General features: G+C 48.0%; 5 protein-coding genes and 2 long non-coding RNA genes across 19 annotated transcripts; 5 read left to right on the forward strand and 2 right to left on the reverse strand.

Annotated features, from left to right (window-relative positions):
- Positions 1–10,980: 10,980 nt before the first annotated feature.
- LOC308675650 lies at positions 10,981–18,055 on the reverse strand. Of its 3 annotated transcripts, none has more exons than XR_014028176.1 (3): positions 17,920–18,055; positions 14,955–15,116; positions 10,981–14,309 (listed from the first exon to the last, which is right to left on the reverse strand). It is a non-coding gene; the product is annotated as an uncharacterized lncRNA (long non-coding RNA). The 3 variants fall into 3 exon arrangements; XR_014028177.1 differs by lacking the exon at positions 17,920–18,055 and adding an exon at positions 16,514–16,603; XR_014028178.1 differs by lacking the exon at positions 17,920–18,055 and adding an exon at positions 16,510–16,563.
- Positions 18,056–20,427: 2,372 nt separating this feature from the next.
- Positions 20,428–26,097, forward strand: LOC308675776. Its single transcript, XR_014028204.1, has 3 exons — positions 20,428–20,528; positions 21,923–22,084; positions 22,730–26,097. It is a non-coding gene; the product is annotated as an uncharacterized lncRNA (long non-coding RNA).
- Positions 26,098–33,893: 7,796 nt separating this feature from the next.
- Positions 33,894–51,713, reverse strand: MIB2 (MIB E3 ubiquitin protein ligase 2). 5 transcript variants are annotated; one of them, XM_081341215.1, is made up of 21 exons: positions 51,513–51,713; positions 47,052–47,146; positions 45,369–45,414; positions 44,090–44,410; positions 43,258–43,429; positions 42,582–42,688; positions 42,092–42,286; positions 41,603–41,745; positions 41,264–41,371; positions 40,891–40,995; positions 40,494–40,656; positions 40,141–40,274; positions 39,832–39,980; positions 39,088–39,244; positions 38,732–38,886; positions 37,788–37,914; positions 37,347–37,574; positions 36,511–36,689; positions 35,683–35,867; positions 35,421–35,486; positions 33,894–34,644 (listed from the first exon to the last, which is right to left on the reverse strand). In XM_081341215.1, the coding sequence occupies exons 4-21, from the start codon at positions 44,334–44,336 to the stop codon at positions 34,403–34,405; spliced, it is 2,862 nt and encodes a 953-aa protein (XP_081197341.1). In that variant the 5' UTR covers positions 44,337–44,410; positions 45,369–45,414; positions 47,052–47,146; positions 51,513–51,713; the 3' UTR covers positions 33,894–34,402. The 5 variants fall into 5 exon arrangements, with proteins under 5 accessions (XP_081197341.1, XP_081197342.1, XP_081197343.1 ...); XM_081341216.1 differs by having other exon boundaries at positions 47,052–47,190; XM_081341217.1 differs by lacking the exon at positions 45,369–45,414.
- Positions 51,714–54,331: 2,618 nt separating this feature from the next.
- Positions 54,332–73,057, forward strand: LOC308675713 (uncharacterized protein). 6 transcript variants are annotated; one of them, XM_081341222.1, is made up of 15 exons: positions 54,332–54,355; positions 54,547–54,972; positions 59,258–59,332; positions 59,837–59,886; positions 60,693–60,746; positions 62,292–62,442; positions 62,556–62,638; positions 63,120–63,266; positions 64,453–64,746; positions 65,291–65,397; positions 67,239–67,438; positions 68,762–68,829; positions 71,345–71,515; positions 71,958–72,029; positions 72,449–73,055. In XM_081341222.1, exons 2-15 carry the CDS (start codon positions 54,786–54,788, stop codon positions 72,548–72,550), a joined length of 1,761 nt encoding a protein of 586 aa, XP_081197348.1. In that variant the 5' UTR covers positions 54,332–54,355; positions 54,547–54,785; the 3' UTR covers positions 72,551–73,055. The 6 variants fall into 6 exon arrangements, with proteins under 6 accessions (XP_081197348.1, XP_081197353.1, XP_081197349.1 ...); XM_081341227.1 differs by lacking the exon at positions 54,332–54,355 and having other exon boundaries at positions 54,362–54,972; positions 64,453–64,513; positions 64,673–64,746; positions 72,449–73,056; XM_081341223.1 differs by lacking the exon at positions 54,332–54,355 and having other exon boundaries at positions 54,362–54,972; positions 71,958–72,043; positions 72,449–73,057.
- Positions 73,058–76,234: 3,177 nt separating this feature from the next.
- On the forward strand, positions 76,235–79,940 carry FNDC10 (fibronectin type III domain containing 10). The gene has a single exon (XM_081341098.1). It carries the CDS (start codon positions 76,386–76,388, stop codon positions 77,070–77,072), a length of 687 nt encoding a protein of 228 aa, XP_081197224.1. The 5' UTR covers positions 76,235–76,385; the 3' UTR covers positions 77,073–79,940.
- A 1,970-nt stretch (positions 79,941–81,910) lies between these two features.
- LOC308675658 (actin-related protein T2-like) lies at positions 81,911–83,011 on the forward strand (the record flags this gene model as incomplete). The annotated part of the gene is made up of 1 exon (XM_081341123.1): positions 81,911–83,011. The coding sequence occupies one exon, from the start codon at positions 81,911–81,913 to the stop codon at positions 83,009–83,011; it is 1,101 nt and encodes a 366-aa protein (XP_081197249.1).
- Positions 83,012–85,843: 2,832 nt separating this feature from the next.
- Positions 85,844–114,098, forward strand: SSU72 (SSU72 homolog, RNA polymerase II CTD phosphatase). 2 transcript variants are annotated; one of them, XM_081341548.1, is made up of 5 exons: positions 85,844–86,076; positions 98,648–98,791; positions 111,467–111,606; positions 111,999–112,117; positions 112,923–114,098. In XM_081341548.1, the coding sequence occupies exons 1-5, from the start codon at positions 85,997–85,999 to the stop codon at positions 113,022–113,024; spliced, it is 585 nt and encodes a 194-aa protein (XP_081197674.1). In that variant the 5' UTR covers positions 85,844–85,996; the 3' UTR covers positions 113,025–114,098. The 2 variants fall into 2 exon arrangements, with proteins under 2 accessions (XP_081197674.1, XP_081197673.1); XM_081341547.1 differs by lacking the exon at positions 85,844–86,076 and adding an exon at positions 97,229–97,362.
- The last annotated feature ends 4,225 nt before the right edge of the window (positions 114,099–118,323 follow it).

Consider the following 118,323-nt stretch of genomic DNA (forward strand, 5'->3'; position numbering starts at 1 on the left):
CTCGATATGGCGGACTTCCTGTCCGTCTAAATTGTCCATCCCCCGGTTTATTTGGAATCGACCCTCTTATTATGGCCGGCTTCCTGTCCGTTCTTCTTAGTCCTCCGTGCCAACTTCCTTTCTCAGCGACCTTCTCGCCATGGCGGACTTCCTGTCAGTCCTCTACTACGCTACGGTCGTCCGCCAGTCCCTTTGACAAGGACCTTCCCAGTATGGCCGTCTTCAACTTCCTGTCCATTGGCAGCACGGCTCTCTGCTTCTTCCCGTCCTCTTTTCTGCGCTCTGCTGCCGGGCTGCGAGTCTACCGGCAAGGCCGCAGGAAGGAAAGGTAAGCCGAGTCGTTCCAGAAAAAAACCGGGTTTGTCTATTACCTCGTTAGCGGGGGATCCCCTCCCGCCACCCTGGCCCTCCTTTGGTCCTCTCCCCTAAGCTGACCGCCTGCCCTGCTATTTCTTTAAGGAGATTGTACGTATGTACCTTTGTATTTAATAATAAGAATAACAACAACAAGAAGAAGTAGTAGTATTGGAAGGGACCTTGGAGGTCATCTAGTCCAACCCCCTGCTCAGGCAAGAAACCCTACACCTTTTCAGACAAATGGCTGTCCAGTCTCTTCTTAAAAACTTCCAGTGTTGGAGCATTCACCACCTCTGGAGGCAGGTTGTTCCACTGGTTAATTGTTCTGTCAGGAAATTTATCCTTAGTTGTAAGTTACTTCTCCCTTTGGTTAGTTTCCATCCGTTGCTTCTCGTCCTGCCTTCAGGCGCTTTGGAGAATAGCTTGACTGCCTCTTCTTTGGGGCAGCCCCTGAGATATTAGAAGGCTGCTATCACATCACCCATCATCCTTCTCTTCATTAAACTGGACATACCCAATTCCAGCAACTTTCCTTATATGTTTTAGCCTCCTGTCCCCTAATCATCTTTGTTGCTCTTCTTCTCTGCACTCCTTCTAGAGTCTCAACATCTTTTTTACATCCTGGTGACCAAAACTGGATACAATATTCCAAGTGTGACCTTACCAAGGCCTTAATTCTGTCCCTCTGTTAATGCAGCCTAGCGCTGTGTTGGCTTTTTTGGCGGCTGCAGCACACGGCTCGCTCATATTTAAGTGATTGTGCACTAGGTCTCCGAGATCTGTCTCTAACTACTGTTGAGCAAGGTGCCACCTATACTGTACCTGTGCATTTGGTTTTTCCTGCCTAAATGTACAACCTTACTTTTTTCACCATTGAATTTCATTTTGTTAGATAGCGCCCAGTGTTTAAGTCTGTCCAGATATATTATCTTAAGCCTATCTTCTGGAGTGTTGGCTATTCCTGCCAGCTTGGTGTCGTCTGCATATTTGATGGGTTTCCCCATCTATCCCCTCATCCAAATCGTTGATGAAGATGTTGAAGAGCACTGGGCCCAGAACAGAGCCCTGGGGTACCCCACTACGCACTTCCTTCCATGTAGATGCGGTTCCATTGAGGACCACACGCTGAGTATGGCCTGTCAGCCAGCTACGAATCCATCTGGTGGTGATGCTGTCTAACCCACATTTTTCTATCTTATCAAGTAGTAGTTTGTGGTCTATTTTTATCAAATGCTTTACTGAAGTCCAAGTAAATTATATCCACAGCATTCCTCTGGTCCACTAATTTTGTCACTCGGTCAAAGAATGTAATAAGATTTGTCTGGCGTGATGTTTTTGACAAACCCATGTTGGCTTTTAGTAATAACTTTGTTTTCATCTAGATGTTTATGTTTACGTTTGATGTTTCTAAACGATATTCCTTAGAGATATCTATATTAATATACACTGAATATTAAATATCTAATTGAAATAAATTGTGTACATTTTATTAAAAAACAATACACACACACACACACACATATAAATTGATATAAAAATAAATATAATTTATTTGGAAAATGTATATAACATATCAGTGCTTTATAGGTTTATCATTGAAAGTATGGATAAAACGAGGGAGAGTTGGAACTCACGGAATTTATTAATTTGTTTGCCGTCCATCTAACTTTGTAGAACTTTGTCCAAAGGCGGTGCACGCTCAGTTCAGCCCACCTAGCCCAAGTTAGGAGGCGTGGGGCTGCAGCGTAAGGGGGCCTCTCCCTGCCTATCTGCTTTTCAACGGAGGCAACGCCTCAGGCCTGGTGAGAGTTTTGGAGTTGCAGGGCCATCACATATAGCCAGGATGGGGTGGGGCTTTCTAAGCCACGGCAACCAGAGGTGGGCCCTACAGCCCTAAAGACACTTTGTTGGGCCTCTCCTGAAGCGTGGCCACCGCTGTTCAAGGTGGCTTTGCCAGCCCCCAGAGGACACCCTGGTCGATTCTTGGGCCTCACACCCTATTCGGTGGCTACCCCGTAACTCCAGAGCAGGTCTTCCAGGAGGGATCCGAGTCCCCTCTGTGTGTTCACCAGGTCATTTGGGAGCCTCTGGACAGTCTCTCTACCCAGCGATGAATCCAACTGTCACACTGAAACATCTTTCCTGTAACAGTATTTTGTTAAAATGAGATGCTGCCCAAGCCTCAGCAAACTTTGGGGTGTCATTTCAGTGAGGCAAAATTGGTGAGGAAGAAGTCCCGATGACCCAAACCACCCCCGTTCAGCATCGGGCTACCTCCGGCTAGCACACGGTTGGGGCAACAGGAGGGTCCATGCAGGGCAGAGATCCCCAAAGCCGCTTCCCATCGCCACAGTGCACCCTGATGCAGGGAAACAATCCAGCTACACACAAAGGGTCAAGAGTTGTGCGTGCAATCTTGTGGGAAAAGGCAGAAAAGGAAATCCAATTGGTTTTGCAGCCCTGGGCTGCTCCTGCTGAAGCCCTGCTTTCAGTCTGCATCTCTTCACCCCAACTGTTTGGCCACCTATCGAGTGCAGGGATGAATCCGAAAAGGAGATAAAGGGATCTGCGGGCTCGGATAAGAAATGCTAAACAAAGTGGCTGTTTTTGGGCAGTTGCCTCTAGGAAGGAAACTGCAATTTTAATGAATTTTTTTAAAAATTCCATTTATATCCCGCCCTTCTCCGAAGACTCAGGGCGGCTTACAAGCTTAGCAGTAGCCTTCATTCTATGTATATGCCTGCTTATTAGGGTTTTCACACACACCCCAAGCGGCATTATTACAAAGTCAGCTAATTGCCCCCAACAATCTGGGTCCTCATTTTACCTACCTCGGAAGGATGGAAGGCTGAGTCAACCTTGAGCCTGGTGGGATGGGAATTTAACATAAACCCAAAGTAAGTTGAATAAAACCTGCATATATCCCTGCTCATAAGAGGCCACAGCGTCTGCAAGCCCAGGTGTCTCGTCTTTAAGTTGGGGTGGGGGCAAGGCCAGGGCAACAGGGCTGCAAATTTAGCCAATATGGAATTATAATTACAGCCTGATACAACCGAGGGGATTCTAACAGGCACAAAGCACGTCTGCACAATTTCCGCAAGCAACTTGAACCGCCACAACCCATTGGAAGAGCTTTGGAATATTCTACACTTTGCCTATTCCGGGTGAGCTTACAGACTTAATAGACAGTTGTGATTGATTTGTGATGTTCCTTTACATGCCGTCTTTCCGTCCCAACTCTTCTGCAAGCAGCCAAAGACGTTCTCCTTTTGTAGCCACATAGGAAGGGAGGCCAGCGTTTGTGGCAAGCAGTCCTAGAGTGAGAGTCCTGCGCTTAAAGAAGGAATAGCAGCCACAAAAGGAAGGAAACCCTTTTAACATGATGTTAAGATTATTATTCTGTATCTATTGAAGCTAGGTATGGCAGCCACCAAAAGAAATAAATCTTTTAAATGGCATTTTAAGATGATTATTTTTTATTAGTAAAACCTTTTTAATGCTAGGTTGTTTAATTCTGCGCCTGAATCTCAGCAAAATGGCCATCTGTCGCCCTATTAATATTAATAATGCGTTAATGTTAACAAAATAATATTAATATATTTAAGAATAAGGTGCCAAGAATAAAGATGGAGAATAATAACCTTAAAATCCTATTTAAAAGGTGTATTTCTTTTTGGCGGTCGCAATACCCGGTTCGACCACGGGAGGGCGCGCTTTTCCGTCCCATCGTATTAGTATTGATTCCCCCGTAGGCCTTTTGCCTAGGATGGGACACCGAGAAGCGAAGCACGAAAGCGCAGAGCGTCGCCGAAGCGTCGCCGCTCTACGCTTCTCCGAAAGGGACGAGCCGCTTCCGTCGGACTTCTGCGCATGTCTGCCATCACGTGTAATCTCCGAGAGACCTTCTCGGCCAGGCGAATTTCCTGTCCGTCGATATCCGCCGTTCCCATGGACCTTTCCGTCATGGCCGACTTCCTGTCCGTTCTTCTTAGTCATCCTCCAACTTCCTTTCGCGGCGACGTTCTGGGCCCGGCGGACGTCAGGACCGATCAACAAGTTAGAATCCGTAGATTTAAAACGCTATTTAAAAGCTTTATTTCTGTTGCCGCGCGCAATTCCCGCTTTGACCACAGGATGGCAGTTTTCCGTCCATAGCATTAGCACGGAGGCCTTTTCGACGGCCTCGATGCCGCTACCGCTAAGGGACAGAAAACAGTGCCCTCCTGTGGTCCAAGCCGGTGTAGCAGCCAACAAAAGAAAAACCTTTTAAATGGCGTTTTAAGGTTATTATTCTTTATTAATAAAAGCTTATTAATATTAGGGCATTTTATTCTGCGCCTGTAACCCACCCGTCGCCCTATTAATATTAATAAGGCGCTAATAATAAAGATAGAGAATAATAACCTTAAAATGCGGCGGCCGCAATATTCGGTTTGGCCACAGGATGGCACGGTTCCCCGTTCCATAGCGTTAACACGCGGACCATAGTAGGCCTTTTGCCTAGATCGACACACAGAAAAGAAGCAACAAAGCGCAAAGCGTCCCCTTTCACAGAGACCTTCTCGATATGGCCGACTTCCTGTCAGATCAAAAAGGCCGTCCACCAGGGTCATTGGAAAAAACGACCTTTCCATCATGGCCGACTTCCTGTCCGTTCTTCTTAGTCATCCTCCAACTTCCTTTCGCGGCGACGTTCTGGGCCAGGCGGACTTCACGTCCGATCAACAAGTTGTAGTCCGTAGATTTAAAACGCTATTAAAAAGCTTTATTTCTTTTGGCGGCCGCAATTCGCGATTTGACCACAGGATGGCAGTTTTCCGTCCCATAGCATTAGCACGGAGGCCTTTTCGACGGCCTCAATGCCGCTATCGCTAAGGGACGGAAAACAGTGCCCTCCTGTGGTACAAGCCGGCGTAGCAGCCAACAAAAGAAAAACCTTTTAAATGGCGTTTTAAGATTATTATTCTTTATTAATAAAAGCTTATTAATATTAGGGCATTTTATTCTGCGCCTGTGACCCACCCGTCGCCCTATTAATATTAATAAGGCGCTAATAATAAAGATAGAGAATAATAACCTTAAAATGCGGCGGCCGCAATATTCCGTTTGGCCACAGGATGGCACCTTTCCCCGTCCCATAGCGTTAACACGGGGACCATAGTAGGCCTTTTGCCTAGATCGGGACACAGAGAAGCGAAGCGACAAAGCGCAGAGCGTCCCCTTTCACAGAGACCTTCTCGATATGGCGGACTTCCTGTCCGTACAAATAGGCCATCCTCCGGTTTATTTGAACTCGACCCTCCTATTATGGCCGACTTCCTGTCCGTTCTTCTTAGTCTTCCGTGCCAACTTCCTTTCCGTGAGATCTTCTCGCCATGGCGGACTTCCTGTCAGTCCGCTACGCTAAGGTCGTCCGCCATTGCCTTTGACAACGAGCTTCCCAGTATGGCCGTCATCAACTTCCTGTCCATTGGCAGCACCTGTCCTCTTTTCTGCGCTATGCTGCCGGGGTGCACAGTGGACTGAAAGGGGCTACAAAGGCCTAACATAGCCCAGCCATGAAACAGCGCCCTCCTGTGGTTCTTTTGGGCGTAGCGGCCAGAAAGGGGCTTCTAAGACCATCTATATAGCCCAGGGCGTGAAACACTGCCCTCCAGTGGCCTTTTTGGGCGTAGCGCCTTCGCGAGCCCTCCCGGAAGGTCCCCTCTCTCCTTCCCTCCCTCCGGAACCGGAAGTGGGAGGAGCAGGGCAGCCGCTCTCCAGTTGGGCCTGGCCTGGGCGGCCATTTTGCGGCGTGGCGGAGGCCGCAGTCGGGGAGCCGCGTCGGGGGGAGAAGCTGCCGGGGGACCCGAGCCCGGCAAAGGAGGTGAGGTCCGGGAGGCCCTTCGTTACGGAGTGCCGGACTACCGGCCCCATGGTGCTGGTCCGCCTGAGCTGCCCTAGCAACGGAGGGGGGGGCGTTGGGGCCGAGCGAGAAGCGGGGAATCCCGGACCCGGGTCGGGCAGGTCGTGCGAGCGCAGCCGGCGGGGCTCCTGAGAGGGGAAGCCGGACACGTGTAGCTTTGCCAGCCGGGCTTCCCTCCGCCTCTCCTGCCGGGGGGACGAGGGGGCTCCCTGGTGGGTTTCTCAGCGGGGTTCGGGGGTGAAATCCTGGTTTGGGTCCTTCCACCTCGGCACAGGCGGAGTTGCCGAGGGGGAAAGAGGCTGCTTTGCCCTCCCTGTGCTGAGCCGTCAACCAGGGATGAATGAAACCCGACAGAATGCAAAAACTAGGAAGCAGCCAGACAGTCTTCCAAACATGAGAAGGGCGCCCAGAGAAAGTGCAGCTTAAAACCCCGGCTAGCATCGCGGAGGAGGGAATCTCTTGCCCAGGTTTGCAGGAGCCTTAAGGCTGGGAAACTTGGCTTCCGGGCTTTCAGCTGGCCTGGCAAAGTGGGAGAAATCCCATTTTCCGGTGCTGCTCTAAAGAAAGAAAAGCCAGGTCCCTGAACGTAGACAGGCAGCTGATGGAACAGGCTAGGTAGGAGACAAGCTTTCCTTTCGGTAAACAGAGATAGCTCTCAACATTTGTGATAGTTCTCAACATTTGTTGTGACACATTTGAGGTTTACCCCATTTTATCGCTGTTCTTGCCACAGTTCTTAAGTGAATCTGACTTCTTGCCCGTGCATTTTGCTTGTCAAAATCGAAACATCCACCCATTTTTAATGCCTCTTGCTGCTGCTGTGTGCGGGTGCCTTATTTCCCCTTTCCTTGCTGTTTTTTCTCCAGGTAGCCAAGAGGGTGGGCCGGGGGTTGTATATGGCCAGCTTCCCGGTGGCTTTCCCACTCCACCCGCCTGGCGTGCGGCCCACGGATTGCAACCCTCCTCCCACGGAGCTTCGCCCACCCTCCACCGGAAGGCAGCTTTTGAAGTAATACCAAAGACGAAGCGATCCAGCGTCTGAACTCCGCTCCATGTTTATTTTTTATTTTTTGGATGATACGACACAGCCAGTCCTGTGGACTACCTTCTTCCTTTTTCTTTGACTTTCTGTTTCTATCTTTGGTGTGCATCGTGTTGCTTTTATTGCTTGTCCCCATCCTGCCCTTTCTAGGCATTTGCTCCTTAGAAGTCCATCAGCAGCAGATTAGCTGCCCAGGGAGTTGTTAGGAAAAAGACAGAAACAAACAGGTAGGATATTGTACTTGGGGGGATCCCAGTGCTTCCCTTCTGGATGTGTGTGTGTGTGTGTGTGTTTGAGACTGAGACTGTGTCTCTTAATGCCCTCTGAGGTTGCTGCCTTGGAGACGTTTCATTACCCAACTAGGTAACCTCATTAGTGCATGGATGACGTTACCTAGTTGGATAACGAAACGTCTGCAAGAAAACCAAACTCGGAGAGCACCAGGGACTTGACTTCAATCCTGAGCTATATTCTCCTCTGTGTCTTTGTGTGTGCGCATACAACACAGAGATATTCTCCATTTTAATTGGCTTTTGTGCACAAAGAATGCAATGCTTGGTTTTTTTAAAAAAGGCAGGACAGCCTGGGTGAGGATATGGAATTGCACATTTTCCCTGGTATCCACACCCAGGAGTTAACATGGAGTCCTTGCCAGCTTTCAACATGTGTGTGTGTGTATGAGAGAGAGAGAGTGTGTATTGGTGCCCTCTGAGGTTACTGCCTTGGAGATGTTTCGTTACCCAACTCGGTAACCTCATTAGTGCATGGATGACGTTACCTAGTTGGATAACAAAACGTCTGCAAGAAAACCAAACTCGGAGAGCACCAGGGGCTTGAGTTCAACCCTGAGCTACATTCTCTCTGTGTGTGTCTGTGTGCGCATACAACACAATAGATATTCTCCATTTTAACTGGCTTTTGTGCACAAAGAATGCAATGTTTGATTGTTTTAAAAAAGGCAGGGCAGCCTGGGTGAGGATATGGAACTGCACATTTTCCCTGGTATCCACACCCAGGAGTTAACATGGAGCCCTTGCCAGCTTTGAAAGTGTGAGTGTGTGTGTCTGTGTCTTGGTGCCCTCTGAGGTTGCTGCCTTGCAGACGTTTCATTACCCAACGAGGTAACCTCCTTAGTGCATGGATGACGTTGCCTAGTTTGATAAAACGCCTGCAAGAAAACCAAACTCGGAGAGCACCAGCGACTTGAGTTCAACCCTGAGCTACATTCTCCTCTGTGTATGTGTGTGTGTGTGCATATACAACACAGAGCTATGCTCCATTTTAATTGGCTTTTGTGCACAAAGAATGCAGGGTTTTGCTTTGTTTTTTTAAAAAAGGCAGGGCAGCCTGGGTGAGGATATGGAATTGCACATTTTCCCTGGTATCCACACCCAGGACTTAACATGGAGCCCTTGCCAGCTTTGTGTGTGTGTGTGTGTGTGTGTGTGTGTGAAAGACTTGAGTTCAACCCTGAGCTACATTCTCCTCTGTGTATGTGTGTGTGTGTGCACATACAACACAGAGCTATGCTCCATTTTAATTGGCTTTTGTGCACAAAGAATGCAGGGTTTTTTGTTTTTTAAAACAGGCAGGGCAGCCTGGGTGAGGATATGCAATTGCACATTTTCCCTGGTATCCACACCCAGGACTTAACATGGAGCCCTTGCCAGCTTTGTGTGTGTGTGAAAGAGAGAGAGTGTGTGTGTGTCTTGGTGCTCTCTGAGGTTGCTGCCTTGGAGACGTTTCATTACCCAACTAGGTAACCTCCTTAGTGCATGGATGACGTTGCCTAGTTTGATAACAAAACGCCTGCAAGAAAACCAAACTCGGAGAGCACCAGCGACTTGAGTTCAACCCTGAGCTACATTCTCCTCTGTGTATGTGTGTGTGTGTGCACATACAACACAGAGCTATGCTCCATTTTAATTGGCTTTTGTGCACAAAGAATGCAGGGTTTTGCTTTGTTTTTTTAAAACAGGCAGGGCAGCCTGGGTGAGGATATGGAATTGCACATTTTCCCTGGTATCCACACCCAGGACTTAACATGGAGCCCTTGCCAGCTTTCAACCTCTGTGTGTGTGTGTGTGTGTGTGTGTGTGCGTGCTTGGCCACTTGGGTGGAAAAAAGAATGCAGGGGCCAAACTTTTAAAACACCCCTGCAGTCTTTTTTTCTCCCTCCCTTAGTGCATTTTGAACAGAAACCACACTTAAGCCAAGATAGCTTAGTAGGACCTTAGCTTCATGTCAAAGTATCCATCACTTTAAAATTAAGGCTTTCCAGCAAAGCAATTGAAATAATAAAAATGAAGAGTTCACTCAGTTTATAAAAACAGGTACGTGTCGGGGTGCGTCCTTCACAACTTAGATTCCTGGGGACAGGGAACATTAAAGTATTGGGGGAGAGGGCGGTGGGTACACACAGCCCAGGTTACTTGGTCTGAGCCAGCTTAGACCAAAGCGGGTAAGTATGGGATGGTACCGGCTGTGGGAACCCCACCAGACGGCAAAGGACACGGAGAACAGGTAAGAACAGGTAAGTTGGGGGTGGAGGGTACAGGTGCTGGGAAGGAGGAGGGGGGACAGGCAGGCCAGGGTCTTAGAGAGGCAGACTGTCAGCCCTCCAACCACCTGGCCTGCCTGCCCCCTCCCAATCTTCCCAGCACCTGCATTTCCCTCCCTCCTCTTGGCCCCCCCATCTTTGGCCCCAAGGAGTGCCCGAGGTAGGGAGGGGCAGGCCCTGGGTGCCCCCCCAGGCCTGCCAGGGTGGATGGCGCATCTTCCCAGGGCTCCCCTCCTCTTCCCCTCCCTCCCTACACCCCAGGAGGGCTGCTGGGGGCTAAGCGGAGGTGGGGAGAGCCCTGGAAGGAGGTTGGAGGCTGACAGGGGTGGCTCCTTGCCAGGGCTCCTTGCCAACACCCCTTCCTCTCCCCAACTCCCCTGGTGCCACGGGTGCAGGCACGGGCAAAGGAGGGAATGGGAGGCCCTGGAGTGAAGGGGGGGCATTGGCAGGCACAAACTCCTCCCTTTAAATGTTGGGGAGAGCCTGCCCATTCCTCTCCCCCCCCCCCAGCCTCCCTTTCCCTCCTGAGTCTTTGCCACCCACGGGGTCCCTGCCAGATGGCACCAAGGGAGCTGGGAAGGGAAAGAGATGGGGTGTTCGGCAAGGAGACCCCCCCCCCAGCCTCCAACCTCCTTCCAGGGCTCTCCCCACCTCCCCTTAGCCCCCAGCAGCCCTCCTGGGGTGGAGGGAGGGAGGGGAAGAGGAGGGGAGCCCTGGGAAGATGCCCCATCCACCCTGGCAAGCCTGGGGGGGCACCCAGGGCCTGCCCCTCCCTACCTCGGGCACCCCTTGAGGCCAAAGATGGGGAGGGGAACCAAGAGGAGGGAGGGAAATGGGGGGGGGTGGGGGGGAGGGTGGGTGGGGGGGAGGGGAAAGAAAGAGGCGGGATGCTGCACTTTTCACAATCTTTATTAGAGGTCAAGAAAACAAGAAGTACACCCCCCCTCTGGTTCCCCACCCTCCCACCCACACCCTCCCCCCCTCCCCCACCCACCCCCCACCCCCCCCTCCCTCCCCCACCCCTTTGGCTTCAATCCTGGCCTAGAGGGGGCCTTGGGGGGAGAGGAGATCCTGGGAGGAGGGGGGAGGTTTCCCCCCCCTCCCAGGACCTCCCCTCCCCCCAAGGCCCCCTCTAGGCCAGGATTGAAGCCAAGGGCATTGGTGGGGGCTGAGGGAGGCTCAGGAGGGGGGGGCGCAGAGAGAGCAGCTTGCCAATGTCTTTGGCTTGAAGTGGGCAAAATGCCCCCCAGGGAGCCAAGGACCTTGGCAGCTGCCCTCCGCCCTGCCCCAACCTCTCAGCCTCCCCCAGTCCCCACCAAGACCCTCGACTTCAACCGTGGCGCAAGAGGAGCTGGCAAGAGAGGCCCTGGGATGCCCGAGGCTGCCCCAGGGGGCTTGGACGCCCCAGACCTCCCCAGGGCCTCCTCGCCAGCCTCCCCCTTGGACCAGGGCTGGCCCCTGACCCTTTTTCCACCCCCCTCCAGCCTTCCAGGGCGTGACCCACCATGCACAGAGCTTGCGCCCTCTGTGCAGCCCTTGCCACAAGTAGGCATGCACAAATGTATTATTGCAATTAAGTGCCAAGAGGCCCCTATTTTGGACACATTGTGCATGTCTACTTAGACCAAGGGAGGAACTGCAGACTTACCTAAAGACACACCTGTTTTCTGGCTCACCTGCCCAGTTGCTGGGGAGATTCTACAACAGCTTTTCTCAACTTTGACAAGTGTTAAGTTGGGTAGACTTTCAACTAAGGCTGAAGTCCACCCATCTTTAAGCCTGCCAAGGCTGAGACCTACTGGAGACCCCCAAGGCTTCAGGGCTGAGGTGCACCCATTTCTGGGGGGGGGATGGCTTAAAGAACTTCAATTCCTGTACATTTGTAGCTGTGGGGATTTGCAATCTCACAGCTCAAAGGAACCCAAGTTCTGCGCATCCCAAATAAGTGGACCTCAGCCCCAAAACATCTTTAAGTATGGAGAATGACACCCCAACCCCAACATGGATGATCTTATTTCCCGGAATTATCCAGCTACGTTGCCAAGCATTCTGGGGTCCAAAGCTCTATCAGAAATTCTACGTTGGACTTTAAAATTCCCAGAATACAGACAGAAACTGGAGAAGTCTGGGTTCCACCCGTTTACCTTCCATCTGGATGGGAAGTTAACTTCATTCCCCGTAACTCTACACCCCAAGGTTGCAGAGTTCTGGGAATTGAAGGTTTCACATTCAGATGCGGCGTTTCCTTGGTGTAAGAATTTTTAGCAGAATCCTATGGAAGCCCACCTAGAAGACCTGGGACTTCTACCTCCAAGATTGAACTTCAATTCCCAGAATTCTCCAGTCTGCATGCTGGAGAACACCAGAGATTGAATGGCACCCACCTGGTATTGTAAGAACTAGGGTATCCTATGCCCTCTGTGATGGAAGACTCCCAAGTCCCAGAATTCTGAAGAATTGGAGACCCATCGTTCACAGGACATTGACCTGTCTCCTGGATTGGGGGACTGCAAGCTCCAGAATTCCTAACAGAATTAAGTTAGAGGCTCACCACTTACCTTTCATGGGATTTGTCTCCCAGATTGGCAGACTCCCCAAGTCCTAGAATTCAGAACTGGGATGCCCCACCAAGACAGCATGGATCCGTCTCCAAGATTAGCGAACTTCAGTTTCCAGAATTCTCCAGTCCATGTGCTGGAGACTGCTGGAGATTAAGTCGCAGGAGCTAAATTAAATTAATTCCGGGAGTTAAAACTCATCCCTTTGAAATTTGCATCTTTCAATGGGCAAGCTTTAACTCCCAAAGTGTTTTAAAAGCTGCCTATGTCTGGGAACTGAAGTCCAGCCTTCCGAGAGCCGTTTGGCTTTCTGAAAGCAAGAGTTCAGTTCTTGACATACCTGGTGGGTTTACATGACCCTGGAGATCAGAATCCAGGCCATGTGCTGGAGACAGCTGGAAATTAAGTCGCAGCCATCTGGTGTCCTTGGGAATTGGGGGGCGGGTGGGTGGGAAGGGGACCTCAATCCTTAAAACTTATCTAGCCTAGGATTGCTAAGATTTCCGGGAGCTAAAACTCATCCCTTTGAAATTTGCATCTTTCAATGGGCAGGCTTCAACTCCCAGTGTGTTCTAAAAGCTGCCTATTTCTGGGAACTGAAGTCCAGCCTTCCAAGAGCCGTTTGGCTTTCTGAAAGCAAGAGTTCAGTTCTTGACATACCTGGTGGGTTTACATGACCCTGGAGATCAGGGTTTCTCCCCCTTAGCAAGATGTGTGGGTTTCAACACTCACGAGTTCTGGAATTTGAAGTCCACACATCAAGTTAAGGTTAAAAAACCCTGATCCAAGTTCTTCTGACACCTCAACTTTGTCCTACAACCCGAATCTACACAATCCTACCAGACATCAATGGTCTTTACCCAAGGCAAAAGCTAACAGCCGTTATGCCTTCACCAGTTTAAAAAGCTAGAGCAGCCATGTTTCCAGATTTATGGGGACTTTGCATTTCAAGCATATCTCCGTAAACCACAAAACACGGTTCTTTAGCCAAGCTGAAGACATAAGACTCCTTCATCTAACTTGCAAATTACAGAGATATCCTGGCTAAGTTGGGGGAATCCCCTCCCGACCAATGCTATCTCCTTATCCTAGATCTGTTCTGTCAGGTGACCTCAAAAAACAAGTGTGTGGGTCTCAGTTCCTGGTGGGCACCACAGGTGGGGTGAAAAAAGGTCGCAATGCAGTGGGTCGCAATGCAGCGAAAGCTGTAGGGGAAAACGTTTCTCCATCGGGATCCAGCCGTTTTGCCCGCTACAGTTTCAGTGCAAAGAGATCCAGGCCTTTGAAAGAAATCGACAACAGGCTGTTTTTACAAGCCAAGAACCAACGCAAACCTTCCCTTCCCATACAGAAATAAACATTGGGGGGAATTGGGGGGTGGTGGATTCAAAGCATGCACTGTGCTGTCCCGTCCAGCTCTTCCTGCTGGGTTTAGTCCAAAAAAAGAGCCAAGTCTTTAAAAAAAATCTGTAAAAGTGTTCAGGCTGCAACTGCGGTGGGAAGTTGATCTTCATCTCTGCGTCTCCAGAAGAGGAAGGGGCAGCATTGAAGGCCGGCCTCTTTTTTCTTTTCTGTTTTGAGATGTTTTTAAGAACCCACAATATTCTAAAGAGGCAGTTTTTGCAGCCACCGGGGCACAGGCTTTTTAAGGCTGCCCTGCCGGCTGACCAATTTTCTGGCCTGTCCCTCCAGTGCACAAATTCGGCTTCAGGGCCAGCTGGAACAATGCAGCCCCTTCCCCACCCCTGCCCCCCCTACCCTCCAGTCTGTCCATCCATCAGTCTGCATTGGAAAAATCCAAGTCTTCCACCAGGTCCTCTCCTCCTCGTGCCAGCTGTTGCAACTCTGCCCGAGGTTTCCTCCATTGAAGCGCGGCCTTCTCGTCTCCTGGAGAAGGAAAGAAAGAGTTGGTGTCAATCCAACCTCATTGGGGACAAGGGGTGGGGGTGGCGGGCAGAAAGGGCAGCTGGGTGCTAATTAATGTCCAGTGCTAATTAATGGATTGTCTGCAGAGCTCAGGAGGGGGCAAGACGGGAATGGCGAGATGGGCAGAATGTAAGTTTTAATAATAAATAGAGCAATAAATAAGCAAAGCAGATGGGTTTTTCTAATGGAGATGAGAGTATCAAGGAAAAGAAAATCTTTATTCCCCCTCCCCATTTTATTTGATGGGGGGCACAACCCTGTAAAGGGGGAGGCTTCCAAAACCCACATCTTAGAAATAAGGGGGGGGAGGAGAAGGGCCCCTCTCCAAATGAACAATGGCCCTTTAGTGACCTGCGGACTTCAACTCCCAGAATTCCTGAGCCTGCCTTGGAAGGAAGGAAGGAAGGAAAAGGGAGAAAGACAGGGAAGGAAAAAAAAGAATGAGCGAAATAGGGAGAGAAAGAAGGAGAGAGGTATGGGCGACTTCCTTCCAGTGTTCCACCATTTTCAGTGACACTGTGATAAAGTCTAATTGGCATCAGGGCGCTAATTATCAGCAGTCAGGCCATTCCTGATGTTCGGTTATATTGAAAATAAATTAATTACCTCTCATTTTTCAGGCAACACGTGATGGTTCTTCTCTTCATCCGAATCATCAAAATTAAGCAAAGTCTTCCCATTTTCTCCCAGAAACTTGTACAATTCCGGATCTCCTTCCTTTAGTCGAGAGAGCTGATCTTTACGCTCAGATGCATGACCTTTATTTTCCTGCACAACAGAGAAGAGTTTAACGAATTTAAGTTTATATATCTACATATCCAGCCAGGAAGTATTTTTTGAAAAAATGCTAATAAACCCTACAGATTTCAAAAGCGCTATATCGTGGCATCTGCTCAGAGGAGAAACATTACGGGTTTTGTTTCCTAGAAAGTACGAACAGAAGTCCTAATGGGCAGCTAGATAGATTTCATAAATGCAAGACAATCAATTAACGGCAAAAGCCCAACAATAGACATCCTGGATTATTTTAGAATTTATAACTTTATGTATTCATAAATTATTTCTAACAATTTATTATGAGGAGGCCTTGTTAACTGCCAGAGCCACTGGGCTGACTAAACAAATAAAAATAAATGAAATAACTCAAAAGAGATTCGCACCCAGGACTCTCCAACATCTCCTCAAACTGAATTCACCAAAAGCGTTTCAAAATTCTCAGGTCCACAAATTACAACAACGGGTTTTAAAAAATCTCATTTCTGCATTTTTAACCCAGGGCCTTTCAAAACTGAGCAGGAAAAGGGGAAAAATATAGAAAATGGCCCTTTAGCCTTCCATTTTATCCAGTGGGACCAGGTGTCAGGTCTCTGAGGCTAAAAATGACATGAAAATGTGGGGGGGGGGGGAATCTTTCCGGCTTACCTGGAATTGTTTCCCAATGTTCCAAGTCTGCAGGCCTCCCTTTTATACTTTAAAATTTCTATTTATTTTTAAGAAATTAAAATTCATTTGCCTGGGAAGCTGCTGCAAAGGTAGCCTGCTCTCAACCGAGCTCCACCTGTGGCCTCAAGCTATCCAGGTGTTGCTCTCTCCCTAATTGTCCCGCCCAAGTCAGCAGGTTAGGTAGGATGAGATAAGTTAGGTTGGTCTTCAAACCTGGCCCTTTTGACTTGTAGACTTCAACTCCCAGAATTCCTCAGCCAGCGGGACTGGCTGAGGAATTCTGGGAGTTGAAGTCCACAAGCCAAGTTTGAAGACACCCCCCCCCAGCTACGTTTAATAACCTGGGTTGGATTAATTAACCGGGCAAAGGAAGACCGTTCGCTCGCTGCGTTCCAGGCCACGCCGCGGGGCGTCCCCAGAGTCTGCCGCGCGTTCGTTCACACGAGCACGCGATACACGCGTCGGGTCGGACACCTAAGCTTCCCACCTGGGGGACACGGCACCTGTTGCTGCACCCAACGAACGCAGTGCCGGGCGTTGCAACACAACGCTTTTTTCCCCCTCGGGTTGCAACAAGAGTCGGGGCAGAATGCGTGTAAACGCAAGGAGGAAACCGAGCCAATTCCCCATTCTCACGAGTTTGCGGGGCTGCCCAATCCCGGAAGGGCTCCTACCCGCCCCCCGCTTCTTGCAAGGGACGCCCCCCCTTGGCCGGGACTCACCTCCTGCCCTCGGCCGGCCGGGCTTGCAAGCGCCGCGGAGCTTCGGGGGAGGCGGTGGGAGCCACGCTGGCCCAGCTTCCCTCCGCAGCTTCCGGGTAGCGAGGGAGGGGGCGTGGCCGGGCCGGATTGGCTGTGAGCTTCCCCGCCGTGATTGGAGGCGTCGCTCTCCGGCTGGAGCGCGAGGGCGGGACTAACAGAATAACGGAGCTGGAAGGGACCTGGCGAGGTCGTCTAGTCCAACCCCCTGGCCAAGCAGGGAAACCCTTCTCGTTCCAGACGAGTCCTTGTGCCCGTCCGCTCATCCCGGGGCACGACACGAAAAGGATGCGCCGCCGTGGTTATTTTACACATTACAGCCTGAAACGCACTACAAAGACCATCTATATTGCACGGGACGTGAAAAGAGTGCCCTCCTCTGGTTATTTTGGACATAGTGGCCTGAAAGTGACTACAAAGACCATCTATAGCCCAGGGCAGAAAAAGAGTGCCCTCCTGTGGTTATTTTGGGCACAGTGGACCGAAAGGGACTACAAAGACCATCTATAGCCCAGGCAGAAAAAGAGTGCACTCTTTGTAGTCCCTTTCATCTACTGTGCAAAAAATAACCACAGGAGGGCACTCTTTTAATACCCTGTGCTATACATGGTCTTTGTAGTCACTTTCTGACCGCTACACCCAAAATAAACACAGGAGGGCACTCATTCCATGCCCTGTGCTATCTATGGTCTTTGTACTCCCTTTCAGTGCACTGTGCCCAAAATAACCACAGGAGGGCCCTCTTTTTATGCCCTGTGCCATAGATGGTCTTTGTAGTCCCTTTCAGGCCACTATGCCCGAAATAACCAGAGGTGGGCACTCTTTTCATGTGCTCTACTACATAGATGGTCTTTGTACTGCGTTTCAAGCTGTTATGTGTAAAATAGCCACAGGGGTGCATCCTTTTCATACCCTATGCTTTATATGGTTTTTGTAGTCCCTTTCAGTCCACTGTGCCCAAAATAACCTCGGTGTCCCGATCCTAGGCAAAACTCCTAGGCCTTTTTAATGACGTTTTAAGATTATTATTCTTTATTAATAAAACCTTATTAATATTAGGCCACCTTATTCTGCGCCTGTGTCGCAGCGAAAGGGCCACCCGTCTCCCTATTAATATTAATAAGGCGCTAATAATAAAAGTAGAGAATAATAACCTTAAAATGCCATTAAAAAGGATTATTTCTCTCGGCGGCCGCAATTCCCGCTTTGACCACAGGATGGCACGCTTTTCCGACCCATAGCGTTAACATTGGGGCCGTCGCAGGCCTTTTGCCTAGGATCGGGACACCGAGAAGCGAAGCGAGAAAGAGCAGACAAAGCGTCTACCGGTAGCCGAGTCATTCTAGAAAAATACCGGGTTTGTCTATTACCTAGTTAGCGGGGGATCCCCACCTGGAATGGGCATCTTGCGGCCTTGCCCGGTAGACGCGCGCCACGGCACCATAGAGCAGAAAACAGGACAGGAAAAAGCAGAGAACGGTGCTGCCAATGGACAGGAAGTTGATGACGGCCATACTGGGAAGGTCCTTGTCAAAGGGACTGGCGGACGACTGTTAGTTGACTGACAGGAAATTCGCCATGGCTAGAAGGTCGCTGAGAAAGGAAGTTGGCACGGAAGACTAAGAAGAACGGACAGGAAGTCGGCCATAATAGGAGGGTCGATTCCAAATGAACCGGGGGATGGCCAATTTGTACGGACAGGAAGTCCACCATATCGAGAAGGTCTCTGTGAATGTGGACGCTCTGCGCTTTGTCGCTTCGCTTCTTGTGTCCCGATCTAGGCAAAAGGCCTACTATGGTCCCCGTGTTAACGCTATGGGACGGGGAAACGTGCCATCCTGTGGCCAAACCGGGTATTGCGGCCGCCGCATTTTAAGGTTATTATTCTCTATCTTTATTATTAGCGCCTTATTAATATCAATAGGGCGACGGGTGGGTCACAGGCGCGGAATAAAATGCCCTAATATTAATAAGCTTTTATTAATAAAGAATAATAATCTTAAAACGCCATTTAAAAGGTTTTTCTTTGGTTGGCTGCTACGCCGGCTTAGACCACAGGAGGGCACTGTTTTCGGTCCCTTAGCGATAGCGGCATTGAGGCCGTCGAAAAGGCCCCAATGTTAATGCTATGGGACGGAGGCCTGCCATCCTGTGGTCAAAGCGGGAATTGCTGCCGCCGAGAGAAATAATCCTTTTTAATAGCATTTTAAGGTTATTATATCTCTACCTTTATTATTAGCGCCTTATTAATATTAATAGGGCGGCGGGTGGCGACACAGGCGCAGAATAAGATGGCCTAATATTAATAAGGTTTTATTAATAAAGAATAATAACCTTAAAACGTCAGTAAAAAGGCCTAGGAGTTTTGCCTAGGATCGGGACACCGAGGTTATTTTGGGCACAGTGGACTGAAAGGGACTACAAAGACCATATAAAGCATAGGGTATGAAAAGGATGCACCCCTGTGGCTATTTTACACATAACAGCCTGAAACGCACTACAAAGACCATCTATATAGTAGAGCACATGAAAAGAGTGCCCTCCTGTGTTTATTTTGGGTGTAGCGTTCAGAAAGTGACTACAAAGACCATGTATAGCACAGGGTATTAAAAGAGTGCCCTCCTGTGGTTATTTGGGGTGTAGAGTCCTGAAAAGAACTTCAAAGACCATATATTGCACAGGACATGAAAAGAGTGCCCTCTTTTGGGCACAGTGGACTGAAGGGGACTACAAAGACCATATATAGCACAGGGCATAAAAAGAGTGCCCACCTGTGGTGATTTTGGGCATAGAGACCTGTAGGGGACTACAAAGACCATATGTAACAAAAGGCATCCAAAGAGTGCCCTCCTGTGGTTATCTTGGGCATAGCAGCCACAAAAGGGCTTCTACGACCATATATAGCCCAGGGAATGAAAAGAGTGCCCTCCTGTGGTTATTTTGGGTGTAGCGACCTGCATGGGACTACAAAGACCATATGTTATTTTGGGCATAGCAGCCACAAAAGGACTTCTAAGACCATATGTAACAAAGGGCATGCAAAGAGTATCCTCCTCTCGTTATTTTGGGCATAGTGACCTGTTGGGGACTACAAAGACCATATAAAGCATAGGGTATGAAAAGGATGCACCGCTATGGTTATTTTACACATAACAGTCTGAAATGCACTACAAATACCATGTATAGCCCAGGGCATGAAAACAGTGCCCACCTGTGGTTATTTTGGGCATAGCGACCTGTAGGGACTACAAAGACCATATGTAACAAAGGGCATCCAAAGAGTGCCCTCCTGTGGTTATTTTGGGCATAGTGGCCTGGAAGTGACTACAAAGACCATGTATAGCCCAGGGCATGAAGAGAGTGCCCTCCTGTGGTTATTTTGTGCACAGTAGATGAAAGGGACTAGAAAGAGGGCACTCTTTTTCTGCCCTGGGCTATAGATGGTCTTTGTAGTCCCTTTCGGCCCACTGTGCCAAAAATAACCACAGGAGGGCCCTCTTTTTCTGCCCTGGGCTATAGATGGTCTTTGTAGTCACTTTCAGGCCACTATGTCCAAAATAACCAGAGGAGGGCACTCTTTTCACGTCCCGTGCAATATAGATGGTCTTTGTAGTGCGTTTCAGGCTGTAATGTGTAAAATAACCACGGCGGCGCATCCTTTTCGTGTCGTGCCCCGGGATGAGCGGACGGGCACAAGGACTCGTCTGGAACGAGAAGGGTTTCCTGCTTGGCCAGGGGGTTGGACTAGACGACCTCGCCAGGTCCCTTCCAGCTCCGTTATTCTGTTAGTCCCGCCCTCGCGCTCCAGCCGGAGAGCGACGCCTCCAATCACGGCGGGGAAGCTCACAGCCAATCCGGCCCGGCCACGCCCCCTCCCTCGCTACCCGGAAGCTGCGGAGGGAAGCTGGGCCAGCAGGGCTCCCACCGCCTCCCCCGAAGCTCCGCGGCGCTTGCAAGCCCGGCCGGCCGAGGGCAGGAGGTGAGTCCCGGCCAAGGGGGGGCGTCCCTTGCAAGAAGCGGGGGGCGGGTAGGAGCCCTTCCGGGATTGGGCAGCCCCGCAAACTCGTGAGAATGGGGAATTGGCTCGGTTTCCTCCTTGCGTTTACACGCATTCTGCCCCGACTCTTGTTGCAACCCGAGGGGGAAAAAAGCGTTGTGTTGCAACGCCCGGCACTGCGTTCGTTGGGTGCAGCAACAGGTGCCGTGTCCCCCAGGTGGGAAGCTTAGGTGTCCGACCCGACGCGTGTATCGCGTGCTCGTGTGAACGAACGCGCGGCAGACTCTGGGGACGCCCCGCGGCGTGGCCTGGAACGCAGCGAGCGAACGGTCTTCCTTTGCCCGGTTAATTAATCCAACCCAGGTTATTAAACGTAGCTGGGGGGGGTGTCTTCAAACTTGGCTTGTGGACTTCAACTCCCAGAATTCCTCAGCCAGTCCCGCTGGCTGAGGAATTCTGGGAGTTGAAGTCTACAAGTCAAAAGGGCCAGGTTTGAAGACCAACCTATCTTATCTCATCCTACCTAACCTGCTGACTTGGGCGGGACAATTAGGGAGAGAGCAACACCTGGATAGCTTGAGGCCACAGGTGGACCTCGGTTGAGAGCAGGCTACCTTTGCAGCAGCTTCCCAGGCAAATGAATTTTAATTTCTTAAAAATAAATAGAAATTTTAAAGTATAAAAGGGAGGCCTGCAGACTTGGAACATTGGGAAACAATTCCAGGTAAGCCGGAAAGATTCCCCCCCCCCACATTTTCATGTCATTTTTAGCCTCAGAGACCTGACACCTGGTCCCACTGGATAAAATGGAAGGCTAAAGGGCCATTTTCTATATTTTTCCCCTTTTCCTGCTCAGTTTTGAAAGGCCCTGGGTTAAAAATGCAGAAATGAGATTTTTTAAAACCCGTTGTTGTAATTTGTGGACCTGAGAATTTTGAAACGCTTTTGGTGAATTCAGTTTGAGGAGATGTTGGAGAGTCCTGGGTGCGAATCTCTTTTGAGTTATTTCATTTATTTTTATTTGTTTAGTCAGCCCAGTGGCTCTGGCAGTTAACAAGGCCTCCTCATAATAAATTGTTAGAAATAATTTATGAATACATAAAGTTATAAATTCTAAAATAATCCAGGATGTCTATTGTTGGGCTTTTGCCGTTAATTGATTGTCTTGCATTTATGAAATCTATCTAGCTGCCCATTAGGACTTCTGTTCGTACTTTCTAGGAAACAAAACCCGTAATGTTTCTCCTCTGAGCAGATGCCACGATATAGCGCTTTTGAAATCTGTAGGGTTTATTAGCATTTTTTCAAAAAATACTTCCTGGCTGGATATGTAGATATATAAACTTAAATTCGTTAAACTCTTCTCTGTTGTGCAGGAAAATAAAGGTCATGCATCTGAGCGTAAAGATCAGCTCTCTCGACTAAAGGAAGGAGATCCGGAATTGTACAAGTTTCTGGGAGAAAATGGGAAGACTTTGCTTAATTTTGATGATTCGGATGAAGAGAAGAACCATCACGTGTTGCCTGAAAAATGAGAGGTAATTAATTTATTTTCAATATAACCGAACATCAGGAATGGCCTGACTGCTGATAATTAGCGCCCTGATGCCAATTAGACTTTATCACAGTGTCACTGAAAATGGTGGAACACTGGAAGGAAGTCGCCCATACCTCTCTCCTTCTTTCTCTCCCTATTTCGCTCATTCTTTTTTTTCCTTCCCTGTCTTTCTCCCTTTTCCTTCCTTCCTTCCTTCCAAGGCAGGCTCAGGAATTCTGGGAGTTGAAGTCCGCAGGTCACTAAAGGGCCATTGTTCATTTGGAGAGGGGCCCTTCTCCTCCCCCCCCTTATTTCTAAGATGTGGGTTTTGGAAGCCTCCCCCTTTACAGGGTTGTGCCCCCCATCAAATAAAATGGGGAGGGGGAATAAAGATTTTCTTTTCCTTGATACTCTCATCTCCATTAGAAAAACCCATCTGCTTTGCTTATTTATTGCTCTATTTATTATTAAAACTTACATTCTGCCCATCTCGCCATTCCCGTCTTGCCCCCTCCTGAGCTCTGCAGACAATCCATTAATTAGCACTGGACATTAATTAGCACCCAGCTGCCCTTTCTGCCCGCCACCCCCACCCCTTGTCCCCAATGAGGTTGGATTGACACCAACTCTTTCTTTCCTTCTCCAGGAGACGAGAAGGCCGCGCTTCAATGGAGGAAACCTCGGGCAGAGTTGCAACAGCTGGCACGAGGAGGAGAGGACCTGGTGGAAGACTTGGATTTTTCCAATGCAGACTGATGGATGGACAGACTGGAGGGTAGGGGGGGCAGGGGTGGGGAAGGGGCTGCATTGTTCCAGCTGGCCCTGAAGCCGAATTTGTGCACTGGAGGGACAGGCCAGAAAATTGGTCAGCCGGCAGGGCAGCCTTAAAAAGCCTGTGCCCCGGTGGCTGCAAAAACTGCCTCTTTAGAATATTGTGGGTTCTTAAAAACATCTCAAAACAGAAAAGAAAAAAGAGGCCGGCCTTCAATGCTGCCCCTTCCTCTTCTGGAGACGCAGAGATGAAGATCAACTTCCCACCGCAGTTGCAGCCTGAACACTTTTACAGATTTTTTTTAAAGACTTGGCTCTTTTTTTGGACTAAACCCAGCAGGAAGAGCTGGACGGGACAGCACAGTGCATGCTTTGAATCCACCACCCCCCAATTCCCCCCAATGTTTATTTCTGTATGGGAAGGGAAGGTTTGCGTTGGTTCTTGGCTTGTAAAAACAGCCTGTTGTCGATTTCTTTCAAAGGCCTGGATCTCTTTGCACTGAAACTGTAGCGGGCAAAACGGCTGGATCCCGATGGAGAAACGTTTTCCCCTACAGCTTTCGCTGCATTGCGACCCACTGCATTGCGACCTTTTTTCACCCCACCTGTGGTGCCCACCAGGAACTGAGACCCACACACTTGTTTTTTGAGGTCACCTGACAGAACAGATCTAGGATAAGGAGATAGCATTGGTCGGGAGGGGATTCCCCCAACTTAGCCAGGATATCTCTGTAATTTGCAAGTTAGATGAAGGAGTCTTATGTCTTCAGCTTGGCTAAAGAACCGTGTTTTGTGGTTTACGGAGATATGCTTGAAATGCAAAGTCCCCATAAATCTGGAAACATGGCTGCTCTAGCTTTTTAAACTGGTGAAGGCATAACGGCTGTTAGCTTTTGCCTTGGGTAAAGACCATTGATGTCTGGTAGGATTGTGTAGATTCGGGTTGTAGGACAAAGTTGAGGTGTCAGAAGAACTTGGATCAGGGTTTTTTAACCTTAACTTGATGTGTGGACTTCAAATTCCAGAACTCGTGAGTGTTGAAACCCACACATCTTGCTAAGGGGGAGAAACCCTGATCTCCAGGGTCATGTAAACCCACCAGGTATGTCAAGAACTGAACTCTTGCTTTCAGAAAGCCAAACGGCTCTTGGAAGGCTGGACTTCAGTTCCCAGAAATAGGCAGCTTTTAGAACACACTGGGAGTTGAAGCCTGCCCATTGAAAGATGCAAATTTCAAAGGGATGAGTTTTAGCTCCCGGAAATCTTAGCAATCCTAGGCTAGATAAGTTTTAAGGATTGAGGTCCCCTTCCCACCCACCCGCCCCCCAATTCCCAAGGACACCAGATGGCTGCGACTTAATTTCCAGCTGTCTCCAGCACATGGCCTGGATTCTGATCTCCAGGGTCATGTAAACCCACCAGGTATGTCAAGAACTGAACTCTTGCTTTCAGAAAGCCAAACGGCTCTCGGAAGGCTGGACTTCAGTTCCCAGACATAGGCAGCTTTTAAAACACTTTGGGAGTTAAAGCTTGCCCATTGAAAGATGGAAATTTCAAAGGGGTGAGTTTTAACTCCCAGAATTTAGCTGAATTTAATTTAGCTCCTGCGACTTAATTTCCAGGAGTCTCCAGCACATGGACTGGAGAATTCTGGAAACTGAAGTTCGCTAATCTTGGAGATGGCTCCATGCTGTCTCTTGGTGGGGCGTCCCAGTTCTGAATTCTAGGACTTGGGGAGTCTGCCAATCTGGGAGACAAATCCCATGAAAGGTAAGTGGTGAGTCTCTAACTCTTAACTCCGTTAGGAATTCTGGAGCTTGCACTCCACCAATCCAGGAGACAGGTCAATGTCCTGTGGATGATGGGTCTCCAATTCTTCTGAATTCTGGGTTCAGAATTCTGGGACTTGGGAGTCTTCCAACTAGGGCACAGGATACCCTAGTTCCTACAATACCAGGTGGGTGCCATTCAATCTCTGGTGTTCTCCAGCACGCAGACTGGAGAATTCTGGGAATTGAAGTTCAATCTTGGAGGTAGAAGTCCCAGGTCTTCTAGGTGGGCTTCCACAGGATTCTGCTAAAAATTCTTACACCAAGGAAACGCCGCATCTGAATGCGAAACCTTCAATTCCCAGAACTCTGCAACCTTGGGGTGTAGAGTTACGGGGAATGAAGTTAACTTCCCATCCAGATGGAAGGTAAACGGGTGGAACCCAGACTTCTCCAGTTTCTGTCTGTATTCTGGGAATTTTAAAGTCCAACGTAGAATTTCTGATAGAGCTTTGGACCCCAGAATGCTTGGCAACGTAGCTGGATAATTCCGGGAAATAAGATCATCCATGTTGGGGTTGGGGTGTCATTCTCCATACTTAAAGATGTTTTGGGGCTGAGGTCCACTTATTTGGGATGCGCAGAACTTGGGTTCCTTTGAGCTGTGAGATTGCAAATCCCCACAGCTACAAATGTACAGGAATTGAAGTTCTTTAAGCCATCCCCCCCCAGAAATGGGTGCACCTCAGCCCTGAAGCCTTGGGGGTCTCCAGTAGGTCTCAGCCTTGGCAGGCTTAAAGATGGGTGGACTTCAGCCTTAGTTGAAAGTCTACCCAACTTAAAACTTGTCAAAGTTGAGAAAAGCCTTTGTAGAATCTCAACCCTGCCCCAATCTCCCCAGCAACTAGGCAGGTGAGCCAGAAAACAGGTGTGTCTTTAGGTAAGTCTGCAGTTCCTCCCTTGGTCTAAGTAGACATGCACAATGTGTCCAAAATAGGGGCCTCTTGGCACTTAATTGCAATAATACATTTGTGCATGCCTACTTGCAGCAAGGGCTGCACAGAGGGCGCAAGCTCTGTGCATGGTGGGTCACGCCCTGGAAGGCTGGAGGGGGGTGGAAAAAGGGTCAGGGGCCAGCCCTGGTCCAAGGGGAGGCTGGCGAGGAGGCCCTGGGGAGGTCTGGGGCGTCCAAGCCCCCTGGGGCAGCCTCGGGCATCCCAGGGCCTCTCTTGCCAACTCCTCTTGCGCCACGGTTGAAGTCGAGGGTCTTGGTGGGGACTGGGGGAGGCTGAGAGGTCGGGGCAGGGCGGAGGGCAGCTGCCAAGGTCCTTGGCTCCCTGGGGGGCATTTTGCCCACTTCAAGCCAAAGACATTGGCAAGCTGCTCTCTCTGCGCCCCCCCTCCTGAGCCTCCCTCAGCCCCCACCAATGCCTTTGGCTTCAATCCTGGCCTAGAGGGGGCCTTGGGGGGAGGGGAGGTCCTGGGAGGGGGGGGAACCTCCCCCCTCCTCCCAGGATCTCCTCTCCCCCCAAGGCCCCCTCTAGGCCAGGATTGAAGCCAAAGGGGTGGGGGAGGGGGGGGGCGGGTGGGTTGGGGGTGGGTGGGGGAGGGGGGGAGGGTGTGGGTGGGAGGGGGGGAACCAGAGGGGGGGTGTACTTCTTGTTTTCTTGACCTCTAATAAAGATTGTGAAAAGTGCAGCATCCTGCCTCTTTCTTTCCCCTCCCACCCACCCACCCCCCACCCACCCACCCTCCCCATTTCCCTCCCTCCTCTTGGTTCCCCTCCCCATCTTTGGCCTCAAGGGGTGCCCGAGGTAGGGAGGGGCAGGCCCTGGGTGCCCCCCCAGGCTTGCCAGGGTGGATGGGGCATCTTCCCAGGGCTCCCCTCCTCTTCCCCTCCCTCCCTCCACCCCAGGAGGGCTGCTGGGGGCTAAGGGGAGGTCTGGAGAGCCCTGGAAGGAGGTTGGAGGCTGGGGGGGGTCTCCTTGCCGAACACCCCATCTCTTTCCCTTCCCAGCTCCCTTGGTGCCATCTGGCAGGGACCCCGTGGGTGGCAAAGACTCAGGAGGGAAAGGGAGGCCCGGGGGGGGGGGAATGGGCAGGCTCTCCCCAACATTTAAAGGGAGGAGTTTGTGCCTGCCAATGCCCCCCCTTCACCCCAGGGCCTCCCATTCCCTCCTTTGCCCGTGCCTGCACCCGTGGCACCAGGGGAGTTGGGAAGGGGAGAGGAAGGGGTGTTGGCAAGGAGCCCTGGCAAGGAGCCACCCCGCCAGCCTCCAACCTCCTTCCAGGGCTCTCCCCACCTCCGCCTAGCCCCCAGCAGCCCTCCTGGGGTGGAGGGAGGGAGGGGAAGAGGAGGGGAGCCCTGGGAAGATGCGCCATCCACCCTGGCAGGCCTGGGGGGGCACCCAGGGCCTGCCCCTCCCTACCTCGGGCACCCCTTGGGGCCAAAGATGGGGGGGCCAAGAGGAGGGAGGGAAATGCAGGTGCTGGGAAGATTGGGAGGGGGCAGGCAGGCCAGGTGGTTGGAGGGCTGAGTCTGCCTCTCTAAGACCCTGGCCTGCCTGTCCCCCCTCCTCCTTCCCAGCACCTGTACCCTCCACCCCCAACTTACCTATTCTTACCTGTTCTCCGTGTCCTTTGCCGTCTGGTGGGGTTCCCACAGCCGGTACCATCCCATACTTACCCGCTTTGGTCTAAGCTGGCTCAGACCAAGTAACCTGGGCTGTGTGTACCCACCGCCCTCTCCCCCAACTTTAATGTTCCCTGTCCCCAGGAATCTAAGTTGTGAAGGACGCACCCCGACACGTACCTGTTTTTATAAACTGAGTGAACTCTTCATTTTTATTATTTCAATTGCTTTGCTGGAAAGCCTTAATTTTAAAGTGATGGATACTTTGACATGAAGCTAAGGTCCTACTAAGCTATCTTGGGTTAAGTGTGGTTTCTGTTCAAAATGCACTAAGGGAGGGAGAAAAAAAGACTGCAGGGGTGTTTTAAAAGTTTGGCCCCTGCATTCTTTTTTCCACCCAAGTGGCCAAGCACACACACACACACACACACACACACACAGAGGTTGAAAGCTGGCAAGGGCTCCATGTTAAGTCCTGGGTGTGGATACCAGGGAAAATGTGCAATTCCATATCCTCACCCAGGCTGCCCTGCCTGTTTTAAAAAAACAAAGCAAAACCCTGCATTCTTTGTGCACAAAAGCCAATTAAAATGGAGCATAGCTCTGTGTTGTATGTGCACACACACACACATACACAGAGGAGAATGTAGCTCAGGGTTGAACTCAAGTCGCTGGTGCTCTCCGAGTTTGGTTTTCTTGCAGGCGTTTTGTTATCAAACTAGGCAACGTCATCCATGCACTAAGGAGGTTACCTAGTTGGGTAATGAAACGTCTCCAAGGCAGCAACCTCAGAGAGCACCAAGACACACACACACTCTCTCTCTTTCACACACACACAAAGCTGGCAAGGGCTCCATGTTAAGTCCTGGGTGTGGATACCAGGGAAAATGTGCAATTCCATATCCTCACCCAGGCTGCCCTGCCTGTTTTAAAAAACAAAAAACCCTGCATTCTTTGTGCACAAAAGCCAATTAAAATGGAGCATAGCTCTGTGTTGTATGTGCACACACACACACATACACAGAGGAGAATGTAGCTCAGGGTTGAACTCAAGTCTTTCACACACACACACACACACACACACACACAAAGCTGGCAAGGGCTCCATGTTAAGTCCTGGGTGTGGATACCAGGGAAAATGTGCAATTCCATATCCTCACCCAGGCTGCCCTGCCTGTTTTAAAAAAACAAAGCAAAACCCTGCATTCTTTGTGCACAAAAGCCAATTAGTCCCTGGTGCTCTCCGAGTTTGGTTTTCTTGCAGACGTTTCGTTATCAAACTAGGCAACGTCATCCATGCACTAAGGAGGTTACCTCGTTGGGTAATGAAACGTCTGCAAGGCAGCAACCTCAGAGGGCACCAAGACACAGACACACACACTCACACTTTCAAAGCTGGCAAGGGCTCCATGTTAACTCCTGGGTGTGGATACCAGGGAAAATGTGCAGTTCCATATCCTCACCCAGGCTGCCCTGCCTTTTTTAAAACAATCAAACATTGCATTCTTTGTGCACAAAAGCCAGTTAAAATGGAGAATATCTATTGTGTTGTATGCGCACACAGACACACACAGAGAGAATGTAGCTCAGGGTTGAACTCAAGCCCCTGGTGCTCTCCGAGTTTGGTTTTCTTGCAGACGTTTTGTTATCCAACTAGGTAACGTCATCCATGCACTAATGAGGTTACCGAGTTGGGTAACGAAACATCTCCAAGGCAGTAACCTCAGAGGGCACCAATACACACACTCTCTCTCTCATATACACACACACATGTTGAAAGCTGGCAAGGACTCCATGTTAACTCCTGGGTGTGGATACCAGGGAAAATGTGCAATTCCATATCCTCACCCAGGCTGTCCTGCCTTTTTTAAAAAAACCAAGCATTGCATTCTTTGTGCACAAAAGCCAATTAAAATGGAGAATATCTCTGTGTTGTATGCGCACACACAAAGACACAGAGGAGAATATAGCTCAGGATTGAAGTCAAGTCCCTGGTGCTCTCCGAGTTTGGTTTTCTTGCAGACGTTTCGTTATCCAACTAGGTAACGTCATCCATGCACTAATGAGGTTACCTAGTTGGGTAATGAAACGTCTCCAAGGCAGCAACCTCAGAGGGCATTAAGAGACACAGTCTCAGTCTCAAACACACACACACACACACACACACACACACACACACACACACACACATCCAGAAGGGAAGCACTGGGATCCCCCCAAGTACAATATCCTACCTGTTTGTTTCTGTCTTTTTCCTAACAACTCCCTGGGCAGCTAATCTGCTGCTGATGGACTTCTAAGGAGCAAATGCCTAGAAAGGGCAGGATGGGGACAAGCAATAAAAGCAACACGATGCACACCAAAGATAGAAACAGAAAGTCAAAGAAAAAGGAAGAAGGTAGTCCACAGGACTGGCTGTGTCGTATCATCCAAAAAATAAAAAATAAACATGGAGCGGAGTTCAGACGCTGGATCGCTTCGTCTTTGGTATTACTTCAAAAGCTGCCTTCCGGTGGAGGGTGGGCGAAGCTCCGTGGGAGGCGGGTTGCAATCCGTGGGCCGCAGGGCGGGCGGGTGGCGTGGGAAAGCCACCGGGAAGCTGGCCATATACAACCCCCGGCCCACCCTCTTGGCTACCTGGAGAAAAAACAGCAAGAAAAGGGGAAATAAGGCACCTGCACACAGCAGCAGCAAGAGGCATTAAAAATGGGTGGATGTTTCGATTTTGACAAGCAAAATGCACGGGCAAGAAGTCAGATTCACTTAAGAACTGTGGCAAGAACAGCGATAAAATGGGGTAAACCTCAAATGTGTCACAACAAATGTTGAGAACTATCACAAATGTTGAGAGCTATCTCTGTTTACCGAAAGGAAAGCTTGTCTCCTACCTAGCCTGTTCCATCAGCTGCCTGTCTACGTTCAGGGACCTGGCTTTTCTTTCTTTAGAGCAGCACCGGAAAATGGGATTTCTCCCACTTTGCCAGGCCAGCTAAAAGCCCGGAAGCCAAGTTTCCCAGCCTTAAGGCTCCTGCAAACCTGGGCAAGAGATTCCCTCCTCCGCAATGCTAGCCGGGGTTTTAAGCTGCACTTTCTCTGGGCGCCCTTCTCATGTTTGGAAGACTGTCTGGCTGCTTCCTAGTTTTTGCATTCTGTCGGGTTTCATTCATCCCTGGTTGACGGCTCAGCACAGGGAGGGCAAAGCAGCCTCTTTCCCCCTCGGCAACTCCGCCTGTGCCGAGGTGGAAGGACACAAACCAGGATTTGAACTCCGAACCCCGCTGAGAAACCCACCAGGGAGCCCCCTCGTCCCCCCGGCAGGAGAGGCGGAGGGAAGCCCGGCTGGCAAAGCTACACGTGTCCGGCTTCCCCTCTCAGGAGCCCCGCCGGCTGCGCTCGCACGACCTGCCCGACCCGGGTCCGGGATTCCCCGCTTCTCGCTCGGCCCCAACGCCCCCCCCTCCGTTGCTAGGGCAGCTCAGGCGGACCAGCACCATGGGGCCGGTAGTCCGGCACTCCGTAACGAAGGGCCTCCCGGAGCTCACCTCCTTTGCCGGGCTCGGGTCCCCCGGCAGCTTCTCCCCCCGACGCGGCTCCCCAACTGCGGCCTCCGCCACGCCGCAAAATGGCCGCCCAGGCCAGGCCCAACTGGAGAGCGGCTGCCCTGCTCCTCCCACTTCCGGTTCCGGAGGGAGGGAAGGAGAGAGGGGAGCTTCCGGGAGGGCTCGCGATGGCGCTACGCCCAGAATAGCCACTGGAGGGCAGTGTTTCACGCCCTGGGCTATATAGATGGTCTTAGAAGCCCCTTTCTGGCCGCTACGCCCAAAAGAACCACAGGAGGGCACTGTTTCATGGCTGGGCTATGTAAGGCCTTTGTAGCCCCTTTCAGTCCACTGTGCACTCCGGCGGCATAGCGCAGAAAAGAGGACAGGTGCTGCCAATGGACAGGAAGTTGATGACGGCCATACTGGGAAGCTCGTTGTCAAAGGCAATGGCGGACGACCTTAGCGTAGCGGACTGACAGGAAGTCCGCCATGGCGAGAAGGTCTCACGGAAAGGAAGTTGGCACGGAAGACTAAGAAGAACGGACAGGAAGTCGGCCATAATAGGAGGGTCGAGTTCAAATAAACCGGAGGATGGCCTATTTGTACGGACAGGAAGTCCGCCATATCGAGAAGGTCTCTGTGAAAGGGGACGCTCTGCGCTTTGTCGCTTCGCTTCTCTGTGTCCCGATCTAGGCAAAAGGCCTACTATGGTCCCCGTGTTAACGCTATGGGACGGGGAACCGTGCCATCCTGTGGCCAAACCGAGTATTGCAGCCGCCGCATTTTAAGGTTATTATTCTCTGTCTTTATTATTAGCGCCTTATTAATATTAATAGGGCGACGGGTGGGTCACAGGCGCAGAATAAAATGCCCTAATATTAATAAGCTTTTATTAATAAAGAATAATAATCTTAAAACGCCATTTAAAAGGTTTTTCTTTTGTTGGCTGCTACGCCGGCTTGGACCACAGGAGGGCACTGTTTTCCGTCCCTTAGCGATAGCGGCATTGAGGCCGTCGAAAAGGCCTCCGTGCTAATGCTATGGGACGGAAACCTGCCATCCTGTGGTCAAAGTGCGAATTGCGGCCGCCAAAAGAAATAAAGGTTTTTAATAGCGTTTTAAATCTACGGACTACAACTTGTTGATCGGACGTGAAGTCCGCCGGGCCTAGAACGTCGCCGCGAAAGGAAGTTGGAGGATGACTAAGAAGAACGGACAGGAAGTCGGCCATGATGGAAAGGTCGTTTTTCCAATGACCCTGGGGGACGGCATTTTTGATCTGACAGGAAGTCGGCCATATCGAGAAGGTCTCTGTGAAAGGGGACGCTCTGCGCTTTGTTGCTTCTTTTCTGTGTCGATCTAGGCAAAAGGCCTACTATGGTCCCCGTGTTAACGCTATGGGACGGGGAAACGTGCCATCCTGTGGCCAAACAGAATATTGCGGCCGCCGCATTTTAAGGTTATTATTCTTTATCTTTATTATTAGCGCCTTATTAATATTAATAGGGCGGCGGGTGGGTCACAGGCGCAGAATAAAATGCCCTTATATTAATAAGCTTTTATTAATAAAGAATAATAACCTTAAAACGCCATTTAAAAGGTTTTTCTTTTGTTGGCTGCTACGCCGGCTTGTACCACAGGTGGGCACTGTTTTCGGTCCCTTAGCGATAGCCGCATTAAGGCCGTCGAAAAGGCCTCCGTGCTAATGCTATGGGACGGAAACCTGCCATCCTGTGGTCAAAGCGGGAATTGCGGCCGCCAAAAGAAAGAAAGCTTTTTAATAGCGTTTTAAATCTACGGACTCTAACTTGTTGATCGGACGTGAAGTCCGCCGGGCCCAGAAGGTCGCCGCGAAAGGAAGTTGGAGGATGACTAAGAAGGAAGGCTTTGGATGTCGTGTGCTATAGATGATCTTTGTAGTCCCTTTCAGGCCACTACGCCCAAAATAACCAGAGGCCACTTGTTATGCCCTGTGCTATATAGATGGTCTTTGTAGTCATTTTCAGGGTCCTATGTATAAAATAACCACAGGGGTGCATCCTTTTCATACCCTGTGCTTTATATGGTCTTTGTAGTCCCTTTCAGTCCACTGTGCCCAAAATAACCAAGGAGGCTACTGTTTCACGCCCTGCGCTATGAAGAGTTGTAACCCTTTGCCCTGTTCAGGTTTCACTTTTGCAGCCTTATATAGCTCAAGGTCTTGAAATACTGACCCGTTTCCTTGAATACAGAATAATCATGCAGTTGGGGTGATCAGAGTTTAAATTTGGGCTAAGCAACCAAATTGCTACAACAGTTGATCTGGTGGGTTTGACCCAGGATTTGCTACCCTGGTCCAGAATCATCCTGTCCAGTCCAACCTGCACAGCTGACTATTCATCCGTGTAGCCCTCTCCTGGGTGATGAAAATGTCTGCCTTGGGAGGCTAAGTCCATCATACCCAGGGCCTGCCTTTCTGACATACTTGGTTTTGTGAACGGAGGCTTGAGGGTACGCTGCCCCTGAGGCTCTCTTCACCCTCCAACAAAGAGCCACAGCCCTACTGGAGACCTTGCCTCAAATGGTTACCAAAGGATCACCATCTGACTCCTATCAACGGCTACCTGGAGCGTTTCTTTCACTTTTATTAGTGCTTCCCGGACCAATTTTTCATCTTTTCATTGTAATTATACCTTGGGCTCCCGGCTCCTCTCCACTGGGTGTCCACTGAACCTTGTGGGGGAATTTCTAAGGCCGATTTCTGTGTTCTGGGATTGCCTTCCCTCCTCCCCGCACTATGACTATCTGAGGGGGTGCCACAAAGAAGAGGGGACCAGTCTATTCTCCAAAGCACGGATGGAAACTGACCAAGGAGAGAAGCAACCTAGAACTAAGGAGGAATTTCCTGACAGCGAGGACAATGAATCACTGGAGGTTTTTAAGAGATTGGACAGCCATTTGTCTGAATGAGCAGGGGGTTGGACTTGATGACCACCAGTGCCTTCCAGCTGTGTTACTCTGTTAACTAGCCCACCGTTTTGGCTCCCTCGTTAAGAGCCCCTTCTTGTGACTCATGTAATTGCATGTAAGGAAGAAATGCTACCAGCCCATAGAAAAAAGGCTTGTGCAGACGTGTTGTATTTTTTGCCAGCAAACATTCACGACTTCATGTTGAAGAACACACCCATTCTCTCTCACACACACACAAACACACATGTCCACACCCATCCTTCTCTCCATCAGGGCTTCCTTGGCCTGATGGAAAAAATCCCTTTTCCATTCACCTTCCCGACACCCAGGCTGGTGCTGCACCAACTCTTCTGTGGGCTGCCCCCCCCATGAGAGGAGGGCGGAGCCAGACCCCGACCCCGCCTTTTAAAGTGCAAGAATATTGCTTTTCCATGGGACGGAAGGAAACATGCTCTTTTGGGAAGATTGCTCCCTTTTTTGACACTGGAGAAAGCTATGAAGGAAAAGCTGTTATTCTACATCTCCCAGCCCAAGTCTCTGTAGTTCGGATCTTCTCTCTGGCCCGCTACAGACTCTCCCAACCGAAGCAGAATTCGAACCCAAAGGAGGGAGGGGCAGGATAGCGGGGTTTGGGGTGGCAAAGCCAGAGCCAGTCCTCAAACGAAAATAGGGATCCTCTCGCGGATGGCTTGTCGGCAGATGGGACAGACGTTCAAGGCCACGCCGCACTCTTGGCAGGACCCATGTCCACACTGGTAGATCACTTTGATCTGGCTGTCGATGCAAATGGGGCAGGTGATCCGCTCTTCCATCTGCCGATAGCGGCTCTGTAAATCTTCCATCAGCTTCTGTTGGTTGGTGACCTCGGGGCCCGACCCACCATCCACTTCAGAGTTGTCTGTGGCAGGGAGAGCGGGAGGGGTGAGATGGGGAAGGCGGTGTGAGAAAGGACACACACACACACACACACACACAATCCCCTTTCTAAGCATCTTTTCATTCCATGTGAATTTCCCAGCTGGCGGGAAAATCCTGCTAGGATGTGAAATGTGTCGCTTGGGGCTAAGGGCAAAAGTGCAGAAAATCATCCGTGTGTGTGTGTGTGTGTAGGGCAGGGGGGGGAGAAAGACAAGCCTCTAATCCACCCTGATTTATTTTACTTATAAATCCTGTCTTTGGGGAAGCTTTTTTCTCTCAACTGTGGTTTATCTCTCATTTGTTTCTGGGAAATTTCTGGAAACAATTTCTGGCCTGAACCAACACTTAAGACTCACAGGCTAGTCTAAGCAACAGCTGGCTTGTTTGCTCGGCATCGTTTGCAAACTGCGTGTACAACCCGACTAATGAAACTAAACTAAATGCAAGGGTAGCATTTGTGCGACCAAACAACAACAACAACAAAACCCTGGGGTTCAGCAAACAAGCGAACGAGCGATTGTGACTTATTAAAAACAAAAAATCTGCCCTAGCCGTGCCCCTTATGCTTCCAAGTGACCAAAAAATGCAACCCAGGGGAAAACCAGATAAGGAAGGCAAAGGAAGTCTCTTTCTGCCTCATCGTTCACGAATGCTGACTCTAACGATGAGATGCTCCCAGTGCCGCCTCTACCCCACCCCGGTTGGCTGAAAGCGAAGGGGACGGGCCCGCAAAGCCACTCAAGCAATCGCACTCACCTTGCTTTAGCTTTTTGGTAATCGTGACTTGGCACTTGATGCATTTCTTCATTCTTCGGGAACACTCTTATTTACCGGGAGAAATTGGGAGAGGTAAAAGTGGAGGGGGGGGAAAAGAGACATTAGCTTTGTGCAAGCTTCCTGCAAACTCTCATTCCTTGCTTTCGGGAAAACAACAACGACAACCACAACCCCCAGGAAAAGTAAGAAGCAGATGCTTCAGCGACAGGGCAGGGAAGACGGGGCTTAAGGGCAGCGGTACCTTCGCAGACGATGCTGTGTTGGCAAGGGAAGAAGAGGACCAGCAGCGCCAGTTCCGAGCAAACCAAGCACTCCGAAGGGGCCGCCACTTTTGGCACGCTGAGGTTCGTCATGGTGTTGGGGGTGGTGTGGACTCTCCTCAGGCTGCTGGTCACGGTGCAGCCGTCCGAGGAGTCCTGCTGCTCTCTGCAGCCGAGGGACAGAAAGAGGTGGCCACGTCAGGCCAGAGGGCAGCCTGGCCTTGTCAGGGGGTGGCTGCCAATGAGCAGAATCCAACACCCTCTTTGGCAGCTGAGCCCCACGAGTCCTTCATGGGAAGGGCGCAAGGACCACTCGAGGCGGCCAATTTCAAAATGGAGACTTGCCGGGTGCAGCCTCGGAGACGGAGGCCATCTCTCTCTCTCTCTCTCTCTCTCTCTCTCTCTCTCTCTTAAAATTAGGCGCTCTCGGTAAGCCTATGTCCCAGCCGTGTCTTTTTCTGCCGATGCCAGGGCTAGGCCACCTTGGCTCTTTTATGGCTCGTGGACTTCAACTCCCAGAATTCCCGAGCCAGCCAGGCTGAGGGGAAAGCGAGAGGTTTCCAAGCTGAGCCGTGCTGGCTCAGGAATTCTGGGAGTTGAAGTCCACGAGTCATAAAAGAGCCAAGGTTTTGCCTACCCCTGGTCTATGCCAACCGGACAGTCGACGCAAATATTACATCCGGACCATTTCTGGGCTCAGAGTGGACCCCTTGCTGCTAGCCAGAAAGAATGCTGCAAGTCAGGGGGCCTTCCTGGCTGTTGCAAGGAGGACCAAGTCGAGAGGGGGAGACGCTGGGACCGAACCCCACCTGTATTTCTGGGAGAAGTTCTGGATGAGGTGCGCGATGCTCCCGTCCGAGACGAGGTCGAGCGGAGACTTGCCCCGGTGGTTGGCATAGTGGACGTCAGCCCCGTGCTGGGCCAGGTAGCAGGCCAAGGCGGTCCCCACATTCAGCTGGGTGTTGCCGAGGAAACCGGAGGCCTGGAGCTGCAGGAGGACCGGAAGAAGAATAATAATTTGGGGCGAGAGAGCCATGGAGGGGAAAGGAAGGGGGAGCAGCGAAAAGGGGGACTCGGAGAAGCGATTACAGCCTAGAGGCAGAAGGAATCAATTCAGAATAACCCTGCCTCAGTTTCACTGCTTGAGCCGGCCCACCTCACAGGGCTGTGTGTGTTATGGAGAAACGGATCCTGGGCTAAAACCTTTATCGGCATCGGTCAACGTGGCACTAAAGACTAAATACAGGTCGTCCTTGACTTACGGCCATTCGTTTAGCGAACGTTCAAGGTGACAGCCCCACTGGAAAAAGGGACCGGTGACCGTTTTTCCACACTTAACGACCATTGATTGCAGCCTTCCCCCCAATGGTCATCCCCCAGGGTTGTAAACAGAAACTTCGGGCTCAGTTGTGGCCGTTAAGCCGAGGACTTCCTGTATTCCGTTTGGCGAGCCCAGAAGTGGAGGGGAAGGGAAGGTGTAACTCATCGCCCTGATCCCCAAACGCAAACCGAAGGCCGAGAGCAGGGGGGGCCGCTGGCCTTCAGCTTCTCCTTCCTCTTCCTCTGCCCTGTCACAGGAAGGGAGCCCCCCCCCAGAATGCAAACGCCGGCCCCACGCTCCCCGGTCCGAGGGCCCCCCCCCCACCTTGGAGAAGAGGCTGTCTTCTCGGCCCGGCTGCTGCTCGACCAGGACGGAGACCAGGTGCTCCCTCTCCAGGATGATGTGCATGGCGGTATCGCCGTCCTCGTCTTCGGAATTGACGTCGGCGCCTTCGCTCACCAGCAGCTGCACCATCTCCAGGTGGCCCTGGGTGACGGCCAGGTGCAGGGGCGCCTGGTTGCGGTTGTTCCTGAGGTTGACATCGCAGCGGCCCTGGGGGGAGAGGCAGACGCCTTCAGTTCCACCCTAACCCTAACCCTCATTTAGAACCTAAGCAGAACAGGCCTGGTTGGGGGACCACCAGGAGATCCCAGGCTTCTGAGCAGACCTTATAAATAGCATCCTCAGCTGGCGGGGCAGGCGACTTCCCCAAGCACAGCAAGTCTCCACACCCCCATCGCCCCAATCATTTCTCCTCACGCTGACCTCCTTGATTAAAATCTCTGCCACCTCCTTGTGATTGTTGAGGGCAGCGAGATGCAGGGCCGTGAACCCATCGTCCTTTTTGGCGTCCACCAGCTGCCGAGCCCTTGCGAGGATCTTCTTGATCGCTCTGACCGGGGTTAGGGTAGGGGTGGGGAAGAGGACAGCCAAGGGAGGAAAAAAAAGAGAGAGAGAGAGAAAGACACGGAAGAAAAGAAGAAAAAAATGTGCATTTAGGGTACGGATTGTCATAAAGAAGGAAATCAGCTCAGCCGACCCCGGAAGTGATTTTTGGCATCTGCTTCCCCAATTCTGTAGGATCAGCCGCGCCCTGTGTCTTCCCGAAATCATGGAATGATGCTGCCAGAGGTGAAAATATCACAGGATCCAATCTGAGCGGATCACGGGGACCGGTGGTTTAGTCTTCCGAGCTATCGGATTCGTGCTGATGCCCATCATCCTCAGGAAACATATCTCTCTCTCTCTCTCTCTCTCCATGATCTGGTGAGAGGGAAGTTTGCCAAGGATGATGGGCGCCCGGCACGAATCCCATAGCTCGGAAGACTAAACCTCCGGTCCTGTTGACCGACTCAAGATTGGATCCGGCAACATTATCCTGGGACACAGAAGCAGATTCCCCTTCATTAGTGCCAAAAAAATCGCCTGCCTTTATTAGGGCGCATGTACACGGTGGCCTCTTGAAGAAACAGCACATTCCCCAAGCCAACACACACACACACACACCCGCCGCCTTTTGGCCCCTCTCTGCTCTTTGCATAATTCTCTTGGCAGGCCAAATGACCTCTCCTCTGCCCTTTCAGGGGCTTGGTGCGTTCGCCGGCATTTCTGCGTCAGGCACTTTTCCCCCCGGGACCTTGAAGCCTGCCTGTGCTAATGTCCTGGAAGTCAACTCCGATTATATCAGCCTTTACTCATCTCTTGCTTACAGCTTGTTTCCTTTCAGGGCTGCGTGGTGCAACAGGTTGAATCCTTGTTGATTCTGGATGGTAAAATCAATGCCGGGGACCTCGGTGAGGGCTTCGATGATGCATTTGAAGTCGGCAGTGATGGCATAGTGAAGGGGGGTTTCGCCCGAAGAACCCTGAAGGCACAGCGAAGGCGTTGACATATAGCCAAACAGTGGTGAACTCTCAATGTAGATTGCTTTTTTTTTTTTATAAAAAACACCTTCCACTCAAACTGAAGCCAAAAGCTAAAAAAAAAAATGGGGGGAGGGATGGGAGACCACTCAGAGAGACTCAAGGGCTTCCGGAGCGGTGATTCCCCAAAGAGAAAGACTCACCGGCAAATTCACATCGCAGTTGCTTTCGCACAAGGCTTTCACGACCTCCGTGAAGCCGTGGTTGACCGCGACGTACAAGGCCGTGCAGCTGGTGGCGTTCAGAAGATCCGGGTTGGCGCCTTTGCTGACCAGGAACCGGGCGACGTCCGCTTGATTTCTGGGTCGCGGAAAAGTGTAAGCGGCAAAGACACGAAAGGAGGGGAAGAGAAACGAACTAGAAATAAAATCCTTCTCCTGGTGCACTCATTTCTTTGTTGTTGTTTTTTTAAAAGGCTGGAAATGGGGAAGGATGCTAAGCCGTGTTCATCATCTTCCTCCTGCTTCGCCACCGCCCCAACTCCATTGAGTGAGAAATAGGGGGCCCCAAAGGGCAGCTGCTTTGGACCCCCCCTTCAGCTGTTATCTAGCAAGCAACCATCCCCTCATGTTCCTGGAAGAGTCTCCATCTTAGCTGGCTAAGTTCAGAAGTATAACCCTGCGGACGTTGGCTTATTTTTCCCTCCTCCTCCCTCCCCATCCCTTCTTCCTTGTATGTCGCACCTTCTGAATGGAAACCCCAGTGTGTGTGTGTGTGTGTGTGTGTGTGTGTGTGTGGCATTTATTAGTCGTTTATGTTTTATTTGGAAGCCTCACTTTCAGAGAGCAGCTGTTTCCTTTGGGAAAAGCCTTCCCCGTACCCTTTCTCACAGTCGTATTCCCTGCAAGGGGAGCCCTGCCCCATAGCTCTCAGCGAGGACCACTCACCCAAAAGCTGCGTAATGAAGGGCTGTGTCGCCTTCTTCATCCCACAGGTCGATATTCGCATGGGCCTGGAGCAAGAGCTTTGCCACTTCCATCTGCCCCACGTACGATGCCACCTGCAAGGCGGTCCTGCCCTGGTTCTGCACATCCACCTGGGGAGGAGATTTAGCATCTATTCACAGGATTGGCCAGTTGACACTCTCAAGGCCAACTGCCATCGGCTTCTTCTTGGGGTGGGCGAGGGGGGAGGGAGTGTCGTTTTCCCAATTCATCTGAATCTGACCCAGAGAACCTTCCTCAGAGGCCACTTGCCTTGTCGGGATACTTCTGAATCAAGTCCCGAACTTTGCCGATGTTCCCCTGAGCTGCCTCAACCACCAGGCGGCCCGGGCTATCGGCCTCCATTTTTTGGGAGAGCAACCGTCCCACCACGGAAACCAAGGAACCTATGAAAATGAACACACACACACACACACGCAAAATACAAATATCACCAGCCAGTTGAGAAGGCCAGCCTAAGATCCTCCTCATTTCCCGGGCAATTTGGATTGAAAAGCTTTTGCTGCACCTCAGCTAATTCCTGATGTACCAAATACGACTTGAAAGGCACTCGCTTTCTGCCCTCTTTTGGCAAAGAATCGGGGGTAAAAAAAATTCTCCCTCACTTTTCGACTCCCTGGCGTCCTGCGTGGTCATAAGGTTTGCGTCTTCCTCTCTTTGATAGGCTGTCAGGCAGGCTGGGTTGAAAGTCCAGGACTGGCCGGCAAAGGACACTCGCAAATCTCCGTCCCCAAAGATTTTGATCACCTTACCGATGTGGCCCAGGATCTGTAAGCCGGGAAAAGAAAGAAGTCCGTGTGGTCTCTTGCACTCAGCCAAAAGGAACCGGGAGCGAACAAAACGCCGGGGAGCAGATAATTTGTCTCCTGGCCTCTCCCCATCAACCATCAGGTTGAAAAAGTGTTGAGGACACGGTCGAGGTGGTTTTTAAATTCAGATCGATGCAAGGAAAGGGAAGCAAAAAAAAGAAGAAAAAAGGAGTGTTAAGGGAAGGGCGCTCACCGCTTTCATCTCGTCCGTCCATTCTCCGTGACCGGCTTGCAGCTGTTTCACTGTTTCCATGTCCTCGATCACCCTCACGACGTCGTCAACCCAGAAGGTGTTAAGCTACAAGGGAGAAGAAAGGAAATTTTTCTACATTTTCTGGCTTTGGGACTTGGTTAATGTCAGAGGAAATCAGGGGGAGATTATTATGGTTGTTGTTGTTATTATTATTTTTCTTAAACAGATGAATTCTCCAACAGTGGGCATTCTCCAATGAGATTTCCTGATGGTCTTCCTTCCCAGTGCTTAAATACCCATCCTGGCTTAGTACGTGCGTCGGCCCACATCCCGAGTTTTAGAATAATTTGCCCAGGGAATGAGCTTTACCCACCTTGGTCAGCGCTCCAGGGTGAAACGTCCAACGAATATCGTTGTTGAACTGGACCCTCACGTCTCCTCGGTCTGTGATCCTATGTACTGATCCTGTCTGGCCAATGAACTTGGGGAAGGAAGCAAAGAGAGGAAAGAAGCATGGGGTGGGGAGAGGAAAACTGAAGAAGCCAGGAAAAAAAATAACCAATAATAATAATAATAACCAACCCCCCCAATCCTTGCTGCTCAAGAGCGGGGCTGGTCATTTGGCATTGTCCTGTAAAAGTGACCGGCCATGTTATTTGTAAGAGATCCTGCCCTTTTCCAAACCAAAGGGCGGACATTTGCAGAAACTTACCTCAGCCATTTTGGGGTTCCAGCCTCCGTGGCCCTCCTGCATCTCCCTCAAAATGTCAATGTCTAGGAGGCATTTGACCTTGTCCCCATGTTGGAACGGGTGTCCCTCTGTGCTCTCCTTTTTCTGCAACTCGGCTGGCTTGCCTGGGAAAAAGACCAGGGTGCGGAAGATTTTTTTTTAAAAAAAGACAAAAATATCAGACCTAATCAGAAGGTATTTAAGGCAGGGCTGTCCAACCTTGGCAACTTTTAAGACTTGCGCTAGGTGTAAATTACCGTCTCCCTGTGACAGCCACCTCTTCACTTGGGAAGGGGCTGGATAACAACCCCCAGGATTCCCAGCAAGGCCCAGCTGATGATTATGGAAGCTTGTAGTCCACTAGAGGGGACCAGAATTCTCAGCAAGGCCCAGCTGAGGGGGCAGAGATTAAGGATAGCTGATGCTTCCTAATCATTTTATTTTATTTTATTTTTAACGGTCCACACATACCTAATTTAGGAAGATGCTCCTTGTAATAAAAACCCCCTGATGCTTCCGTGAGACATTTTAAGTCCACTTTCCCTTTGTGACCGACTCGGTAGACGTTGGTAGTACCATCAGCCCAGGTGACACTGGCCACGCTCCGCCCCGTCTCCACATCCCAACCACGGATATCCACCACGCGGCCAATTTTGCCGTCCCCACCTGTAGACGAGAGAATTGCTCAGCACTCTGAAGTGTGTGTATTTCCAGCTGCAGAGACATTCTTTTACCTGATTGCTCCCTGCATTCAGAAATGAAGCATGCAAGGGGTTCAGGTATCCTTGATATGCTATTTTTTTTCAAGCGGGGATGTTAAAAAAAATAATAATAATAATAAAAAAATCATTCTCTTGACATTTGAAGGTTTATAAATGTTCCTCCAGGACAGCAAAGGTGAAAAGGGAGCAATTTTTTTTTTCATCGCATCCCCAAAGAAAATCATCTGAAAGATCCTTACCATCCTGATTTCCCCATTCCCAGTCAGGCCCCCGGACGACTTTTGCATCTTGAAAGATCCCCTTTAAAGCAACGCGTGGCAAATTCTGTCGTGGGCTTACAGTGACTCTGGAAGGAAAAACAGAAACCCGATTATTTTTTTTCCATCTGTTGCATGGATAGGGAGACGCTTACCTATGAAGCTACAATGATTCAGGCTCCTTAAATAAGGCTATTTATTCCACCTCTAGCAACCTCAATCAACACTAGAATTGGGTCAAAAGGGCAGCCTCTTGATGGGGCTTTTAAAAATGAGAGTTAGAATATTTCGGACATATCATGCGACGCCCACAAAAATACTCCATTTAATCCTGCAGGAAAAGATTGAAGGCAAAAAAAAAAGGGTCCAGGCCGAAGAAGAACATCGTGGCTTCAAAATCTAAGGGACTGGTTTGGGCAAAACAGCAGAAGAAGAAGAAGAAAAAGAAGAAGAAGAAGAAGAAGAAGAAGAAGAAGAAGAAGAAGAAGAAGAAGAAGAAGAAGAAGAAGAAGAAGAAGATGATGATGATGATTACTGGGTTGCTTTTTGTCTTTTTCTGTCGTATTTAATTAAAAACGAACCCCCTAAAAGAAAAAACTGGAAAATTAAAAGGAAATAAGTTTCCTTCCATCTTTCCAAGTCTGTCGAGAGGACTTACGGCTGCGAGTGGGCGGTTTCGTAGCGCTCGAAGGCATGGGAGAGGTCGTGCTTGTTACTCATGTAGCAGTGCAGGCACAAGTCGTAGTCGAAGCAGACTTTGCACTTCCATCGCATTCCACGAATGCCGTGTTTCTTGCAGCAATCGCAGATGATGTTAGGGTGGCGGACCCCTAGGAGAAGAGCCGAAACATACTTTGGGTTACAGCCATGTCCAGAGCAGAAAGAGACCTAGGTGGGGAGAGGATAATAAAAAAAGGGGGGGGGAATATTTGCAATGGTTCAGACCACGCTTGCAATAATAGGACAGGACCAAACCATAGGAAAGGTAGGATAAGACCAAATCGTGTGAATGAAGGTTACGAGTCCTGCCCTGCGCTTCCAGCAGGAGGGCCTCCAACTCTCATTAAACATTCAGAGATGTCCGATATAGGCAGACCTCGACTTACGACTCTTTGGTTAAGCGACCGTTTGGTAAAAATTGGGGGGGGGAAAAAATGACTTAGGATTTGGCCCTCGCATCTGCAACCACGGTAGCATCCCCACCGTCAGGTGATCCAACATTTGGGGAGCGTTAAGGCAGGCAGAAAAACTTAGGACGGTTGCCAGGGAGGGCTACACGATTCGGCATTTGGGACCTTCCCAGAATTAGGATTCTTTAACCGCTGTGTGATTTGCTTAACAACCCTGGCAAAAAAAAAAAAAGGTCGTAAAATCCGGCACAGCTCACTTCGCCACCTTGCTTAGCAAAAAAACGTTCCGGTCCCAACTGGTTAGCTCCCAATGTAACTCATAATTCGGGCTTGAAGCAGGTGGGAGGGGGGGGAAAGTACCTATCTGTGCATTATCATACAGCAGAAGATCATACGCTCCCTGGAATCCGGTCCGGTAATTGGTGCGAGTCCCGTGATCCCACTGGACCACCACGGTCTTATCGGGAGTAGCTGGGCTGCCTTGCCGGCCAATCTCCACCACCGTCCCTATGTTGCCCTCGCCGTTATCCTGGCTTCCCCACCTCCAGTCAGCCCCACGGACCACCCGCATGCCGATCTGCATGCTCGCGTAGGGGTCAGAGTCCATTGCTGAGCCTGGGACCCTCAGCTTGGCCACTGGCAGGCAGATTCACGTTGTAGAGAAGAAAACATGGACGATGCCTGGACAATTTTAAAAAAAGTAAAATAAAATCATTATCTCTTCTTTGCTGCAGAGAATGCAAAGCATCCTTTGTTTTAGCCTCACAATAACCCTGCAGAGCAAACCAAGCCGAGAGGGTGATTAAATCTGACTGAACTTGAAGCCGAATATAAATCCTTCCCGCCCAGTTATAACGACCAATACCATTCTGGTCCTCAGAACGACATTTCACTTAAACCAAGGATTATTAAGTAAGATTTAAAAATGAAGATTGGTAATAAATAAAATTGGAAGGGGCCACTAAGGTCATCTAGTCCTATCCACGCTGCTCAGAGCGACGGGCTAAATTAAGGTGAACATATTGGTCAACGCTACTCCAACTCACCCAGGAATCACAGCATCAAGCCTAGCTTGATGTTGGCTTATATTCTGATTTGGGTAAAACATTTGCAAACAAAGAATGAATTCTAGTTTCACATAACCGGCAACTTTGGGGCTTTGATTCCCATCCTAACATGAAGCCTCACAGTCATGCACGCCTGCCTATCCACTGTGATGCTTCAAAAGGGCGGGGGGGGGGAGTTAGAAATTATTTTAGCTTCATCTTCTCCTATTTTTAGTCTGGCCTAAAATTAGACTGGGTCCTAAAACTATTTCAAGCAGGAGGGCACCTTGCCTCTTCCGCATTACACCAAGTGTAAAAATATTTCGGGCTAAATAGCTGCTCCACACCCCGGCTCGGTCACGTTTCAGAAGCCACAGGTAGGCTGGGCTGAATACATTTATCAGGTTTTCTTCTGAAATGCAACAGCTGGAGTCATAAATTTAAAACAACGGGTGGCTACCTGATAACTCCTTCGCTTGGAGGACCCGGTTTTGATAAAAATAGATGAGTGAAGGTCACCCCGCTTGGTTTCAAAAGGAAACCAAAAAAAAAAGAAAGAAAAAAAGAAAAAAAATCCTTCAAGAATGTCTTACAATTTTTCCTTGAAGCAGGATCCTCCTCCTGGCTTTGGCAGGTAGTCTGAAATCAAGAGTCAAAGAAGTTTTTCTGCCGCAGCCTGTAAAAGGGGTGCGCTTAAAAAAAAGAGCATTTGGAAAAAAAAATCTGGGATTTATTAGGCAAAATAGCCAAGCAGAGCTGATCTCCTCCTCCTTCTCTGCCCTGTGGTTTAAGGTGAACCCCGAATCAGCAGTAATGAGATGTATTATCTGCCTCTGCGTGTCAATGACACCCCGACATCGAAGTGAAACTGCAGAGGATCTGAAGGATCTGCACGGATTAAAGAACTGAGCGGCTCACCACATAGTGAGTTCTACAGTCAGCAAGGGGTTGGACTGGCTGACCTCTAGGATACTTTCCAACTGTGGGATCCCAGCCGGCATGTTAGGATGCCCACAGAGGAGATCACAGCTCAGCCACTTCTCCGGCTGTATTGAATGCTGCCCTTTCTTTTCACACTTGTTGGTTGCCTGTGCAGATGCAACTGCAGTTAGGCATTGTCTCCAACTGGCTTTAATCTAAGTTTGAGACAAAATGAGAAAGCCACCCCCCCCACCCCGAGGGTTTTAAGCCAACTGTGGGAAACAAACTTCCTTTCTTCCCAGAAAGGGAATGGAAAATCCTTAGAAAGCCACATTTTTTTTTACAGAAGATCTCTCTCTGTGTGTCATATTCCTGCTGCTATATTCACGTACTGGCGATTAAAAAAAAACACGAGTGTGCAGATCTGCCTGGCAGATTACCTTCTGCTTTAAAATATCGAGAGCGAGGTTTTTACACTAGGAAGGTTTTTAAACTGAGTAAACCGTTAACACCCAAGCCTTAAGAGGGATTAAAACTGGCAGGAGTTAACCTTCACATTAAAAGCCGCAAGAGATTAATCCAGTTCTCCCTTATCATACAAAGTAAGACATAAACAGCTGGGATGGAACAAATTTTGTAAAGGAAGAGGCGGAGTGATGTGGGGAAATGTTATTGGTTTGTGATGCAGGAAAGAAACTGTGTGTTTTTTTTTTAAAAAAAAAGTAAAACCCCAAATTTTCAGATGTATAATAGCACAGAACCGAAGCAAAGCAAGCTGAAAGTTCCCCCACACGTTATTATCTCTTCTGGAAGTGAAATGTCAGTGAAGAAGAAAAAGGATCAAAAAGGGAACCAATTCAGTTTACCGCTGTGTTACAAATTGGTTGGTCATAAGGATCTATTGCAAAATCACTAGCTTAGCAAATTGCCTTTAACTAAGTAAGCATTTCCTGCAAACTACTGAACATTCCCCAAAAGTATTCTAAGTCAATTTTAACTCAGATTAAGCCCAATTGGTGGCTCAGTGGGTTAGGCGGGTCGAATCCCGAGTGCCGCGTAGCAGAGTGAGCGCCTGTTACTCGTCCCAGCTTCTGCCAACCTAGCAGTTCGAAAGCACATAAAAAATGCAAGTAGAAAAATAGGGACCGCTACGGTGGGAAGGGAACAGCGTTCCGTGCACCTTTGGCGTCTAGTCATGCCGGCCACATGACCACGGAGACGTCCTCGGACAAACGCTGGCTCTTCGGCTTTGAAACGGAGATGAGCACCGGCCCCTAGAGTCGGAAACGACTAGCACGCATGTGGTATATAACGTAAAAACATGAAATAAAAGAACAAAACTTATCAGAAATTACCTGTTAAGACAGAGCTTGCAATCTTTTGCTGTTTTAAGGCTTCCACAGATGACAGCCTGTTGCAGATTTCGGTCAAATCTTCACTTTACATCACCCTAAAAGATGGGGGGGGGAGAGGTTCAACAGGACAATCTTGTACCTGGAGAAGAAGCAACATTTTTTGAAAGGTCCTGCGTTTCACAAGACAAGAGGAAAACGGTACTTCTTTAGCAAAAAAAAAAAAGATCTGCAGTTTCAAAGTCAGAAATCATGAAAGCAAATCAAGGCCTTTTGGATTTTACTGGGCTGAGACCCATAAAGAGGGGAATGAGGTGGGGGGTTCCAAATCCAGAGACGCAATCCTTTTTTTTTTTTCATCAACCGTAGAATTCCGGGATAAAGTATCCTGGGACGAGGTAGGATTTGGCAGCCTTCAAAGGGACTTTGCAAAGGTTTTGTAAGGCAGAGAGAAAGAAACAGCTTTTCTCTTTCTTGGGAGCCAAGCCAATTCCACCCTCCTCTTTCACCCACATTGCTCTCAGCAGGTTTCTTTGCAGACTCCTACCCTTCTCAAACAGGCCTGTTTGGATGGAGCAATTCTGCCAGCAGAAAAAGGCTAATGTGGGGAAGGGGAGGGGGGTATATCAAGGTCAGGCAGCAATGGGGTGGAAGTCTTCCTCCATTCTGGCACCATCACCGCCGCCACCCTCAAAATGACAAGCTGCCGATCGCAGCCGGGAGACGTTTCCTCGAAAGAGGCAGGACCAAAATAGCAGATTTTAAGTCCAGCTTTTCAGCTCCAGAGACTCATCCAGAGATGCGCCCAATTTTTATTGACGGCTGAATGCCTCTGTTCAGCAACTTACCTCTGCATCCATTCTGAACCTGAACTCTCCCTGCTTTTTTTTCAGTTACTGACGTCTGACCACGTTAACGTTTTCAGGAAATGTTGTAGTCTGTTCGCTCATGCCGGTGTGTAAAGCAGTTCAAACGGAGCCAAGCCCCATGACGTAAGAATGGCGGCTTGGTAGCAGTGACCCTCTTAACAGGTTGACCAATTTGCCAAAAATAGAGATTCTGCAGGGGTCCTTCCACGTGTTCTGGTGCTTCTAATTGTGTCAGGCCTCTGCCAAGGGACCAACCTTGGTTGGGAAACCGAGCAGGGTTGGGCATGACTAGTTTTGGGAGAGGAGACCACACGGAAATCCAGAGATTGGAGGCTAGGCCATGGAGTCCAGCTCTGCCCGAAGGGGATTTTTAATTCTGCTGTCCCCCATCAGAGGACGAAATGCTGCTTTGGGAACATAAGTCATCTTTAGCTTCAACAATTTGTTTCAAGCAAAAGAGATTGCCGAGACGAAACTTGCTCACACATCAGTTACCGAGGCTACAATTTAAGCTGACAACGTTGCAAACAATCAAATCAAATCTCTTGTGGTTTTACTGTTAGGTGGAATAACAACTCTGCTCCTCTCTGTCATACATTTTTAATCTCTCTTTCTCTCTCTCTCTCTCTCTCTCTCTCTCTCTCTCTCTACCGGCGGTGTTCATGAGAGGCAATATAGAAAGCTTGTCAAAATTTAAGAAGAAACCCAGAAAGAACCAGCTCTGCCCTGCTCACATGTTGAGGTGTAGCCCATGAGGATATGCCAATATCCGTAACTTTTCCCCATATTGGTGCAATGTCAAGCTCATTGACACAATGATAAGACTACTACAGAGCAAATCAGCTTATATTGTAGAGGGGAAAAAAATAACAAGCATTTTGGTCCAAAATCTGCTTCTTGCAGCTTAAAAACAAGGAATTATACACACACACACACACATACACGTGCTTTCATGCGGCTGTGAAGAATGGCAATAATGATGATGATACTAGCGATGACCAAAGATGCAAGGCACCACACCAAACAAATATTATGGTGGCCCCAAAGCGGCACTTGCAACATGGCACAGATAAGGTGGCATCTCAGTCATGGGATATGACTGAGAGGTTTTTTGGGGGTTTTTTACGAAGCCGTCCGAGGTGGGGGAGAGGTTAACTGGGAGAAAACTGCATATAGTTGATGGCCCATTTTTCAGCTGAGAATCACAAGAGGCTCCTTTGTGTCTTGGCTCTAGAGGTCGTACAATCGTCCCAAAGTGTGGGCCTACAGATCTTAGGAAATTCAGGAGTTGGAAGAGACCGTGAAGGTCTTCTAGTCCAGCCCCCTGCTCAGGCAGGAAACCCTATACCATTTCAGGCAAATGGCTGTCCAGTCTCTTCTTAAAAACCTCCAGTGTTGGAGCATTCACAACTTCTGGAGGCAAGTCGTTCCACTGGTTGTTCTCACTGTTCAGGAAGTTTCTCCTTAGTTCCAGGTTGCTTCTGTCCTTGGTTAGTTTCCATCCGTTGCTTCTTGTCCTGCCTTCAGGCGCTTTGGAGAATAGCTTGACCCCCTCTTCGTTGTGGAAGCCCCTCAAATATTGGAACATAAACTCAGAAAAATTCTTAGGAGTTGGAATCGAGCCAAGGCATTAGGAGCGCGAAGAAGCAGGGGAAAGTGACAATTAGTTGCGAAAAAAACATTGTCCATCATCCTGTAGGTATCAAGAAGTAGGGGGGGGGGGTTGTGAGATGCCATCCTCGTCTCCTGATGGCTTTGTGGATTATTTCGGTTGCTTTCACAGCTTGACTGGTTCTCTGGTGTGACCCCCATTTAGTTTCCTGAGGTTGGCTGAGGTCAATTCTACGCTGGCATCTGCGACAGGCTAACTCAACCCCGTCAATATGCCACAAGGGAATCGTGGCAATCAGATCTTTGTATATAGCACTATTTATTGATTTGATTATTATTTTTTATATCCTGCCTCAATCTCAGGGAGTTACATCATGGTAAATTCGTCCACAGAATTGAGACAAAAGTAGGACCCAAATTGCAGACGGAATCAAAAGTTGGGGAGAAAAATGACAATAAGAGGGCAGCAGATGTGACTGAAAGCCTTCGTGATTGAATTTAGTTTTAATTCATTTAAGTTGCTGTGTTCTGTTTTAATCAGAGTGGTGGAGGCTCAGAGCCCGCTCTGACTGTATTAGACAGCCTGCAAAATAAATAAATTGAGCAGGCGGAACTCCCTGCCACAAGAGTGATGTGATGCTTCCTAAGGGTCTGATGCAGAATTGCCCCTTTGAAAGACTTTTCAGACTGCCACAAAAACCCCATCAGTGTGTTCATCTCAAGTTGAACTTGACTTGAAGGAGACCTTAGTTTTATCTTGGGTTATGTGCTTATTGGATTTTATACACCAGAATCATAAGATGTTACAGTATTGAAAAGTTAAAGCTGGGGAAAAAAGAGGCAGGCAGATTTAAGGGTTTAAACATTCAACTAATGTTTTTTTTTTAAAGTAGCAAAGCCAAGGAATGTTGCAAGGGAATCAACAGAGCAATACATTCAATAAACATGCTGATCAGCTGAGGCTCACTGATGGAATACTCTAAGAAATCTATATTCTTCAGCCCAAACTCAATTTGAGTTTCGGCACTAAGGTTTTCTGATAATCACCTCTATGGGAAAAAGAGTGGAAAAACGAGATTGGCCCCACACTCTTGTTCCAAAAAAAAGCAAATACAAGATTCATGCAGGATCAACCGGTCTCCCGGCTATCTCTGAAACCATCTGCAAAGATGGAGGAGGGTGTGTGTGTGTGTGGAATTCCAGCAGGATCTCAGCAAAAGCATCTTCAGCAATGACCCAGAGGACCAGTTTTCAAACCCTGAAACGTGGTGGAAAACAGATGGAGAAGGGGGGAAGGGGGGGGAGAGGCAATGATCTGCAGCCTCCCAACCCAAAAGAAGACGCCAGGCCTCGGAAAAGGAGAGGGGGGGGTCAACCTTGCCTCTCTCCCCATGGGCCAAACCAGCCATCCAGGTGGTGACCAGGAACCTGGGATAAAGGGGGATGGATAGGCAAGGCAAGGACGGTCGGTTGGTTGGTTGGTTGGGCTTGGAAGCAACTTCAACCCCCAGCAATTGTTGTGTGTGTGTGTGTGTGTGTGTGTGTGTCTTTCTCTCTCTCTCTCTCTCTCTCTCTCTCTCTCTCTGTGTGTGTGTGTGTGTGTGTGTGTGAGGGAGAGAGAGAGAGAGATCTGTCGATCCAAGATAGCGCGGGATCCCCTCCTTCCTTCTCCTCCATCATCATCATCATCATCATCATCATCATCATCATCATCATCATCATCATCATCATCATCATCATCATGACAGCAAGTACCCTAACAAGAAGCCAGCGAAGGGACGCGGGAGATCACCCGCCCGTGCGATGGAGGCAAGGGCTTTTCCCTCGGCCTCCCTTCCCCATCCAAGAGAGGCTGCCAACTTCCCCAGCGGCCCTGCAGCTACGATCGGGCCCCCAAACCCGGGGGGGGGCGAGAGAGAAGAGCAAGCCCCGGACTGCGCCGCTGGGATCCGCCGTCGCCGTCGCCCGCAGAGCCAAAACTTACAAGCAAAAGTTTGCGGCCAGCGCAAGCGGCTAGTCCTCTCCGCGCACCTCGGTTTGCGATCCCGCTTCCCTTCCGTCAGCTGCTTCTCCTCCGGGCTTCCTCTTCCTCCTTTCCTCCCAGGCGGGTTCAAGCCCTCCTCAAACGCCCCCCCCGCCTCGCTTCGGTGTGTGCCGTGCGTGCTGCTTCGCCCCTTTCTGCTTTTTCCAATTGCCAGCCTGCAAAAGGTGCAATGCTTTCTGGGAACGGTAGTTCCGGCCGAAGCTGCTCGCCCGGCAAAGCTTCCAGGCTGCCCACAGCAAAGACTCCACTTCCCAGCAGGCTCCGCGGCCAAGGGCTTTTTTTTTTCTCGGCCCGGGGAGGTTTCCCACGCCAGTGACTCTGCTTTTGTCTCCGACGCTGGAAGATTTTTTTAATTTTATTTTATTTTGGGGGGGGGAAGGGAAGGGAAGGGAGTCGTCGAACAAAGGGCGCCCTCTGGCGGGAGTCTTTGTTTTAGCAGGAGCTGTCCGGGAGTTTGCTTTTTTTAAGCGTAAAAAAACGAGAAAAAGTGCGAGAAAGCGGGCAGGAAGGTGAAAAGAGAGGAAAGGAGGGAGAAAAGAAAGGAGGAGGGGAAAAAAAGCAAGGGAAGAATAAAAAAAAAGGCAAGGGAAGGAGGGAAAAAGAAAGGAAGAATGGAAATATTTTTCTGCCAGAACCAAAAATCTGCAACCCATTCAACCAATGTTGAAAGGAAGAGAAGGTAGGTCATTTGCTCAATCCCTCTTTGCAGAGGCCTCCCATAAACTCAGTCTAATGTTGGGTCAATGTCAGGCAAATCAGATCTGGGGCTGCTTGGTTTGGCCTGCGGCCTCTACTCCTCTGGCGGATTGAGCCAAGACCGTAGGTCAAGCTCCACGCAGAAAAGGTCGCAGAGGACCAGGAGGGAAAAAGCAAGAAAATGTTCCGGGAGAAACAACTCCCACGCACGGAGGTGCCCTTTTTCTAAACTATGGTGCCGTTCTGCTCCTGTAATCCAAGGGCCCGAAATTACAGATCAGCCTGGATTAACACCGACAATCTAAACTAGGAAGAGAAGACGAGAGTGCGGCTGAGAACTTAGAGAGGACAATTTTGGACCGGTTTCTGGACCTGGTGTAGGGTAGGAGGTGGTATCATACGGTGTGTCTCACTAGAAAAAGAAGTATTTTGTCCTGGCCATCTGCCTTTCAAACTACCACGTTCCAAGGGCTCCACAAACCGTATTATAATTTGGCCTCTTTTTCAATCGCCCTGCCTTTTTTGAGCTACTCTGCATTTGGAGACCAAAATATTAGCTCCATTGTTGCTGCCCGCAATTGGCCCAGGGCGATTTGACTTTGTCTGGACTCAGATGAGTGAGTCGCCTTTGCAGCTCAAGCCATTTGCAATTACCTCCTCCAGCGCTTCTAGAGAGTCCACAAAGGAGAAGAAAGGGGGGGGAAGCCCCCTCTTTTGTCCTGCAAGCTTTGGAGATGCTTTGGGCTTTTGTCGCAAATGGAGTGGACGGATCCTTCCCTGTACTTAAAACAGCAGAAATGCCAAGTTAGCTTTTCCTCGGCCATTAAGCAGAATTGCTGTTTGGCTCCTAGCAAGCATGGCTGAAATTACCGTGGAGCGCTTCATCTGCTCCTCTCAATGGGCCAACAACTGGCTATAAATATGACAAGGCAAACCCATCTCACTGTCATTCTGAAATATTGATCCACTCTACAAGCCGGAGCTGGCTCAGACTTCACTTGCCTGGGGCTCGATTTTGTAGCTTAGTCACTTGGGCTTCCGTTGCCCCTGGAAAGGCATTCTTGAGAAAGAAAAGAAAAGGAAAAGAAAGAAAGAAAGAAAGAAAGAAAGAAAGGAAAGAAAGAAAGAAAGAAAGAAAGAAAGAAAGAAAAGAAAGAAAGAGAAAGAATGAATCCTAATTCTTCTCAGTCTATGGAATGTTTGAAGGGTTTCCTTTAAAAAAAACATTATTTATGATGTAAAATAGGGCATCTTCCGGCCTACAATGGAAAAGCTGTAGCTAGTCTGAGCTTCAAGTAGAACCACCAGGCTCGGGAGCAGTCTATCCGCCAAACCTCTCTCTCTCTCTGCTTGGGAAAACCCTGAGACTCAGTCCTTGTCTTCTCCCGGTGGGAACTTTGAAGGAAGCATACTCCTTGAAGGAAGCACGCTCCGGTCTCCGGGACTCCCCTAAGGCATCCTAGGGGCCGGCGTCTTTCACCCCTTGCCCCCCCCCGCCTTCCCTCCCCTCCTTTTAGCCCTTCCACGCCCGGCCCCTTTCTCCCACCGCCACCCCTTTCCTTCCTAGTTCAGCTCCGCCCAGCTCCGCATCCTTCATTCCCTTCTCCAAACTGCCCAACTGTTTTTTTTTCCCTTCTCCTCTGCTTGCCTTCCACGCTTTCACACACACACACACACACACACACACACACACACACACGTTGCCCTTGCTGGGGGCTCCAGCAATCTAGGAAGAAACGCAGGGGGGGGGTCCTGGTGGGTTTCCTAAGTCAGTTTCCTATTTTCTTTCCCTTCAGCCTTCCCCTTTTTCTCCTGTTGCAAACTGAAGGGAAAGTGGCAGAGGGGTGGGGAAGAGCGAGCAGCCTCCCAAACCGCTTTATAAACCTGATTTATGGTTTTTTCCCACCCACCCACCCCCGTTACTCCCACCGGAAAGGATTGCTATGGGAGCGGGTGACCTGGATCCCAGCCGTGGAGAAACTTTTACCTTCCCTAGCTTTGCGAGCTTTGCTTTTTTTTTTTAAATCGTCTTCTGCAGCTCCAAAGTTTCTTGAGCTTTATTTGCACACCTGGATCTGGGTGTGTGTGTGTGTGTGTGTGGGGAGGAGAAGATTCCAGCCAAGAAGCCAATATTTTAGAAGAGAGGGGAAAAAGAAACTCCTTCCCTTTTTCTGTTCTCTTCTTCTTCTCCCCAACTCCAAAGATTGGCGAGAGATACTTTTTATTATTATTATTATTTTTGACTGAAGCCAACAAATGCCTTTTTCCTTTCCCTCAGGGCAGGGGATGAGAACAGCCCGGCCTGCCAACCAGGAGGAAGACTGAACGGGTTACATTTTTGTCAGGAAAAAAGAACCCTCTCGCCTGCCTTGAGTTCAAGCCGGATGGCGGAGTGGTGAGAAAGAAGAAGAAGAAGAAGAAGAAAAAGAAGGGGAAAGAAAGAAAAAAGAAAAGAGAGAGAGAGTTGCGGAGGGGGGGGGAGAGAGGAGGGGGGAAAGCCTCCACCGGGTTTCCACCATGGGCACTGCCATCTGTAGCCGGAGGCAGAAAGGTCTTCTGCAAACCGGCTTCTGCCTCTTGGCCCTAGCCTGCCTGGGCTCCGGAGGGCTGCTCTACAACCACCTCCAGGGAAAGGTGAAGGCTGCGGAAGGGACGGCCTCCAAATTCAGACAGCAACAGGAAGCGCTTTCGGCCCAGCTGCAAGGTGAGGGGCGGGCGGGGGTGGTGGTGGTGGTTGAAGCTGGGGTTCAGGGTGTGTGCGTGGGGGGGGGGGTTTGCTGTTGTTTTTCCCCCCACCCTAAGTATCCATCTGGTGGGAAGTTCCCTCCCTCCCTCCCTCCCTCCCTCCTCGCATGGGCAGCCTTCCTTAGTTTGATGCAGGGGTCTTGCCAAAGTGGGAATGAAGAGCTCCCTTTGCAAGTGAGACGGTCAGAGAGGTTACTGAGGTTACTAAATTCCAGCCAGGGGGTCAGCCTGACATCCTCTCTGCACCCCCCACCCCCCCACCCCAGCATTTCCAGGTAGGAAAATCAGGTGGGGAAGGTAACCTTGGACAAGTCCCTCTAGGGAGGGAGGGAGGAAGGGAGGAAGGAAGGAAGGAATGAAGGAGAAAGATTTGCATAGTTTTCTTTACTTTAGGAAAGAGGGAGAGAGGGAGGAAAGAGGAAGGAAGGAAGGAAGGAAGGAAGGAAGGAAGGAAGGAAGGAAGGAAGGAAGGAAGGAAGGAAGGAAGGAAGGAGAAAGATTTGCATAGTTTTTTTTTACTTTAGGAAAGAAAGGGAGAGAGGGAGGAGAGAGAGACAGGAAGGAAGGAAGGAAGGAAGGAAGGAAGGAAGGAAGGAAGGAAGGAAGGAAGGAAGGAAGGAAGACTTGCATAGTTTTTACTCTAGGAAAGAAAGGGAGAGAGGGAGGAAGGGAGGAGAACAACAAGGAAGGAAGGAAGGAGAAAGATTTGTATAGTTTTTTACTTTAGGAAAGGGAGGAAGGGAGGAGAAAGATGGGGAAGGATGGAAGGGAGGGGACTGCCTCTGTGGGGAACTGCCTCCCAATCCCCCCCCCCCACTTTCAGCCTTCAATGACTCTAAAAGGAAAGTGAAAGCAGGGCTGGAGGGCAAAGGCACTACGAGGGGGATCGTTGGGGGCGGGGGTGCCCGTGGGCACCATCTCGCCTACCCTGGCATTTGAAAGGTAAGAATGGGTCCAAAGGTTTGCCTGGGCCAGCCTTTGGCCAACAAGGAGAACCCTGTGATTGCTCGGCTACATCATCTAATCAAACAAAATGAGGGCGATTGAGGAGGTAGAAAGAGGAGTGCCCGGGAAGGCTTTCTAAGCTAGCGTTTTGATCCCCTTCCCCATAACGACAATACCGGGAGCCCTCGACTTACAACCCAAATTGAGCTCAAGACCGTTAAGTGAGTTTTGACCCATTTTACGACCCGAATCGTGGCTAAGTACAATCGCAGCGGCTGGGTTTATGCAACGTCCAGCTCACCAAAGGAAGACGTCATGTGTTGGCCCGGTTCGTGCAATGTGGAAAGGCAAAATATGGATTGTGTTTCAATTTGGCTACGTCAGGGTGTGTTGCGTAGCAGGGTTAAGGCAGTTGCGCAAACACAGCCTCTTTGGGAGCAAATTCCACAGTTTTGTCTGTCTGCTGATTGAAAGAGGATTTCCTTCTGTCTCCAAATCCTGCAGAACTCTCTTCCTGTCTGAAACTTTAAGCTGTCTTCCCCTGTGGCAGGGGTCTTCAAACCTGGCCCTTTTATGACTTGTGGACTTCAACTTTCAGAATTCCTCAGCCCGTTTGCCTGGGATTCTGAGAGTTGAAGTCCACAAGTCATCAAAGGGCCAGGTTTGAAGACCCCTGCCCTATGGTGTGGATCTTGTACATTATTATTAAATGGAAGACTTGTTGCTGCCCATTTGCCAAATTCTAATATTATGGGGTTGAGGGGGAGGGGAAACAGAAGTTCTGCCATCTTCTCTCACCTTCAAAATGGCCCCCATTTTATTCGAAGCCTGTATTTACAGCCACGAGGACTAGAAACATGACCTGATTTTTTGAAATGTCAACATTCTCCAGCTGTGAATTCTGTACTTTCCCCTGGTCACAAGGAGTTGGAGAGCGGCAAGAAGACAGGCATCAAAGAAAGGCATCAAATAGATAGGAAGAACAGATAGGCATCCAAAAGGGTAGAGGGTCTGTTGAGCGACCTTCTGATCATTCCATGAAAGAGGACTAGAAACTCGGCGCCTGAAGAGTAAAAACCTGGAGACATCCTAACAAGCAGATTGAGAGCGAATGTGAGTGTGAGAATGCTCCTTGGTGGAGCAGTGGGCTAATGCCTCCTTAAGTAACACCAGCTGCCTGCAATTAGTGCAGGTTCGCGTCCCACCAGGCTCAAGGTTGACTCAGCCTTCCATCCTTCCGAGGTAGGTAAAATGAGGACCCAGATTGTTGGGGGCAATAAGCTGACTTTGTAATAATGCCGCTTGGGGTGTGTGTGAAAGCCCTAATAAGCAGGCATATACATAGAATGAAGGCTACTGCTAAGCTTGTAAGCCGCCCTGAGTCTTCGGAGAAGGGCGGGATATAAATGGAATTAAAATAAATAAAAAATAAAAATAAAAAATAAGACACCCACCAGGCTAGAAACGGGCCAACCCTGATTTCTAATCCTTAGAAATCCTTAGCCATGAAAGCTAGCTGGGTGACCTTCGGCCAGTCACTCTCTCTCAGTCCAACTCACAGTGCGATTGTCGTTTTGAGGAAAATAGGAGGAGAAAGGAGTAATTAGGTACATCCACCGCCTTGAGTTGTTTATTAAAAAAAATAATAAAGGTGGGATATAAATAAACACATGAATAAAACTAGATTGCAAAGGCTATATTCCGCCTTCAGTTGTATGTGCCACCTTCGTTTTGACTTTCTCCAGCATGCCAAAACTTAAAAAGAAATCTGCGCACCTGGCATTGCGTGGCTCGCAATGCCCGGCTGACACAGAGAAAAGGCACCTTTTCTGAAAATCCCAGCGTTCTCTGCACACGTGTTCGGCCTCTGAAAATCCTTGTGACCCACTGCTTACACAACCCGTGTGTGTTTATTTCAGCCTGCTAGTTTGTGCGGTGTTTTTATGTTTGCTTGCTTGGCATAGAACTTGGCTCTGGGCTCAGAAATTCTGGCCGAATGCCAGTTCCGGCCATTCTGGCTGGAGCGCTTTGGCCTGCTTTTCCAGCTGTTTCCTAGAATAGATCTGCAAAGAAGCTGAGACCCTCCAAAGCCCCCCCCCTTTTTTTTCAGGCCCAGTTGGGCTTGATCGAAAACCTTGGCATGAAATGCAGAAAAGCTTACCAGCGGTAGCCTGAGCCACCACATTCAACCCTCCTGCCTCGCAAAGCTTTCATTTTGGCATATGCAGGTTTCCAGTCCATAGGGTGCTGCTGCCAAATGTTCTCTGAAACTTCAGATCTGATTCAACCATTCGGTTTCCCTGCCAGACTATCAAAATTTGATCAGTTTTTTTTTAAAAAACCAACCAACCAACCAACCAAACTTTGTAAAACGCCCAACTCCCTTTTCAAGCTTACAAAAGACCGTTGTTAAATATCCAGGTTTTGAAAGAGGTCTTGGTCTTGTTTTGGCTTAGCGGATGGAAAAAGAATAATAACGGACAAGGAAGCCGTCTCCATTTTTTTTAAACTCAAAGGCAAAAGCAACAACTTCTAGTGCCACGTGCAAACTTTAGCTGGCTGCGGACAGAGGCTTTTGTGTTAGGTCACCATCTAATTTCAGGCTGAATTGGGAGTGAAGTTGCCAAAGTCAACTTCCCATTTCATTTTATGTGCCATCAAGTCATTGTCCACTCTTGGCAATCACATAGATAAGGCAATCTCTCCCTAATCTGGTTTTTCAGGTCTTGCAAAGTTGCACCTATCGTAAGTCAACATCTTAAAAATTCCCAAACATTTGGCTGTACTTTTGGTGGCAAAGATTCAGGGGGTTGTATGAAACATAAAGGCTAAAAGACTTAAGACACTAAACTAAAAATACAGTGCAAGTTTGATCAACTATTAGAGCAACCCTGAATGTGGTTTCTTAATACAGTGGGTCAAATTTTATATTCTTCCTTTCGTATAATACAATTCCTTTGCTTTGAAGGAGCTGAATATGGGAGCAGTTCTGATGCAGTTATCTTTATCATCCTCATCATTAGATTAGCATTTTGCTTTTTTTTATTTTCCAGCAAAATTCTGATCCTTAATCACTATGTGGCAGGCAGGAATAATAATTCTTCATTATTCATTAGGTGACTATATTTACTGAATTTGATGGATGGAAATTGCAGGCAATCCATTTTCTGAAGCGAACTGAACTCAAGGCAAATGGACTCGTATTTTTTTTTAAAAAAAAGAAATATAGCTGTGTGAACGTGTGGGCTGTATTTTTGTTTGTCATTCCATGCACACTTCTCTTTTCAACTCGGTTGCAGTCGTTTACGAGCACAGATCCCGTCTGGAACGTTCCTTGCAGAAAGAACGCGGTGAACACAAGAAAACGAAAGAAGGTGGGTTTCCCATCTCGGATCATGATGGGTTCTTTTGAAAGGATAGTTCCAGTGTGATTTAATTCTTGACATTTAACCAAACAGAGGCAGGTTCCCTGGGCCACAAGACGGAAATGAATAGTGAAATCTTGCAGGACGGAATGCCTCTTTAGCACAACAATGGCTAAAGTTGTCTGGCCCCGAAGAATTCATACGATAATCTAGGACCGGGGTGTCCGACCTTGGCAACTTTGAGTCTTGTGGAGTTCTCCAGTTCCTTACTTGATATGCCCAGGAATGCAGTGCATTCCAGTAACCGCTATCATAAATAGATATTATTAGCTTAGACTAAAATTTTACTTGCTTCTCCAGGAATTATTCTGTTTAAATAGTGGGGACATTCCATCCTATTAACTTCATAAACTTCTCTGCAAGGTCAACCAAATTTCAGTAGAGCTGCATCTCACTGACTTCCCCATTCTTCCCGTACGTTTATTTTCTTTTTCCTTCTGCTTTGCCTTGTAGATTTTTTAGTATACAAACTGGAGGCTCAAGAAGCACTCAACAAAGAAAAGGTAGGTAAAACTGGGTCCCTTTGGAGGGCATACGTGTGTTTAAGAAAGCGAAGGAGAAAGTTTTAGAGGACTGGTCTAGATCCGAGGCACGCTAGATTCCAATGAATATTTTCTCTTCTTCCGCTAGCCCATCCTTACTCGAGTTCTCGGGAAAAGAAGCTAGGAAATTCAGTGTGCAAAACAAAGTTAACCAGCCACTGTGATATTTTCATCTGTGTGGCAGGATTTAAAGTTGTCCTTAATAAAGAGAGAGCGTTGACACAATACGTAGACCAGGGGTAGGCAACCTTGGCTCTTTTATGACTTGTGGACTTCAACTCCCAGAATTCCTGAGCCAGCATGGGGGAACTATGGCCCCCTCATGACTCGTGGACTTCAACTCCCAGAATTCCTGAGCCAGCACGGCTCAGCTTGGAAACCTCTCGCTTTCCCCTCAGCCTGGCTGGCTCAGGAATTCTGGGAGTTGAAGTCCACGAGTCCTAAAAGAGCCAAGGTTGCCTACCCCTGACGTAGACCGAGAAGTTGCATTTTTAATGTGCTAAGTTTGATTTTCTTGAATCTGCAAGGGAGTCTTGGTAAGTTAAAAGATTCTAGCCTATTTGCTCAGAGTGTGATTTGAGGCACTGTGTGATCCTGGGAGGGGGTTAATTCAAGACTAGGTGCAACATTCAGTGAAGGCCATTAAGCGATGCAAACCCAGCTGGAGAGTTGAGGAGGGCTTCATGCAAGTTTAAGAGAAAGAGATAACAGTGAATTATTTGCACAGTTAGTTGCACTCATTATTATTGTGATTTTTCTCACTGCAGCAAGATTCTATGAACAGATACGGTGCCTTAAGTTCACAGCACAAGATATTGAAGGTAAGGAGAGCCTTTTTCATCTTGTACTTATAAATTAGGTTAGTCTGGGTAGAATCTGGCTCTCTAGACATGCGCTGGGGAGCACTTGTCTCCATTCAGGGCAATGTAACCCAGTATCTTACTTTTCAACATCTCCCAGCATTCAGGTTACCCACAATTCAAACCTGAGATAAGCCAGGTTTCTTCAAACTCTTTTTATTAGTCAGAGGTTTGCTGCCCTGCCTTGGATAAGAACAGGAGTCTGTCAAGCCAAGCCTCCTGTGGGAACAAGGGGATTTTAAAACCCTAGGATCTGAGTAATGTTGGCAACCCTACATTATCCTTTGCTAATTGCCACAGACCACGGAGGGTGTGTGTGTGTGTTGCAGAAACAATGAGGAACACTGCAAGCAAGAAGAGCCAGAATGGCAAATATTCCTACCTCATTCAATTTAGCACACACACACACACACACACACACACACACACACACAATCCCTGCGCACCAACACACTGGAGGATCCCTGGATGGAAAACGGGCCAGGCCAGTTAAACCCCATAAATCTCTTCCCTCCTGCTGCTCAAGTAAAAGCTGCAATTATTTTGCTTGTAAACTTGGCCATGTTAAGTAGCACTGCGCCATTGCGTCACGCCATCGGGGCTATCGATTATGTGTCAGCTCTGCCTGATGGAGGAGCAGTGGCTGCAGCCCTGAGTGCATTTCCCCGAGACTCACTCAGGGAACAGAGACTTCAACTCTCCTGGATCGGCTTGTTCGGGGGCTTAAATGAGAAACCGCCCCTTGAGCCAGTTGCAAAATGGGCTCCGTTGGAGAAGGATACGTTAAGATGTAAGGAAGACAAAAGCGTGCCCAGTTCCGTAGAATCCGAGCTCAGAAAATCCTTTTGCAGGAAGAATTTCAATCCTATTGTTGGGTTTTTTTCTTCCGCCAACTGGATTTTATTCCTTTTGGATACCGCGTTTAGGGAGGGAATCCTCTCCAGCTGCTACCGTACTTAAATACAGGTGGTCCTCAGCTTGCAACCACAAACTTAGCCCAAAGGTTCTGTGGCTAAGTGAGACATTTGTTAAGTGGGTTTCGCCCCATTTTACGAGCTTTCTTGCCGCAGTACTTAAGTGATTGACTGCAGTTGTTAAGTTAACAACGTGGTTGTGGAACCTGGCTTCCTCCCCCCCCCACTGCCCCCCTCGTCGACTTTGCTGGTCAAGAGGTCGCAAAAGATGATCACGTGACCCTGGGAGGCTGCGGCCGTCATAAATAGGAGTCAGTTGCCAAGCGTCCGAATTTTAATCACGTGGCCATGGGGAAGCTGCAACGGTCGTAAGTGTAGAAAACAGCCATAAGCTGCTTTTTTTCCCGTGCCGTTGTAACTTTGGTCAGTGTTGTAAATTGAGGATTGCCTGTAGCTTGGACTCTGCCTGTCATTTAAACCTGCCCGGCTGGGTTTAGGATGAACAGATGAAAATGTGCACTATAAATTGTGAAATTTGGGAAGGCGGAAATGAGACACGGCCTTCTTTCTGGGCGGTCTGCTCCCTCCCCAGAACCAGCACGAAGAAGTCAAGAAGCAGTTTTTGGACCTGCAGCTGCAACACAACGGGCTGAAACTGGAGCACCGCAAGGCGCTGGAGACTCACAGCCAGAAATATTCCCAGTTGCAGCGGGAGAAGGAGAACGAGGCGGTGGGATTACAAGGTGGGGGGAGGCCAGAGGCGGCATCTGAACCCCTCTAGCAGGAGGAGGAGGGTGTGTGTGGGGGGGTGAAAGACGGGAGAAGGCCTTTTAACCAACTTGAATTGAATTTCTAGATACTATTTTTAAGCTAAGGGAAGAAAGCAGACTGCTTCGTAAAGCCCACCAGGATGTTCACTCGCAACTCCTCAGTGCTCAGGTAACTCCACGCTCGGTTCTCCGTGAAAGCCCTCGGCCCTGTCCGGAGGTGCTGAACCTCAGCACCCATGGTCCACAACTCGCATAGCCAAAGCCAGAAAGATGGGCCTCCCTTAACATAAGAGAACAACTCCCCCACCCCACCCCCCAAGATGGCAGATGGCCAACCTGGGACCCTCCAAAGGGAAGGCCGCTTTAAGGGAGTTAACCTGGGGAACTCACTGCCACTGGATAGGAAGACCATTCCGGTAGATGGCTTCTGAAAGCGATTAGAGAAATGTGGGGTGGAAAGGCAACTCGAGGACAACTTGGGGGCCCCCGGATAACTGCTGTGGGGAAAGAGTACGAAGAAAAACCGATCCGTCTTTATTTCCTAGAGGGACTCGGGGGAAGCCGTGGCGTGATCTAATAGGCTTCTTCTTCTGCAAGGTCTAAAACTTTGGCAATTTTGCGGACATCTTTCTTCTTTGCTCCCCCTCCAGGTCCAGATGGAAGAGTTCCGTAAACTCAAGGAAACCCTTCAGAAGATGCCAAGTTTTAAGGATGCAGGAACAGCCAAAGAGCAGCAGAGGCCACCTCGTTTCGGTCAGCCTCTGGGGTCGAGCGTGTTGCAGTTTGCTAGGCCCGAGGTACAATATTCCCGTTTTAAGTTCCCTTCCAAAGGTTTGACCACTTCCTTTGAAATGCCAGGGGGAAAGTCAGGCTGGTGCCAGGTTCCTTTCTTCGAGAACCAGCCAGCGCTTGTTCTCCTTTAAGCCTGGGATTTTTTGAATGAGCAAAGAATTAGGCTAAAACAACATGCGCTTCTGTTTCTCCACTGCTCGGGAGGCAGTTTGTAGCAAAGCGCTGCTGACCTGGTGATCAAACCAGCTTGGAAAACAAATCAATCACGTAAGACAACAATTCAGAACTCAAAGAGGTTAAAATTCCATGCTGGCCACTGGCTGATTCTGGGAACAGCAGTTTCAATAAATCTGGGGCCAGGATCCTCCAGATGTTTGCCGGAGTTGAAATCAGCTGGGAAAACATCTAGGGGTGGGCGTGGGGGGGGCAGAAATGCCTTATCTCCAGTTTTGGCCTGCTTCGTTTCAGAAGGCGAAGAAGGTTCAGGACAAAGTCCATGTCTTCCAGATGTATTTTCTCTCCCCTAATTATCATCCCCTTTCCTGGTGTATCTGTAGGATACGCCGTGGTGGCCTGCAATGTTCTCGTTTCATTGCCATTTTTTCCCCCACTCTGTATATCTGGGGGAGGATTTGTAAGTTGCATTGGAAGGCAGGAGGCATGTCACTGTAATAAATAAACAGGAGATGATGGGCAGGTTCTTTAGCAAACCTGAGCTCGTCATAAATTTGGCAGAGATGTCACGGTGAGTTAGGAGGCTTAGAGTTGTGCTAGACAAGGGACCAGAAGCCAGAGCAATTCCTTAAGGGCTAATCTGGTGTGGTTCCAACATCTCGTCCCAGTTAGTAGCCCAGTCCATCAATGTCAGCCCGTATTTTAGAAGACATCTTTCTCCAAATCTGAATTCTTTATGGAGCCAAAACATGATCAGCAGGACTGGGTAAATCCAAAGGTTTAGAACAGTAGCGACAATGAAAAGAGGACACCGAAAAACAGCAGAAGAGCTCAAAACGAATTGGGTTTGGTTCACGAAAAAGGAGAATGGAATGAAGTTTTATGGAGGAGGAGGAGGAGGTTTGCAGTCTTTGCTGGAACCTTCAGCCGACACACTCTATCATGCCAACGCTTGTCTGCTCTTGTTTTTGTTTCTGGACAGTCTTTCTCAAGTCTACTTTATGCTCCCCTTTCTAGGCTTCCAAGGGCGATGGCATTAAAGCACCTTTGGGACCTCAGGACCAAGCTGTGATTCCAGGTGGGAACTCTTTTGCCATTCCACCCCCTGGGATCAAACGTCGAGAAGAGAATCTGCTGCATGAAAACCGTATTTCACATAACAATGGAGCCAGACCCCAAGGGGACATGCTGTTTAGTCAACTGACCCCACCTAAGGAGGTTAATTTGCCTTTTGCAGCTCAGCCACCAGCCCAGCGTAAAGATGCACCCATGATTCGTTACACCCGGATGATGAATAGTGTGCAGAACCAGGTGAGAATATTCATATGCTTTTGGTCCAAGCATAAACTAGATTAAATAGTTTTGGACAGACAGAAGCCTAGTTGAGTGGACTAACGAAGTCAAATAAGAAGCCATCAGCACCACGGACAGCTTCCAGTAGGAAGTTATAACATAGTTATTGATTTCTTAAGCAAAGATAACATCTCTTTTGAGTTGAGCTCAATGGGTTGACTCTTTGGGGCCGCATATGGAAGTAGTTTGATGAGGTCTTCTTTGAGAGAGCCTCCAACTCTAGAGTTTCCTCAGGGTCTCCTATCCAGATCTGGCGCGCTGCAGCTTTGAAATGAATTTAAATGAGTGATTAAATCAAAGTAATAGGCTCAATAGGCGTGGCTTTGCACGTCGTAGAAATAATGCAGAGAAATCTTTAATCCCTGTTCAGTTCAATTTTTCCTTCCTCCTTTAAAGGGAGGTGAGGCTGGGAGGCAATCCCTGATCTGGAATCTTTCCGACAATTGAGATTTAGGTCTAAACACGGTACAGTTTTTGTTTTATACTCTTTTTTTCATTTCAGGATCCGGAAGCAGGGCAGAACACGCAGGGGCAACATCCAGCCGCTTTGGAGGAAAGTTGGGTTTCAGAAGAAAAGCTCTCCAACAAGCAGAACCAACAGGTGCAGAGGTATTTGCTCTTTCTGAATTGAAAGGCCCGGTCTGGCTATGAAACAACAGGGTGTTGTTTGCTGTGAAACAAACAGCAGTGTCTCAGGGTCATGTGATCACCACCTTTCGTGACCTTCTGACAACCACAGTCAATAGGGAAGCCAGATGCATTTAGCAACCGTGCTACTAACTTAACATCTGCAATCATTCACTTAACAACTGTGGCATGAAAGGTCGTCAAATGGAGCAAACCTCACTTGACAAAGGTCTTTCTTAGCAACAGAAGTTTTGGGGTCAATTGTGGTTGTAAATCGAGGACCACCTATGCACTAAGGTTGCAAACAAGCAATCTGCGTTAGGGCTTAGTATACCGTGTGACCTCAATGTTAACACTGGGCAAGGGCAGACAAACAGTTGGACTCGAGCATCAGATGTTTGAAGCGTTGCTATGTGAAAACTATGGCAATAATAATTTTTCCCAGGCTACTCTCCTTCTTCAGATCAACGGCAGGCTTGTCTCTCTCTGCCGCTCTGCCTTCCTTTCACTTAAAAGAGTTCTTCCCTTGAGCCACTGCCAAGATGCAATGCAATGTTCATGAAAGCTGGAATTATATGTAATGTTAAAAAATAGGCCAGCGTAAAAGACAAGAGGAGCTGAGAGCGAAATGAGTTTTGTTTTGTTTTGTTTTGTTTACAAAAATTAAAATGACGTCTGCGTTTTGATCTGGGATTTGGGTTCACGGAGGGATTGGAACATCTTCTCTTAAGAAAAATTTGTTTCCTCCTTTCCCGAGAAATCTTTTATTTCCCCCTCGGGATGTTTTAGGGTATTCGGGGTGAATGTCGTCTCCTTGCTCTGTTAGGCATCAAGTGCAGACATTCAAGAATGTCCTTGATGAGAAAAGCATAGTGGAAAGAGAGGCAGGGAAAAAATATGATGGGGTTGGCAGACTCCAGCTGAGAAAAGCAGCAATGCACCGCACACTGCTGGCCTTATGTCACTTGACCCCAAGATTAGTTCAAATGTTCCTCATTAAGCAGCATTAAGCAGCACTTCCAAATTGCCGTGTCCTTCTGCTGGCCTCTAATTAAACAGCCACCCATCAGGCCTCGTGGAAGAAATACAAGGAGAGATGGGACCCCCCGACTTCCATCCGTTATTCCGAGATTGCGATAATCGGGAAGCTATGCAGGAAAAAAAGCTAACAAGGCTAATAACACGCGTTTCAAACATTCCTGGATTAAATGCAGGTGACGGAAATAAAAATTTGGGCCTCAAGGTTTTCAGCACAGGGGTTGTGATGATCTCCTAGCCAGGACCACCTTTTTGCCTTCCGTCCATTCGACTATTTTTGTTAAAAACAAAGGCATTTCTAGCTCTTGCGGCACATCCAAGAAGGAAACACGAAATTGTTTTGATTTTGATGCACAACAACAACAACAAAATCTGACAATTGGAGATTCCCACCTGTAGTACAGTGCTCAGTTCTCCCTGGCTGCATTCACACAACTCCTTTAACCAAGTCATAGAGGAGGAGGGGAAAACAACAATGCCTAGCAATTGGTATATGCACAGTTATGCTAAAATTGGTTGTTTATCTTCGATTGTTTGGGAAGGGTTTGAATCGGCCCTTTTGGTCAGTTGACGTTTACAAGGAATCGGAAACCTCGGAGTGAGTCCAGAAAATTCAAAAACCCAACCCTTGTGTGAAAACAGTGTGTGTTTTTGTGCTCAGAGTTGACAAAGGTCTTTTGCCTGTACCCCAAGAGAGCGCTGAGGGGCCACTTTTGATATAAGAAGCATGGCATTATCCGAAATGCATGGGAAAACACTCTTGTAACGGTCACTTTCCTCCGCAGCTGGCAAGAGAGAGTCAACAAAGGCAACTTGCAGATGAATGATGGGAGAGCTTTTCCTTACCCACAAAGCCATCCACTGGATACCGTATCTGAGCGAGGCAGGGCAGATGGCAGTCAAGCACAGACAAGGACTGGGGGGCCGCGACACCCCATCTGGGGAGCTGAAAAAGGAGGAACAGATGACAGAGACCCGCACACCGGTAAGACTGAAGAGGGTGGATTGAAAATGGGGCGAGGTTGGTCCCGTCGTCAGAGACAGAGCAGGGGAGACTTGTGTAGAGTCTCTTCAAGATACAACAGGGCCTGCGTTATGAGGATAAGGTCGGGGTCCTGTTTTGCATTGTCTTAGATGGACAGGTAGTGAGTGGGACAGCCAAGGTAGATCTTATCCAGCTTCTAAAGGTCCTTCTCCACCTTTGCAAGGTGAGCCAAGGTGGACTTGATCACGTTTCCAAAGATACCAGAAGTTGGGCCAACTTTACGGCTTCTTTTGTTATATTTATATCTCACTTTTCCTCAAAGTGGGTGCTTGGTTCCATCTTCAGCTGAGCGTTCACTTCGTAGCGAGGGTCAACCCACCGGCAGCCAGGACAGGGGACTTAGATATCCTCGTTCTTATTCCAACAATTTAGCCAGACATCCCCAGCCTTGACAATCTCCAGAAGCATGGTCTCCAACTCCCAGCATTCTCAGCCATGGCCATGCTGGTTGGAGAATTCTGGGAGCAGAAGTCCTTGTATATGGTAACTTCTCGGCTTGTGGGGGGGAAAAAACTGCTGTGAGGACACAATCTTTTAAAATACATCCTCCACTTTACAATCTGAAATGATTGGGATTTGAAGTTGTTGTCTTCCCCTGGTCCTAAAACGAACTCTTCAACTCTTGCTCCATTCTCCTGTATGGTAGTCATAGCAGCCTTCAAGGCAGAGGCACAGGGGACAGATGCACTGCTGGCCCAGTACATGGAAAGAGCCAAGAGAGAGTTATAAAAGCTGCTCAATGCCTATAGAGAATATTGACCTGGCAGAAAACGGAACAGTGAGAAAGCAAATCTGCTCAGGTGGCTCTAGTTTTGCAACGTAAGCTGTCTGCAAGTAATATAAACCCTTCAGTTCCCCACCATCCAGTCACGAGTTGAAGAAGCTTCTTGGATGAGAAGCGAAACGTCTTCAAAGAAGACGTTGCCTCTTGGAAAAAGCACCTCTGGGGCATTGTGGTCAGTAGCTCCAGCAACTGAAGCCTGGTTAATTCCAGGCACTTCTGTGCTTTTCTGGATAAGCTTGCGGTCACGAGAGAGCCAGCCACCCCAAATGTTAACACTAGACAGTGTCTGCAGAATATCAACGCACCCTCAGATACGTCAGTTGGAAATTGGATGGTAGGAAGAACAGAAAAAAGACATTTAAGAAACTGGTAGGGTGGCGTGCCCAGGAAATCTGGAAGTAGGCAAAGTCTTATTAAGTTTTTTTCAATCTTTTAATTCCCCCCCCCCCAACAATGTTTATTGACTTTGCTTTGTTCAGATGCTGGCCTGTTGAAGAAAGAAAACCGCACACACCTCCAGAAGGAAGCAATTATCCAGAAACAGATGGTAAGCAAGGATGCTTTTTTCCTCCCCGTATGCAAAGAAGTAACTTGGGATTTAAAGCAAGGTCTGAAAAGTTTGTTTTTTTCTTGAAATGCTCAAAGAGTTATTTAGATGGGAGCAAACCCAGGCTTCAAATGAATAAGAACTGCCAAGTCCAGCTGGCAGTTGCATTGGGCTAAAAGTTGGGGGCATGGGGGGGGAACAGGATTTAAGGCCCTCTGGAACAGCTAATAGCTTTCTCTCTCAATTTCTTTATCCTCTTTTCAAAAATCACCCATGCTAGCAACCACCATCACATTTTCCAGTAGGGAGTTCCAAAATGTAATTAGATGGAGGGGGATTTGGTGTTTGCCCAATTCAGATTGCTAAAGAAAGCGCTGTGTACTGAACATTATGCAAACACCGTTGTATTTTGCTAAAGGGGGAAGGTAAGGTGTTGTGGGAACCAATCATGGTTTGACTGGTTCAGTCTGTCTCTTCAGATAGATCTATGTTAGAGTGATTTTTTTTTTAAAAAAAAAGGGTAGGGAAATTTATTTCTACCCCACCACACATACCTACACAACTGTGCACATTTTATAAACTACTGACAAATTCTTTCCCCTTCACACAGAAATTAATCTGCGTTATGGACACAGTTTTATTTGGCCTTGCATTGGTAAAACAAACATTCCTTTGGCTCAGAAACATTTCCCCATGTATTTTACCAGGAAACATAAGATAGGGCAGCCTAGAAAAGTTAGTGCCCTCCCAACCATACCCAAGCACTCCGAGTTTGTTGGCGATGTCCATTTTGCTCTCCAAGTTCATGGTGACATAACCCTAACCCTATATATTAAAACAGCCTCCCCTGCTTCTCTAGGGCAACAGTTCTCAAACATTTGGGATCCCTTTACATTCTTAAAAATGATTGAGAATCCCAAAGAGCTTTGGCTGAGGTAGGCTATAGCTAGAAATTTTAAAATATTTGATTTTGCAGACAACACCCCCACCTTGAAATGGTCTTAGGAACGCCCCCACCCCCGCCCCAGAGGTCCCCAGACCACAGTTTGAGAACTGCTACTCTGGGCACCAGGATGTGTGAGGCTGAAATTGGTGAGGTGAGGACGCGATGGCTCAGCGGTTAAAACAGGGTGGAATTGTCAGCTGGAAAGCTGGTAGCCCGGGTTTGAGACCTAATCGCTGCACAGTGGGTTGAGCTCCTGTTGCTTGCAGTTCAAAAGCACGCAAAGGTGAAAAGATAAATAGGTCCCACTTCAGTTGGTAACAGCATCCTGTGCCTCTTGGCATATCGTCATGCTGGCCACGTGACCACAGAAAGGGCCTTTGAACAATGCTGGCTTCCTCGACTAAGAAACAGAGATGAGCACCACCCCTTAAGGGTCAAACACAACTGGACAGGAGAAACCTTCACCTTTGCCATTTATATCTAAAGTATCCCCAAAGACCCACAAATGTATTCCCTTGCTGTCTTTAAATTTCACTATACTGCATTTATCTCAAAAGAAAACTGGTGCCCCCCCCACCTCCAATAATTTACCTTTAAAATGATGAGGGTTGTATTTGATTGGCTGGCAAAGAGGCCTGGAGGTGAAAGTTTTCCTTCCGTGATCTTCCCTTTTCTGGGTGAGTATAGAGTCACTTTTAATTCTGATTGGTTTTCTTTTGAGTAAATATGGTAGCTACAACTGGAGCAACAGAGAAAGGTGGTGTGGAAATAAGAGAAAGTGGAATCATTTGAGATGGTTTAGATGTGCCCATGCCAGAGGTTCTTAAATTACAGATGCCCATTGTGTACAGAAGCGAACTTGGACAGCATCACGTGAAGTCTATAAAGACATGCAGAGATAACCTCGACAAAGATACTCAGCAAGTGCTGAGAAAAAGAAATGACACCTCAGTCATTTGAACAGGAGAGGTGTGACAAAGACCCTCAAAATAACTCCACTCTGGTTTTATTGGGTACAAATGGGGGCAAAACCTCTGGCAGGCTTTCAAGATTCTGTTATTTCGACAATAAAGCAGTGTTACTGGAATCGTAATGGGATGCGGTGGCTCAGTGGGTTAGGATGCTGAGCTTGTCGATCAGAAGGTCGGCAGTTTGGCGGGTCGAATCCCGAGTGCCGCGTAGCAGAGTTGAGCGCCTGTTACACGTCCCAGCTTCTGCCAACCTAGCAGTTCGAAAGCACGTAAAAAATGCAAGTAGAAAAATAGGGACCACTCCGGTGGGAAGGGAACAGCGTTCCGTGCACCTCTGGCATCTAGTCATGCCGGCCACATGACCACGGAGACATCCTTGGACAAGCGCTGGCTCCTTGGCTTTGAAACGGAGATGAGCACCAGCCCCTAGAGTTGGAAACGACTAGCACACCTGTGCGGGGGAACCTTTACCTTTACCTTACTGGAATCGTGGCAAAAGTCCCTTTCCTGACCTGGTTTACCTCGAAGGGCTGACCCCTTGTATAATAAATATAATAAATCAAATCAGATCAATCAAGTGACTCCTCTCTTCCCTCAGGGACCTAAAGATGCTGCTGATCCAGCTCAGGATCCCAACAATCAAGGGGAAGATGAGTTTGAGGAGGCAGAACTGGAACGACCCAGCTTCGAAGAAAAAACGGATCCGGCTGAACAAACAAGCCACCAGACAAATCGGCCGGCCCATGCTGCGAACAAGGAAAAGCTACCGGTTCGTTTTATCCCTCTTGGAAGGTGGGTGGAGGGACACAGGAACCAACGTGAAAGGGAAGGTGTTTGTAGACAAACCAAAGAGCAGAATTCCGCACAGGCTGGGCCCTGGGATCCAGAGCGCTGGGATCCTTGGCGATCCCTCCGAAGAAAGCAGCTTCTAGTGTTTTCCGATTTAAAACAAATTCGTCACAGTTCGACAGTGGCCCGCTTGGGCTCCTTCAGTTGTAAATAGTTTTGAAGGGGATTTCTTGGTCCGTGAGGGGTTTCCCCCCCCCCCTCAAAAAGGTCTAGTTTGGCTATGCTGAATTTTCAGCCACGTCGAAGCACATGGGCATCCCGAGGCTGCTGGCCTTTAGCAATCCGGCCATTTTAAAGTATGTCTTTTATTTCTCAGCATGTCACTTGACTAATTGTATTTTGGTCTGTGCTTTGTTTCCCAGGGAGCCGATCGGCCAAATAAAGCCGCTGACAGTTTAATGGATGATTATCAGGAGGACCAAGAACAAGATCCTGTATGAAGCTTGGGGTCGTTGTTTCTTTTCCCCCTGTTTTTTTTTCCCCACATAGGCCATCTTTCTGTGAGCATCCTGGTTTATGGGTAGAGGTTTCCTAAGTGCTGGTCTGCCTTCAAGCGAGGCTGGTTGCTTAGGGCAAGTAAGGGCCCTTTCCAGGTGACCACGTCTGCAAATTTGGAATGGAACTGTTTTCCTCCTTGATTCGTTTCCATCCATTACTTCTTGTCCTGCCTTCAAGTGCTGTGCTATGCTTTTTGGCAGCCCCTCAGATATTGAAACACTTATCACGTCACCCCCAGTCCTTCTTTTCTTTAAACTAGACATACCCAATTCCTGTAACTGTTCCTTTATATTTAGCCTCCCGTCCCCTTCGCTGCTCTTCTCTCCGCTCTTTCTACTTCCTGTTGTCTTTGCAGGAGGACCACGGAGGTGAGGTCGGTGACCCTGAAGATTTGGAACAGTTCCATCAACCCAAAGGCCATGTTGGAGATGTTGACAGGAAAGAGGACTACTTTTGACAATGGGCTGGGAGGCAGCACCAAGCCACCAAGTTTGATCCAAACCAAAGACGGACTGTTGCAATAAACATGGGCTACTTTAGTTGAAACTGCCAGGAGAGGTGCAGAGTTCATTCCATCTGTCTTCAGAAAGTCATTGGCTGCGTTGACCAATGGAGATGCTGTATTTCCTCACCCTCCCGTTAGTGAGGGCAGGGTTGACACGCAGTGCCAACCTGTCAGAATGCTACCGCGAATACAAACTTCAGAATGTTTGTTTCTTCATGGGGATAAGGAGCTCAAAATATCAAAAATTCTCCCTTTGGAAGACTCCTACCCTCTTACTCTCGTTTGGACCATCGGCAAAGCCTGATGTAACACAGAAATGTTGGGCTACTTGCGTTTCCTTTTGCCCCATTTCAGATTTACCTGACTTCCATTCAGAGCAACCTCATCACCTTTCTATGTATGTACATATATATATATATATATAAAAAGAGGATCCATTTGGTAACAAGTTGTCCCGTTATTTGTCCGGTTTTGTAAATGGATCAGTAGCGAGGGGGAACTGTCATTGTTTCGATATAATGAGAACACAAAGAGAGCTCAACTGGAGGCTGCTGCTGATTGACAAATGCGTAACATGCAAAGGCAGGCATGTTTGTTCAAAACGGATTCATCCTTCTGCAACTGGCAGTGTGGGAACTTGTGCCAGCAAGCAACTTCAGATTCTTTCTTTTTTTTTTAAGGGTTGAGAAATATTTGCATTTTTTTTTAAAAAAATCACATTGGGAAAACATTTGCATCTCTTTAACACTTTTGGGGGAGAGTGATTTTCAAAGGCCAAGGTTTGTATAATTGTTAGGTTGGGCAGCTGGGCGGGAGCTGTTCAGAAGTGGAGCCCTCACTAAATAGCAAAATTAGACGAGGCTGACCAGTTTATCAAAGAGGGGGGAAAAAAAGAATAACAAATGCCTTTTCTCCCGTTTCCCACTTTTCAATCAAAGGGGAAGGGAAAAACTGGTCAACGTATTTATACCATTAAATGTTGTAGCACTGCCGGAATGGAACTGGAAATTAGGAATCTGTTGATGGCTCATAGTCTCTATGGTAATTCCCCGTAATGGTTGGGGAATTCTGGGAGTTGAAGTCCATGTATCTTATAATTACCAAGGCTGAGAAGCATTGCACTATAGGTTGGGGGATACACTGTGGAAGATCCAAATAATGGCACATTAGAGAGAAGAAAAAACAAGCAAGTACGACTATAATGGGCATGTAGAACTAGAAGACTAACCAATAATATGAGATTGCAAATATCACTGTGAAATTACCTAGGTGGTTGAATCGCTATGGAAGGCCTACACAGAACATAGAATTATAGGGCTGGAAGGGACCTCAGACAAACCAGAAGTTAGATCAATATTTGTATTTCTCCGCAAGCGAATGTATATTCGCCTCTTTGAGTGTCTGCCAAGAGACCTTTTTGTTGCTTTTGAGAGGTAGCCAGTGAGGCTGTACATAAGAGGCGGGACTAGGCTGGCCTGCCAGGAGGGGTCCAAGTTGGACATCAAAGGAGAAGTGTTTCAAACAGAAAGACTTGGGACGGCATCAAAGGTCAACTCTGCAGAGAAGCCAGGGCCCTTCAGAGACCACCAAAGGATAACAGGAGCCGGTGTCTCCAACAAGAGAAGAACTCGGATTGTGGAAATGCTGCTAGGCTTCCATAAACGTATTGAGCAGAGACATGAGGCCTCTTCCAAATTTTGATTTAATGCATCCCAGTCCCTGGCTGCCTGCTATAAATAGCGCTTTCCAAACAGATTAATCCGAAGCTGATTCATCTGCCTGGCCACGTCGCAGGAAAGCCACGTTTCCAATTCACTCGGGGGTTGCAGAGATGCGAGGCCTTTCACCAGCTGCCTGATCAAAGCTGACCCAGGCTGGATTCAGGGAGGTTGGCTTCCCCACAAAACCTCCGCCGAGAAATGAAGAGCACAGGCAGATTTTCCACTTGGACGTTCCTCCTCCGCTCCCTGCTCTCCATCCCTTTTATAGGGCATTTGTGGTTAAATGGCCCAGCTTCCCTGCTCAGCATATATAGCCAATGCACTTTCATTTTAATTAGGCTTCTTTTATTAGGATTCCAAGCTTAGCTGGAAGTGCACATTCCCTAGGGCAAAAAAGGTAAAACTTTTGGGGCTGGGGGCTAGAGTGAGCACAGAATATGTGGAATTTTTAAAGTCTGTGTTTTTAAAGTGCCCTCTGGTGGACACATCACAAATCACATTTTTTTTTATCAACAAGGAAGCTGGGACCCACCAAATGGGCCAAGAAACATTTTACCTTTCCCACAAAACTTTTTTCCCTTGCCATTTTATTTTTAATTATTACCAAAGGATGCTCGGTGAATTTTGGAAGCTTATTCAAGACACCAGTTAGGTAAACCAAGGGTGTTGTGATGTGAACTCAAGCCTTTTAAGCTCCTAATTGAATTCGGAGTAACGGCTTGCTTTTTAGAGCTGAAAGGGAAAGAAACGGCCTGGCTCTGAAAAACTGTTATTTTGATCTCACAAGTCTGCTGAGTCTCTTTAGGCTGAGCAGATTCTAAATTTGGCTTCATTGACAGTCAGGACAGCTCGGTGTCCCTGACAAGGTTTTTTATTAATGTCTGTTTGCAGAGAGCTGGCTGTTCTTAGCGCAGGCAGTTTCTGCAGAGGAGCCAAATTCTGCACGGCCAAATTCGTGCAAAGGCAGGTATTTTTCCAAAGGCCCGAAAAGTAGATTCCTCTGGATGATGCAAAAGAGAGGATCTCCTACAAGTGGAAATAGAATCTAAGTAAGTTCACTAGGCGCTTCCAAGCAGTTTTCTTTGCTGTCTTCTGCGATATTTTTTTGCCAATTCCCGGTCTAAGCAATTTCTTCCCAGCTTCAGCTTCTCGAATGAGAAGCGAAACGTCTTCTTAGAAGAAACAAACAAGAAAGTCCACCTGCCTCTTGAAAAAGCACCTTTGGGACAACCAGGACCTGGGTGACGGAGAATCTCCACCCACCTCCAACCCGCTTGGTTTTCAGCAGCTTCCCAACTTGCAAAGGGTAAGGAGGATCTGGGCATTGCTGCAAAGGGGGCGAGGGGCAGAGAGTTCACACGCACCGAGGTTAGGCGAGACATTTAAGCATCCCTGGCGGGGGCTTCGGGCTCCAGACGCCGCGCTCTGACAGAGCCAGCCCGGAAGGCGCCCGGCGCGCGTCCAAGCTGCCCGAGAAAGTAGTGCAAAACCTTATGATGATCACTTTATTATCACTTTGAATGTACACCAATCGGCATACATCAAAATGAAATTTCGTTGCATACAGCTCTCAAAGGGTCACCCCCTCCGATATACACTCCTTGTTCGGGGCCTGCTCAAATTTCACATTGTCCATTTTAGTCTCTAGGGAGTGAACGATGGCACACAAGACAGATGGAAAGGGGGGGGGCTCCCTGTGGATTAGCCCTCAAGTTCGCTTGTATTCTGACAACCTCGCCTTCTTTCCTTTTTCTGATCCTGACTCAGAAGATTCATTCCACAAGCCACTTCTCCACCACTCCGCGCCCCCCGCCCGGCTTCCAAGCGAGACTCAAGGGCGGCGTGGGGAGGCAGGGAAGCGGGCGGGCCAGGGGCGGAGTTGGCCCGTCCTCCCCGGGCGGAGATGCCAGGAGGCGCCGGGCCGTCTCCAAGCGGCCACTTTGAAAATGCCTCCGCCGTTTGGCCGGCAAAGGCCAGGGGGGCCGACCATCGGCCCAGCCCGACGCGCCGGCTTCCCGGGGACGGCGGCGGCGGTGCGCTAGAGACCTGGCTCCAGCCCGGCCAGCATGTGGGCTTTCTGCTTCCTGACGGCCCTGCTGCTTCGCCCGGGAAGCGCGCCGGGCGCTTGGGGAGCCGAGCCGAAGGCGGAGCGCGGAGCCGGGCAAGAGACGGCGGCGTCGGGGGGCTTGGAGGAGCCCTGGTGCCCCTACAAGGTGCTGAGCGAGGAAGGCAGCCCGGGACGGCTCTGTTTCCGCAGCCCGGCGCGGGGCTTCCAGTGCGCTCCGGACCGCTGCACGGCTCATCGCTCGCCCGGCCGCGCCCTGCTGGCCAACGTGCTCCGCAACGGCAGCGTCCTGCTGCAGTGGGCCTGGCCCCTGCCCGGCCCGGCTCGGCCCCTGCCCGCCCTGCGCGGCTTCGCCCTCTCCTGCTCGTGGGAAGGCGCCTACACGCGTTTCCAGTGCGAGAGCGTGCGCCTGGGCACCGCCTGCCGGGATTACTTGCTGGCCGAGCCGCACGGCAGCGTCCGCTACCGCCTCTGCCTGCAGCCCCTCTTGGCCGAGGCCAACCGCAGCGGGGCCGAGCCGCCCGCCGAGTGCGTGGAGTTCACCGTGGAGCCGGCCGGCATGCGGGACATCGTGATCGCCATGACGGCCGTCGGGGGCTCCATCTGCGTCATGCTGGTGCTCATCTGCCTCCTCGTGGCTTACCTCACCGAGAACCTCACGCCCGCCGCGGCCAAGCGGGGCCGCTGAGCCCGCCGGCCTCGGTTGCCGGGTCTGGCGGCAGCCCTCCGAGGGGCTCCCGCCGGTTTGGGCGGCGGGATTGCGGCCCTGCCCCACATCCAGCTTCCTTCCCGCTGGGGCAGGACTACAAGCCCCGGCCGGCGTGGCCGGGGCTAAAGCGCTCGTTCCCATGTCTGGTGGCTTGAGGCGTTCTGGGAGGCGGAGTTTGGACAGAAGTTGGAGGGCAGGTCCCTTGCCTGGCTTGGAAAGAAGAGCAGGGGTTCAAGATCACACACACACACACACACACACACACACACCCAGACCCAGAGGAAAGGGTTTCTTCCATTGAGGATTAGACCGCCTCCCCCCCCCTCCCCGAGTCACTCTTCAGGCTTTTGGTTTGGCAGTATGGACCGAGCCTGGAAAGCTGGACTGGATGGGAGACCACCAGGAGATCTCACGAGTGTAGGCTCCCAGGAGATGGCGGTGGCCCACCATTTTTGTAGCGTTGCTCAAAATACTGGGTGCAGTCCGTAAGGTTGCCGGGAGTTGAGATGAATTAGGAGATGTCACATTTGCCTTTTTTCTTTGGAGCGAAGAGAAAATCCTTGCCTGCCCCACGGAAGGGGACACGGGCGGCTTCTGACTTACACATGATCCTCCAGCTACCTGGCGTTCATTTGGGGTGGGGGCTCTTGGGATGGTCTGCGTTGGGGGGGGAAATGACTTCTCTTGAAAGGGGTGCTGGAGCTGATCCAGAGCAGAAGTGCACCAATGTGCGGCAAACTTTTCAATTGATGACTGGATATAAGCAGTGCCGCCTGCCTGCCTCCACCTTGGGAGAATCCGTTGGGAATGTGTAGCAGCTTGCCAAATTTCCCATAGGGCGTTTTCTATGTGGGGATTGGTTAGGGTTTGAACTCAGAAGCGGCAATGTGCAGAGGAGAAGTCTTCCAACTGTCCCGGCCACATACATTTGAAAAGCCTTCATCTGAATTTGAATCAATGCAGAACGCCCATTTTGGAATCTGGATGTGGATTTATCCATGGGGGGGGGGGAAAGCGGATCATGCCTTGGGCTGCAGCTGTATGTAGCAATTTCCTCCTTGTTCCTTGCGTTTCTCCAATTACCTTGCCTTCAAACCTTCAGTAAACGCTCCGCTTTCTCTTTGGCCTTTTTTTTTTTAAAAAAAAATTAAGTTTCAAGCCGGCTAGACAAAATGTTTTGAGGGCTGGTTTAGAGAGGATGATGGGTGCTCAGAAAAAAGCGCTTAGATGTTGCTCTTGCTGGTGAGAAGGACATCCGTTTTTCCCTGGATCAGTGCTGGGGGGGGGGAAATGGTTGACTTTGTGTTGAAATGGTTTCCTTCCATTATCTGAGATGCCTACTGTGCAAGCCTATGCATGCCCACTGAGAAGTAAACTTCATTATTCAATGAGTTTGCTCCCAGTGAAGTGTACATTGGATTGCAATAGTGACCGTTAGTTAAGTATCCTTGGACACCTATTCATGTGCTCGTGCATGTGGAATTTAAGATACTGTGAAATATTAAACAGAGTGGAATATAAATACTGACCAAAGTAGGCTTATTGCCTAAAAATGGCGATTACAAGTCAATTTCAGCTGTAACGGACAAACAAAAGCATTTATTAACTCATATCCCAGTTTTTCCCATCCCATCAAGGACCCCAGATGCTTAAGAGTAAAAAAAAATATAAGCAGTTAAAAACCTGTGAAAATAACATTATTAACATTCCTCTTTGGTTTTAATCTGAGCAGTTTTAATCTTCCCTTATCTACAATCTGACTAATACCCTAGTGCGTTAACACAAATCCAACCTAGTGTGGTTTATTTTAATGCTTTGTGGTTAAGGAATGACAAGCAGTTTTGAGAATCCAGAACTATAGCTGTAACTTCAATTTTCAGCTGGGGATAGCTCTGAGGACATTGTTACAAAATGGCACATCAGCTACTTAACCTTGCAAATAGGTATATATAAAATGAGAAACCGTTACCGTGAAAGAAGAAAATTAACTTTGTAATGAATGACAAAGTGGGATTCTGGCTGAAGATGTCAACATCTCACTACTGGAGGCGCTTTCTTGCTCCAGCTTCCATTCTGGCCCTTTGGGGGTTGACATCCAAGTTCAAAACTGGAAAGAAATAAAATTAAAGTCAGGACCAACCCAAGACATTCCACTGCCTGAAGCAAAGGGCGAAAGGCTGGAATAGTAGGGGTGATGCTTGTTTTGTGTCTGTGTTTTTTTAAAAAAGCATTGATTCATCTATAGCCTTTTTATTCTGTCTCCAGGTGACAGGGTGATTAATATAAAAAAAGGCAGTTTCTATCAGCTTGTTTACAATCTAAAACAACCTGGAAAGAAAGAGCCCAAATGCCAAGTTAAATGTTACACGCCCTCGATAGAACTAGTCTTTCGGCTGGCTGCCACGCAGGATGTTTAAAGGGCTCTGAAAACTGAGATTATATCACAACCCTTGTGTCAGATTGTCTTTCTCTGCTCTACCCCAGTGCTTCTGTGATAGCTCCAATGTAGCCAGGCTAGGTTAATCATAATTCTGTGCCTTCAGGCTGAATTGTTGTCCTCTGCTTTTCCCGGTTTCTGTTCTACAGCATAACCAAACTTCTCCATTACTGTAGTCTCTTTCACTAGGTGAGTTTGTGCACTTCTAGATTTGATGTCCACTCATTCTTTTCCCTTGTAATCCCAGTGGAAATTAAGGAGCCCCAACAAGTGTGTTGAGTGCCCAGCTCCATCTCTGTGTTATTATGGTTACTGCTAGTTTTTTTTTTAAAAAAAGTAATTAAATGCCTTTGAGGAGCAAGGTTTTTCTTTATCACCATGCAACGTGAAGGAATAGGTTGAGAGCCATGTAAAGAAGGGAACCTCCGTGGCTCTCAAGCCTCTCCATCAAAAACAAATAAAAGTGGATTAAAAACAAGAGTATGGCTCAACTTTTTTTTTGTTTGTTTGCTTTTGCACGTACCTTGGTACAATTAAAACCACAATCCCAAGTTTACAAAAGATGGGGCTCAGATGCATCAATATGGATGTGGTTGCTCAAGTAACATTTGTAACAAGAAGAAACAGTTGAGGCTGTGTCCTGTGTCAGCTTTTCTTGGGTGCCACCATCTCGGGTTGTAGTCTTAACTTCCGGAAGGATATGGATCTACTTCCTGTTCCTGTCTGCAGATGGGTAGTTGAGCTTTCATCTTCTCATTTTGCTTGTTTAACCTGGCCTCGTCTCTAGCTCAACGTTCCCTGCTCAATAGATCAGCTTCCAAACGTATGCTGTCGCTCAAAATATGTAGCACCCACTGCAGGGTTGACACAGATTTCCTCTAGCAAGGATTTAATATCTTTAAAAACAGCTATCACTGGCAAGGAATTTTAAGTACAAAAACCCACCATATTCCTTTTTCACTCTCGTCTTTTTTCTCTCTCTCTCTCTCTCTCCTGGTCTACCTAGTGAGTGAAAATAACTTTCTCTCTCTCTCTCATCTTTCCTTCCCCCTTACCCTTCTCTCCAAATAAAGGGTTTTTCCCCCCTTAAAAAAAAGGGTGGGGGGAATAGCCAGGGTGGGGGAAGAGAAATAAACCACTTTCCTCAGCATATAGACAAATAGAAAACAGGATGGGAATGGGTGTTTATTTTTAAATGGGATGATGAGCACGTGTGAGGCAGGAATAGAAATGCAACGGCACCAGACAGCTTCCTCAAAAAGCTGTAAATAAAGGCACCCCCCCCCTTCACTTTGCCTTTCTCTTCTTCACCGGATAATCTTGATTTACATTAATAACTGTCATAGTTTTTAAAGGTGTGGCGGCTTATTAAAACGAAAGTGGGCATTTGTGCATTACTAGAATATATCCCCACCCTCCAAAAAAAAAAGCCCATTGAAAATCTTAATGTGAAGATGGATACTAGTTTTAAGACTTTTAACTTTTTTCTTTTCTGGCTAAAGGTCTCAGTTAACTAAAGTTGCCATCCTAGACAGAAATTTAAGTTCCAGCAAGGCAAAGTCAAGCTAGGAAGGCTAAATGAAGCAAAGCAGAGATTGTGTTGCAAAGGCTTCAGTCCAAGAGAGAAATAAGCACCATGGATAGCTCTGGTGCCCAAGCTATGCAGCAGTCCAAATGTTGCTTCAGCAACAAATAAAAACAGATCTCCAAGAAGCAGACTCTCTTAAGATAAAGGCTGACACATCCTTCCTGTTTGTTCGTCATTGTGTGTGCCACTGCTCCTGCCCTTTCCCTGCCAATCACGGCTCCTTTGGGCAAATGGTACAGAGTCAAAAGTTTATTTATATTCGGATGTTTAACAATTTTATGCCATTTGCAATGTCCTGCATCTTTTGTGACCTTCTGACAAGCGATGTCAATGGAAACCCTTCCTTAGGCTAACACTGATCTCCTTGCTTAGAAGGCGAAGCATTTGCTCAGCCAACCACAAGCTGATAGAATTTATTAAAGGAGAGGGGGAAAAAAAATCTTTCTCTTCTTGGATCTGTTCATATTTGTGTTGAGACATCTTTGGGATTTTCTTTCCACCGTTATTAAGTAAATCACTCCAATTGTTAGATTAGTTAAGTGAATTTGGCTTCCCCACTGACTTTGCCTGTCAAAAAGATTATAAAAGGTGATCACATGACCCCAGCTGATGGCAAAAATAGATATGATCCAAAGCTTCAGGGGTCTGGCAACTTGTCTGTTTAAATGAGTAAACTGGGACAGAATCTGTCCATTTGTGATGTCGAATATCTGAGAATGTTTCATTAACTGTCATTCCGAAAAAAGCCCAGATCCAAATCGTAGTACTTTGGGCTCTTTCAATGACAGAGCCATGTCGAATGTCAGAGTCTTACAAACACCAGCTGTAATCATTGATAATGGATCTGGATCTTGCAAAGCTGGGATTTCTGGTGAGTCTGAACCAAAATCCATTGTCCCCTCTGTTGTTGGTCATTTCAAAGAGAGACCAGAGGAAATTTATATTGGAAGTGGTGCCCTCTCCAAGAAAGGGGCCTTGCTGAGTTATCCTGTTGAACGTGGCATTATTTCCTGTTGGGATGATATGGAGAAGCTGCTGACATATATCTACAAATATGAACTTGAAGTGAAGCCCAGCACAAGGCCTGCCTTTCTTTCAGAGCCCCCCAGGAATCCGCTGAAGAATCGGGAAAAAATCACCCAGGTCATGTTTGAAAACTTTAAAGTGCCGGCTTTGTACCTTGCGATCCAGGCTACTCTAGCTTTGTATACCTCGGCTCGTACCACCGGTTTGGTGCTGGACAGCGGAGACGGAGTAACCCATGCTGTCCCAATTTATGACGGATACTGTTTACCTCACGGGGTATCTAGACTCCCTGTGGCAGGAAAGGACGTGACAGACTACCTGGCCAATCTCCTTTTGGAGGACAACCCTGCTTTAGTGAGCCGAGCCAAGAAAACTGTGCTGAGGCTCATCAAAGAGAACTTCTGTTACGTGGCTTTGGATCCCAAACGAGAAGTTCCGAAGAAGGTGGAAGAGACTGTGAAGCTGCCCGATGGGAATACCATCAAAGTCCATCTTGATCTCTGCCAAGCGCCAGAAATCCTTTTTACACCCAAGACCATCGGCGTTGATGCACCCGGCATCCACACCATGATCATCAGGAGCATCCGGAAGTGTGACAAGGACATTTGGGCTCCTTTATTCGGGAATGTGGTTCTCTCAGGGGGGTCTTCCCTCTTCTGCGGCTTGGACGAAAGAATCTTTAAAGAGATTGAACATCATGTCCCAAGCGGTGTTCCCATACGAATCGTAACGCCTCCGGAAAGGTCTTGTGCGGCTTGGGTGGGCGCATCTATTTTTAGTAGCTTGGCATCTTTTCAACCAATGTGGTTTACCCAGGAAGACTACAAAGAATTTGGGGTGGCTGGGATTCACCGGAAGTGTTTTTAGGAAGCCGGGAGGTTAAATTCTGCTGATGAAAATGTAGGAAAAGGGTTTATGGAACCCAAAGCAAATTTTTAAAAGCTGATTTGGGAAACTATAAAATGATTAAAAGTGCACAACGGACAGTCGGTTGAGCAACATGTCTCTTGGTTTTGGACAAGGTCTTCACATTTGGATTATTTACATCTGTTTAGCCTTGTTTGAGAAGAGGGCTAGCTTTTATTTATTACTTGAGGAAGGGGTCCAGAGTAGGAGAAATTTTTTTCAGGCTTCTCCCAGTTTTACTATTTTTTTTTCCTACCGAGAGGAAAGTCAAATTTTGTAAGACAGAAAAGGAGAAGAGCAATTTATTGTTTTCTTAACCCTGATATTTTAAAAACTCTTTTGTTTTAGCTTTTGCAATTCTCCAAGTAGAGGATTTTATATTTGAAGGGTTGGTAAAGCTATATTACAGGCACTGCAGTTAAATCTCTCTGGTTTGTTTTCTAAGGATGCTTGGGCTTACATTTTAACAAATCTTGGAATTACGTTGCTGGAAAAGTTTGGGAAAGAAACCCATTTTTCCATGTGCACACCAACCTATATTGCCCAGGTTTACACACAAAACGAGCTGGCCACGTTACAACCTAGCAGTTGTGTTGTCCTCATGGAATAAACCTTGTTGCATTTAAAAATAATAGTTTGCTCAAGCCAGTCCCTAAACTAACCATGAAGGTCCACACCACACAACGAAGCTCAAGTGGGCTTGGTTAGTTAGCGGGTTAGAGACGATGTGTAGAAACCAGATATTCAATATTAACTCTTAACAATGGCATTCACACAATATGCTACTATTGGTTAACACTGAACTTGAGTCTTTTTTTTATGGTTAACATGATGTACCAATATAAATTTAGGTTAGCTGACAGCCCACTTAATTGTAGAAAAGTAGAAAAGGGGGTTCATTTCACAACTAGGATAAGTGTCTTGTGTGAATGCAGCCTGTCCTTGGAACTCAGTCCTCCAAAAGAGGGGAGACCATAACTCTGGGAATTTATTTATTTATTTATTTATTTGATTTGTATACCGCCCTTCTCCCTAAGGACTCAGGGCGGTGAACAGTGACATAAATAATAGAATGTACAAATATAGATATTGAAAATAAATTAAACCCTAATTTAGCCCAAATGTAAAAGATAGATTACCTTAAGATAATAATTACAAAAGAACCCATCAGACCAGACCGGATTGCTTAAACAGATGTGTTTTTAGGTCGCGTCGGAAGGAGCAAAGGTCGGGAGCCATCCGGAGCTCAACCGGTAAACGGTTCCATAGGTCAGGCGTGCCCACAGAGAAGGCCCTCCCCCTGGGAACCACCAGACGGCATTCTCCGAACGGCGGCACCCTGAGGAGGCCCTCTTTGTGGGAGCGCACTGGACGGTGGGACGTTGACGCTGGCAGCAGGTGATTCCTAAGGTACTCCGGACCCATGCCATGTAGGGCTTTGAAAACCATTACCAGCACCTTGAATCTTACCCGGAGGATAACTGGGAGCCAATGCAGCTCACGGAGTAGAGGTGTAACATGGGAGTATCGGGAGACTCCCAACACAACTCTCGCGGCTGCATTCTGTACCAGTTGGAGCCTCCGAGTGGTTTTCAAGGGCAGCCCCATGTAAAGAGCATTGCAGTAGTCCAGACGAGAGGTCACGAGTGCATGGGTGACCGTACGTAGGGCATCTCGGTCTAGATAGGGCCGTAATTGGCGCACCAGGCGAACCTGGGCAAAGGTTCCCCTAGTCACAGATGTTATGTGGTCTTCCAAAAAAAGCTGTGAGTCTAGGACAGGGGTCAGCAACCTTGGCTCTTTTATGACTCGTGGACTTCAACTCCCAGAATTCCTGAGCCAGCATAGCTGGCTCAGGAATTCTGGGAGTTGAAGTCCACGAGTCATAAAAGAGCTGAGGTTGCCGACCCCTGGTCTAGGAGGACTCCCAAGTTGCGAGCCTTATCTGTGGGGGGTAATAACTCACCCCCTATAGAAAGAGATGGAATGTTCTGAGTATCCCGAGATGCAGGTACGTACAGCCACTCAGTCTTGTCAGGGTTGAGTTGAAGCCTGTTCTTCCCCATCCAGACCCGAACTGCTTCCAGGCAACGGGACATCACATCCAGGGCATCACTGGGGTGGTTTGGGGTCGAAATAAAAAGCTGGGTATCATCAGCATACCTAGCCAGCATGGGAGATGCAGTCCCAGTCCTCTGGAGGGCACTGTTTGAAACGAAAGCCTGTTAGAAATCTTCTACCCGCTCTTCAACACTCCATTTCCAGCGTTTCTCTGAGCTAACCGCAAGTGCTCACGGGAAATGTATTCCTCCGGGCGGCGAAAAGGCCGCTTCGCGCCGAACGCTCGACGCTCGCCTACAAATCCCAGGATGCCTTGAGCGAAGCGACGGCGGTTAAACGGATAATCGTGGTGCGGTGTGCAAGAGTTGCTCCAGGGCCGCTAGGGCGGCGCTGTCCCCCCCCCCCCCCCGCCGCCGCCTTCAGGCTCTTTCCTTCTATGGAGCGCCGGAAACGTCTCCCAGAATACTCTAGAAACGCGAGTTACGGGAGTTGTTCCCCCCATAATCCCGTTTCTCCTCACAGACTGGGAGGACGAAACGAAACAAAAAACACCCTTATCTTTCGGAAGTACAATAAAACCAAGAGGGGGGAGGCTGGACGGACGTTCTTGCCCTTTCGCCTCTATGCTTTGGCAGGCCGGACGGCGGAAGTGAAGGGACAAGCGGAAGGGCCCGACACGTCGCCGGGCCCCGCCTTTTCCGCTCTGCGCGGCCGCCATTTTGTTCGTGTGGGAGAGGGAGAAGGAGGAAGTCGACGCCGGGAGGAGCAGCCGCGTCGTCCCCGCCGCCATCGGAAGCGTCGCCGCGGGCCCTTCGCCGGCCCTCACCCCTCCCCAGCCCCTATTTTCTCTCTCTCTTGCCGGGGGGAGCGCCCCGCCAGCCAGCCATGCCCTCCTCGCCGCTCCGGGTGGCTGTGGTTTGCTCCAGTAACCAAAACCGCAGCATGGAGGCCCACAATATCCTCAGGTAACGCCACGAGGCCCCGCTCGCCTGCCACCCTCCGGCAACCACACGGCCCTCCTTCCCTCGAGGGATCCGGGGTTGAAGCGGGGGCGGTGGGGGGGGGAGATTCGGGCAGGGAGAGGCCCTGATCGTCCTCAACGGTTCCTCCACAAAACATGACGCCATTTGAGCCGTGGGCGAGGGATTCCTCTCCCTTCGGGCGGCAGGAAGAGGAGTTTCTCTACCGGCTTCAAAAAAAAGAGAAAAAAAAGAGCAGCCAGCAATGGGGGTGTTGAGCCCTAACCCCAAGTATCTGCAGGCCTGGCACCCAGCGTGGTTTTGATTTGTTTATTAGAATTACTAAAATTTACTAAAATTCTAATAAGTTAAGATGAATTAGATTTATTAAAGCAATAGGGAGTAGAATTCCAGTAAGTTATATTTATTGATTTGTATTTGTTAAAGCAGTAGGAGTGCTAATTATATTTATTCAAGCAATAGGAGTAGAGTTCTAATTAAATATAATTTGTATTTATTGTATTCATTAGAATTCTACTATTGCTTTAGGAGCTAATGGTGGTCTACATAGATTACCCCCCACCCCCTCCTATTTGCCCCACAGCAACCCTGTCAGGTAGCCAGGCTAAAAGAGAGTATTTGCCCTGGAGTCGTCCTTTAGGTATGTATTGACTTACCAAGTTTAGTCAGCTACCTCTGGATAAATTAAGATTCTTTTTTTTTTTAATGCATTCACGCGACAACTTTTTGCCCCTTGGTACATCTTGGATGCTTTTGATTAAAATCTCCATTCTCTCCATTTCCTGTTTGGCATTTGGATTAGGGAAATGCCCTAATTCCGACACCAAACGGAGCGGGGATAACATCAAGGCAAGCTCAACTCCTGGGGCCTGTTAGGTCCTGCTTATACTGCTTTATGGCAACACTACAGAGACAGCTTGCTGTTATTTCTTTCGCTGGTATGTTTAACTCCCTAAGTCAAGTCTGAATTAATAATCCGGGGGGGGGGGCTGACCCCACTTGCCTATTTGTGAAGTTAGTTTAAATGCTGCTACCTGGATTGGACAAAAGGTAAGACTCCCTGGATTTGAATTTAGATTGTGGTGGTTACACAGGCACATCATCCACGTGGAGTAATTATTTCCCCCCCCCCAAGATGTTTTTGATTTCCTACCTTACATTTCCTGGTGGCCTTCACTCCAAATAATAACGTGATCTGACTGTGCTTTGGTTTCTGGGATGACCCACAAATGTCTAGGGGTTACCACAATTTCTGTCATTCCTGAATTCCACACTTCTAGATCTGTTGCTACATCTTGCCAGGTTTCTTTCAGTCTTCCACCCCCACCCCAGCTCCACCATGTAAATAGTGACTTAAAGGAAAAAGGCACACTGCTGTAATTTTAATACCACTTCCTTCATAGAATGTGTAGTTTTTTTTCTTCTTTAGATTCGTACCTAGGCCAGCGTGTTCTCTGTTCTCCGCCTGCCTTCTGACACAGTTACTCAATATTTCACAGATTTTGTTTGCTTTAGTGTTATTCAGAGCTTCCTGTGTATCCTCCCCTTTACAAGAGAGCTTCAGATATTATGCTAACCACAATTTAAACTGAGTCACCGAGAAGAGAGAGGTGGGGGTGGCAAGCACTTCAGACTCTGAAATTCCAAAGCATTCAATTTTATTTGGGGGGGGGATGTTTAGGGGTGGCGTTTCCCTAACTCAGCAAAGACTGCAGAGTCCTGGATGCTGGTTATTTGCTTGGACATTTGGATGTTACCTGCCCGACTACATGACACCGTGAAATATTGGGAAACAGACAGCCAAGCTCAGCGCCATGGGCTACACAGTTCAACCCCGAGTTACAAATGTTCTCTTCTGTTGACACCAGTAAGGATTGGGTGTGTGAATGCAATGTTGGCTTTAGTTGGAAGAGGAAAAAGGAAGGGTGGGAGAAATGGAATGGAGTACAAATGCTCCTCATCTTACAACAGTTTGTTTAGCGATGCTTCGAATTTACAAGGGTGGTGAAAAAAAAAGCGAGTCATGACCATTTTTCACACTTACAACCGCTGACGCATCCCCATGGTCCTGTGGTCAAAATTCAGGTGCTTGGCAACTGACTCAGACTTATGACAGTCGCCATGTCCCGGGATGAAGTGCTCACCTTTCTCAGCCTTCTGACAAGCAAAGTCAATGGGGAAGCCACATTCACTTGACTACTGTGTCACTTAACAACTGCAGTGATTCAGTTAACGGTATGGCAAGAAAGACACTAAAGTGGGGCAAGACGCACTTAACGAATATCTCACTTAGCAACGGACGTTTGGAATTCAATTATGGTCATAAGTTGAGAACGACCAGTAGTTCTCACTAGCTTACTAGAAAGCTAAGCACACTTGCTTAAGCGAAGGCAATCACTTGTTTTCCAAACTTCTCACAGCATACTTTCTAAGTTAGGACAGTGGGAAGAAGACCAACAGGTGATCATTTTCAGCCCGCTTAGCTTTTCCTGTTTTAGGAGAGGCAGTATTGTGCCTGAGCTTCTCAAAGCTGGATTTTATACCAAACAGATTGTTTTGCAGTTTCATGAGCTCTGGGCGTAAAGCTTGGCGTCTCTCGTACATGAATCACTGAAAACAACCATGTGGCTTGGTCGACATTACATAATTTTGCAACTGGTTCGTTGAGTATTTGGGCGCCAGCCTAGGAGAGCCCTTGAACCCAGGATCTAACCTGATTCTTGCTCTTTTGTTTAATCGTCCTTTTCCTCCCCTGCAAATGCAGTATTACAGTCAGCAAAATTGTTTCCCAAATGGCACGTTCTGCCAGAACCTCTGGGTATACGCATAAGTAAAGGCGCCTGGGGTTCGATTTGCCACTGCAAATTTACAGTGAGGCTGCCAGTAAAATAGCTGTACGTGGCACGAGGTGCAATTATATTTTTGAAGAAACGAATCACGCGGAATGTGTGTATGTCAGACTTCCCAGCCAACACTAATAAGGGAGGTGGCAGAGAGTAGCTCTCAGCAAGGAGTGGCTGAGACTTTTGTTTCTGGAAATGATCGGAGCCATGTTCCTTTGCTATGACTCCCATTTGGGATTCTTTTTTATATTTGCTTCATTAGGTTGCTTTGATAGGTGATCATAACTGAGTGACATGCAGTGGATTGCAGGTTAGGAAACCTACAATTCAGACAGCAAGTCCCCCTGCTATGTGACTTTGAAGACCCGTTGTACGGGAAAACCTGGTGTTTATTTTTGAATGTACATAGTGGCTAAGCCAAAAGCAATGGTTTACTGCTGCATATGGAAACATACAATGAATGAACAGAGATCAGCATTAGCCCCTTTCAAACATTTCCCTTTCCAGATGTGTTGGACTACAGCAGGGCTGTCAAACTGCCGGTCCACTGGCCGGATGCGTCATGCCAAAACCGCACCCGCCCCATGGCCGGCAATGGAAAAATAGCAATACATCACGACACGTCACGTGACATTGCGAGTTTGACACCCCTGGACTATAGTCTTTATCGCTTACTGCCGGTAGAATTAAAATTCCAATGTATCTGGAGGGGAAGCTGCCATGTTGGAGAAAGCTGATCTTCAGGGGAAAATCTCTTTATTAAATGAGGCTTTGAAACTCAAATATAAGCAAATGTATACATAGTTATATTGAAAAACACCAATACAGGTAGTCCTCAACCGTTGAAGCATCCCCATGGTCATGTGACCAAAATTCAGATGCTTGACAACTGACTCATATTTACGACCGTTGTGGAGTGTGCCCCTGGGTCACGTGATCCCCTTTTGCGACCTGCCAAGCAAAGGCAACAGGGAAGCCAAATTCCCTTAACAGCGGTGTTCCTAACTTAACAGTTGTGGAAAGAAAGGCTGTAAAATGGGGCCAAACTCGCTTAGCAAATGTCTCAGCGACAGAAATGTCGTGCTCAGTTGTGGTTGCAAGTCAAGGACAACCTGTAATACGTGTGTTTATGAATAGATTGCACTTGTGTAACTCAACGGGTTTTGCAGGCATGTTGAACTTTTTAATTGTTAACCAGGTTTCTGGCATAAGTCTGATAAAAACACATTAAACACTTGGAAGGCGCTTCTGAAGAGATTCTGGAAGCTTGCAGAGGCTGGATTTCAAATGCTCAGACTCTGAATTTTGAAATTAAACATGCCTACTCACCATTGTGTTTTCACAGAAAAAAAATAAGAGTCTTCATAGTTTTAGGGAAGAAACACTTATTTCCTAGCTGCAACCTACAGAGAAGGACATCGTGTTCCTACAACGTTTTCAATAAAAGGAGGTTTGAAATTTGCATGTGTGTTTTTTTCCCCCCTAGCTAAATTTACTACAGATTGTTGCTTTATTGCAAGGATCAGGACCTGAGGTATGGCAGATGTCCTCAAACTATTTACTAGGGAGTGTAGCTAATGGCGAGGAATTTGTAGTCCGCTAGCATTCCTTCTGCTTTACTGACTAAACAAGCAGGAGTCCAAGCAATGCCTACTACATATTAATGAGTAACGTGCTCATTTGGGGAACAAGAATAATGCTGACTTTTAAATAGCTCAAGCCAAGCTAGTCCACGTATTGATTGCAATTTCCTGTTTTCCATCTGATGCCTGGGTTGCAATGGAGGAAGGTGGGGATTCTGCGTTTTGCTCCAACGCAGAATTTGTTTGGGGGTGTGGGTATAAATGTGCACGATCCCACTGTGGTGGTCTAGCCAGAGCTTGCTTACAATCACTTGTGTTTAATATCCTTGAATCCTACTGTTCTGAACCAGCCCTCTTCTCGCACCCCTAATCAAAAGAAGAGTCTGGAAAGCGTCCAAGGCTAAAAGGCTTCTGCCAAGATTTAATTACGCAGTTAACAAAAACACAAGAGCTTGTCTTCTCAAGCGGAAAAAGTTGCTTTCAGCAACCAGCCCCTCCCCAAACACTTCTTTTATAGAGAGCTCAGGGCGTGGTCTCCCTGTGCCTCCTCCCGAGGAGTCCCATAGTCTTTCTTTGTTTGTCCCTGCTCGTCTGCCTCCTGCGTCGGGCGTCCTTGAACAGGGCCAGCTGTGGGTCATCATCCTCCGCACTCTCGGGCTCACACAGCTGAGAAGAGGTCCCCGGCTGAGGGCTCTGCAAAGCCTCCAAATCATCATCATCAGCCGGTTCGTTTCCCTCCTCCCCCACATCTGAGTCCTCCGATACATCGGAGCCGGCTGTCGGACCCACAGGCTGGCCCTGAGTCACAACACCTACTTTTTCTCCAGTGCCTCCATCCAGGGAATATAACTGCTCCCTTTTTTTCCTTCAAAGTATTATCCATGAAGTTGGCTGGGTTGAGAGATATCCCAGGAAGTCAAAATACAGCTTTAGGTGACATTGTCAATTTCAAGGGAGTTACAGGGTTGTGGGTGATATGTTTGACCTCTCCAGCCAGCGTGGATTTGTGAAACTTACCATGACTCATTAAGTCAAACCACATTGTCAAATCACGACTTATTAAGCAAGTCACATATAAGCAGGCCAGCGATACAGTGTCCACATCTTTACTGGGAAGCTTCACGTCTATAAGGGGCATATTAGCATGGATCATCTCTGCTTATACAATACCACTTTGACTTCCAGCTGTTAAATTCAAGCGATTGTCTATAGGTAGTCCTCGACTTACGACCACGATCGAGGCCAAAATGGAGCAAGACCGTAGTTGAGTGCGTTTTGCCCCATTTTATGACCTTTCTCGCCACCGTTGACAAAAGTGAATCATTGCAGTTGTTAAATTAGTAACATGGGTTGTTAAGGGAATCCGGCTTCCCCCTTGACTTTGCTTATCAGAAGGTCACAAAGGGGGATCACGTGATCCCAGGGACACTGCAACTGTCATAAATACAAGTCAGTTGCCAAGCGCCTGGATTTTGATCATGTGACCCTGGGGATGCTTCAACAGGCGTGTGAAGAACCACTTTTCCCAGTGCCGTTGAAACTTGGAATGATCACTAACTGAAAAATTGTAAGTCGAGGACTATCTGTATGGTAGATGAAAACCATGGTTTAGTAATTGTGAATTGCCGTTCTCTGCTTTAGACGTCCCAGCAGTTTATTATTCTCCAAACCTCCCCCAAATAGAAGAGAGATTGAACTTTATAGGCCTGTACCACCACCTCCTCCATCGTTGGCAGCGATCTCTTTTATTTCTTGCCTGTTGAGTTAGGATAGAGTTTGCCATTTCTTGTTCCCGTCTGTGTGATTTTTTTGGCTGTGTTCCCCCACCCACCCACCCACCCACCCACCTTATCAACATGCCAGGAAACGGCAGCCTTCTCCCCCTGCTGTATACATAGAACTTGAAGACACAGTTCTCTCTTATTACGAGCTAGTAAGAACATATAAGGGGTTTGCTGACCCAAAAGGCTTTGTGCTGCAGTCTTTAACGCGTCCCGTGCAGAGCCCAGAACGCCGTGTTATACGATTCACTTGGCTACCAGCACCGCCGAGTCCTGCTGGCAAATCCATGGTTCCCTTTCCCTATCTTACGTAGCGGACCCTGCATAATCAAGGGGAAAGTCTAGATGGCCAGGACAGTGGGATAGTGATCGCATTTCGGCTTTTACGTTGCTGGCGCTTTCACAAAATGGCCCGTCTACCAGAAGGCAAACCGGCAGGATTCCATGACCCATCCAGAGCAAGAGAATCAGGTGGAAAATTGTTCCGAGCTCACACAATCTGGAAATCGCTAACGTTCTCTTTGGCTTGATTTCAGTGTCAGCTCTCAGCTGCCTCCGGTCTGCAGGCCCACCAGCTCTTCCGGCTGTACAAAAAAACAAACCCCAAAGGAGAGTTAGCTGCTTGATTCCTCTTTTCGTGACTTCGGCACTCAGCTTCATAAACTGATTCTGCCCGCCTTAGTAGGCAGGGACTTTGGCGGCAAGCATCTTAACCACAACAGATGCCTGTTGTTTTCCACTAGCAGCAAAAACTTCCACGCCTGTTAGGTTGTAGTTAAGCTTTCTTAACCAGGTTTGGTGCGGTAGCTAAGATGTGGCAACTAGACTCCCAAGCCAGCTTTCTCCAACCAGGAGCGCTTTGAGATGGGTCAGGGACCACAGTGCTCGGACTTCAGCATTGATTTGACATTGTCCAATGTAGGACGCGTGCCTTGCGTGATGACCTTGAAATGACTTGGTTGGCGGTCTGCCGATCATTTGGTCTGTGACCTCCAAAAGCAGTTCCCCGTTTGTCTGTTTCACACGGGGAAACCTTTTGTGGTTTCACACAAACGCCCTTTGTTGTGTCAGAGCTGTGAACCCTGGGTCTCTGGTTACATCCAAAGATTAAAGGCCGCCAGCCTCTTCCCTCACTCGTGACTGCTTATAACCTAACTGCCACGAGGCACAATTGAACAAGCTTAAAAGTGCAGTGTTTCGGTTGTCGAAGCAGCTGTCCATCTGGAGCCTGACTCATTTCCTAAATTTAGCCCTGTCATTTGCATTCGGAATGAGACAAAATGTTCTCGCTGGAATTCTCAGTTGATGGAGCAAGAGCGCATTGTGTTAGTTTGGGGGTGTGTGGAAGACAAATGGTGGAGTTTCTGAGAGCTGGTTTCTGTTGCCGGTCCTTGCTTTGAGTAAAAAGAACAAACGTGTTCCCTCCCTCGTGGGGAAAAAAGCCCCATTTTAACAGAAAAGGCTTAATTTCCTGCATGCTTCAAACCAGAGGGAAAATGAAGGGTGCAAACTGCTAAAAACACTATTTGGCACTAGTGCCAAAGTGTTTCCTTCTCAGCGGTTTGTTAAGATTTCAGTTTCTCCTCCTGATGGGATAGACAAGGAATGGGCTCTGCTCTGAATGTTTGTGTGTTTTTTTTTAAATAACTGGGAACAACAAGCTGCTGTCCAAGGTTTCAGCAAGATGGGCGGCAGGTAAATTAATTTTATGGGGCTGCCCACTCACTCTCAATGACTCTGGGTGGCTTACAAATTTCATAAATAAATTCTTCAGACTCGGTCTTCCCAACGTCCCAAAGAACCCACTGCCTCCTGCCCCCTAAGCCCGGCTTGGCTTCCCATGTTGGCTGAACCCAGCCAGGATTCTGAAACTCTAGTTTATGCTTGTGTGACACCCAAGCACGTTAGGTTTCATTCCGTTGAACCAGTTGTGATTAAACAGTGGCTTTGTGTAATGCACAAACCAGGCACAGAGGTGTTAATATCATTGAACAGCCGTACATACCACGCTGTCCTCCTCCAGGATTTGAAAATGCCATCCTAGGGAGAAATATCTGGGCAGTGCCACAAATGTGGCCTTGAATTAAATTCTTCTTGTGAATGGAGTATTCAGTTAGATGCTCCCTTGCATTGGCTACAGCGCTGTGTAATTTCACTCAGAGCTGCCTTAGGGAAGCCACCTCTAAATGATAGGGGGCATCTCTCCTTGGGGCTGATTATCTCCACTTGGCAGTAAATGAAAATGTGGCTCCTTTTTTCCCTCTGGGCAACTTCCAGCAAAAAAAAGGTAAAAAATATTTGAGGAAACAGTGCGATTGATCTGATGCCTCTTCTCAGAACTTTTGATTGACCTGAAAAAAGACAGCAATATGGTCTTTAAGGGAATCTGGAGATTATGATAGAAATCAGAAACTTTGAATTAGTCCTTCTTTACTCATGGGGACTAGGGCGGGGGGGGGGATTGCCCCTGGGCAATATACTTTACGTATCAAAATCCAGCTTCTGGGAGAAATATCTCTTGAGCTATTTCAGCCATTTAAAATTGTTCACAATGTAGACCCAGGCCCTGTCCTCAGGGTGAGGAAGGTAAAAGGGAAACCAGGCAGACAAGAGGTGTGCGGTGGTGAAAACGGGGGAAATTTAAGGAAAGGGGAGGTGTAAATAAATATTTACATCCAGATTGGGTGAGGTTAACTTCTGTGATGCTGAGGTCGCTTGCCCCTTCCCCGATCTGGATGCCTTGTGACTCAAAATTTCCAGCTGACATGGCCAAAAGAGTAGCTGAAGTCTTGATGAAGTTTGGGTGAAATTTATATACGATCCTTCCATGGAATGAGTATTTTTTGCAAGCTCCTGTTCAGGCAGCCTTCCCCCCTTTGAGATATTGCTTGGATGCCCAGGGCGGCATCAGTGAGACCCAGCACAAGGTATGCTGTTGTCCCACAGGCTTTCTTTCCTCTTTCTTCCCCGTTTTCTTTCCCTCTTTTCCTTCCAACCTGAGCTAAGGAAAGAAGCACAGTGCAAAGAGCTACTAGTTTTCCAAATTACTGGGGGTGGGGCAGGGGCATCCAGAAAATCTTGTTTGAGGCAGGGCTGAGCAGGACAGGACAGAAATTGTTCTTAAAGGTTTTGCCTAGAAAGCCGATGCTGATGCTTCTGAAGTTGGCACGATCTTTTCTCTAGCCTCTGTTTTAAGTTCTGAAGCTCAGCCTTCTTCCTTCACCTTCCTCTTTGGTGAGACGGGGAGCTATATGAATTTTTATTAATAAATTCTTAAAGCGTTCTATCAGGCTGATTGCACTTCTGTGCTTGAGAAGATTTCCACCCAATTTAGAAGGTGCTGAGATAACAACAGTTCCCCTGATGTAATGTGTGGGTTGGCAAGAGGGGCTATTGCTTGTTAGTGGGTCGGGGCACGTGCTGCAGTCTTTGTAGCACGTTACAACTTGGGGGTTCTGGCATCTCCCATGAAAAGAGGCCGCAGCTGTGTCCACATTGCCACGTACGTGATTTTCTCAAATGTTTGTTGTCCTATATTGCAGGAATATGGGTTGTGGGTGGGTGAAATGGTACCAAAACCAATAATGCACCTCTTTTTTATAGTATATTTTTTATACCGCCCCAAACTAACCAACGCTGATTGTCCATAGCAGCTGCGCAGATCCTGATATAGTCTGTGTGGACCCATTGAGATGAATGGAACTAATCTCCATTGTGCATTACTTTATTCACCTTTGTTTTTTTTTGCTGCTTGTGTTGTGTAGGATGGAAATCTTGAGTATGGCTCAGTGACTTTCAAAGCGAACTTCAAAGAAGAGACTAGGTCCACTTGTTTATTTTTTTTTAAATAAAAATAAGCCATGGGATTTGTGTTCATTTATAGTTTGTACTTGTTTTGCTGTGAAATGTAAAAAATCTTAGCAAGCAGGACACAGAGCTCTATTTATAGGCTGTGCTTGCAATTTGCGTGCTAAATTTATCCAGAGTTCCTTGAGACGATCACAAATGTAGAAATGGAACCATGATCACAAACTGCCGGTAGCTAGTTAAGTTTCTTCTTTGGTGTGAGTGCAGATGGTTGGGTTAACTGGATAACTAAACTATGAGTATGAGGGCCTTGTGGATGAGAAGGCAGTTCTGGAGCCAAGTTGGCTTTGAATGGTTGATATCTTGGCACTTCTTAGGTGAGTATGTTACTCGGTTCAGACACCATCAAACCAACTTTTGTTAAGTAGGTAATTAAAGGATGTTTATACTTGGCCTGCAAAACTCAAGACAGTGACCAGGTGGCAGCAAAGAGCTACACAAACCTAACTCTTTTCCACCATCTAGAGCTTGTTTTAAGCAATGCAGTCCAAATAAAGCTAGCAGTCATCCAGTTAGGAAAAAAGTTTATTCCTCCTGCCTTTAGCAGAGTTAAGACTTGCTTGACTAAAATGTTCCATTCTGTTGCTGAAAGCCCAGCCGCTGATGGTTAATTAGGCTTAAAAATTGTCCAACCTTTTAAGTGAAGAGAGGTGATCCCACTAAATGAATACATTTGACCAGAGGCAGCTATTAGTCAACATATTAACATGGGCAGAGATTTGCTGCTTGGGTGAACAGGAACATGTAGGCTTTATTTAAATTAGAGGTTCTTTTACAGAGCAAAGAGGAAAAAATACTTCTCTTGTACAATTCACATTTCTTTGGTCTTTTCTCGGGAGTCATAACAGCTGAGGAGCTCCTGAGCATACCAAAACTAGGAAGTAGCTTTATAAATTTAATTAGAGAACGCAAGGACCAAGCAGAACACCGTCAGAACTTAACCGTGGCCAGTGGCCAGTCTAAGTAGGCTAGCCCTCTTCTGCAGTGTTAAGCATGATAGACACACCAGTGCCCAAATCCAGCCATGATTGTTTTTAAAAACTCTCATTTGTTAAAGGAGTCACGATGTCAGGCTTGCATGCAGTTTAAAACCTTCATGACTGCACATCGCACCGAGCCCAAAGCAAGCTACGTTATGGCTTCAGCCAATCGGCATCTGTACAGCAAAGCAGGATTATCCTTACAGTTGCAGCTCAGGTGTGTATTTGAAGCCCGTAGCTGACATTGAGAGTGGAGGAGGGGACGTGGAGGGATGGAAGGGCGAATCTGAAAGCTTTTTTTTTCCTCTTCTTCCCCCAAATCTCTGATGCCAGGAACAGCAGGCCAAGCACTTGTAAGAAATGTGCGCTTTATAGGCAGAACTGCCGGGAGTGACAATGTTGGGAACTTATTCCCAGCCTAGCTGAAGGACACTTGGTTGGGGAACGACGTCTTTTGAGTTTTTGAGGGTGGTGGTGGTGGGTGGGGAGAAATCAGCATTTAGATCAGCCGGGCTGCGATCCGAACCGATGGTTCTAAAAGGGGGCCTCAAAAGACACAGCCGCCCAGATCTGAAGAAGAGTTGAAAATTGCTTTCCTGTGTACAACCGGCCCTGAGGGCTGGGTATGCATTATCCTTGCCCTTGGACAGAGCTTCCTAATTTGTGTTGAAAGCTTGCCAGCGAGCCACACTGTTTGCTTACTGTTTATGCAACTGATGTTCTTTGGGTCCCGCAGAGATTCATTAATGCAGTTCCAAAGAGCCCGCTTCTGGGGAGCGGGGGAGCGCCTTAAGAAACGACAGAGCCAGCCACAAACAAAGAATGCGCTCTCACGCTTACGCTCTCCTGCCCAATGACTTCACCGATTTGCCGGCTGATGCTCCAGCTCCTTTCGATTCGGTCCCTTTTCCCGTAATGCTTGAATAGAGGCAAGCAAGGGAATGAAATGAACAAAAAGCTGTTCAGATGCTTGAACGAAATGGAGAATAAATGTGCCGCCGCTGAACCTGTGGGGACGTGGATTTGCCATGTTCTTAGAACAAACGCAGAAGGAAACCCTTTGAATCAACCCGGGGAATTGGGGAAAATGTTTACCTCTGGCCAGGTTGCTTCATCTCATCCGCACTGGGTCGAGCAGCAACAGCTAACTGTAGATAATCTGTGTTTGAGAACCAGAGGATATGTTTTTATTTCTTTTTTTTTAAGAATTACATGCCTAAAATTTGCAGCAAACGGCAGGTGAGGTGGGCGAAGACTCCTGTTTCAACTAACCAAGGTCTTGTTGTAACCTTAAATGGTATCTTGATAGCTGTTGTCAAAGTTCTCCCTTAATGTAAGGTAAAGCACAAGTAGGATACCGTTGGAATTATAAAGCAACAACCCGCCAGTTCTGGGATTTGGGTCACCGATCATCAAATGTTGTGTCCATCAGCCCAATTTCTCTGCCACTGTCCCAACTAATGGAGATCTCTTTTTTTCCCCCTCCCCTTTCTGTTTTTCAGTAAACGTGGTTTCAGCGTCCGATCCTTTGGTACCGGGACTCACGTGAAGCTGCCAGGACCCGCCCCAGACAAGCCCAACGTTTACGATTTCAAAACGACATACGATCAGATGTACAGTGACCTCCTTAGGAAAGACAAAGAACTGTATCCCTGCGGAAGGCCCTTTCACAGTCGTGCGCTCTGCTCTTTTCCGAGGCGTCTCTGTGCTCCTTTGCATAAGGAACACGTGGCTACTTGACTCTGGCCCAGTCTGGTGTTTCCAGGTCTCAGCAGCAGGTGCTCCACACAGTAGAAAAGGGCTGCTAGCGCCACCCCTTAACTGCCGCTGAGTAGAGCAGTTGTGCGACAGGTTGGTTAGAGCAAGGGGACGCCGGTGTCTCTCTTTGGGTACAATTGCCTTTCTGTGCCGACGACGCTAGGAAGCCCCTCAGTGTCTGGAAAGGATGGGCCCGTCGGTCGTCGGCAGTAATAAATTGGGAGACACAGCCTTGAAGTCGAGCTTTTTGGTTGAGAACAACCCTACTTCCGCTGTCCTCTCTTCTGCCTTGGGAGTGTTTCTCTCCGTCAAGTCCCCAAGGCCAAGGCTGTAGCTTTCTGGCTTCCCCCACATAAAATCCCAGGCTCATATTTCAGTTCCTTCAGGTAGGGCTGCTGGGATAGATTTTTGTCTAATTCCCCCCCCCCCAGGGGAGCTCTTTAGTGCAGACAGACTGAGCTGAGGCACCCCATGGTTCGTGTGAGATGACTTTCTGTCTCCGAGCCTACTCGGGCTCAAAAAAAGTTTTCTTCATCCTCGCCTCTCCGATCCTCTTCGCCTTTTTTTCCCACGCCACCTTCCCCAGGACCAGCTAGCGAATTGCTTTGCTGTACAGGATAGCTGCCCTCCGGTTTCTCTCTCTCCCTTCCCCCTCATGTCCTTCCAAAGAAATTGGAGAGAGGTAGAATCCCCATCTGATGTGGGGCCCCGAGGAAGGCCCCTTCCCTGAGCCAGGAACAGCTGGACAGTGGTTGCCTCTCTTCAGCTCTTGTCCTTCAGTGCAGACATCTTGCATTCTAGTATCCAGCTCGGCCTTCTTATCAAGCATCTTTCAGGGTTGAGGACCCAGCCTGGGGGGCCAATAACAGGAATTTGCTAGGCAGGCAGTCCTTGAGCATTTCTCTCCCCCCCCCCCCAAGAATCTCAGCCGACAAACCTTTCCCCCAAAAGCTCCTGGTCTTCTGAGGCAGGGAGTTGGGAACCATTTAGATGGCATGCTTGGTTGGAGAAGGGCTTCTCTCTGCTCAAGTCAGGTCGTGTAATTTCAAAACCAAGAAGAGCTTTCGTGTTCTTTGGAAATAGGCCCCCGGTCGAGAGCTCTCAGATCCTTAAAACCTTTGTAAATATCATTGGCCAGGGACAGAAGAAGGCTTACGTAGGAAGAGGTCTGCCTTGCATCTCTCTAGGGGCTTCCATTGGGCGTTAGTGGCGGGGAAGGCTACAGCAGAAAGCTTTCACCTCCCACCCTCACCTTTATGTTGTTCTTCAGGCCCCAGCTGACCATAGAGCTTGGGCTGGTAGGGCAGACCCCAAAACAGGTGCTTTTGGAGGGGACTGGTTTCCGTTGAGACGTGCTCTGTGACTGGCTCCATGAGACCTTTGGCGGGAGGCATCTGATCCTTTGACCCTGTGCCACGCTCATCTGCTAGGCCGCCTTAGTTCTCACTGAATTGATAAGCCTGCCATTTCAGACCATGAATGGGGTCGGAGGTTCCTGTGATGGATTCCCAGATGGATCTTTTTCACCAAAGACCGCAAGGCCTTAAGAAGCAGAAATTGCTACCCTGGGGGTGGGGGGTGGGGGGCGGTGGCAACGCCTACAGGGGACACAGCGTGCCTGGCTGAGGAATTCTGGGAGTTGAAGTCCACAAGTCATAAAAGGGGCCAAGTTTTTGAAGACCCCTGTTTTAGACCTGTTTGGAGCCATTGGAACCAATGGCCTTCACTATGGCTGGATTCCACCATACTGTGATAACCAATCTAATGCACATGCGCGCACACACAGCAGGCTGACCTTGAGCAATGTGCTTGGCTTCCTAATTAATTAAAAGAAAATTAAACTAAAAAGAAATTTGAAAATAAATAAATAAATCGGATGGGACACGGAGCCTGAAAAGCGCCACACAGGGCACTAAGAATTCAGCATGTTGTGTGAATGCAGCCATTCCGGTTAGTGGATATAAATTCATCTTAAGGAGGGTTGAAGTAAGCCATAGCTTAGCATGTGTGACCCGGCCTTAACTAAAAGTGGCCATTTCCACACAGTCGCACACAAATTTTGGAGGAAATGCTAAACCTTGTCTCCTCCGGTCTTTACAAGCTACAAATTTCTCTGGACAGCCAGATGTTTCAAGCAAACTTTGGATCGGGGGTCCTGTAACCATGTGTTTCCTACTGGCATCAAACCTACAGTAGGGCGGCTAGCTACACATCGTCTCTCCTGATGTGTCTGTCTCTCTCCCACTGAATGAGTCACAGATAAACCTAGCAAAACTGGGAATCTTTTTCCTTAATGTCCCATGTTTTCCGCATTAAGTGTGCTTTGGGCAAGAAGCTTTTGGCCATAACAAATTTCCACCAGTAGCCTTGTGTAAGACCCCCTTGTTGGCTCCGAACCGCAGACTTAACATGTCAGTGAGAACTAGCACACAAAAGCTTTAGAGAGGAAAGATGGGTCCCCTGTGTCCTGGATACAATCGGGCTATACTTCCCCCCTCCCCAAGGTTGCAGCCTTGATAGGATGAGATCCATCATTTCCTCCCCTTTAAAATAATGTTAGACATTCTGAGGATCTGCTGACGGCTGGCTTCACTCTTGTGGAATGATTTGTTTGTACTGAGCACTCAAACACGATTAAAAAAAATGCCTTTGCCCCCTCCCCCCCCGTCCATTCTCTTGGGGTTGCTTTTTATTTTGGTTTTGGTAGTTCTGCTCTTGAAGGGGCTGTCTGAGCACCAAGCAAAGGGTGGGGGGGACATACGGACCACTTCCAAGGTGTTGCAGAAGACACCTGGAGGGCAGCAACTGCAAAGTCTTGCACTGATGGTCAAATGCTATGGGAGAGACCCTCTTTTAAGCTCAGGGTTTGGGGAGGGGGAGCTTGGCTGAATCTGAACAGCCGCAAAAATCTCCTTAAAGCAGGGTGGAGACTGCATCTTGAGCCAATCTGATTTCAAGATGGAGGACGTTGCTGGAGTAGAAGGCCACCCATGGAAGCTGTTGGGCATTCTTTGGGCCTGCTACCCTTCTCTGCTTGCTTTCAGACCAACAGCGGCTCCTCCCGCAGGCCCTGAAGTCTGAAGCAGCAGACTCTTGATCCACGGAGGGGGAAAGAGTCCCCCCCCCCACTTCCCCCATGTGTAAAGGGAGTGTTGGCCCTTGCTTTGATTCGAGGGGACCTTCCAGGCCGTGGTGGATAATTTATGGTGAGGGTTTGGCTTCTTTCCCTGCTTCCCCTTCCAGTCTGCGTGGTCAACCAAGAAATCGCCCAGGCTACCCAGACAGGAAGCGCCACAGCCAGGACCACCCAAGACAGTAAGGTAAAAAAAAAGCTGCTTAGAATGACAAAATGTGTATTCCCCACCCACTCACCTACCCACCAACCCCTGGAAACCAGCACCAAGCGGCCGTTCCATTTCCCCTCTCTCGGAAGGCCCTCTGGGTTGACAGAAGTCCTGCACTACAGCTGCAAGGGATGGTCCTCAGGGATGAACTTGTCTTAAGAGCGTCTGGGAGGCAAGGTTAGAACAGAGCCCTTCTTTTAAGTTTGAAGGAGAAGCAGGCCCTTTTGTGACTCGCCCGTAAAGTGAGTTGCCTGGGGAGTCTTTTTAATTCCCAAGCAGCTCTCAACGTGACACTTTCTTTAAAAGGAAAGAGTAATGGGGTAAAATTCAAGCCTGAACTATTGAGAGAGGCCAGAAATTAGGAGCTCAGAAAACTTGTAGGAGAGGACCAGGCTGAGCCCGAGGGAGGGAGGGGTCAAACACGTCATCAGTCATGAGTCCCTGCGGGCCCACAAGGTATCTTGTAAGTCCAGCCCACCTTGAATTCCTTCTTAACTCCCACTAATTTTGTTTGAACGTTAGTAGTACAGATTCTTGTAGAAGTGCCCGAATCTCCTGATTTCCCCTGGTGCTTGACACCACTGTTCCTTTGACCGCCTTTTGCACAAACCCATGTCTGTGACAGGCTAGCAGTCAACAGGGAGGAAAGTTTGCAAGGAAGATTATGAGGTAGAGTGAGCCATTGAGGGTCTGAGCCCAGATTTGACCGCTCCTGATTAGTAATTGCAATATAATTATTTTTTTTTAAAATGGACCCCTGCTCCCTCTTCATATCACACAAGTTTTAAATTTGTACATAACAAGAGCAGCACCAATGGCTTTTTTTGGGGGGGAGATTTCAAAGGAGGCGTAGATTGCTCCCTTCATTAAGACATTTGCAAGATGCCATTTTCCCATTTGGGATCACTAACCCAGGACCAAAATTGACCAAATGACCCATGGGGTTCCAGACTTCCCTCTTCCAAGCTGTTCCACATAAATGAGTGAGAACCACTTATTTATGGGTTTAAATTCTGATTAAGAGATTCCCTGATATTTTCACCTAGATCTGCAACTTCAGCAGTTCTGATTTTTAGCCTGTCAGAAGATTGAAATTGTTCATCTGCCTTGAGGAAATGGGAAATCTTTCTGAGATGGTTGGCTCATTTCTGGGTTTTCTCAAATTACCCAAACACAAAAGAATGCCCCGTGGTAGAATTAAATCAAGGCTTTGGTCTTTGCATTCACTGCAGTATAAAACTAGCTGGCTTTAAAAACTGCCAGGAAGTAAGGAGACGCTTCCTAAATTTGGATTTGCCAGTTCAACCCAGAAGTGTATCCTGCACCATTGGGCTGAAAAGAGGCCTGCGGAGGTGGCATATTTGAGCAAAAATTAAGAGGCATAAATGCAAAAAAAAAAGAGCTGCTAAGCGGAGCAGCCAGAATATATCCAAAAAAATTAAAATAGCTTTACTAATAATTTTATCTAGCTCAGGAGACATAGTTTTCTTTCTACAGGGGATTCACAGATCCCTTTAATAGGGCACAGGCCTGGCATGGCTCTGCAATTCTTGGATGACAACTCCCATCGTCCCTTAGAGCTGGGCTGGACCTCATGCAGGTTCAAACGTCACCTCTTCCTGGGAGTTGACCTGGCCACCAATCTCATCCAGTGTTGGAGGAGACTGTTGTACTTTCCTACACAGGTGTGGGAAGAATGTTTCCATGACTGGTTTTCCAGAAACACTTCAGTTCATCCTTTTATTAATCATCCCACAGCCGTAATTACACAAGCAGGAGACCTCACTTAATCCTGGATTTGTTTAGTAGACAAAACAGGCACTGCATCTCGTTTTCCCTGTCAATCTTCCCGAGCCAAGCGTGGACAGTATTGGGTTGAGTTTCTAGAATGGTGGATTCTGAAGCTGGGGTACGTTCCTGGCCTAGGTCAGCCTACAGTCCGGCCTGGGAGAAGACCCAAGTTCTTGTTCTGTGGACCCCAAGACAATGGACCTTACTATGCATGCCGAAGATGTCAGATGTGGTCCCAAACCAGGTTCAGCCTGATGGAGAAAGATCTCTGCGCTGCCGTGAGTCAGTTGCCATTATCAGTGGGCAAAAACTGACGCCAGGACTTTTTGAAGCTAGTGATAATCCAGAGCCAGATGAAATGTGCTTTTAAGTAGTGAGGATACTTGGAAGATCTTGGAATAATCGTTCCACTCTGACTTGTTGCAGTGACATAACCAGATTTCCTCCAGCAGCCTTCCTCAGCCTGCTGCCCTGCAGATGTGCTAGTTAGGAATGGGAATACAAGCCTAGTTCACGGGAAGGCTAGCTTGCGCCGTTTGCCCCCAAAGAAGTACATTTTCAGTAACTGGGTTTAGTCATCACCCTCAATTGCAGACTAACCATGAGGCTCTAGTGTGGCTTGTGCAGATCCAGCTCTTATATTTACAGGAAGTCCTTGAGTTACAGCCACAGTTGGGGCTTACCTTCCACTGCTAAGCGATAGGGTTGTTAAGTAAGTCAGCACATGACCACACCCGACTTTACCTTTTCTGTGACCGCCGTTAAGCAAGTCCAGCTTCTCCAGGCAGCGTTGCTTGCCAGAAACCAGCTGGGAAGGTTGCAGACGGCAGTCACGGGCTCCCCGGCATGCCGCGACTGTCACCAATACATGCCAGTTGCCCAAATCACGGTAACGTGATGACGGGGACGCTGCAACAGTTCGGTGAGGGTCAATCATAAATCGATTTTTTTTTAAAGCAGTCATGACCTCGGAACGGTAGCTAAATGACCAGTGGCCGTAAATCGAGGACTATCTGTAAGTTAGCGAATCGGGCAAAACATGAGTTAGAAGTAGCTGAGCCAGCCTCGGGCAGAGACAACTAGTAAGAACAATTAAGGCTAAAACCAGTCTTGCTTTTAAGAGATGAGAAGTTAGATTTAAAAAGCCTGAGAGAATAAACAGAGGAGAATACTTGCGGCTCAGGTGGAGGGTAAGGCTGGAGGTTCCTCCTCCGAGCTTGTGAGTTGGTTTTCCAAACGTTTCGTTTCCAGGCTAAGGAACATCTTCAGCGGAGTCAGTGTCCGTGTTCTTCTGTTTATAAGGGCTTCGGGCACGGCTGTGTCAAATGAGGCTCAGACCTGAAGCCCTTATAAACAGAAGAACACGGACACTTGACTCCGCTGAAGACGTTCCCTAGCCTGGTAACGAAACGTTCGGAAACCCAACGGAGAACAAACCACCTCCCTCAAAATAGACTCTTAATTCTTGCTACCTTGACGATGGAGAAGGCATCTGGTGAGCCTTTTCGTTGCCACCTAATCTCTAGATGTTCTCCTGCCATTTGCCTTTGGCCCTCTCCCTCCAGAGACCTCAACGAAAAGCTGTAATCCAGAAGAGAGGACTCCTACCGGATTCTCCAGGATTGCCGTTGGTTGAATTGCTTTGGAATTAGGACTCGGGGCCTTTGGAAGAAGAGTTTAAAAACCTTTTTGTTCTCTTCTGCCTTTATTTCCTCCTTGTTAACGCAGAAGCAGAGGAGAGAGGACGGGTCTCCCACGCTGGGGGCTTATCCTTTGGAGTAGAGATGCAAGATTCAGCCAGGGGAAGGAAATGGGATTGCTTCAAGTGCACATTTTGGCATAATTAGAGCCAGGTACAGTAGAAAAGCAGGCGACCTTTTTCTAGACGTAGAGGAAAGACGCAACGGAGGGTTAGCCTTTGGGGCAAATTCTCTGGCTTTTACCCAAAACTCAGCAGCAGATTTGTGACGCCCTTCTCCAAGGGAACCAAAGAGGCATGTTTCAGTTTTGTTGTGTTTTTTTTTAAAGTAATATATCCAGAAGAAAAGCTTGGGCACGCTCACCTGCCATATTTGTAAGGCTTTGCCTATTTAAGAACGCACTTGGTTTGAGCTACCATGTTCAAAGAAAAGAGAAATAATTGAGAAAATGGTGAGAAGCAAACCACTTTTTTCCCCTTCTTCTTCTTCTCCTCTCTCCCTGACTTTTTCCATTATAGATTCCGGGCAGGCAAAACTAAGCAATGACATGTTGATCTGGTTTTTGTGTCTTGCTGCCTTTGTTTCCGATGCCATTGGCACCTCCGCAAGTCCAAAACGCTGATGTCTCCCCTCTCTTCGTTTCTCCTGGCAGACCTTTCCTTTCTGATTGGTTGGACTTCAAATCCCATCAGGCTCAGCCAACGCAAAGTTCACCTCCGGAGGGCACCAGGCCGGGGAAGAGCAGTTCTAGGTTGTCTCAAATTCACACGCAAGGACTGGGGAAAGATGCCTTGTTTTGGGGAAGACAGTGCGTCATCTCATGGCCTGAGAAATCCGCAGGTTTTCCTTGAGGGAAAAAAATCCTGTCACGTTAAAAGTTTTCCCGAGAGGAGAAACTTTGATGGGCAAAGAGGTTTTGAAATGTAGGAGAACCTTTGCAAGAGTGAAAAGCCAAAAAAACAAAAAAGCAGTGACTGGCATGGGGCAGTTTGGATTTTCCATCTGGCGGGTTGAGAAAGAGCCAACCGAAATGAACGCCAGTCCGCAAGGAGTTGATGAGGACAAGAAAAATGAGACGGTAGGAAGAAGACTTTGTAACGTTAAAGCAGATAATCCGCAGGCTCAGTTTCGATTTTGGCAAGCGGCCCTCATCGTAGTCCTTGCTGAAATGTTGATAAGTTGTTCTAAATGCTTTTGTCTCATTCCTCCTCCCAGCTTGGCCTTGTTCCTCTGGGCCCTGCGAGAGAGAACACATTCTTTTTCCCACCCACCCACTTCCATCGTTTGAGATAGTCCTTGGGATCTGTGGAGGGGATTCTCCTAACCATCCCTTTCTTCCTGAGACTTGGCAACCTGCCACACTAACGTCCTTAGGATGCCTGTGGAGATTCTGTCATCCCGGTCATGGGTTATCTGAAAGATGCTTTTTTCGAAAGGCATCTGGACTTCCTTTGTTTTCCCTTGAAGCCCTCTCGCTTCTCATCATCCAAGGAGCTTCATCGACTCTGAACTGACGAAGCTGCTCGGGTGAGAAGTGAAACATCTTCCAAGTTGGACTGCTTCTCCCAGAGTGCTTTGCCATCGGTTAGGCTGGCTGGAGCCGAGGTGGGGGTTGAGGTCCAAAACATCTCGATGGCTCGTCTCTTCCGTAGTTAGCACGGAGCGTCCTTTTTAAACAGAAACAGGGCCAAAGCATCTCAGAAGGATTTCCATATTTTAGGTTAGATGTTAGCTTTGCTCTAATCTTTTAACTGCTGTACTATTTTTTTTTGGGGGGGGGGAAATGCCTTTCTCCTGATCCAAACCAAGCTCCTTCTGACCTTGGAAGGTGCTTCCCTTTCTGACTTGGCGCCTCCCACTCAGTGCCTTAGGAAAGCGCCGGAATAAGAGCTTTCATGTTCTCCCTATCTTACATCGTGATATCAGCGTCGATGCTCTTTTGGGTTCATTTACCTATTGAGATTCTCTCACGCAAGTCAGCTGGCACTTATCTCCCGCCGTAAGCCTTTGGCCTCTCGTAGAAATAGCAGACTTCCTTCGCCTGCTTTCTTCTTTTGGCATACAGGGCTAACGCTCGCCTCCTTGCCCTCTGTTCCCCTTGTTGGCTGTGGAATTCGCCTCCTGCGAACCATTATTGGATCCAAGACGTCAGCTAGGTGAATGTTAATCATCCACAGGGGAAAGGGGCAGTTGGGACGGGTGGAGAGGATTTACAGCAGTACCCCTCCCGTTCCTGCTTTGCTTGGAGACTGTTGAGAGACAGCAGTCTAGCAGATGTTGGAATTCAGTTGCAAGCTTACATCTTCCTCCGCTTGTAGAAGTACTCTCAGTCGGTAGCTGCAAGGACCCCTCTTTGTAAGTGAAATTTTAGGAGCTCTCGTGGGATGTTTCCACCGCCCCGTAGGATCTGCACCACACGGCAGGATCCCCCACCTTAGATCCCCTGGCAGCTTTGAGGATAGGGATGGGTGAGATTACTTTGCGAGATAATTATTGGAAGTGTGTTTTATTGTCTCATCATTTTTTTGAGTCTTGTTTGCCACCCAAGGTTGCTTGGCTATATAAATTTAATAAATATAAATCTGCTAAGAACTGGAGGTTCTGGACCAAATCTGTCTCTGGGCAGTTATTCACCCTTTTAGGCAGGTTGATTGGATCAACTCGACCCTATTTACTGCATTTCTGGTTGAGAAATGAACGTTTAATCATTTGAGAAGTGACCCAGTTTCCATCCTCTCCGCCCCTGGAACTGAAGAGAAAAGACTTGAGTGTTGGTTGCTGCCAAGTTGCTTTGATCTGCAGTTGAGAGCACGAGATCGACCCAGGTAAGCTTGGAGACCACCTCAAAGGTGGGACAGATCCAAAGGGTCACTCCTCTTGGGGGACAGAAGAAGGCGAGCACATCGGAAGGAGGTTAGATGGGAGGTTGAAAGTGAAAAAGAGGATCTTCCTATTTGTGGAAGACGGGGACTTAGGTTTCACCGCCATCTCCTGACTTCGCCTGGCTTGTCAAGTTCTTCCTTTGAGCCGCCAACAACGAAGGCAGAAGTTCTCTGTGGCTTTAGTTCCCCTCCAGAGATGGGCACACACCAGTTGAAAGCACAAACAGGATAGATTGTAGCCTTGGATTTCAATGTGTGCTGTCGATGCAACGTGAGAGAAAGCCACTTTTTAAGTTGCTGGTTTGATCCACAATGTCAGATGCTGGGTTGTTTTTTGTTTTTTTTTGTATTTGGCTTAATATGTTTCATAAACCCAGCTAGCGTGAGGCTAAACCAAGTTTTGTGGCTTAACGTGTCTTGGGAAGCTAGCCACTTGGGGTTCATTCAGCAAATTGGGCCTTCAAGCAACTCTGCCTTCCTCCTCTGAACTTGGCCTCTGGGACGTTGCGTGTATAAAACATTCATAAGATTTTGTTGTCAGAACAGCAAAGTCTGCAGTTCTTTAGGGAATAAGGAAGTCAGATTAATTTTTTTTAAAAAAATTCCTCTAGCTACTAGGAATTTATGCTTTTGGCACAATGAGAGCCTGGAGATGCCCTTGACTACTCAAGACACGTCTCACGAGGAGTCCAGCAGTGCATGGGGTTTGATGGTTGTAGGGATCTGATCTGATGCAGGACTTAATAGTTGGCCCAGTTCTTGTCTAAAGACCTGTCCTGTTTCTCAGCAACCAGGAGGTCTAGTGTGGTTGGTTTTAGAGGCACTATCTAACCATCTTGACTAGCAGCTATTGACGATCTTTCATCCTCTGTGCTTTTAAGCTGTCTGAGATGGCTACCACCGCATATCTTACTACAAGGTCTTTCATACAGAAACATGCTCTGCAAGCAAGTTACAGGACCTTTCCTCTACTTCCACCCAGCATCATTGGACGACCAGTCTTTCAAGTATTTTGAGAGAAACAATTCCCTCTTTGTTTTGTCTCCACTGTCCATTCCTCCAATTCTTGTCCCTCACGAGGCCAAGTTCTTCAACTCTTCTTTTGTTCCAGCACCACATTCCCCAGTTCTTTAGTTACTTGATTGAAGTCCCATGCCCAAAACCTAGCCCAACTGAATTTCACTTAGTTGCCATCTCTTGATTCCCCGCAGGGATATTATGAGGATGAACGGAAAAGGTTTACTTACTGTTTCTGCTTTGTGTGCAAAAGATACCATAACATCCTAGCAGATAATCAAAAGGAGACAAAGGTTTGGAATTGGTTGTGGTTATAGTACAATTGGGACGTTTATTTAATGACTGCAGTCCTTCAGACCACAAGATGTGGACCTTCTACTGTGAGGTAGGTAGACATCAAATCGTACCTTAGTTTCTTGACCAAGCAGGTCCTGGAATAAATAATCCACCTTATTTCCCCATCTCTGCGTGAAATTTGCTCCTTTCTGCTTGGAATTGCCCTTACAAATTGGTCAGATTATTTCAGCGCACTTCACCTCTCAAAATAGCCTCGTGAGACACCAGCCTTTCAAATACCAAGCCAAACCGGGGCTGCTCTTGTGTTGTGGAAGCCCTTTGTATCTGCCCCAGTCTTCGTGGTTTGTGGACCTTGCTCAATGGACCTAGTGTGTTGGCAAAGCTTGAGACTGACTCAATAAACTATAATTGAGCAGACTAGGTACGCTTAAACACTAGAACACCAAGAACCACACATTGCTTCACTGGTTGCTAAAGCCTTTCTCCCTCAACAAATGTGGGTTCTGCTCAACACAAGTAAGAAAGTCATCATAGAATAGTACTCAAGGAATGTGGAATGGTTTCCAGCTTCAATCAAGTGTCTGTTTTCTTATCAAATGAATGGTAGATCTGGGCTGGCACTGTCAATAGCTGCAGGAAGAAGTTGGACTCGTGTTGAGTCTTCAAATTGTCTCCATAAGTGTCTACAAGCCATAACTATCTGTAATCGTGGCCTTCGCCTGATCAGTCTCTGGGTTGCAGCAGAGATGTGGTTTTGCTGTTTGGGATTGTAGATGTTCCTCAACCTAGGCTGGCCAAACTCCCCGCGTAGGTCATTCTGGGATCTTTGAATTTGTTCAATTGCATCCTTAGTCATGCTAGAATTGATCCAAAGCTTTGCAAAAGCAAAAAAGGCTAGAATTGAGGTGCTGTCATCCAAGAATTTTTTTCATTTAAACATTGCCTTCCTTGGACCATGAAGGAATAAGCAATAATGATGATGTGTTTTAGAATAAGAAGATAAGATAAGATAAGATAAGATAAGATAAGATAAGATAAGATAGACTGAGCAAGGACATTTGTTATCCCATTATCCTAGCCAGGCTTATTCACCAATAGAAAGTTTCTGCCTTAAGATAAAAATGCCAACTCACTAAATATTAATATTAAAGCTTTTTAACATAGATAATTGCAAATCATCCCAGTTTAACAACATGGTGATCTAATCAATAAAACCCTATGGGGAATTGTTATTTTCCTAATTGTTATTTATTTATTTATTTGATTTATAGCCTGAGTTTTCCATCCAACCAGACAGTTGCCAGATTTCTAACCACTGAGAAGGTTAAAAGTGTGTCCTGCATTTCTAAAATGATACCGGGGCCTGGCAAGGTTTTTTTTCAGGGGCAACAGGTTTCCTGTTTGTGAAGTCAATTTAAAGTTGTTTCCCACCCACCCCTTTCTGGATTACTGATCCCCAACCGAGTCCTGTTTGCCATAACAAAAATCAGTGCTGTTCCACTTTCTGAGTTCCTTAACCCTGATCACTTCAGCTATACACAGAACGGGATTTTGCACATGTTAGACAGAAACAAACGGATCAAGCCGCGTCCGGAAAGATTCCAGAATTGCAAAGACGTCTTTGATTTGATCTTAACGTGCGAAGAAAGAGTTTACGATCAAGTGGTAGAAGGTAAGGCCTGGCCTTGGGGAGGTACAAAAATGGGTGAGTTGGATTTGCATAGAAAGTCAAGCTTTGGGCTTTATAATGCTGTGCGCAAATGACCGTGGGAGGCAGATAGAATCCTTCAGAAGCCAAAAGGGATTCTTGGCCTTTTGCTTTGATATATCAGCCTCTCTCTGTCCAACTTGCTTAAACGATGCAAACCAGACTTGCATAAAATTTGCAGATTTGGGGTCTTTCATTAGTTGGGTTTGGAATTCAAATCCTGGGGCCAAGCACACACGCCCAAAACATGCACGGTCTCCATTTGGCTTTCCTTCTTTGCCTATAGAAAAAACAGGTTTTTTCCTCCCCCCCATTTTCATAACCTTTCTCTCCCCCCCCCCTTTCTGTCATCCTAGATTTAAATTCTAGAGAACAGGAAACCTGTCAGCCTGTACACGTAATAAATGTGGACATTCAAGATAATCACGAAGAGGCAACCCTGGGCGCTTTCCTTATCTGTGAGCTGTGCCAGTGTGTAAGTCAAACCATCTCTCCCTGAAATTCTTCTGATGGCTCTGATCCCACACCCTAACCTTCTCGCAATGTATATTTTGGACTACGTGTCCCATCCACTTCATCCAGCTTGGCGAAGTGCCCTCCGCCGAAGGTTATTCTCCAGCCACAGTGTCATCTTCATACAATGTGCTCACGGCGCCCGCTGTGTTTTAAGTGGGACAGCATATGGAATGAAGCTTGGGGACTGATATTCAGCCCCAAAACACCATTCGTACTTAAAAAAACAAACAAAAAAAGACTCTTTCTCCCCCCCCCAATAATATCTGAATGAATTATCTAGAAGGAAGGAAGGGAAAAGAAAGGAAGGAAAGAAAGGAAGGAAGGAAGGAAGAAAGAGAAAGAAAGAAAGAAAGAAAGAAAGAAAGAAAGAAAGAAAGAAAGAAAGAAAGAAAGAAAGAAAGAAAGAAAGAAAAAGGCATAGAGCAAAGGGAGAACAGTTCCAATCATTTGGGAAGGAGAGGAGCGTATTTTTTGCTTATTGTTATTTGGCTGAGATTTACTTTTTTCATTTCTTTTCTTTTTTTAAGCAACTCGCTAGTCCTCATGGAGAGATGCTAAAAACAGAGGATTCAGATAGCTTTGAGGGCCAAAAAAAATAGAAAAATTGTCTCGGTCCTAAGATTTCTGGGCTCACGTCTGGAGGGGCGGGATCTTCTGTGTGTCTTTTGGAGGTGGGGGGGGAAGTTGGAAGAAAACATTTGTTCTCCAGTTTAAAGCAATTAAATAAATTTACCTTGTATGTTCCCCCCCTTTTTTTTCTGCAGATACAGCACACGGAAGACATGGAAAATGAGATAGATGAGCTATTACAAGAATTCGAAGAGAAAAGTGGGAGGACTTTTCTGCACACAGTCTGCTTTTATTGAAACCAATTCAGACGGACCTGACCCATCTCCTCCAGGCCTTACATGCAGACCAATGAAGCATGTTTAGTTTTGATCCAACGGGACATTTTTTTTTCTCTCCTTTTGGAGAGTGAACATCCAACCCAACTCACTTTCTCGTTGCTTTTTTAAATTTCCTTTGGCCCGCTATTATTTCTTTTTTTTTTTAAATTTTATTAATATTATTATTATTTGCAGTTCAAGGGAGTCGGTTTCTACACAGGGATTCAGATGAACTCTGCCAAGAAAAATGAAAAAAAAATGAACTTCTGTCCCTTGAGGCCGGTTTATTTAAGAGACTTTTAATCCCCTCTCCTCTGCCCCTTTTCCGCTTCTACTCTGGCTACCTTACTTGAATGTTTATAAGTAGGGTTTTAATTATAAAAAGAATGCTTCTCTAAAAGATATCATTTATAGGTGCCAGTATAAAATCTTACGTTATTTCGGTTGGTCATCTTATTGAGACGGGGTGGGGACAACCTGAACGGCCGGAATATAGAAAGATTTGACTGGAGCATATCTGTATAATAATAGCAATGAAATTGGAAGCCTGTAATAAATACAAATCGCCTCTACTGTCGTTTCTCCGGCTGTGCACGATGGATGGAGAAGACACTCTAATCTGGCGTTTGCGTAAGGGTTAGGGCCCTACTGCAGGTATGACCACAATCCAGCTCAAAATTCCTGTGGCTAAGCAAGATGTTAAGCGAGTTCGTGGCATTATTTTGCCACAGTTGTTAAGCGAATTGCTTCGGTTATTAAGTGAATTGTGCAGTCATTAAGCGGGTCTGGCTTCCCCCATTGATTTCGCTGGTCGGAAGCCATCCAGGAAGGTTACAAATGATGATCGCCAGACCCCACGACAAGTGCGGCCGTCACAAACGCACGGCGAGTTGCCAAATGCAAAAAATTTCGATCGCACGATCGGGGAGGCTGAAAAGGTTGCAAGTGTGCAAACCGGTCTTTTTTTATTTTTTCCCAGCGCGGTTGTAACTCAGGATGGTCACTAAACAAATGGTCGTAAGTGAAGAACGACCTGTGGCGATTTCAGGATTACATCTGTGTGCTTCTTTCGGCTTCAGTACATCTGTGATTTCCATTGTTTTCTTTCATGGTATTTGTAAAAATTACTATTACTAGAATCTATCTATGCAAGTTGAAGGTTTTGGGCAGTTACCTCTCATGGCTTCGCAGAGAAATATTTTCTGACTATCTAGTCTGGGCTAAGAGAGAATGACGGGCCCAGCGTCATCCAACTCTCTTCCATGCCATAGATAGATAGATAGATGATAGATAGATAGATAGATAGATAGATAGATAGATAGATAGGGCAGGCAGGCAGGCAGGCAGAGCTGTATGTTATCTGACCTGGTAGTCTCTTATTCCAGTATATACCAACTCTGCTTGGTTTTGGAGATCAGTTTGGGTTAATTAAATGTTGGACTGATTATGTATGACCAGCTCCAAAAGTACATCAGGAGAATCAGCAGAGGAGACAATTGTAGGTAGGTAATTGGTTCAAGCCTTAAGCGCTCATGGAATGAGAAGACCTGGCCTGCGGAAGCCTACGATCCCCAGAGAAATGTGTGTTAAATTTAAATTTACCGACAAAAAAATTAAAGGGAGACTAGTATAGCTATTTCTCCCTTTAATTCTTTGTCGGTAAATTTAAATTTAACAAACAAACAGTCTTGTGAGGGCTCCTGGATTGAGGCTGAAAGGCGAAAGTGGAAGCGGGGTGCTCCGTCCCATATTTGGGGTAGACCAGGTCACCCTGGTAGACTGATCTCACCGGGGGAAAAAAACACTTAATCCCCAGAGAAAGTTAGAACATTCAGGCTCTCTTTGCTGCCATCGAGAGGCCGTCAGGATGTTTGCACTCTGCATCTTGTAGCCATTCTTCATTTGCTTTTGAATTTTGTGACCTGGGGGGAACTCGTTTTGCCCGAATTGTCTGCTCATGCTTGCGAGTATTTAGCCACCTTGTCCTTCATGGGCCTCTTTCTCAATTGTTTTTAATTTTGCCAAGCATCAGGGTCTTCTCCAATGACTCTTGGGACTTTGCGGCATAATTTGGAAATATTTTAAGCTTCAGCTTTCTCCTGACTGGTTCCAGGGAGAAGGCTGGCTTTGCTTCACCTAGAACTGAATTATTTAAAACTGTTGGACCAAGGTCTTCTCCACAGCTCTCTCTCCTCTCCTCTACTTCCACTGTTCTTTATTTGGCCGCTCTGCTGGTCCTGCCTGCACAACCAGTCGCAACAGTGGAAAAGCCATAGCCTTGATCACACCTCCCCCGTTGCAATTGGACGTGAGGGGGCTGTAATAACAGGACCTTGCAAATCTGGTTGTGGTCTCTCTCTTCCCCTTCTTACGCTGCAGTGAGTTAGGAAGGTGACTGAGCCTCTTCTCTTGTCTAGCTTGGACCTAAGATACGTTTTTTCCTCTGGTCCCTTTGTTAACGGAGGTTATATATCTTCAACAAAGTCTTCTACATTGCTTATGTGCTGGTGAGAATCCCTCTTTCAACATGGGTTTAAAAGAAAGGGTCTCTTACCCCAGGATGGTGTTGGGAGAGGAAGAATCTATTAAAGAGTGAGTAGCAGCTCGTGGTTTGATACCATTCCCCTATTTCTGGTTTTAAGCTCTGCTATGAATCGAGATTCGACCTCAGCTGGAGAGTCCCAACTTTTTAAAAACCTTTTTCCAACCGTGGGGTCCTTTGCGCTCCCTTGAACTTGGTGGCTTCCTTGCAGACGTTTCATTACCCAACTAGGGAATAGCCTCAGCGCTAGTGGTCTTCTTATTCCACCATCGGACAACGGGCAGAGACTTGGAGAGCGTGGATAAAATATCCGCATCCGACAGCTACTTCTCAGAGGTTGTACTCTCTCTTCAAGGAAAATAGCATCTCCTTGTCTCTCCTCTCTCACCCAAAAGTAAAATAAAATAAAAATCCTCGCACATTCCCAAAGAAAACACCCAAGGTAAAAAAAAAAAAAAAATCAAAAGACGCTTCCCAATTGAGTTCTCCTCGATTTTGAGAACTTGCAAGAGGAAACATCCGGCTTGTTTAAACCCAGTTCACAAGCCACCACCAAGGGCAGCTGCCAAGCAGACTTAAGATGCTGAGTCTGAAAAGAGGGTTAGGAATTCAGTAGCAGGGACTCCTGGCATGTGTGAATGGCAACCTGTTGCGTTCTCTCCAGTGCCTGGATGAAGGGAGGGAAGAGAGTCCTCCTTGTCAGCTCGGAATTAGCCATGCTGCATCCCAGAACTGATCAAGCTAAAAGCAAATCACCCTGACCAGGACAAGGGCCGGAGCACGCATGAGTTCTGCTATGCTCAACCCAAAGCTTTGGAGGGCGTGTAGCCACGCAACATGATGGTGCCCTGGAGAAGGCAGGCATTTTAATTTTTGATTTTTATTTTATTTTTTGCAACTTGATGCTTCCGAACTCTTAACTTAAGGACCGGAGGTCTCCTCCTGGGAAACTGCTGGAGGCGGGGACCAAAGAGGTGCGCCCACTCCCCCCTCCATTTCTCTTTCCCCCTCCCCACGTTTCCTTTTGTATGTGTGTGTTTCTGTGTTATTTCTTTCCCCCCCCCCACCTTAAAAATTAACCTCATTATTGGAGGGGTGAGGGGGTAGGGTAAATTGCACCCAAATGCAATTTATTCTGAGAAGCGTTACCTTCTCGTAATAAAAGGTGGGTTTTTCTTCTGGGGTTGCGGGGGGGGGGCAAAGAGAAGGGACTTCCAAAGCAAGGTGGGAGGCAACGGATTTGGGTACCAAGATCAGCGGCTGGGAAGAGGAGCAGAAAGAGAGCGAGAGATTCCCTTTCTCTTCCCCTCCCCCCCCCATTTTGATCAAACACCATTTTGATTAAAGGAGATAGGGAAAGGGGGTGTGTGCACCTTTTATTTTTTTTGGGGGGGGGGGAAGAGGGGCAGAGAGTAAGGAAAGGAGTCCAGATTGTAAACACAGGATACGCAACGGCGTCGTGCCCCCCCCCCTTCCCTGCAAGGACCTTTTTAAGATGGAGCATCAACGCCACTACAAATAGGTAAAAAATAATAATAATAATAAAAAGATCCTTGGTTTCTTGGATGGGGGTGGGTGGGTGAAGGAATGGCTGACCTGGGGGTGGGGAAGGGTGAAAGCCCATTTGTCAAAGCTCTCTAAAGCTCTTTTATTTTATTATTTTGATGGTGGTTCGTGGATGTCCCATTATTTCAAAAATGCTGGACTGGGTGGGGCTGAAGTGAGGGGGGGGGGAGAAAAGAGAGACAGTATGTAGGGAGGATGATGAAGATGGGGAGGGGGGGAAATAGCCCAGTTCTGAAAGGGGGTGGTGGTGGTAAGAAAAGCTTTGGTACTGACCCTTGAAGATGCTTGCCTCTCTGTATGGTCTATGGCTTGATTTGAGGGGGGGGAAAGCTATCCATTCCTTTTTATATTCTCCTCCTCCTCATTATTATTATTAACACACACACACACACACACACATAAACACACACACACGCTCGCACGCATCCCTCTGCCTGCATAATGCCCAAGGTGGATGCCCAAGATTTCATAACCTCCCCCTGGAAAAAAAAAATCTCCACATTAGGTTTGGGGCATTGTTTCTTCTATCAACCCCCTACACACACACACACACACACACACACACCTCCTTCTGGAAGACCCCCCCCCACTAGAATTAAGAAGCCAGGAAAACAGCAGAAGGCCGGTGAATCTCCCCTACGTGTTTTTTTTTGGGGGGGGTAGTTCCCCGCTCTTCCCCCCTCCCCAAGCTTTTGCAGTCCCTTTTTGAGGCAAGGGGCTTATGATGTCAGCCCGTCCCTTCTGCATTTTCTCAGGCTGATGCTCTCATTTTTTGCCCCCACCAAAAAGGAGGAGGAGGAGAGGGGGGGGGAAGAGAGGAAGAGGGGAGAGAGAGAGAGAGAGAGAGAGACACGAAAGGGGAGGGGAAATATTTATTCTCTCTCAACCCCCCCCCCCAACCTCCAAGACACACCACCTGCTTTGCACCAATCGCTTCCCGGTTTGGAAAGAGAGGCATTTTATTTTTTGGGGGGGCAAGCGATGCCAAGGGGGCTGCTTTCCTGCCTGCCCGGGCTTGGATGGCTTGTTTTAAACCTGGCCTGGCTCTGCTCCTCGCCCTGACGCGGTGGCGGCGGTCTCCCCAGGACGGTGCAGCGGCAAGAGAGGAGATGCTGGACCACCTGGCTCGCCCTGGGCACCTGGCTAAGCCCTCCAAGATGCTCCCTCCAG

This window comes from Vipera berus (assembly GCF_964194415.1).
Source record: "Vipera berus genome assembly, chromosome: 17".
Taxonomy (NCBI): domain Eukaryota; kingdom Metazoa; phylum Chordata; class Lepidosauria; order Squamata; family Viperidae; genus Vipera; species Vipera berus.

Coding starts and splice junctions, on each gene's coding strand:
- SSU72 (XM_081341547.1), top strand. CDS start 97,244: ATGCAGTTTAAAACCTTCATGACTGCACATCGCACCGAGCCCAAAGCA. Junction 97,363..98,647: donor TCCTTACAGTTGCAGCTCAG/GTGTGTATTTGA, acceptor TCTGTTTTTCAG/TAAACGTGGTTTCAGCGTCC. Junction 111,607..111,998: donor TTACGATCAAGTGGTAGAAG/GTAAGGCCTGGC, acceptor CTGTCATCCTAG/ATTTAAATTCTAGAGAACAG.
- FNDC10 (XM_081341098.1), top strand. CDS start 76,386: ATGTGGGCTTTCTGCTTCCTGACGGCCCTGCTGCTTCGCCCGGGAAGC.
- MIB2 (XM_081341217.1), bottom strand. CDS start 44,336: ATGGACTCTGACCCCTACGCGAGCATGCAGATCGGCATGCGGGTGGTC. Junction 40,657..40,890: donor GGACGGACGAGATGAAAGCG/GTGAGCGCCCTT, acceptor CCCGGCTTACAG/ATCCTGGGCCACATCGGTAA. Junction 38,887..39,087: donor ACTGCGATGTGAATTTGCCG/GTGAGTCTTTCT, acceptor CTGTGCCTTCAG/GGTTCTTCGGGCGAAACCCC.
- LOC308675713 (XM_081341222.1), top strand. CDS start 54,786: ATGGGCACTGCCATCTGTAGCCGGAGGCAGAAAGGTCTTCTGCAAACC. Junction 63,267..64,452: donor TGCAGTTTGCTAGGCCCGAG/GTACAATATTCC, acceptor TCCCCTTTCTAG/GCTTCCAAGGGCGATGGCAT. Junction 67,439..68,761: donor TGACAGAGACCCGCACACCG/GTAAGACTGAAG, acceptor TGCTTTGTTCAG/ATGCTGGCCTGTTGAAGAAA.